The following is a 144179-nucleotide window of genomic DNA, read 5'->3' as shown; positions in this document are numbered from 1 at the left end:
TGGGGCAGGACAATGGAGGTACAGCTGTTCTCCCAGGGTTGGGGGGGGGCTGTGTGTGTGACTGGGGCGTTAAACTTCCCCGATGAGTCAAAGCCCTGAGGTTACCTTAGCAGCTACTCTCTTGCAAAATAACGAGGCAGGCAAACTAGTGCCAGTAGCATATGAATGTAAAAAAACTTCAAGGTGCTGAGTTAAATTTTGATCCTTGTGAGCCTGAATGTTTATCAGCTGTTTGGGCAATCCAGTCTTTTGACCCGCTCACGAGCACAGCCCTGATCACAATTCAAAGTACTCATACCCCACTCAACTATAGCTTCTCTGACAAACTGATAGGAAGCAGGGTCACCAATACACCTGTGGGCTCAAAGAACCCTCATTCCAATCACTATAGCGGTCGTTACCAAAACCGTATCTAAGCCCGATTTATTGACTCACACTTTAATTGAAAAAGGAACTAAGCATGAATGTCCGAGGTTACTTTAGAACAAAAACTTGCACTGGTAGAGGCACCCTCCTTAAGGACAGGAGAAACAGATCTGGTTTACTGATGGCAGCTCAGTAGTAATTAAGGGGAAACGGTATAGTAAATATGCTGCCATAAACCTATGGAAGGAAGTGAATCAAGGGCATTTAGAGCATGGCTCAGCGCAACATGCAGAGCTTCATGTCATATATCAGGTTTTCAAATGATATTGACGCTTTCCCGGACCAAGCTATATCTATGCAGACAGTGATTTTTGCGTGAAAGGCATACAGGATTGGATATTTTACTGGCAATGAAATCATTGGGACGGAGCAGATGGGAAGGAGCTAGCGTACCTAGGAGAATGGGAATGTATCCATTTTTCGAAGGCAAAGAACCCCAATCAGTTACAAAGGCCACAGCAGGGACAGAAGTGTGTTACCGCCGAGGCGACGCTATCACCCAGCGGCAAAACAGAGCAAATGCTACTAGAAGCCAGCTACGCGCCTGAGCTCATTTCTGGTACGCTGCTGCCATCTAGCGATGTGAGTGATAATTGTATCTTGCAAAAAAAACAGGAGTACTTGTGGCACCTTAAAGACTAACAAATTTATTGTAGCATGAGCTTTCGTGAGCTAAAGCTCACTTCTTCGGATGCATAGAATGGACACACAGACAGGAGATATTTATACATACAGAGAACATGAAAAGGTGGAAGTATGCATACCAACAGGCAGAGTCTAATCAATTGAGATGAGCTATCGTTAGCAGGAGGAAAAAAAACTTTTTGAAGTGATAATTAAGATGGCCCATAGAAGGTGTGAGGAGAACTTAACATAGGGAAATAGATTCAATTGGTGTAATGACCCAACCATTCCCAGTCTTTATTTAGACCACAGTTAATGGTATCTAGTTTGCATATTAATACAAGTTCAGCAGTCTCTCTTTGGAGTCTGTTTTTGAAGTTTTTTTGTTGCAAAATTGCCACCTTCAAGTCTGTCACTGAGTGGTTAGGAAGGTTGAAGTGAGAAATTCATGAATACCAATAATCCAAAGTGAATTTCTCATGTTTCGCTGTTTTCCCAAACGGATCTCTGACAAATTGCCAGCAATGCATCGGAATAGCATTTGTAAGATGGATCTAGGAGAAACTGTTTCCTAGCAGTGGTTTGCACTGAACTTCTCCTTTTTAGGAATTTTCACAAACGGAGCTCTTCCAAATGGCCAGCAGTGGAACCGAATAGCATGTTTAGCGTGTTTCCAGGATAAATTCATGCCTACGAGTGATTTCGAATGAATTGCTCAGGTATAGCTGTTTTCACAACGTATCCTGGTCAAGTTGCTATTTGTGCATCCGAATATCAATTTTAGGATGGGAGCAGGAGGAATTCGTCCTTCCCAATAATCCGCAGAGTATTTCTCATGTTTCGCTGTTTTCACAACGTATAACTGACAGATTCTCAGCAGTCCATGAGAATTGCAGAAGGAGGACGATTCCATTAGACTTTCCTGGCTCGCAGAGATAAGGCTCGAAAGGGTCATGGCTTGCTATTTTCACGGAAGGAGATCTAACAAAAGGCTTAACAGTGCAACCGAATGCTATTTTGTGCATATTTCAAAGAGAAATTCGTACCTATCAGTGACCTGTAATGACTGGCTCATGTTTAGCAAGGTTCACGAAAGGAATCTCTACCAATTGTCCAGCAGGGGATGCTATTGGCTTGTGAAAGATGATTCTCAGAGAAAACTCTGCCTAGCAATGAATTTCTCATGTATCAATTTTCACACATACAGATTAGTCTTATGGCCAGCAATGCAACCGAATAGCATTTGTAAAATGGTTCCAGGAGAAAGTGTTGCCTAGCAGTGCTTTGCACTGAACGTCTCCTTTTTAGCAATTTTCACGAAAGGAACTCCTCCAAATTGCCACCAGTGCTTTCGAATAGCAATTGGAGGTTGGTTCAAGGGGAATGTCGTGTCTAGCACTGATGTGGGCTTAATAATTCTTCATTAGCTCTTTTCAAGTGCCTAGTTTACGTCTTGAATGAATACCTGATGTTTAGCTATTTTCACAAACGGATCTCTGCCAAATGGGCAGGAGTGTAATCGAACAGCATTTTTAGGGTGGTTCCAGGAGCAATTCGTGCCGACGAAAGATTTGGAATGAATTGCTCTTGTGTAGCTGTTTTCACAGCTGTGCATCCAAATAGGAAGTTTTCGATGGGAACAGGAGGAATTCGTGCTTAACAATAGTGTGGAATTCTTACTCATGTGTAGCTTCTTTGATACCTTCGCTCAAATCGTACCCCTGTCAAATTGAGAGCAGTGCGTCTTAATAGCAATTTTAGGATAGTACCAGGAGAAATTCATGAATACCAATACTGTAAAGCCTTTTGTTAGAGCTCCTTCCGTGAAAATAGCAAGCCAAGACCCTTTCGAGCCTTATCTCTGCGAGCGAGGACAGTCTAATGGAATCATCCTACTTCTGCAATTCTCATGGACTGATGAGAATTTGGCAGTTATACGTTGTGAAAACAGCGAAACATGAGAAATACACTGAGGATTATTGGGAAGCACGAATTCCTCCTACTCCCATCCTAACTTTGCTATTCGGCTGCAGAGCTAGCAACTTTACCGAGATACGTTGTTAAAACAGCTATATCTGAGCAATTCATTCGAAATCACTCGTAGGGACGAATTTCTCCTAGAAACACGCTGAAAAGGCAATTAGGTTCCACTGCTGGCCATTTGGCAGAGATCCGTTTGTGAAAATAGCTAAACATCAGGTATTCATTCAAGACGTAAACTAGGAACTTGAAAAGAGCTAATGAAGAATTATTAAGCATTTTTAGGGGTGTTCCCGGAGCAATTCGTGCCTACGAAAGATTTGGAATGAATTGCTCATGTGTAGCTGTTTCCACAGCGTATCTCGGTCATGTTGTTGCTGTGCATCCGAATAGGAAGTTTAGGATGGGAACAGGAGGAATTCGTGCTTAACAATGGTGTAGAATTTTTTCTCATGTTTAGCTGCTTTGAAACCTTCGCTCAAATCGCACCTCTGTCAAATTGACAGCAGTGCATCTTACTAGCAATTTTAGGAAGGTAGCAGGAGAAATTCATGAATACCAATAATCCGCAATGAATTTCTCACATTTCGCGGTTTTCCCAAACGGATCTCTGTCTAATTGCCAGCAATGCATCGGAATAGCATTTGTAAGATAGATATAGGAGAAACTGTTTCCTAGCAGTGGTTTGCACTGAACGGCTCCTTTTAAGGAATTTTCACAAAAGGAGCTCTTCCAAATGGCCAGCAGTGGAACCGAATAGCATTTGTAGCGTGTTTCCAGGAGAAATTCGTTCCTACGAGTGATTTCGAATGAATTGCTCAGGTATAGCTGTTTTCAGAGCGTATCTCGGTCACGTTGCTAGCTGTGCATCCGAATATCAATTTTAGGATGGTACCAGGAGGAATTCGTGCTTCCCAATAATCCGCAGAGTATTTCTCATGTTTCGCTGTTTTCACAAGGTATAACTGACAGATTCTCAGCAGTCCATGAGAATTGCAGAAGGAGGATGATTCCATTAGACTTTCCTCGCTCGCAGAGATAAGGCTCGAAAGGGTCATGGCTTGCTATTTTCACGGAAGGAGCTCTAACAAAAGGCTTAACAGTATTGGTATTCATGAATTTCTCCTGGTACCATCCTAAAATTGCTATTAAGATGCACTGCTCTCAATTTGACAGGGGTACGATTTGAACGAAGGTTTCAAAGCAGCTAAACATGAGAAAAAATTCCACACCATTGTTAAGCAAGAATTCCTCCTGTTCCCATCGAAAACTTCCTATTTGGATGCACAGCAACAACATGACCGAGATACGCTGTGAAAACAGCTACACAAGAGCAATTCATTCCAAATCTTTCGTCGGCACGAAGTCGATTGTGGTATAATTTGGATCTGGTTATCAGTGGTGAAATAAAACCACCGGATCCCCAATGTGCATTGAATGTTCCCAAAGTGACTTAACTGTGCCAGGAATCCCCAAGGTTTTAGCCTCCTGTAATTGTTTAAACCATTGGAAATAATCATTCTGGACTTGTGTGGGATGATCCTTGGGGTGTATAGTAAAATGTGCAGGATCAATCATTAACTTAATTGATTGACTGAAATTAATCTGGCATGGTTGGATCTCAGGCCATACATATACAAGTATGGTATAGTACTTTTCACAATACCTCTTTATTAGTGCTATTTATTCTTCTTACCTGAAGAGAGGACTGGGGTCAGTATGGAATGTGGCATTTCTGGCTGATCTCTAGGGCTTGTAACATTATCGTTAAAATTTGCCCCACAAATGCACTTTCATTATCTGAGTCTCAGGGGTTCCATAGCTGTACACTTCAGGGAAAAGCCTTTTAGCTGCAGTTCTTGCACTATTATCCCTAGTGGGGAATGCGTCCACCCATCCTGAAAATGAATCTATACTAACCAACAACTACTGGAATCCTTCGTTTCTTCTCGGCAGCTTATCAATGAAAACTATCTGTATATTATGCCATGGTCCCAGGTGCCTCATTGGTTGCCAGTGCGGGGAACGAGCTTTTGCATAGTGCACACAATTTTGCACCAATGTACTCATCATCTTCCATACCGTCTCAGTGTGCTACTGCCTTAGCCTTCTTAGGTCCCTTCTGTCCCGTCATGCGTGAACCGATGTGTCGCTTCAGTCAGCTTCCGCCCCGCCGTTTTCCCCTGGCTTTGGCTGCAATTATCACTCACATCGCTAGATGGCAGCGGCGTACCAGAAATGAGCTCAGGCGCGTAGCTGGCTTCTAGTAGCAATTGCTCTGTTTTGCCGCTGGGTGATAGCGTCGCCTCGGCGGTAACACACTTCTGTCCCTGCTGTGGGCTTTGTAACTGATTGGGGTTCCTTGCCTTCGAAGAATGGATACATTCCCATTCTCCTAGGTACGCTAGCTCCTTCCCATCTGCTCCGTCCCAACGATTTCGTTGCCAGTAAAATATCCAATACTGTATGCCTTTCACGCAAAAATCACAGTCTGCATAGATATAGCTTGGTCCGGGAAAGAGTCAATATCATTTTAAAACATGATATATGACATGAAGCTCTGCATGTTCCGCTGAGCCATGCTCTAAATGCCCTTGAGTCACTTCCTTCCATAGGTTTATGGCAGCATATTTACTATACCGTTTCCCCTTAATTACTACTGAGCTGCCATCAGTAAACCAGATCTGTTTCTCCTGTCCTTAAGGAGGGTGCCTCTACCAGTGCAAGTTTTTGTTCTAAAGTAACCTCGGACATTCATGCTTAGTTCCTTTTTCAATTAAAGTGTGAGTCAATAAATCGGGCTTAGATACGGTATTGGTAACGACCGCTATATTGATCGGAATAAGGGTTCATTGAGACCACAGGTGTATTGGTGACCCTGCTTCCTATCAGTTTGTCAGAGAAGCTATAGTTGAGTGGGGTATGAGTACTTTGAATTGTGATCAGGGCTGAGCTCGTGAGCGGGTCAAAAGACTGGATTGCCCAAACAGCTGATAAACATTCAGGCTCACAAGGATCAAAATTTAACTCAGCACCTTGAAGTTTTTTTACATTCATATGCTACTGGCACTAGTTTGCCTGCCTCGTTATTTTGCAAGAGAGTAGCTGCTAAGGCAACCTCAGGGCTTTGACTCATCGGGGAAGTTTAACGCCCCAGTCACACACACAGCCCCCCCCCCCCCCAACCCTGGGAGAACAGCTGTACCTCCAGCGTCCTGCCCCAGTCACACACACATCCCGAGCTTAGGAGAACAGCTGAGATTTGCGTGTTTTATTTTATTTTACTTGGTAATTTGCTTTGTTCTGTCTGCTCCTACTTGGAACCACTTAAATCCTACTAGCTGTATTTAATAAAATAAATTTTTACTTATTAATTAACCCAGCGTATGGCGGGGGCAAGCAGCTGTGCATATCTCTCTATCAGTGTTATAGCAGGTGAACAATTTATGTTTACCCTGTATAAACTATAGACAGGGTAAAATGGATATATTTGGGGTTTAGAACCCATTGGGAGACTTCTGAGTGTTGAAGACAGGAACATTTCCGTAAGTTGCTTTCAGGTTAAGTCTGCAGCTTTGGGGCATGCGGTTCAGACCCTGGGTCTGTGCTGGAGCAGATGGGCATGTCTGGCTCAACAAGACAGGGTGCCGGAGTAGTCTTGGTACAACAGGTGGCAGTGCCCAGTGGTGTTTCTGTGATCCAAGCCATCACGCCCCTCAAGGCCTACTCAGCTGGTGGGGAGAGGGAGGTGAGGAGATCAGCGAGCGACAGGGTGGGGAAGGTGGGGAGGGAGGCCCTTGAGGGAAGAGAAGGAGCAGGAGCTGTGCTTTCATAGACGAGGTGCAGCAGGGGGCAGGGAAGTTCCACTGCTCAACATCCAGTTTTCCCCAATTAGAAAGTTAGCCACCCTATGCAGCTGGTGGCTCTGACATGAGGGGAGCGGGGGGGCTGAGAACGGCAGCTTCTGGTCAGGCGCTGAGCTCTGGAGGCCAATGACAGCACCAGTAAAGTGTCTCCCTAACATTTTACCTTTGCGCTGGGATGGGTGGATACAGGAAGGTTGAGGCAAATTTAGGGGTGGCTATAGCTCTTTCAAGTCCCCCTCTAACGCTGCCACTCAACTCAGAGAGAGTAACAGTCCTCAGCTCCCAGCTGATCTTGCCTGACATATGTCTCAAAGCAAGGCTGTCCTACCGCTCAGTCTCAGGACAGAGCTGAAGTGATTCTCCACCAGGTCTCCCTTGCAGGAAACACAACCCAAGAACATCAAGCGAGTGGCAGGGAATGTAAAGGTAGTTGGCTCCGGTGATTGCTAGTCCCCAAGGCAGTCATGGCTATATGTAAGAGGCACCAGGCTGCTCCCACATCCAAAATGATCACATTCTATTGTCCTTTCCCCTTGCCTTTATCCCACAGAGATCTCCCCTAACCAGAATGCACACATCCGCTGAAGCAAGGTAGAGAGCAGGGTTAGCATGCCGTGACCAGGAACTCTTGCCCAGTGATGTGGAAGAGGTGAGGACTGAGTATCTTTGGTTACATGCCTCTGGAAAGTTGGATGTCTAGATTGCGCAGGTCCATTTCTTCCAGATCCTCTTCCTGTAGCCGAGACTCTTGCCCTGCTCCGCTCCACTGGCCTGAGGAGTCTTCTGCAAGCACAGGAAATAACCCAAGAAAGAGTCTTCGGTTCCCAAAGTTCTGCTGAGGCGTGAGCTCTTGCTCTCCCTGCCTCCCGCTCGCATCTGCTCTGCATCACCCCCAGTGAATGAACAGAAATGGATTCAACACCTATGGATCAATAGGCTGGTTACACCCATTTCCGCATCACTCTAGCACCCAGTACCACAGTAGGAGTCTCTTGCACTCCTCCCACAGCTCCTCTCTTGCAGGCTTTTGAGACCAAGCCTGTTGGGATGCACACCTGCCCAGATGTGACCAGATTCAGTCATATTCCTACATACAAATGGTTAACCTTGTCTAAAGACCAAAAATACTTCATACATTTCAAACAGTAATTATCCCACATGTAACTGGTGTCCAAGCGGGGCTTAAAACAGGTCTTTGCATTAAAAAGGTTGTCCAAAAATTGTGTAATTGTAAACATTAGAGAGCTTGGTTATAGCTTAAAAACAAGTTCAACTTGAAATGAATTTTATAAACAATTTATTAATAATTTGGAGCATCCTTGGAAGTTTTAGTACTGGGGGCACGACTAATTAACAATCAAACCTAGGGTCTTCACTTTAAAGTGTTAGTTTCCACATTATTCTGAATAATGAGGATTTTCAGCCACAGATTTATATATTTACTATGAAACAAGCAATGTGTGTCCTTATTGGAGCATTTGTGAGCTTTGCTTTAGGGTTAAAGCTATTGAAAAAGAAAAGCAAACAGGGTGAGGCAGTGAAGTAGCTGCCTACTCTGTAACGCGTCCATCACATACACTTGCTGGTAAATCGCCACTGGAAAAACACTCTCTTTCCCAATTTGGAAGTTAAGATTCTGTTAGAGTCCAACCGGAACAGTGAATGGAAGTTAAGATGCTCTGGTACTCGCTCTATTAGAGTCCAACCAGGAACAGTGAGCATAGAATCATAGAATCTCAGGGTTGGATGGGACCTCAAGAGGTCATCTAGTCCAGCCCCCTGCTCAAAGCAGGACCAAACCCAACTAAATCATCCCAGCCAGGGCTTTGTCAAGCCTGACCTTAAAAACCTCTAAGGAAGGAGATTCCACCACCTCCCTAGGTAACCCATGCCAGTTCTTCACCACCCTACTAGTGAAAAAGGTTTTCCTAATGTCCAACCTAAACCTCCCCCTCTGCAACTTGAGACCATTACTCCTTGTTCTGTCATCTTCTACCACTGAGAACAGTCTAGATCCATCCTCTTTGGAACCCCCTTTGAGGTAGTTGAAAGCAGCTATCAAATCCCCCCTCATTCTTCTCTTCTGCAGGCTAAACAATCCCAGTTCCCTCAGCCTCTCCTCAAAAGTCATGTGCTCCAGCCCCCTAATCATTTTTGTTGCCCTCCGCTGGACTCTCTCCAATTTATCCACATCCTTCTTGTAGTGTGGGGCCCAAAACTGGACACAGTACTCCAAATGAGGCCTCACCAGTGCTGAATAGAGGGGAATGATCACATCCCTCGATCTGCTGGAAATGCCCCTACTTATGCAACCCAAAATGCCATTAGCCTTCTTGGCAACGAGGGCACACTGTTGATTCATATTCAGCTTTTCGTCCACCGTAACCCCTAGGTCCTTTCTGTAGCAGTGCATGGGATTCTTCCGTCGTAAGTGCAGGACTCTGCACTTGTCCTTGTTGAACCTCATCATATTTCTTTTGGCCCAATCCTCTAATTTGTCTAGGTCCCTCTGTATCCTATCCCTACCCTCCAGCGTATCTACCACTCCTCCCAGTTTAGTGTCATCTGCAAACTTGCTAAGGGTGCAGTCCACACCATCCTCCAGATCGTTAATGAAGATATTGAACAAAATCGGCCCCAGCACCGACCCTTGGGGCACTCCACTTGATACCGGCCGCCAACTAGACATGGACCCATTGATCACTACCCGTTGAGCCCGACCATCTAGCCAGTTTTCTATCCACCTTACTGTCCATTCATCCAGCCCATACTTTTTTAACTTGCTGGCAAGAATACAGTGGGAGACTGTATCAAAGGCTTTGCTAAAGTCCAGAAATAGCACATCCACTGGTTTCCCCTCATCCACAGAACCGGTTATCTCATCATAGAAGGCAATTAAGGTTAGTCAGGCATGACTTGCCCTTGGTGAATCCATGCTGACTGTTCCTGATCACTTTCCCCTCCTTTAAGTGGTTCAGAATTGATTCCTTGAGGACCTGTTCCATGATTTTTCCAGGGACTGAGGTGAGACTCTCTGGCCTGTAGTTCCCTGGATCTTCCTCCCAGAAGTAAAGTTTCCTCCCGTTCTATAACTGATGGTGTGGGGTGGCGGCAGGGAGAAGCGGAATTGAGAATGAGGGGTGCCTGATGTGTTGGGGTATGGAGTTCCCTACTTCAGCTCCACAGGCTGGGTCCGGTGCAGAGCATGGCATGGCAGGGAGATGACATCTCCCATAATCCTGGGGCCCTTTCACAGCAAGGGTGTCACCTCCCCATGGTAGCACGGATTCCCACCTACTCCTCCTGCTTTCGCCTGACAACAGCACCACCCTTCACGGCACCACCTCATGGCAACTTCTGCTTCTGGACTCGCACCGGAAATGGGAAGTCCAGCTGGGCCTGGCAGTGGCTGACAGGAAATGGACACAGGCGCCACTGCCACTCCCATGGTGCCACAGGGCCCACCATGGCTGGTGGGAGATAGATAAATGTCTGTGTACCTCCCCAGCACTATGTCTCCTTTAGTGCTTGTGTCCCCCCCTCCCCCCGTCCTGCTTAGTCTGGGTGTTCCTTACCGGAGCACACTGTGTGTCCCAGGCATGTTCTGTCTCACCTTTGGGTCCAGCCTAACAGGGGTGTCTCTCCCCATCCTCCCACCAGTAACTTCTCCCCCAACGCACACAGGACAGGGAGCTGGCTGGTGCCCTTCTATAAAAGGACTGCTCTGTGCAACAGAAACCAGCCTAGTCCCCGCCCCGCAGGCTGGGAGCTTGCTGCTTCCTTCAACCGCATCACAAGTTACAAGAGGGGGCAGGAATAAAATCCCCACTGACTAAACAGGATGGGGTGAAGCATGTCACCAGGCCATAATATTCTGGATAACCCCTTGATGACCATTTTAGGATCATCCTCTCATGTGGCCTTCCTGGCCTCTGGCTAGCTGTGATGACGAGAGGGGGATGTTGTCCCCCTTCCTCTGGCTCCCCTGGCGGGCAGAGCCTAGTGCTACTACCTTGGCATGTCAGCTGGGGAGCAGAGCTCTTACCTCTGCTAATCAGGGGTTAGCCCCACAGCCAGTGAGGGGATGAGGTAGGGCTCAGTTGCTAATTTTGGGCCTGGGATTGCCCACTTTACAGGCTCAAATTTGGGGGGGAGGCTGTGGTCCCCCCCAATCACGCACACCTTAAAGTAGGGAAATGTCCCTCACCTACTTATAATTGCACCCTAAATAACCTCTGGGATACTTTATTTTTGTTCTCAGAAGGTGCGCAGCACCATATTATCGGAGCTGACTGTCACAGAGTCCCCGAATCACGGAGTCCTCAGGTTATGTTCTGGAACTTCTCCATACAAGGCCAGTCAGGACTCTGGGGGACCCTCCGCCTTGTGAGCGCACTGTCTCCAGGGCAAGATGCTTACACAGCTTCGATCTTCCTGGATCTGAGCATCCCCTTCCACACTGTGCGCTTCCTGCAGCGAGTCCACCCTGACGGTGCCCTGCACCCCAACTCGGCAGTCAGCAGTGACTCTCAGCCAGCTAGTAAAACAGAAGGTTTATTAGTTGACAGGAATGCAGCGGGTAGAATTGAACTTGTTAGCAGAGAAATCAGTGACTAGTATCAGAGGGGTAGCCGTGTTAGTCTGGTTCTGTAAAAGCAGCAAAGAATCCTGTGGCACCTTATAGACTAAGAGATGTTTTGCAGCATGAGCTTTCGTGTGTGAATACCCACTTCTTCGAAAACTCATGCTGCAAAACGTCTGTTAGTCTATAAGGTGCCACAGGATTCTTTGCTCCAAATCAGTGACTTTCAACCAAGTCCATCCAGAAGCTCTGGACTCCCCCTCTACCACTCCTCTCAAGCAGACTGCCTAGCTTCCAGCAACCCGACCTCCGGCACCCCCCATTGCTCCGCCACCTTGGCTTTGTCCTGCTTGCCAGGCAAGTCACCTGGGCATCACTTGGGTGTAGTCCCCCTCCTGGGTATCAGGTTACAAAGAGCACCAGTCATAGCATATGTGCAGGCAGCTGGAGCAGCCTCACCTGCCTCAGAGGTCTCAGCCAAAGTCACACACCCCTATTCCCACCACCGAGGTATTAGTGCAGCATGCAGGGAAACTGAGGCACACACAGTATTCATGCAAAACAGTAAAATTCACATAGGCTCAACAGTAAGACACACATACACCATAACAAGGGAAAATCCCCACTTTGTCACACTGACGCTTTAGATTCCTGCTGTCTCTGTCTTGGTACATCATTTCACCCCACTTCTCTATACTAGCCTATCTTTTTTTCGTTCTCTCTAGTCTGTTCCAAGTCTGGCCGGCCTTAAAAATGACTCAGCTCTGTTATACGCTGTACTCGGCACCACAGTCTGAAGCAGCGTGAGCAGCATCTCTCTGGGAATGAGAAAGCTACAGTGAGATGGTCTCCCAAGTCCATTGCATGAGTCAGGATCCAGGGGCCGAAAGCGCTAGCTGTCCTTGTGTCCTGCCTGCAGCATCTGAGACAGAAGCTTCTGTTCTTTTCCATCCCTCCTGGGTTGCTGCCATGACAGCAGTGCTAACCTTAACAAAAATGACTGTGGATCTGCTATTCCATATTTAACGGCCTTTCCCGTTCCTCCAGAAAAGCTATTAGGGGGCAGATCTGATGGAGCTATGGCACCAGCTGAGGGGTTGCCTCTTCTTGCTAGCAGGAGATTTGGGGCATGATTTTCCACACTTACACTGTTGAAGATCAATATTAACTCAGTGGAGTTGCGTCAGTCTGAATGAGCGGAAAGTTGACCCATGCAGATGAGCTGTTTCTTAATGAGATAGTGGGGGGGGGAGGGGGGGGAGAAAAGGGGAAACTGAAAGGCGAGATAGTAATATGTAAGCAGAACAGCAAGAGATGAGTGTCAATCTCTGTCACGGAGTGTCGGGGAGTCAAGGCCCTGCACCCCCACCATGACTCTCAGCCAGCCGGTAAAGCAGATTTATTTAGACGACAGGAACACAGTCCAAGACAGGTTTTGGAGGCACAGACAACAGGATCCTCCCCAATTAGATCCATCTTGGGGTCCCAGGAGCACCACTGCCCCCTTCGGGGGTCAGAGCCCTATCTGTGCTTCCCTCCATTCCCCAGCCAGCTCCTGAAAACCCCCTCACTCCCCAGCGTCTCCTCCCCCAGGCCTTTGTTCAGCTTCCCAAGCAGAGGAGTCACCTGGCCTCTAACCCCTTCCTGGGTTCTCACATTACATGCTCAGGCATCTTCCCTCAAGGCCAGTCTCCCATCTCCCAGTGCAGACCTTTCTCCCAGGCCAACACCCCCCACGCAGCATTCACAGACCACAGTGAGCAGGGGCGGCTCTAGGAATGCGGCCGCCCCAAGCAGGGCGGTGCGCTGCAGGGGGCGCGCTACCGGTCGCCAGTACCCTGACTTCGGGGGATCTCTTGCAGATGTGCCTGCGGAGGGTCCGGTGGTCCCGCGCCTCCGGTGGACCTCCCGCAGGCATGACCGCGGAAGGTCCGCCGGAGCCGCCTGCCGCCCTGCCGGGAAAATGGGCACTGGGGTCTGGAGCCGGCCCTGACAGTAACAACAGTTCCAGTGCGTCACACTCTCATTTTCTGTCTCTGAGTGACCTTGGCACCAAGCGCCCTGCTCTTCGCTGACCTTGGCTCTTATCGTCCCAGGCTTGATGTGACCTTCCTGCTTCTTATTCTGTCAGTCACCATTTCTTTCCCCTTTCCTTTTGTCCTATTTTAAGGAGGAAATCCCTTACGCAAATAGGAGGAGGAAGCAATTGCCCTGAATGGGGAATGAAATTTACCAGGCAACCACAGAGATAGATTCTGGTCTCATTTACACTAATGTCCCAACGTTGGCATCCATCGAGTTACTCCTGTTTTACACCAAACATGGGATCAGAATCAGGCCCTTTGCCTCCCCTGACACTGTTCTTCCATGATTGGCCCTGCACCTTATCTTGGGATGGGGCAAGGTGGGTCAGTCCGAGAGAAAAACCAGAGGGCCCAATTCATTACCTCAACTGCACCCATCCAAAAGGGGTGGAAATTGCGCCCAAATCAGAGTGGTAGGTTCTTTTTTCCATTTTTAAAAAGCCCTCCCATTGGCTCTTTTGATCAGAGGCCCAACTCCCTTTCTTTTACCTATGCAGGGAGGCTTTTTTAACCCTTTACAGGTAAAACAAGCAGAGTACAGCCACTAAGAGGGACTTTATAGCTAACTGGCTGGCTGGGTGTCCACAAAAGGGAGCAACGCCCGTCCCCCCATTTATCACAGCAGCCAACAGGGAATTGGGAGGGAGGCACTCCTAGGCCTGGCCTACACTGGGGGGGGGGATCGATGTAAGATACACAACTTCAGCTAGGGGAATAGCTTGCCTGAAGTCGAAGTCTCTTATTTCGACTTACCTCCCGTCCTCACAGCGTGGGATCGACGGCCGCGGCTCCCCCTGTCGACCCCGCTACCGCCGCTCGCCCTGGTGGAGTTCTGGGGTTGATGGGAGCGCGTTCGGGGATCGATATATCGCGTCTAGATGGAAAGCGATCTATCGATCCCTGATAAACCGATCGCTACCCGTAGACATACCCTTAGAGCCGGCATGTCCCCTCTGTTTCTCCCTTGCTGCTTGGGCAGAAGCGGAAAGGGGGCAAAAGATGCCCGGCTGAAGGGTTTTGTGCTCGGCCTTGAGGATTAAGCCCGAGCCCCCGGCATAGCTGCTGGGAGATGGATTTTCGTGTCGCAGCCAGCGCGCTCTTCGGGCCACAAGCTGAACACACTGAGGCCAGCAGGGACAGCTCTGAAGCGGCAAAAGGGTTCCTTTGAGGGTCCAAGGAGGTAGTAGGGTCAGTACCATCCCTGGGTGGGCTCAAATCACCATCCTTTGGGTTAACAGCTGAATGCGCTGACCCAGTGTGCTCCACCACAGCCACTGACATCTCCATAACCTCCAAACCCATCCCCTACAGCCCCCCATTCCCTGCCAGAGCGCTCAAACCCATGCCCCATAGCCCCAGATTCCCTGCCACAGCGCTCAAACCCATCCCCCACAGCCCCACATTCCGTGCCACAATGCTCAAACCCATCCCCCACAGCCCCACATTCCCTGCCACAGTGCTCAAACCCGACTCCACAGCCCCCCATTCCCTGCCACAGCGCTCAAACCTGACTCCACAGCCCCCCATTCCCTGCCACAGCGCTCAAACCCATCACCCACAGCTCCATCACAGCCGCCTCGTTCCCTGCCACAGCACTCAAACCCATCCCCCACAGCCACCCATTCCCTGCCACAGAGGTCAAACCGGGCCCCCACAGCCCACCATTCCCTGCCACAGAGGTCAAACCGGGCCCCCAAAGCCCACCATTCCCTGCCACAGCACTCAAACCCAGCCCCCACAGCCCCCCATCCTCTGCCACAGCCCTTAATCCCATCCCCCACAGCCCCCCATTCCCTTCCACAGCCCAAAAACCCATCGCCCACAGCCACATCACAGCCGCCTCATTCCCTACCACAGCGCTCAAACCCATCCCCCACTGCCCCAATCACTGCCCCCCATTCCCTGCCACAGCGCTCAAACCCGACCCCCACAGCCCAATCACAGCCCCCCATTCCCTACCACAGCGCTCAAACCCATCCGCCACAGCCCCACATTCCCTGCCACAGCTCTAAATCCATTCCCCAGAGCCCCCCAATCCCTTCCACAGCGCTAAAACCCATCCCCCACAGCCTCCCATTCCCTGTCACAGCACTGAAACCCATCCCCCACGGCCCCAATCACTGCCCCCCATTCCCTGCCACAGCGCTCAAACCCATCCCCCACAGCCCCCCATTCCCTTCCACAGCCCAAAAACCCATCGCCCACAGCCACATCACAGCCGCCTCATTCCATGCCACAACGCTCAAACCCATCCCCCACAGGACCTCCTTCCCTGCCACAGCGCTCAAACCCATCCCCCACTGCCCCAATCACTGCCCCCCATTCCCTGCCACAGCGCTCAAACCCGACCCCCACAGCCCAATCACAGCCCCCCATTCCCTGCCACAGTGCTCAAACCCATCCCCCACAGCCCCCCATTCCCTGCCACAGACCTCAAACCTATCCCCCACAGGACCCCATTCCCTGCCACAACCCTCAAACCCATCCCCCCCCAACCCCTCTTCCCTGTGACAGCGCTCAAACCCATCCCGCACATCCCGCCATTCCCTTCCACAATGCTCAAACCGATTACCCACAGACCCATAACAAGCGCACCATTCCCTGCCACAGCCCTCAAACCCATCCCCCACAGCCCCCGATTTCCTTCCACACCGGTCAAACCCATCACCCACAGCCCCCCATACCCTGCCACAGTGCTCAAACCCATCCCGCACAGCCCCATCACAGCCGCCTCGTTCCGTGCCACCGTGCTCAAACCCATCCCCCACAGAACCATCACAACCACCTCGTTCCGTGCCGCACCACTCACACCCATCCCCCACAGCCCCCATTCCCTGCCACAGCCCTCAAACCCATCCCCCACAGCCCCCATTCCCTACCACACCGCTCAAACCCATCCCCCACAGCTCAATCACAGCCGGCTTCTCCCTTCAACAGCGCTCAAACCCATGCCCCACAGCACACCATTTCCTGCCAAAGCCCTCAAACCTATCCCCCAGAGCCCCCCATTCCAATCCACAGTGCTCAAAACCGTCCCCAACAGCATCCCATTCCATTCCGGACCGCTCAAACCCATCGCACACATCCCCATCACAGACCCCCATTCCCTGCCAAGATGCTCAAACCCATTCCACACAGCCCCCAATTCCCTGCCACAGCCCACAAACCCATCCCCCACAGCCACCATTCCCTGCCACAGCACTCGAACCCTTCCCCCACCTCCGCCCACTCCCTGCCACAGGGCTGAAACCCACCCCCACAGCCGCCCATTCCCTGCCACAGCCCTCAAACCCGAACCCCACAACCCCATCATAGCCGCCTCGTTCCCTGCTACAGCGCTCAAACCCATCCACCACAGCCCCCCATTTCGTGCCAGAGCTCTCAAACCCAAGCCCCACAGCCCCCCATTTTCTACGACAGTCCATAAACCGATCCCCCACAGCCACATAACCCCATCATAGCCGCCTCATTCTCTGCAACAGCGCTAAAACCCACCCCACAGCCCCCCGTTCCCTGCCAAGGCGCTGAAACCCATCCCACACAGCCCCATCACAGCCGCCTCGTTCCCTGCCACAGCTCTCAAACCCAACACTCACAGCCCCCCACTCCCTGCCCCAGCACTCAAACCCATCCCCTACAGGCCCCCCCATTCCCTGCACAGCTCTCAAACCCAACCCCACAGCCCCACCACAGACCCCCGTGCCCTACCACAGGGCTGAAACCCATCATCCACAGCCCCACATTCCCTACCACAGCGCTCAAACCCATACCACACAGCCCCCCGTTCCCTGCCGGAGAGCTGAAACCCATCCGACACAGCCCCATCACAGCCACCTCGTTCCCTGCCACAGCTCTCAAACCCAACACTCTCAGCCCCCCACTCCCTGCCCCAGCACTCAAACCCATCCACCACAGCCCCCCATTCCCTTCCACAGGGCTCTAACCCATCCCCCACAGGCCCCCGTTCCCTGCCACAGTTCTCAAACCCGCATACCTTGCTGGGGCCCTTGATGACCTATACAATTCTCTGCAGAGGTGTAGCAGTGCGGCTGACTGGGTTCAGTACAGCCCAAAAGACCCACAAGTGGGAGGAGGTGGTGAATCCCTCCACAGGTATAATAAGCGGTAGATTATAGCATCCTCAAACCCTCACTCCCTGGCTTGAGGACACAGTTCAGGGAGTAGAGGGTCCCCAAAACAAATTCCCTGACTAACCAACTAAAGACAAGGCACTCACGAACTCCACAACTGATCTTCAGGGTTGAGGATGATGCTGGACGATTCCAGGGGCTGCTGTCCGCTGGCAGGGATCCTCCTCAGGCAGGAATCAGCCTTGGACTAGCAGTTCCCATGATCCTCACATACTCTGCTGGAAACAAGTAGCAGGCTCTTGCCCTGTATCCATGACACACTCACTGCAGGGGTGGGGGGGAGACAGCGCCACACCTGAGCACCGGTGGAGAGTCCTTACCTCCCCACATCCTGGTCATGTTCCTATAGCCCAGGCGCTCGGTGTCCTGGAGCCCGTCCCGACACCACAGCTCTCTTGCCTCTCTGATGTTCAGCCCTGGGGGAGAAGGACACACCCATTTGGGCCATTTGGCATTCCGGTTTCAGTGCCTGTTTCCTTCTGATCCCATTGCTGGGTACACACTGGCCGGGGTCCTCGTGGCATCCATGGACCAATGGACTCGCAGGGTCCCCACCAGGTGGTTTAGTACCGGAAGGGGGATTTGTTTCAGTCATCGCAGTAATCATGGGACCCTTGTGGCCATTGTGCTCTGGGAGTGGGTGCCTGTTAATGGTGGCGTCTAATACCGAGAACCCCCCACCCCCACCCACGGAAGTCAGGTCCAGCTGCTGACATCCTACAAGCTTTGTGTCCTTTCCCTGTGGTTCCTGCTTCAGCTCCTACCCTCATGATGGGCTCTGTCCCTCCACATGCCTCAATAGCTCCATTCCTGTCCCCTCACTAGCTAGCTGCCCCGTCAGGGCTGATTTCCCTGGACTGGGGGACAGAGCTGAGCTCTGAGATAAAGCAGCCAATTTCCCTGGCACTTTCACATTCACCTCCCTAATTCAGAGAGAGGGGCAGAGAAAGAGTCATCATCTAAGGTGGGGTGGGTCTCAGAGGAGGGGGCTTCTTTCTGTAGGGTCCCATTGCCCAGCTGAGGGAGTCTCAAAGGAGGGGGGGCCTTGTTTCTATTGGGGTTCCTCTGCCCCGCTACAGTGGGTCTAAATAGAGAGGCCTTAGTTCTAGAGGCGTCCCAATGGCCAGCGGGAGCTAGTCTCCGAGAGGCTCGTTTCCATGGGGTCCCATTGCCCAGCTGGGTTTCTTACCGTTCTTCTGCAGGAAGAGCCTGTGCAGCCCATAGATCTCGCCCCTGGCTGAGCACTCGCTGCCTAGCTACTCCAGAATAACAAGGGCCCTGAGGCCAGGCACAAATCTGCCAGCCACTGCCCTATGGAATGCAGTCCCTTACGGACCCAGGGGGGACCAATTAGCCAAGGGATGAGGAACTTGACTCAAGCCCTGACACTGCAGGAGGCTGGGGTCAAAGGTCACTTACCTCCAATCCAGGCAGGGAGGTGGCAAATTCGAGCAGGGCAGCACTGCTCTGTATGGCCCTGGCTCTCTCCTGGGTTTTTTTGGAGAGGAACCTGAAATGGATGTGCTGTGGGAAAAGGAGGCAGGGGAGGGTCAGCGGGCAGGCGTACGTGCTCTACAAACGAGCCTCTTCCCCTCTCCATCGGGCTGAGACTTTGTGCTCAGGGTGGAAGAATAGCTGATTGGAAAAGGGGGCTCATGACACTGCCCACGTCTTGCTGGGCACGAGCTCATTGTCTCTCCAGGCTGGGACAATGGTCAGTCTTGGGGCTGGTCTATTTACTCTGAAACGCCTGATCAATGAACAGCATGTCAGGATCAAGGCACACGCCCTTGACACACACCCCCCAGACCCCAGGTGTAAAGGACTTGGTAGCATGGATGGAACAGCCGTGAGGACAAAAGCTCTGGCCCAGGGGAGCTGAAGGGAGAATGTTGATGGATTCCCCTCTCTGCTTCCTGCCACCAGCGCTCCTCCGACTTCCCCAAGGCAGGTGACTTTGTGCTGCAGCTGGGTCTCTATGTATCTCACCCAGCCAATAACATCAGCCGGCAAGCCAGGGGCGAGATCTATGGGATGCACAGGCTCTTCATGCAGAAGAGGGGTGTAACCCCCAAGCAGATTACCTAGAGTCCTGCAGCTCTGTCTGCTGGCAGCTCAGGGAGTAGGAGCCAAGGCAAACTCAGAGTCTGCCCAGCAACCAATAGGGAGTGGAGATGCCCCTCCCAGGGAGTGGAAGAGAGGGGAGAAGCCATTTTTGAGGAGAGGCTGGAGCCAGCCAGGGCAAGGGCCGAACTGGCTGTGAGGGGGGCTGGTGAGTCCCAGGCCTGCAAGCAGGGTTCCCCCTGAGAACTGGCCTCTAGGGACCTGACCGCAGATCCCTCAGCTGGGTTTTCCTTCCCCACGGATGATTCCCAATTGTTACATTTGCTGAGAAATTTCCCCAGCCAGGCTGGGTTCACCTCCAGCTCCCCTGGTGAGACCAGTCCCCACATGGTCAGCACTGCTAGTCCAAGGCTGATTCCTGCCTGAGGAGGATCCCTGCCAGCGGACAGCAGCCCCTGGAATCGTCCAGCATCATCCTCAACCCTGAAGATCATTTGTGGAGTTCGTGAGTGCCTTGTCTTTAGTTAGTTAGTCAGTCAGGGAATTTGTTTTGGGGACCCTCTACTCCCTGAACTGTGTCCTCAAGCCAGGGAGTGAGGGTTTGAGGATTCTATAATCTACCGCTTATTACACCTGTGGAGGGATTCACCACCTCCTCCCACTTGTGGGTCTTTTGGGCTGTACTGAACCCAGTCAGCCGCACTGCTACACCTCTGCAGAGAATTGTATAGGTCATCAAGGGCCCCAGCAAGGTACGCGGGTTTGAGAACTGTGGCAGGGAACGGGGGCCTGTGGGGGATGGGTTAGAGCCCTGTGGAAGGGAATGGGGGCTGTGGTGGATGGGTTTCAGCGCTGTGGCAGGGAATGGGAGGTTGTGCAGGATGGGTTTCAGCGCTGTGGCAGGGAATGGGGGAAGTGGCGGATGGGTTTGAGGGCTGCGGCAGGGAATGGGAGGTTGTGGGGGATGGGTTTGAGCGCTGTGGCAGGGAACGAGGTGGCTGTGATGGGGCTATGGGGGATGGGTTTGAGCGCTGTGGCAGGGAATGGGAGGTTGTGGGGGATGGGTTTGAGCTCTGTGTCAGGGCACAGGGGGCTGTGGTGGGGCTGAGGGGGATGGGTATTGAGCGCTGTGGTAGGGCACGGGGGTCTGTGCTGGGGTTGTGGGGTTGGGTTTGAGTGCTGGGGCAGGGAATGGGGGGCTGTGGGGGATGGGTTTCAGCGCTGTGGCAGGGAATGGGGGCAGTGGCGGATGGGTTTGAGGGCTGCGGCAGGGAATGGGAGCTGTGGGGGATGGGTTTCAGCGCGATGGCAGGGATTGGCGGGTGTGGGGGATGGGTTTGAGCGCTGTGGCAGGGAATGAGGTGGCTGTGATGGGGCTATGGGGGATGGGTTTGAGCGCTGTGGCAGGGAATGGGAGGTTGTGGGGGATGGGTTTGTGCTCTGTGGCAGGGCACAGGGGGCTGTGGTGGGGCTGAGGGGGATGGGTATTGAGCGCTGTGGTAGGGCACGGGGGTCTGTGCTGGGGCTGTGGGATTGGGTTTGAGTGCTGGGGCAGGAAATGGGGGGCTGTGGGGGATGGGTTTGAGGGCTGTGGCAGGGAATGGGAGCTGTGGGGGATGGGTTTGAGGGCTGCGGCAGGGAACAAGGCGGCTGTGATGGGGCTATGGGGGATGGGTTTGAGCGCTGTGGCAGGGAATGGGAGATTGTGGGGGATGGGTTTGAGCTCTGTGTCAGGGCACAGGGGGCTGTGGTGGGGCTGAGGGGGATGGGTATTGAGCGCTGTGGTAGGGCACGGGGTCTGTGGTGGGGCTGTGGGGTTGGGTTTGAGTGCTGGGGCAGGGAATGGGGGTCTGTGGGGGATGGGTTTGAGAGCTCTGGCAGGGAATGGGGGGCTGTGGGGGATGGGTCTGAGGGCTGTAGCAGGGAATAAGGCGGCTATGATAGGGTTGTGGAGTTCGGGTTTCAGGGCTGAGGAAGGGAATGGGGGCAGTGAGGGATGGGTTTGAGCGCTGTGGTAGGGAACGAGGTGGCTGTGATGGGGCTGTGGGGGATGGGTTTGAGAACAGTGGCAGGGAATAGGGGGCTGGGCGGGATGGGTTTGAGGGCTGTGTGAGGTAATGAGGCAGCTGTGATGGGGCTGTGGGGACGGGTTTGAGGGCTGTGGCAGGGAATGGGGGCTGTGGGGGTGGGTTTCAGCCCTGTGGCAGGGAATGGCCGGAGGTGGGGGAAGGGTTCGAGTGCTGTGGCAGGGAATGGGAGGCAGTGGAGGATGGGTTTGAGCGCTGTGGCAGGGAATGGGGGCTGTGGGGGATGGGTGTGAGTGGTGCGGCACAGAACGAGGTTGTGATGGGTCTGTGGGGGATGGGTTTGAGGACGGTGGCAGGGATCAAGGCGACTGTGATGGGGCTGTGGGGGATGGGTTTGAACGCTGGGAATGAGGACTGTGGGGGATGGGTTTGAGCGCTGTGGCAGGGTATGGGGGGCTGTGGGTGATGGGTTTGACCGGTGTGGCAGCGAATCGGGGGCTGTAGGGGATGGGTTTGAGGGCTTTGGCAGGGAATGATGAGCTTGTTATGGGTCTGTGGGTAATCGGTTTGAGCATTGTGGAAGGGAATGGCGGGATGTGCGGGATGGGTTTGAGCCCTGTGGTAGGGAATGAGGTCCTGTGGGGGATGGGTTTGAGGTCTGTGGCAGGGAATGGGGGTTGTGGGGGATGGGTTTGAGGGTTGTGGGAGGGAACGAGGCGGCTGTGATGGGGCTGTGGGGGATGGGTTTGAGGGCTGTGGCAGGGAATGAGGGGCTGTGGGGGTGGGTTTCAGTGCTGTGGCAGGGAGTGGGCGGAGGTGGGGGAAGGGTTCGAGTGCTGTGGCAGGGAATGGGAGGCTGTGGGGATGGGTTTGTGGGCTGTGCCAGGGAATTGGGGGCTGTGTGGAATGGGTTTGAGCATCTTGGCAGGGAATGGGGGTGTGTGATGGGGATGTGTGGGATGGGTTTGAGTGCTGTGGCAGGGAATGGTGGCTGTGGGGGATGGGTTTGTGGGCTGTGCCAGGGAATTGGGGGCTGTGTGGAATGGGTTTGAGCATCTTGGCAGGGAATGGGGGTCTGTGATGGGGATGTGTGCGATGGGTTTGAGCGGTCCGGAATGGAATGGGATGCTGTTGGGGACGGTTTTGAGCACTGTGGATTGGAATGGGGGGCTCTGGGGGATAGGTTTGAGGGCTTTGGCAGGAAATGGTGTGCTGTGGGGCATGGGTTTGAGCACTGTTGAAGGGAGAAGGCGGCTGTGATTGAGCTGTGGGGGATGGGTTTGAGCGGTGTGGTAGGGAATGGGGGCTGTGGGGGATGGGTTTGAGGGCTGTGGCAGGGAATGGGGGCTGTGGGGGATGGGTGTGAGTGGTGCGGCACGGAACGAGGTGGTTGTGATGGTTCTGTGGGGGATGGGTTTGAGCACGGTGGCACGGAACGAGGCGGCTGTGATGGGGCTGTGCGGGATGGGTTTGAGCGCTGTGGCAGGGTATGGGGGGCTGTGGGTGATGGGTTTGACCGGTGTGGAAGGAAATCGGGGGCTGTGGGGGATGGGTTTGAGGGCTGTGGCAGGGAATGATGCGCTTGTTATGGGTCTGTGGGTAATCGGTTTGAGCATTGTGGAAGGGAATGGCGGGATGTGCGGGATGGGTTTGAGCGCTGTCACAGGGAAGGGGGGTTGTGGGGGATGGGTTTGAGGGTTGTGGCAGGGAATGGGGTCCTGTGGGGGATAGGTTTGAGGTCTGTGGCAGGGAATCGGGGGCTGTGGGGGATGGGTTTGAGCACTGTGGCAGGGAATGGGGGGCTGTGATTGGGCTGTGGGGGTCGGGTTTGAGCGCTGTGGCAGGGAATGGGGGGCAGTGATTGGGGCAGTGGGGGATGGGTTTGAGCGCTGTGGTAGGGAATGGGGGGCTGTGGGGGATGGGTTTGAGCTCTGTGGCAGGGAATGAGGTGGCTGTGATGTGGCTGTGGGCGATGGGTTTTTGGGCTGTGGAAGGGAATGGGGGGCTGTGGGGGATGGGTTTGAGCGCTGTGGCAGGGAATGGGGGGCAGTGATTGGGGCCATGGGGGATGGGTTTCAGTGCTGTGACAGGGAATGGGAGGCTGTGGGGGATGGGTTTTAGCGCTGTGGAAGGGATTGGGGGGCTCTGGGGAATGGATTTAGAGCTGTGGCAGGGAATGTGGGGCTGTGGCGGATGGGTTTGTGGGCTGTGGCAGGGAATAAGAGGTTATGGGGGTCGGGTTTGAGTGCTGTGGCAGGGAATGGGGGGCTGTGGGGGATGGGTTTGAGAGCTGTGCGAGAGAATGAGGTGGCTGTGATGAGGCTGTGGGGGATGGGTTCAATGTCTGTGAAACGGAATGGGGGGCTGTGGGGGATCGGTTTTAGTTTTGCAGCAGGGAATGGGGGGCTATGGTGGTCGGGTTTGAGTGCTGTGGCAGGGAATGGAGGACAGTGGGGGATGGGATTGAGGGCTGTGGCAGAGGATGGGGGGCTGTGGGGGCCGGGTTTGAGTGCTGTGGCAGGGAATGGTGGGCTTTGGGGGCCCGGTTTGACCTCTCTGGCAGGGAATGGTGGGCTGTGGGGGCCCGGTTTGACCTCTGTGGCAGGGAATGGGGGGCTGTGGGGGATGGGTTTGAGTGCTGTGGCAGGGAACGAGGTGGCTGTGATGGGGCTGTGGGTGATGGGTTTGAGCGCTGTGGCAGGGAATGGGGGCTGTGGAGTCGGGTTTGAGCGCTGTGGCAGGGAATGTGGGGCTGTGGGGGATGGCTTTGAGCACTGTGGCACGGAATGTGGGGCTGTGGGGGATGGGTTTGAGCGCTGTGGCAGGGAATCTGGGGCTATGGGGGATGGGTTTGAGCGCTCTGGCAGGGAATGGGGGGCTGTAGGGGATGGGTTTGGAGGTTATGGAGGGGTCAGTGGCTGTGGTGGAGCACACTGGGTCAGCGCATTCAGCTGTTAACCCAAAGGATGGTGATTTGAGCCCACCCAGGGATGGTACTGACCCTACTACCTCCTTGGACCCTCAAAGGAACCCTTTTGCCGCTTCAGAGCTGTCCCTGCTGGCCTCAGTGTGTTCAGCTTGTGGCCCGAAGGGCGCGCTGGCTGCGACACGAAAATCCATCTCCCAGCAGCTATGCCGGGGGCTCGGGCTTAATCCTCAAGGCCGAGCACAAAACCCTTCAGCCGGGCATCTTTTGCCCCCTTTCCGCTTCTGCCCAAGCAGCAAGGGAGAAACAGAGGGGACATGCCGGCTCTAAGGGTATGTCTACGGGTAGCGATCGGTTTATCAGGGATCGATAGATCGCTTTCCATCTAGACGCGATATATCGATCCCCGAACGCGCTCCCATCAACCCCAGAACTCCACCAGGGCGAGCGGCGGTAGCGGGGTCGACAGGGGGAGCCGCGGCCGTCGATCCCACGCTGCGAGGACGGGAGGTAAGTCGAAATAAGAGACTTCGCCTTCAAGCAAGCTATTCCCCTAGCTGAAGTTGTGTATCTTACATCGATCCCCCCCCCCCAGTGTAGGCCAGGCCTAGGAGTGCCTCCCTCCCACTTCCCTGTTGGCTGCTGTGATAAATGGGGGGGCGGGCGTAGCTCCCTTTTGTGGACACCCAGCCAGCCAGTTAGCTATAAAGTCCCTCTTGGTGGCTGTACTCTGCTTGTTTTACCTGTAACGGGTTAAAAAAGCCTCCCTGCATAGGTAAAAGAAAGGGAGTTGGGCCTCTGATCAAAAGAGCCAATGGGAGGGCTTTTTAAAAATGGAAAAAAGAACCTACCACTCTGATTTGGGAGCAATTTCCACCCCTTTTGCATGGGTGCAGGTGAGGTAATAAATTGGGCCCTCTGGTTTTTCTCTCGGACTGACCCACCTTGCCCCATCCCAAGATAAGGTGCAGGGCCAATCATGGAAGAACAGTGTCAGGGAAGGCAAAGGGCCTGATTCTGATCTCATGTTTGGTGTAAAACAGGAGTAACTCGATGGATGCCAATGTTGGGACATTAGTGTAAATGAGACCAGAATCTATCTCTGTGGTTGCCTGGTAAATTTCATTCCCCATTCAGGGCAATTGCTTCCTCCTCCTATTTGCGTAAGGGATTTCCTCCTTAAAATAGGACAAAAGGAAAGGGGAAAGAAATGGTGACTGACAGAATAAGAAGCAGGAAGGTCACATCAAGCCTGGGACGATAAGAGCCAAGGTCAGCGAAGAGCAGGGCGCTTGGTGCCAAGGTCACTCAGAGACAGAAAATGAGAGTGTGACGCACTGGAACTGTTCTTACTGTCAGGGCCGGCTCCAGACCCCAGTGCGCATTTTCCCGGCAGGGCGGCAGGCGGCTCCAGCGGACCTTCCACGGTCATGCCTGCGGGAGGTCCACCGGAGGCGCGGGACCAGCGGACCTCCCGCAGGCATGACTGCGGAGGTGCGCTAGTCTCGTGGCTCCGGTGGACCTCCCGCAGGCATGACTGCGGAGGGTCCGCTGGTCCCGCGGCTCGGGTGGACCTCCCGCAGGTATGCCTGTGGAAGCTCCACCTGAGCCGCGGGACCACCGGACCCTCCGCAGGCACGTCTGCAAGAGGTCCCCTGAAGTCAGGGTACCGGCGACCGGTAGCGCGCCCCCTGCGGCGCACCGCCCTGCTTGGGGCGGCCGCATTCCTAGAGCCGCCCCTGCTCACTGTGGTCTGTGAATGCTGCGTGGGGGGTGTTGGCCTGGGAGAAAGGTCTGCACTGGGAGATGGGAGACTGGCCTTGAGGGAAGATGCCTGAGCATGTAATGTGAGAACCCAGGAAGGGGTTAGAGGCCAGGTGACTCCTCTGCTTGGGAAGCTGAACAAAGGCCTGGGGGAGGAGACACTGGGGAGTGAGGGGGTTTTCAGGAGCTGGCTGGGGAATGGAGGGAAGCACAGATAGGGCTCTGACCCCCGAAGGGGGCAGTGGTGCTCCTGGGACCCCAAGATGGATCTAATTAGGGAGGATCCTGTTGTCTGTGCCTCCAAAACCTGTCTTGGACTGTGTTCCTGTCGTCTAAATAAATCTGCTTTACCGGCTGGCTGAGAGTCATGGTGGGGGTGCAGGGCCTTGACTCCCCGACACTCTGTGACAGAGATTGACACTCATCTCTTGCTGTTCTGCTTACATATTACTATCTCGCCTTTCAGTTTCCCCTTTTCTCCACCCCCCTCCCCCCCACACTATCTCATTAAGAAACAGCTCATCTGCATGGGTCAACTTTCCGCTCATTCAGACTGATGCAACTCCACTGAGTTAATACTGATCTTCAACAGTGTAAGTGTGGAAAATCATGCCCCAAATCTCCTGCTAGCAAGAAGAGGCAACCCCTCAGCTGGTGCCATAGCTCCATCAGATCTGCCCCCTAATAGCTTTTCTGGAGGAACGGGAAAGGCCATTAAATATGGAATAGGAGATCCACAGTCATTTTTGTTAAGGTTAGCACTGCTGTCATGGCAGCCACCCAGGAGGGATGGAAAAGAACAGAAGCTTCTGTCTCAGATGCTGCAGGCAGGACACAAGGACAGCTAGCGCTTTCGGCCCCTGGATCCTGACTCATGCAATGGACTTGGGAGACCATCTCACTGTAGCTTTCTCATTCCCAGAGAGATGCTGCTCACGCTGCTTCAGCCTGTGGTGCCGAGTACAGTGTATAACAGAGCTGAGTCATTTTTAAGGCCGGCCAGACTTGGAACAGACTAGAGAGAAAGAAAAAAAGACAGGCTAGTATAGAGAAGTGGGGTGAAATGATGTACCAAGACAGAGACAGCAGGAATCTAAAGCGTCAGTGTGACAAAGTGGGGATTTTCCCTTGTTATGGTGTATGTGTGTCTTACTGTTGAGCCTATGTGAATTTTACTGTTTTGCATGAATACTGTGTGTGCCTCAGTTTCCCTGCATGCTGCACTAATACCTCGGTGGTGGGAATAGGGGTGTGTGACTTTGGCTGAGACCTCTGGGGCACGTGAGGCTGCTCCAGCTGCCTGCACATATGCTATGACTGGTGCTCTTTGTAACCTGATACCCAGGAGGGGGACTACACCCAAGTGACGCCCAGGTGACTTGCCTGGCAAGCAGGACAAAGCCAAGGAGGCGGAGCAATGGGGGGTGCCGGAGGTCGGGTTGCTGGAAGCTAGGCAGTCTGCTTGGGAGGACTGGTAGAGGGGGAGTCCAGAGCTTCTGGATGGACTTGGCTGAAAGTCACTGATTTGGAGCAAAGAATCCTGTGGCACCTTATAGACTAACAGACGTTTTCCAGCATGAGCTTTCGAAGAAGTGGGTATTCACCCACGAAAGCTCATGCTGCAAAACGTCTCTTAGTCTATAAGGTGCCACAGGATTCTTTGCTGCTTTTACAGAACCAGACTAACAGGGCTACCCCTCTGATACTAGTCACTGATTTCTCTGCTAACAAGTTCAATTCTACCCGCTGCTAATAAACCTTCTGTTTTACTAGCTGGCTGAGAGTCACTGCTGACTGCCGAGTTGGGGTGCAGGGCCCCGTCCGGGTGGACTCGCTGCAGGAAGCGCACAGTGTGGAAGGGGATGCTCAGATCCAGGAAGATCGAAGCTGTGTAAGCATCTTGCCCTGGAGACAGTGCGCTCACAAGGCGGAGGGTCCCCCAGAGTCCTGACTGGCCTTGTATGGAGAAGTTCCAGAACATAACCTGAGGATTCCGTGATTCGGGGACTCTGTGACAGTCAGCTCCGATAATATGGTGATGCGCACCTTCTGAGGACAAAAATAAAGTATCCCAGAGGTTATTTAGGGTGCAATTATAAGTAGGTGAGGGACATTTCCCTACTTTAAGGTGTGCGTGATTGGGGGGGGACCACAGCCTCCCCCCCGAAATTTGAGCCTGTAAAGTGGGCAATCCCAGGCCCAAAATTAGCAACTGAGCCCTACCTCATCCCCTCACTGGCTGTGGGGCTAACCCCTGATTAGCAGAGGTAAGAGCTCTGCTCCCCAGCTGACATGCCAAGGTAGTAGCACTAGGCTCTGCCCGCCAGGGCAGCCAGAGGAAGGGGGACAACATCCCCCTCTCGTCATCACAGCTAGCCAGAGGCCAGGAAGGCCACATGAGAGGATGATCCTAAAATGGTCATCAAGGGGTTATCCAGAATATTATGGCCTGGTGACATGCTTCACCCCATCCTGTTTAGTCAATGGGGATTTTATTCCTGCCCCCTCTTGTAACTTGTGATGCGGTTGAAGGAATCAGCAAGCTCCCAGCCTGCGGGGCGGGGACTAGGCTGGTTTCTGTTGCACAGAGCAGTCCTTTTATAGAAGGGCACCAGCCAGCTCCCTGTCCTGTGTGCGTTGGGGGAGAAGTTACTGGTGGGAGGATGGGGAGAGACACCCCTGTTAGGCTGGACCCAAAGGTGAGACAGAACATGCCTGGGACACACAGTGTGCTCCGGTAAGGAACACCCAGACTAAGCAGGACGGGGGGAGGGGGGGACACAAGCACTAAAGGAGACATAGTGCTGGGGAGGTACACAGACATTTATCTATCTCCCACCAGCCATGGTGGGCCCTGTGGCACCATGGGAGTGGCAGTGGCGCCTGTGTCCATTTCCTGTCAGCCACTGCCAGGCCCAGCTGGACTTCCCATTTCCGGTGCGAGTCCAGAAGCAGAAGTTGCCATGAGGTGGTGCCGTGAAGGGTGGTGCTGTTGTCGGGCGAAAGCAGGAGGAGTAGGTGGGAATCCGTGCTACCATGGGGAGGTGACACCCTTGCTGTGAAAGGCCCCCGGCATTATGGGAGATGTCATCTCCCTGCCATGCCATGCTCTGCACCGGACCCAGCCTGTGGAGCTGAAGTAGGGAACTCCATACCCCAACACATCAGGCACCCCCTCATTCTCAATTCCCCTTGTCCCTGCCACCACCCCACCCCATCAGTTATAGAACGGGAGGAAACTTTACTTCTGGGAGGAAGATCCAGGGAACTACAGGCCAGTCAGTCTCACCTCAGTCCCTGGAAAAATCATGGAACAGGTCGTCAAGGAATCAATTCTGAACCACTTAAAGGAGGGGAAAGTGATCAGGAACAGTCAGCATGGATTCACCAAGGGCAAGTCATGCCTGACTAACCTTAATTGCCTTCTATGATGAGATAACCGGTTCTGTGGATGAGGGGAAACCAGTGGATGTGCTATTTCTGGACTTTAGCAAAGCCTTTGATACAGTCTCCCACTGTATTCTTGCCAGCAAGTAAAAGAAGTATAGGCTGGATGAATGGACAGTAAGGTGGATAGAAAACTGGCTAGATGGTCGGGCTCAACGGGTAGTGATCAATGGGTCCATGTCTAGTTGGCGGCCGGTATCAAGTGGAGTGCCCCAAGGGTCAGTGCTGGGGCCGGTTTTGTTCAATATCTTCATTAACGATCTGGAGGATGGTGTGGACTGCACCCTTAGCAAGTTTGCAGATGACACTAAACTGGGAGGAGTGGTAGATACGCTGGAGGGTAGGGATAGGATACAGAGGGACCTAGACAAATTAGAGGATTGGGCCAAAAGAAATATGATGAGGTTCAACAAGGACAAGTGCAGAGTCCTGCACTTAGGACGGAAGAATCCCATGCACTGCTACAGAAAGGACCTAGGGGTTACGGTGGACGAAAAGCTGAATATGAGTCAACAGTGTGCCCTCGTTGCCAAGAAGGCTAATGGCATTTTGGGTTGCATAAGTAGGGGCATTTCCAGCAGATCGAGGGATGTGATCATTCCCCTCTATTCAGCACTGGTGAGGCCTCATTTGGAGTACTGTGTCCAGTTTTGGGCCCCACACTACAAGAAGGATGTGGATAAATTGGAGAGAGTCCAGCGGAGGGCAACAAAAATGATTAGGGGGCTGGAGCACATGGCTTATGAGGAGAGGCTGAGGGAACTGGGATTGTTTAGCCTGCAGAAGAGAAGAATGAGAGGGGATTTGATAGCTGCTTTCAACTACCTCAAAGGGGGTTCCAAAGAGGATGGATCTAGACTGTTCTCAGTGGTAGAAGATGACAGAACAAGGAGTAATGGTCTCAAGTTGCAGAGGGGGAGGTTTAGGTTGGACATTAGGAAAACCTTTTTCACTAGTAGGGTGGTGAAGAACTGGAATGGGTTACCTAGGGAGGTGGTGGAATCTCCTTCCTTAGAGGTTTTTAAGGTCAGGCTTGACAAAGCCCTGGCTGGGATGATTTAGTTGGGTTTGGTCCTGCTTTGAGCAGGGGGCTGGACTAGATGACCTCCTGAGGTCCCTTCCAACCCTGAGATTCTATGATTCTATGCTCACTGTTCCTGGTTGGATTCTAATAGAACGAGTACCAGAGCATCTTAACTTCCATTCACTGTTCCGGTTGGACTCTAACAGAATCTTATCTTCCAAATTGGGAAAGAGAGTGTTTTTCCAGTGGCGATTTACCAGCAAGTGTATGTGATGGACGCGTTACAGAGTAGGCAGCTACTTCACTGCCTCACCCTGTTTTTGCTTTTCTTTTTCAATAGCTTTAACCCTAAAGCAAAGCTCACAAATGCTCCAATAAGGACACACATTGCTTGTTTCATAGTAAATATATAAATCTGTGGCTGAAAATCCTCATTATTCAGAATAATGTGGAAACTAACACTTTAAAGTGAAGACCCTAGGTTTGATTGTTAATTAGTCGTGCCCCCAGTACTAAAACTTCCAAGGATGCTCCAAATTATTAATAAATTGTTTATAAAATTCATTTCAAGTTGAACTTGTTTTTAAGCTATAACCAAGCTCTCTAATGTTTACAATTACACAATTTTTGGACAACCTTTTTAATGCAAAGACCTGTTTTAAGCCCCGCTTGGACACCAGTTACATGTGGGATAATTACTGTTTGAAATGTATGAAGTATTTTTGGTCTTTAGACAAGGTTAACCATTTGTATGTAGGAATATGACTGAATCTGGTCACATCTGGGCAGGTGTGCATCCCAACAGGCTTGGTCTCAAAAGCCTGCAAGAGAGGAGATGTGGGAGGAGTGCAAGAGACTCCTACTGTGGTACTGGGTGCTAGAGTGATGCGGAAATGGGTGTAACCAGCCTATTGATCCATAGGTGTTGAATCCATTTCTGTTCATTCACTGGGGGTGATGCAGAACTTTGGGAACCGAAGACTCTTTCTTGGGTTATTTCCTGTGCTTGCAGAAGACTCCTCAGGCCAGTGGAGCGGAGCAGGGCAAGAGTCTCGGCCCCAGGAAGAGGATCTGGAAGAAATGGACCTGCGCAATCTAGACATCCAACTTTCCAGAGGCATGTAACCAAAGATACTCAGTCCTCACCTCTTCCACATCACTGGGCAAGAGTTCCTGGTCACGGCATGCTAACCCTGCTCTCTACCTTGCTTCAGCGGGTGTGTGCATTCTGGTTAGGGGAGATCTCTGTGGGATAAAGGCAAGGGGAAAGGACAATAGAATGTGATCATTTTGGATGTGGGAGCAGCCTGGTGCCTCTTACATATAGCCATGACTGCCTTGGGGACTAGCAATCACCGGAGCCAACTACCTTTACATTCCCTGCCACTCGCTTGATGTTCTTGGCTTGTGTTTCCTGCAAGGGAGACCTGGTGGAGAATCACTTCAGCTCTGTCCTGAGACTGAGCGGTAGGACAGCCTGGCTTTGAGACATATGTCAGGCAAGATCAGCTGGGAGCTGAGGACTGTTACTCTCTCTGAGATGAGTGGCAGCGTTAGAGGGGGACTTGAAAGAGCTATAGCCACCCCTAAATTTGCCTCAACCTTCCTGTATCCACCCATCCCAGCGCAAAGGTAAAATGTTAGGGAGACACTTTACTGGTGCTGTCAATGGCCTCCAGAGGTCAGCGCCTGACCAGAAGCTGCCGTTCTCAGCCCCCCCGCTCCCCTCATGTCAGAGCCACCAGCTGCATAGGGTGGCTAACTTTCTAATTGGGGAAAACTGGATGCTGAGCAGTGGAACTTCCCTGCCCCCTGCTGCACCTCGTCTATGAAAGCACAGCTCCTGCTCCTTCTCTTCCCTCAAGGGCCTCCCTCCCCACCTTCCCCACCCTGTCGCTCGCTGATCTCCTCACCTCCCTCCCCGCACCAGCTGAGCAGGCCTTGAGGGGCGTGATGGCTTGGATCACAGAAACACCACTGGGCACTGCCACCTGTTGTACCAAGACTACTCCGGCACCCTGTCTTGTTGAGCCAGACATGCCCATCTGCTCCAGCACAGACCCAGGGTCTGAACCGCATGCCCCAAAGCTGCAGACTTAACCTGAAAGCAACTTACGGAAATGTTCTAGTCTTCATCACTCAGAAGTCTCCCAATGGGTTCTAAACCCCAAATATATCCATTTTACCCTGTCTATAGCTTATACAGGGTAAATATAAATTGTTCACCTGCTAGAACACTGATAGAGAGATATGCACAGCTGCTTGCCCCCCGACTTACGCTGGGTTAATTAATAAGTAAAAAGTGATTTTATTAAATACAGCTAGTAGGATTTAAGTGGTTCCAAGTAGGAGCAGACAGAACAAAGCAAATTACCAAGTAAAATAAAATAAAACACGCAAATCTCAGCTGTTCTCCTAAGCTCGGGATGTGTGTGTGACTGGGGCAGGACGCTGGAGGTACAGCTGTTCTCCCAGGGTTGGGGGGGGGGCTGTGTGTGTGACTGGGGCGTTAAACTTCCCCGATGAGTCAAAGCCCTGAGGTTACCTTAGCAGCTACTCTCTTGCAAAATAACGAGGCAGGCAAACTAGTGCCAGTAGCATATGAATGTAAAAAAACTTCAAGGTGCTGAGTTAAATTTTGATCCTTGTGAGCCTGAATGTTTATCAGCTGTTTGGGCAATCCAGTCTTTTGACCCGCTCACGAGCTCAGCCCTGATCACAATTCAAAGTACTCATACCCCACTCAACTATAGCTTCTCTGACAAACTGATAGGAAGCAGGGTCACCAATACACCTGTGGTCTCAATGAACCCTCATTCCGATCAATATAGCGGTCGTTACCAAAACCGTATCTAAGCCCGATTTATTGACTCACACTTTAATTGAAAAAGGAACTAAGCATGAATGTCCGAGGTTACTTTAGAACAAAAACTTGCACTGGTAGAGGCACCCTCCTTAAGGACAGGAGAAACTGATCTGGTTTACTGATGGCAGCTCAGTAGTAATTAAGGGGAAACGGTATAGTAAATATGCTGCCATAAACCTATGGAAGGAAGTGAATCAAGGGCATTTAGAGCATGGCTCAGCGCAACATGCAGTGCTTCATGTCATATATCATGTTTTAAAATGATATTGACTCTTTCCCGGACCAAGCTATATCTATGCAGACTGTGATTTTTGCGTGAAAGGCATACAGGATTGGATATTTGACTGGCAACGAAATCATTGGTACGGAGCAGATGGGAAGGAGCTAGCGTACCTAGGAGAATGGGAATGTATCCATTCTTCGAAGGCAAGGAACCCCAATCAGTTACAAAGCCCACAGCAGGGACAGAAGTGTGTTACCGCCGAGGCGATGCTGTCACCCAGCGGCAAAACAGAGCAATTGCTACTAGAAGCCAGCTATGCGCCTGAGCTCATTTCTGGTACGCTGCTGCCATCTAGCGATGTGAGTGATAATTGCAGCCAAAGCCAGGGGAAAACGGCGGGACAGAACCTGACTGAAGCGGCACATCGGTTCACGCATGACGGGACAGAAGGGACCTAAGAAGCCTAAGGCAGTAGCAGACTGAGACGGTATGGAAGATGATGAGTACATTGGTGCAAAATTGTGTGCACTATGCAAAAGCTCGTTCCCCGCACTGGCAACCAATGAGGCACCTGGGACCATGCCATAATATACAGATAGTTTTCATTGATAAGCTGCCGAGAAGAAACGAAGGATTCCAGTAGTTGTTGGTTAGTATAGATTCATTTTCAGGATGGGTGGACGCATTCCCCACTAGGGCTAATAGTGCAAGAACTGCAGCTAAAAGGCTTTTCACTGAAGTGTACAGCTATGGAACCCCTGAGACTCAGATAATGAAAGTGCATTTGTGGGGCAAATTTTAACGATAATGTTACAAGCCCTAGAGATCAGCCAGAAATGCCACATTCCATACTGACCCCAGTCCTCTCTTCAGGTAAGAAGAATAAATAGCACTATTAAAGAGGTATTGTGAAAAGTAGTATACCATACTGGTATATGTATGGCCTGAGATCCAACCATGCCAGATTAATTTCAGTCAATCAATTAAGTTAATGATTGATCCTGCACATTTTACTATACACCCCAAGGATCATCCCACACAAGTCCAGAATGATTATTTCCAATGGTTTAAACAATTACAGGAGGCTAAAACCTTGGGGATTCCTGGCACAGTTAAGTCACTTTGGGAACATTCAATGCACATTGGGGATCCGGTGGTTTTATTTCACCACTGAAAACCAGATCCAAATTATACCACTATCTATGTGTTACATGGGTCCTTTGAGTTACTTACTGGCTAAACATCACACCCTATGACCGTGACGGTATATTGGAGTTTAGCACACCTACCCAGCCTACCATAGATTACAATCGTCATTGTCAACGTGTTCTTCCTGGATACCATGGGTTTCCACCTTTTAAACCAGGAACCCTAGTGACTCAGACAATATCAATACGGGTGAATGGAACTAAATTGGTAGGAAATACAACAGTCTAGTTTTAAATGGTCCACAACCATAAATGTAACTAATCCTCATTAGCTGAAGATGAAGCCTCCCATAGAGATGCAAGTAAAACTACACCTTTCAATAAACTGGACCAGGAATAATTTGACGCTAACATGGCCTGAATGTGCACAATAGAGCGCTGTCATATTTGAAGCATGGTCTAAATTCTTCCAATCAACACATCCCGTCCCTCGTCACTGTCGAGCTATAGCAGATACTTTTAAAGAGTTATAGGAACAGGGACAGGAATTATAAATTCAGTAGACCTAGAAGGGCATTGAAAAATAAGGCAAGCATTGCATCATACTATTGTACAGGGGCAAGAGCACCAGATCACTGAATTGGTACAAACTTGGGATGATACAAAGAACGTGCAATAGCATACTTGGAGCCCGAGCAAGGGGCTGGGGTGCCAAGAGAAGACCACTGGCCATGTCTCCACACATTGGGGGGTCACCACTCAGGGCAGGTAGAAGGTCCAAGTCTCCTCACAGCAATCCCGACTGACCCACCCTGGCTCCCCAACGGCTCTGCTGATCCCCGAGCCGGGCCCGCGGCCAGGCAGCTCCTAAGGGCTGCAAGGGCGGACGCACGCTGAGGAGACCACAGCGCTGCAGCCACCCGCCCCGTGGCACCAGCTGCCGCCCACTGCCCGGCTCCGCTCGCCCACCTCTGACGTAGTCCCCCAAATTTTCCTTCTAGCCCACCTCAGCCCCACCACCGGGTTAGTGACAGACGTCTCACGGAATGTTACTCTAACAGTCGTTAGAATTAGCTGCTGCTGGTTTGGTAAAGATCAGGTGTGATAAAATTACCAAATAGCAATCCATTCCTCGTCAGCGCCAGAGACTAATTACTCATGGAGTCTTCGTGTAAAAGCCATGAGAAATCTCTCCTGGTGGTTTGGTAGCGAGCGCTTTGTGAAAATGACCAAACTGAGAAACGCGACGATGAGTGCTGTGGCCGACTTATTGGAGCCTTACTCCGTCAGCCTTCGAAATTCATTCCTGATCAAGGCTAGAGACTGTCTCAAGGAATCACGATTCAAAATTTGGTAATTTTATCACACCTGATCTTTACCAAACCAGCAGCAGCTAATTCTAACGACTGTTAGAGTAACATTCCGTGAGACGTCTGTCACTAACCCGGTGGTGGGGCTGAGGTGGGCTAGAAGGAAAATTTGGGGGACTACGTCAGAGGTGGGCGAGCGGAGCCGGGCAGTGGGTGGCAGCTGGTGCCACGGGGCGGGTGGCTGCAGCGCTGTGGTCTCCTCAGCGTGCGTCCGCCCTTGCAGCCCTTAGGAGCTGCCTGGCCGCGGGCCCGGCTCGGGGATCAGCAGAGCCGTTGGGGAGCCAGGGTGGGTCAGTCGGGATTGCTGTGAGGAGACTTGGACCTTCTACCTGCCCTGAGTGGTGACCCCCCAATGTGTGGAGACATGGCCAGTGGTCTTCTCTTGGCACCCCAGCCCCTTGCTCGGGCTCCAAGTATGCTATTGCACGTTCTTTGTATCATCCCAAGTTTGTACCAATTCAGTGATCTGGTGCTCTTGCCCCTGTACAATAGTATGATGCAATGCTTGCCTTATTTTTCAATGCCCTTCTAGGTCTACTGAATTTATAATTCCTGTCCCTGTTCCTATAACTCTTTAAAAGTATCTGCTATAGCTCGACAGTGACGAGGGACGGGATGTGTTGATTGGAAGAATTTAGACCATGCTTCAAATATGACGGCGCTCTATTGTGCACATTCAGGCCATGTTAGCGTCAAATTATTCCTGGTCCAGTTTATTGAAAGGTGTAGTTTTACTTGCATCTCTATGGGAGGCTTCATCTTCAGCTAATGAGGATTAGTTACATTTATGGTTGTGGACCATTTAAAACTAGACTGTTGTATTTCCTACCAATTTAGTTCCATTCACCCGTATTGATATTGTCTGAGTCACTAGGGTTCCTGGTTTAAAAGGTGGAAACCCATGGTATCCAGGAAGAACACGTTGACAATGACGATTGTAATCTATGGTAGGCTGGGTAGGTGTGCTAAACTCCAATATACCGTCACGGTCATAGGGTGTGATGTTTAGCCAGTAAGTAACTCAAAGGACCCATGTAACACATAGATAGTGGTATAATTTGGATCTGGTTTTCAGTGGTGAAATAAAACCACCGGATCCCCAATGTGCATTGAATGTTCCCAAAGTGACTTAACTGTGCCAGGAATCCCCAAGGTTTTAGCCTCCTGTAATTGTTTAAACCATTGGAAATAATCATTCTGGACTTGTGTGGGATGATCCTTGGGGTGTATAGTAAAATGTGCAGGATCAATCATTAACTTAATTGATTGACTGAAATTAATCTGGCATGGTTGGATCTCAGGCCATACATATACCAGTATGGTATACTACTTTTCACAATACCTCTTTAATAGTGCTATTTATTCTTCTTACCTGAAGAGAGGACTGGGGTCAGTATGGAATGTGGCATTTCTGGCTGATCTCTAGGGCTTGTAACATTATCGTTAAAATTTGCCCCACAAATGCACTTTCATTATCTGAGTCTCAGGGGTTCCATAGCTGTACACTTCAGTGAAAAGCCTTTTAGCTGCAGTTCTTGCACTATTAGCCCTAGTGGGGAATGCGTCCACCCATCCTGAAAATGAATCTATACTAACCAACAACTACTGGAATCCTTCGTTTCTTCTCGGCAGCTTATCAATGAAAACTATCTGTATATTATGGCATGGTCCCAGGTGCCTCATTGGTTGCCAGTGCGGGGAACGAGCTTTTGCATAGTGCACACAATTTTGCACCAATGTACTCATCATCTTCCATACCGTCTCAGTCTGCTACTGCCTTAGGCTTCTTAGGTCCCTTCTGTCCCGTCATGCGTGAACCGATGTGCGGCTTCAGTCAGCTACTTCCCCGCCGTTTTCCCCTGGCTTTGGCTGCAATTATCACTCACATCGCTAGATGGCAGCAGCGTACCAGAAATGAGCTCAGGCGCATACCTGGCTTCTAGTAGCAATTGCTCTGTTTTGCCGCTGGGTGATAGCGTCGCCTCGGCGGTAACACACTTCTGTCCCTGCTGTGGGCTTTGTAACTGATCGGAATTCCTTGCCTTCGAAGAATGCTTACATTCCCATTCTCCTAGGTACGCTAGCTCCTTCCCATCTGCTCCGTCCCAATGATTTCGTTGCCAGTCAAATATCCAATCCTGTATGCCTTTCACGCAAAAATCACTGTCTGCATAGATATAGCTTGGTCCGGGAAAGCGTCAATATCATTTTAAAACATGATATATGACATGAAGCTCTGCATGTTGCGCTGAGCCATGCTCCAAATGACCTTGATTCACTTCCTTCCATAGGTTTATGGCAGCATATTTACTATACCGTTTCCCCTTAATTACTACTGAGCTGCCATCAGTAAACCAGATCTGTTTCTCCTGTCCGTAAGGAGGGTGCCTCTACCAGTGCAAGTTTTTGTTCTAAAGTAACCTCGGACATTCATGCTTAGTTCCTTTTTCAATTAAAGTGTGAGTCAATAAATCGGGCTTAGATACGGTTTTGGTAACGACCGCTATATTGATCGGAATGAGGGTTCATTGAGCCACAGGTGTATTGGTGACCCTGCTTCCTATCAGTTTGTCACAGAAGCTATAGTTGAGTGGGGTATGAGTACTTTGAATTGTGATCAGGGCTGTGCTCGTGAGCGGGTCAAAAGACTGGATTGCCCAAACAGCTGATAAACATTCAGGCTCACAAGGATCAAATTTAACTCAGCACCTTGAAGTTTTTTTACATTCATATGCTACTGGCACTAGTTTGCCTGCCTCGTTATTTTGCAAGAGAGTAGCTGCTAAGGCAACCTCAGGGCTTTGACTCATCGGGGAAGTTTAACGCCCCAGTCACACACACAGCCCCCCCCAACCCTGGGAGAACAGCTGTACCTCCAGCGTCCTGCCCCAGTCACACACACATCCCGAGCTTAGGAGAACAGCTGAGATTTGCGTGTTTTATTTTATTTTACTTGGTAATTTGCTTTGTTCTGTCTGCTCCTACTTGGAACCACTTAAATCCTACTAGCTGTATTTAATAAAATCAATTTTTACTTATTAATTAACTCAGCGTATGTCGGGGGGCAAGCAGCTGTGCATATCTCTCTATCAGTGTTATAGCAGGTGAACAATTTATGTTTACCCTGTATAAGCTATAGACAGGGTAAAATGGATATATTTGGGGTTTAGAACCCATTGGGAGACTTCTGAGTGATGAAGACAGGAACATTACCGTAAGTTGCTTTCAGGTTAAGTCTGCAGCTTTGGGGCATGCGGTTCAGACCCTGGGTCTGTGCTGGAGCAGATGGGCATGTCTGGCTCAACAAGACAGGGTGCCGGAGTAGTCTTGGTACAACAGGTGGCAGTGCCCAGTGGTGTTTCTGTGATCCAAGCCATCAGGCCCCTCAAGGCCTGCTCAGCTGGTGGGGGGAGGGAGGTGAGGAGATCAGCGAACGACAGGGTGGGGAAGGTGGGGAGGGAGGCCCTTGAGGGAAGAGAAGGAGCAGGAGCTGTGCTTTCATAGACGAGGTGCAGCAGGGGGCAGGGAAGTTCCACTGCTCAGCATCCAGTTTTCCCAAATTAGAAAGTTAGCCACCCTATGCAGTTGGTGGCTCTGACATGAGGGGAGCGGGGGGGCTGAGAATGGAAGCTTCTGGTCAGGCGCCGAGCTCTGGAGGCCATTGACAGCACCAGTAAAGTGTCTCCCTAACATTTTACCTTTGCGCTGGGATGGGTGGATACAGGAAGGTTGAGGCAAATTTAGGGGTGGCTATAGCTCTTTCAAGTCCCCCTCTAACGCTGCCACTCATCTCAGAGAGAGTAACAGTCCTCAGCTCCCAGCTGATCTTGCCTGACATATGTCTCAAAGGCAGGCTGTCCTACCACTCAGTCTCAGGACAGAGCTGAAGTGATTCTCCACCAGGTCTCCCTTGCAGGAAACACAAGCCAAGAACATCAAGCGAGTGGCAGGGAATGTAAAGGTAGTTGGCTCCGGTGATTGCTAGTCCCCAAGGCAGTCATGGCTATATGTAAGAGGCACCAGGCTGCTCCCACATCCAAAATGATCACATTCTATTGTCCTTTCCCCTCCCTTTTTCCCAAAGAGATCTCCCCTAACCAGAATGCACACATCCGCTGAAGCAAGGTAGAGAGCAGGGCTAGCATGCCGTGACCAGGAACTCTTGCCCAGTGAGGTGGAAGAGGTGAGGACTGAGTATCTTTGGTTACATGCCTCTGGAAAGTTGGATGTCTAGATTGCGCAGGTCCATTTCTTCCAGATCCTCTTCCTGGGTCCGAGACTCTTGCCCTGCTCCGCTCCACTGGCGTGAGCAGTCTTCTGCAAGCACAGGAAATAACCCAAGAAAGAGTCTTTGGTTCCCAAAGCTCTACTGAGGCGTGAGCTCTTGCTCTCCCTGCCTCCCGCTCGCATCTGCTCTGCATCACCCCCAGTGAATGAACAGAAATGGATTCAACACCTATGGATCAATAGGCTGGTTACACCCATTTCCGCATCACTCTAGCACCCAGTACCACAGTAGGAGTCTCTTGCACTCCTCCCACATCTCCTCTCTTGCAGGCTTTTGAGACCAAGCCTGTTGGGATGCACACCTGCCCAGATGTGACCAGATTCAGTCATATTCCTACATACAAATGGTTAACCTTGTCTAAAGACCAAAAATACTTCATACATTTCAAACAGTAATTATCCCACATGTAACTGGTGTCCAAGCGGGGCTTAAAACAGGTCTTTGCATTAAAAAGGTTGTCCAAAAATTGTGTAATTGTAAACATTAGACAGCTTGGTTATTGCTTAAAAACAAGTTCAACTTGAAATGAATTTTATAAACAATTTATTAATAATTTGGAGCATCCTTGGAAGTTTTATTACTGGAGGCACGACTAATTAACAATCAAACCTAGGGTCTTCACTTTAAAGTGTTAGTTTCCACATTATTCTGAATAATGAGGATTTTCAGCCACATATTTATATATTTACTATGAAACAAGCAATGTGTGTCCTTATTGGAGCATTTGTGAGCTTTGCTTTAGGGTTAAAGCTATTGAAAAAGAAAAGCAAACAGGGTGAGGCAGTGAAGTAGCTGCCTACTCTGTAACGCGTCCATCACATACACTTGCTGGTAAATCGCCACTGGAAAAACACTCTCTTTCCCAATTTGGAAGTTAAGATTCTGTTAGAGTCCAACCGGAACAGTGAATGGAAGTTAAGATGCTCTGGTACTCGCTCTTTTAGAGTCCAACCAGGAACAGTGAGCATAGAATCATAGAATCTCAGGGTTGGAAGGGACCTCAGGAGGTCATCTAGTCCAGCCCCCTGCTCAAAGCAGGACCAAACCCATCTAAATCATCCCAGCCAGGGCTTTGTCAAGCCTGACCTTAAAAACCTCTAAGGAAGGAGATTCCACCACCTCCCTAGGTAACCCATTCCAGTTCTTCACCACCCTACTAGTGAAAAAGGTTTTCCTAATGTCCAACCTAAACCTCCCCCTCTGCAACTTGAGACCATTACTCCTTGTTCTGTCATCTTCTACCACTGAGAACAGTCTAGATCCATCCTCTTTGGAACCCCCTTTGAGGTAGTTGAAAGCAGCTATCAAATCCCCCCTCATTCTTCTCTTCTGCAGGCTAAACAATCCCAGTTCCCTCAGCCTCTCCTCATAAGTCATGTGCTCCAGCCCCCTAATCATTTTTGTTACCCTCCGCTGGACTCTCTCCAATTTATCCACATCCTTCTTGTAGTGTGGGGCCCAAAACTGGACACAGTACTCCAAATAAGGCCTCACCAGTGCTGAATAGAGGGGAATGATCACATCCCTCCATCTGCTGGAAATGCCCCTACTTATACAACCCAACATGCCATTAGCCTTCTTGGCAACGAGGGCACACTGTTGACTCATATTCAGCTTTTCGTCCACCGTAACCCCTAGGTCCTTTTCTGCAGAACTGCTGCCCAGCCATTCGGTCCCTAGGCTGTAGCAGTGCATGGGATTCTTCCGTCCTAAGTGCAGGACTCTGCACTTGTCCTTGTTGAACCTCATCATATTTCTTTTGGCCCAATCCTCTAATTTGTCTAGGTCCCTCTGTATCCTATCCCTACCCTCCAGCGTATCTACCACTCCTCCCAGTTTAGTGTCATCTGCAAACTTGCTAAGGGTGCAGTCCACACCATCCTCCAGATCATTAATGAAGATATTGAACAAAACCGGCCCCAGCACCGACCCTTTGGGCACTCCACTTGATACCGGCGGCAAACTAGACATGGACCCATTGATCACTACCCGTTGAGCCCGACCATCTAGCCAGTTTTCTATCCACCTTACTGTCCATTCATCCAGCCCATACTTCTTTAACTTGCTGGCAAGAATACAGTGGGAGACTGTATCAAAGGCTTTGCTAAAGTCCAGTAATAGCACATCCACTGGTTTCCCCTCATCCACAGAACCGGTTATCTCATCATAGAAGGCAATTAAGGTTAGTCAGGCATGACTTGCCCTTGGTGAATCCATGCTGAGTGTTCCTGATCACTTTCCCCTCCTTTAAGTGGTTCAGAATTGATTCCTTGAGGACCTGTTCCATGATTTTTCCAGGGACTGAGGTGAGACTGTCTGGCCTGTAGTTCCCTGGATCTTCCTCCCAGAAGTAAAGTTTCCTCCTGTTCTATAACTGATGGGGTGGGGTGGCAGCAGGGACAAGGGGAATTGAGAATGAGGGGTGCCTGATGTGTTGGGGTATGGAGTTCCCTATTTCAGCTCCACAGGCTGGGTCCGGTGCAGAGCATGGCATGGCAGGGAGATGACATCTCCCATAATGCCGGGGCCCTTTCACAGCAAGGGTGTCACCTCCCCATGGTAGCACGGGTTCCCACCTACTCCTCCTGCTTTAGCCTGACAACAGCACCACCCTTCACGGCACCACCTCATGGCAACTTCTGCTTCTGGACTCGCACCGGAAATGGGAAGTCCAGCTGGGCCTGGCAGTGGCTGACAGGAAATGGACACAGGCGCCACTGCCACTCCCATGGTGCCACAGGGCCCACCATGGCTGGTGGGAGATAGATAAATGTCTGTGTACCTCCCCAGCACTATGTCTCCTTTAGTGCTTGTGTCCCCCCCTCCCCCCGTCCTGCTTAGTCTGGGTGTTCCTTACCGGAGCACACTGTGTGTCCCAGGCATGTTCTGTCTCACCTTTGGGTCCAGCCTAACAGGGGTGTCTCTCCCCATCCTCCCACCAGTAACTTCTCCCCCAACGCACACAGGACAGGGAGCTGGCTGGTGCCCTTCTATAAAAGGACTGCTCTGTGCAACAGAAACCAGCCTAGTCCCCACCCCGCAGGCTGGGATCTTGCTGCTTCCTTCAACCGCATCACAAGTTACAAGAGGGGGCAGGAATAAAATCCCCATTGACTAAACAGGATGGGGTGAAGCATGTCACCAGGCCATAATATTCTGGATAACCCCTTGATGACCATTTTAGGATCATCCTCTCATGTGGCCTTCCTGGCCTCTGGCTAGCTGTGATGACGAGAGGGGGATGTTGTCCCCCTTCCTCTGGCTCCCCTGGTGGGCAGAGCCTAGTGCTACTACCTTGGCATGTCAGCTGGGGAGCAGAGCTCTTACCTCTGCTAATCAGGGGTTAGCCCCACAGCCAGTGAGGGGATGAGGTAGGGCTCAGTTGCTAATTTTGGGCCTGGGATTGCCCACTTTACAGGCTCAAATTTGGGGGAGGCTGTGGTCCCCCTCAATCACGCACATCTTAAAGTAGGGAAATGTCCCTCACCTACTTATAATTGCACCCTAAATAACCTCTGGGATACTTTATTTTTGTTCTCAGAAGGTGCGCATCACCATATTATCAGAGCTGACTGTCACAGAGTCCCCGAATCACGGAGTCCTCAGGTTATGTTCTGGAACTTCTCCATACAAGGCCAGTCAGGACTCTGGAGGACCCTCCGCCTTGTGAGCGCACTGTCTCCAGGGCAAGATGCTTACACAGCTTCGATCTTCCTGGATCTGAGCATCCCCTTCCACACTGTGCGCTTCATGCACCGAGTCGACCCGGACGGGGCCCTGCACCCCAACTCGGCAGTCAGCAGTGACTCTCAGCCAGCTAGTAAAACAGAAGGTTTATTAGTTGACAGGAATGCAGCGGGTAGAATTGAACTTGTTAGCAGAGAAATCAGTGACTAGTATCAGAGGGGTAGCCGTGTTAGTCTGGTTCTGTAAAAGCAGCAATGAATCCTGTGGCACCTTATAGACTAAGAGACGTTTTGCAGCATGAGCTTTCGTGGGTGAATACTCACTTCTTCGAAAGCTCATGCTGGAAAACGTCTGTTAGTCTATAAGGTGCCACAGGATTCTTTGCTCCAAATCAGTGACTTTCAGCCAAGTCCATCCAGAAGCTCTGGACTCCCCCTCTACCAGTCCTCCCAAGCAGACTGCCTAGCTTCCAGCAACCTGACCTCCGGCACCCCCCATTGCTCCGCCTCCTTGGCTTTGTCCTGCTTGCCAGGCAAGTCACCTGGGCGTCACTTGGGTGTAGTCCCCCTCCTGGGTATCAGGTTACAAAGAGCACCAGTCATAGCATATGTGCAGGCAGCTGGAGCAGCCTCACCTGCCCCAGAGGTCTCAGCCAAAGTCACACACCCCTATTCCCACCACTGAGGTATTAGTGCAGCATGCAGGGAAACTGAGGCACACACAGTATTCATGCAAAACAGTAAAATTCACATAGGCTCAACAGTAAGACACACATACACCATAACAAGGGAAAATCCCCACTTTCTCACGCTGACGCTTTAGATTCCTGCTGTCTCTGTCTTGGTACATCATTTCACCCCACTTCTCTATACTAGCCTATCTTTTTTTCTTTCTCTCTAGTCTGTTCCAAGTCTGGCCGGCCTTAAAAATGACTCAGCTCTGTTATACGCTGTACTCGGCACCACAGGCTGAAGCAGCGTGAGCAGCATCTCTCTGGGAATGAGAAAGCTACAGTGAGATGGTCTCCCAAGTCCATTGCATGAGTCAGGATCCAGGGGCCGAAAGCGCTAGCTGTCCTTGTGTCCTGCCTGCAGCATCTGAGTCAGAAGCTTCTGTTCTTTTCCATCCCTCCTGGGTGGCTGCCATGACAGCAGTGCTAACCTTAACAAAAATGACTGTGGATCTGCTATTCCATATTTAACGGCCTTTCCCGTTCCTCCAGAAAAGCTATTAGGGGGCAGATCTGATGGAGCTATGGCACCAGCTGAGGGGTTGCCTCTTCTTGCTAGCAGGAGATTTGGGGCATGATTTTCCACACTTACACTGTTGAAGATCAGTATTAACTCAGTGGAGTTGCATCAGTCTGAATGAGCGGAAAGTTGACCCATGCAGATGAGCTGTTTCTTAATGAGATAGTGTGGGGGGGAGGGGGGGGGAGAAAAGGGGAAACTGAAAGGCGAGATAGTAATATGTAAGCAGAACAGCAAGAGATGAGTGTCAATCACTGTCACGGAGTGTCGGGGAGTCAAGGCCCTGCACCCCCACCATGACTCTCAGCCAGCCGGTAAAGCAGATTTATTTAGACGAAAGGAACCAGGCCAAGACAGGTTTTGGAGGCACAGACAACAGGATCCTCCCCAATTAGATCCATCTTGGGGTCCCAGGAGCACCACTGCCCCCTTCGGGGGTCAGAGCCCTATCTGTGCTTCCCTCCATTCCCCAGCCAGCTCCTGAAAACCCCCTCACTCCCCAGCGTCTCCTCCCCCAGGCCTTTGTTCAGCTTCCCAAGCAGAGGAGTCACCTGGCCTCTAACCCCTTCCTGGGTTCTCACATTACATGCTCAGGCATCTTCCCTCAAGGCCAGTCTCCCATCTCCCAGTGCAGACCTTTCTCCCAGGCCAACACCCCCCACGCAGCATTCACAGACCACAGTGAGCAGGGGCGGCTCTAGGAATGCGGCCGCCCCAAGCAGGGCGGTGCGCCGCAGGGGGCGCGCTACCGGTCGCTGGTACCCTGACTTCGGGGGACCTCTTGCAGACGTGCCTGCGGAGGGTCCGGTGGTCCCGCGGCTCAGGTGGAGCTTCCACAGGCATACCTGCGGGAGGTCCACCCGAGCCGCGGGACCAGCGGACCCTCCGCAGTCATGCCTGCGGGAGGTCCACCGGAGCCACGAGACTAGCGCACCTCCGCAGTCATGCCTGCGGGAGGTCCGCTGGTTCCCGCGCCTCCGGTGGACCAGTGCGTCACACTCTCATTTTCTGTCTCTGAGTGACCTTGGCACCAAGCGCCCTGCTCTTCGCTGACCTTGGCTCTTATCGTCCCAGGCTTGATGTCCTATTTTAAGGAGGAAATCCCTTACGCAAATAGGAGGAAGCAATTGCCCTGAATGGGGAATGAAATTTACCAGGCAACCACAGAGATAGATTCTGGTCTCATTTACACTAATGTCCCAACATTGGCATCCATCGAGTTACTCCTGTTTTACACCAAACAGGAGATCAGAATCAGGCCCTTTGCCTCCCCTGACACTGTTCTTCCATGATTGGCCCTGCACCTTATCTTGGGATGGGGCAAGGTGGGTCAGTCCGAGAGAAAAACCAGAGGGCCCAATTCATTACCTCACCTGCACCCATGCAAAAGGGGTGGAAATTGCTCCCAAATCAGAGTGGTAGGTTCTTTTTTCCATTTTTAAAAAGCCCTCCCATTGGCTCTTTTGATCAGAGGCCCAACTCCCTTTCTTTTACCTATGCAGGGAGGCTTTTTTAACCCTTTACAGGTAAAACAAGCAGAGTACAGCCACCAAGAGGGACTTTATAGCTAACTGGCTGGCTGGGTGTCCACAAAAGGGAGCTACGCCCGCCCCCCCCCATTTATCACAGCAGCCAACAGGGAAGTGGGAGGGAGGCACTCCTAGGCCTGGCCTACACTGGGGGGTGGGGGGGATCGATGTAAGATACACAACTTCAGCTAGGGGAATAGCTTGCCTGAAGTCGAAGTCTCTTATTTCGACTTACCTCCCGTCCTCGCAGCGTGGGATCGACGGCCGCGGCTCCCCCTGTCGACCCCGCTACCGCCGCTCGCCCTGGTGGAGTTCTGGGGTTGATGGGAGCGCGTTCGGGGATCGATATATCGCGTCTAGATGGAAAGCGATCTATCGATCCCTGATAAACCGATCGCTACCCGTAGACATACCCTTAGAGCCGGCATGTCCCCTCTGTTTCTCCCTTGCTGCTTGGGCAGAAGCGGAAAGGGGGCAAAAGATGCCCGGCTGAAGGGTTTTGCGCTCGGCCTTGAGGATTAAGCCCGAGCCCCCGGCATGGCTGCTGGGAGATGGATTTTCGTGTCGCAGCCAGCGCACCCTTCGGGCCACAAGCTGAACACACTGAGGCCAGCAGGGACAGCTCTGAAGCGGCAAAAGGGTTCCTTTGAGGGTCCAAGGAGGTAGTAGGGTCAGTACCATCCCTGGGTGGGCTCAAATCACCATCCTTTGGGTTAACAGCTGAATGCGCTGACCCAGTGTGCTCCACCACAGCCACTGACCCCTCCATAACCTCCAAACCCATCCCCTACAGCCCCCCATTCCCTGCCAGAGCGCTCAAACCCATCCCCCATAGCCGCAGATTCCCTGCCACAGCTCTCAAACCCATCCCCCACAGCCCCACATTCCGTGCCACAGTGCTCAAACCCATCCCCCACAGCCCCACATTCCGTGCCACAGTGCTCAAACCCATCCCCCACAGCCCCACATTCTGTGCCACAGCACTCAAACCCATCCCCCACAGCCCCACATTCCCTGCCACAGTCCTCAAACCCGACTCCACAGCCCCCCATTCCCTGCCACAGCGCTCAAACCGATCCCCCACAGCCCCATCACAGCCGCCTCGTTCCCTGCCACAGCACTCAAACCCATCCCCCACGTCCTCCCATTCCCTACCACAGCGCTCAAACCCATCCCCCACTGCCCCAATCACTGCCCCCCATTCCCTGCCACAGCGCTCAAACCCGACCCCCACAGCCCAATCACAGCCCCCCATTCCCTACCACAGCGCTCAAACCCATCCCCCACAGCTCCCATTCCCTGCCGCAGCCCTCAAACCCATCCCCCACAGGCCCCCATTCCCTGCCACAGCCTTCAAACCCATCCCCCACTGCCCCCATTCCCTGCCACAGCGCTCAAACCCATCCTTTACAACCTCCCATTCCCTGTCACAGCGCTGAAACCCATCCAGCACAGTCCCCCATTCCCTTCCACAGGGCTCTAACCCATCCCCCACAGGCCCCCGTTCCCTGCCACAGTTCTCAAACCCGAGCCCCACAGCCCCATTTCCCAGCTGGGTTTCTTACCCCTGTAGCGCCCCTCTCCACCTGATTACCTCCTTTAATGGCAATCCGCTTACATGTTCTGATGGACAGGTCTGGGTTCTTTTGGATCCCGCCACCCACTCAGTAGGGTGAATCTTTTTCCTTTTTTGGCTATAAAATTAGTTGGCGGTGCCTCCACCCCCCTCGCTCCTTCCTGGCAGGGTCACCAGGGCAGCTTGGGTGGAAAATTCTAACTACAGAGGAATCCCCACATATTTGACAGATAGTTGGAGACTTCCAAGAAATAGCACAACACATAAAAATATATTCAACACAACAATTATATTAAACAGGCAACAAATACTACATAACAGGGGAAACACTATGTTTAGGGTCACCGGTGCCCACACTTAAACTACCCGTGTCTGGATGTAATAAATGTAAAACTAGTGTCCTGTTGGTACGGGTACCTTGCTGGGGCCCTTGATGACCTATACAATTCTCTGCAGAGGTGTAGCAGTGCGGCTGACTGGGTTCAGTACAGCCCAAAAGACCCACAAGTGGGAGGAGGTGGTGAATCCCTCCACAGGTGTAATAAGCGGTAGATTATAGAATCCTCAAACCCTCACTCCCTGGCTTGAGGACACAGTTCAGGGAGTAGAGGGTCCCCAAAACAAATTCCCTGACTAACTAACTAAAGACAAGGCACTCACGAATTCCACAAATGATCTTCAGGGTTGAGGATGACGCTGGACGATTCCAGGGGCTGCTGTCCGCTGGCAGGGATCCTCCTCAGGCAGGAATCAGCCTTGGATTGCAGTGCTGACCATGTGGGGACTGGTCTCACCAGGGGAGCTGGAGGTGAACCCAGCCTGGCTGGGGAAATTTCTCAGCAAATGTAACAATTGGGAATCATCCGTGGGGAAGGAAAACCCAGCTGAGGGATCCGCGGTCAGGTCCCTAGAGGCCAGTTCTCAGGGGGAACCCTGCTTGCAGGCCTGGGACTCACCAGCCCCCCTCACAGCCAGTTCGGCCCTTGCCCTGGCTGGCTCCAGCCTCTCCTCAAAAATGGCTTCTCCCCTCTCTTCCACTCCCTGGGAGGGGCATCTCCACTCCCTATTGGTTGCTGGGCAGACTCTGAGTTTGCCTTGGCTCCTACTCCCTGAGCTGCCAGCAGACAGAGCTCCAGGACTCTAGGTAATCTGCTTGGGGGTTACACCCCTCTTCTGCATGAAGAGCCTGTGCATCCCATAGATCTCGCCCCTGGCTTGCCGGCTGATGTTATTGGCTGGGTGAGATACATAGAGACCCAGCTGCAGCACAAAGTCACCTGCCTTGGGGAAGTCGGAGGAGCGCTGGTGGCAGGAAGCAGAGAGGGGAATCCATCAACATTCTCCCTTCAGCTCCCCTGGGCCAGAGCTTTTGTCCTCACGGCTGTTCCATCCATGCTACCAAGTCCTTTACACCTGGGGTCTGGGGTGTGTGTGTCAAGGGCGTGTGCCTTGATCCTGACATGCTGTTCATTGATCAGGCGTTTCAGAGTAAATAGACCAGCCCCAAGACTGACCATTGTCCCAGCCTGGAGAGACAATGAGCTTGTGCCCAGCAAGACGTGGGCAGTGTCATGAGTCCCCTTTTCCAATCAGCTATTCTTCCACCCTGAGCACAAAGTCTCAGCCCCATGGAGAGGGGAAGAGGCTCGTTTGTAGAGCACGTACGCCTGCCCGCTGACCCTCCCCTGCCTCCTTTTCCCACAGCACATCCATTTCAGGTTCCTCTCCAAAAAAACCCAGGAGAGAGCCAGGGCCATACAGAGCAGTGCTGCCCTGCTCGAATTTGCCACCTCCCTGCCTGGATTGGAGGTAAGTGACCTTTGACCCCAGCATCCTGCAGTGTCAGGGCTTGAGTCAAGTTCCTCATCCCTTGGCTAATTGGTCCCCCCTGGGTCCGTAAGGGACTGCATTCCATAGGGCAGTGGCTGGCAGATTTGTGCCTGGCCTCAGGGCCCTTGTTATTCTAGAGTAGCTAGGCAGCGAGTGCTCAGCCAGGGGCGAGATCTATGGGCTGCACAGGCTCTTCCTGCAGAAGAACGGTAAGAAACCCAGCTGGGCAATGGGACCCCATGGAAACGAGCCTCTCGGAGATTAGCTCCCGCTGGCCATTGGGACGCCTCTAGAACTAAGGCCTCTCTATTTAGACCCACTGTAGCGGGGCAGAGGAACCCCAATAGAAACAAGGCCCCCCCTCCTTTGAGACTCCCTCAGCTGGGCAATGGGACCCTACAGAAAGAAGCCCCCTCCTCTGAGACCCACCCCACCTTAGATGATGACTCTTTCTCTGCCCCTCTCTCTGAATTAGGGAGGTGAATGTGAAAGTGCCAGGGAAATTGGCTGCTTTATCTCAGAGCTCAGCTCTGTCCCCCAGTCCAGGGAAATCAGCCCTGACGGGGCAGCTAGCTAGTCAAGGGACAGGAATGGAGCTATTGAGGCATGTGGAGGGACAGAGCCCATCATGAGGGTAGGAGCTGAAGCAGGAACCACAGGGAAAGGACACAAAGCTTGTAGGATGTCAGCAGCTGGACCTGACTTCAGTGGGTGGGGGTGGGGGGTTCTCGGTATTAGACGCCACCATTAACAGGCACCCACTCCCAGAGCACAATGGCCACAAGGGTCCCATGATTACTGCGATGACTGAAACAAATCCCCCTTCCGGTACTAAACCACCTGGTGGGGACCCTGCGAGTCCATTGGTCCATGGATGCCACGAGGACCCCGGCCAGTGTGTACCCAGCAATGGGAAGAGAAGGAAACAGGCACTGAAACCGGAATGCGAAATGGACCAAATGGGTGTGTCCTTCTCCCCCAGGGCTGATCATCAGAGAGGCAAGAGAGCTGTGGTGTCGGGACGGGCTCCAGGACACCGAGCGCCTGGGCTATAGGAACATGGCCAGGATGTGGGGAGGTAAGGACTCTCCACCGGTGCTCAGGTGTGGCGCTGTCTCCCCCCCACCCCTGCAGTGAGCGTGTCATGGATACAGGGCAAGAGCCTTCTACTTGTTTCCAGCAGAGTATGTGAGGCTCATGGGAATGTCAGTGAGGTGAGGCATGGGAATGATCCAGATCTGAAAGACCCCTAATCTCTAACAGGTGAACTGCAGGAGTGATTGCTGCTGGGAGCAGTAGTGTCCTTTCTTGTCTGTATGAGTTGGGTTCCAGAGTGCGCAGACACATTTCCAGCATCTCATGACACCTGCGGTGAATCCTGCTCCAGAAAGAGCTATTCGAGGCCTCAGTGCCTGCAACCTCTTACTTACCAAGGGGGGGGCTACTTGGTCAATGGGTTGGCTGCACCAGGACTCTTATCCACCTTGTGAGCCACTCGAGGGATTTGGAGCCTGGTTCTGGACAATTGCAAGGGCTCTGGTGCTGTAGGTTTTAGGTCTTGGGTGATAAGTGAATGACCAGAGAGCGCCCCTGTGGGAATCCGAGACAGAGTGTTCCTGTGAGGAGCTTTTCTGTTTCTAACAAAGGGTTTCTGTTCCCCCAGATCTCAGCCGCTCAGCAGAATGTGGGAGAGCCGAGTGCTGATGGGCTAGAGGTGTCCCATGAGTCGCTGTACAGCAGGTGCAGTGTCGGCAGTCACCATGGACCAAACCCTGCGCTCCAGACAACCCAGGCTGTTTCCCTGGATTGCAAAGGGGACTTTAGCTTGGGGAATCGGTTGCTGATGCCTGTGTCCACATCTGGGCTGTTTTAATGAGGCTACATGATGGTACATGAAGAGCAATTCAAGCAAGGGAGAATGACCATTAGAGAGCAAGGCTGGGCCCTTTGCCGAGCTGCTGCAGTCAAGCATCCACAGCCAGAAGAGAGACGATGGGAAACTTGCTTAGCTGGCTGGCGACAGCAGCAGCTGTCTCATAAAGCTCTGCTCATGCTCTAGACAACAGAGACAGGACAAAGAGCCACACAGTGAGAGCCTTGGTTGCAATTAGCAATACGAAGTTTTTTTCAGTGGATTATGCTGGCCGAACAGTTTATTTCCTGTAATGTGCACATCCAGCCTCCCTGGCTGACATAAATGGAAGTTAGGTTCTCCGTGCCCACAGGACATGGCTGGCCTTAGCATGAGGCAAACTGAGGCACCTGGCTCAGGTGATAGATTCTGTGTGTGTGTGTGTGTGTGTCTGTGTGTGTGTGTATACACGCGCACGCGGGGGGGGCGCCACTAGGACTCAGGGTAGGTCCATACTTACCCGCCGGGTCAACGCAGAGAATTCGACAAAGCGAACGGCGGTGGCAGAGTCGACGGGGGAGCCGGGGACTTCGATCCCGCGGCGTCAGGACGGGTAAGTCAGTCGAACTAAGGTAGTTCGACTTCAGCTACGCTATTCACGTAGCTGAAGTCGCGTACCTGAGTTTGCCCCCCCCCCAGTGTAGACCAGGCCTCATAGTGTAGAAAAATGTTTGCTGCTGGATATGTATTCTCTCTGCTCGAGATGAACAGAGCTGATGGAGTGCTGTGCTGGAGGAAGGAGAGCACATAAGAACTAATAGGCAGGAAGGAGAAAAGGTGAGAGTACTAAGAAAAAGCAACAGGAGCTGCAGGGAGAGAGAGGGAGAGGAGCACCCCCAGAAGCCTGGACTGATTAACACCAGCTTGTCAGGGAGCTTTCTATTTCCTACTGGTTCCCTGAACCGACTCGAGGCGAACAGGCAGTCAGCTGAAGTAGCAGGAGCCAGTTAGGCCCTTAAACTGCTGCTATCTTCCCTCACTCAGCCCCTTGCCACCAGCCTGCTTATTCGCCCCCTTCAACTGAGTGTTGAGAGCTGGTACAGAACAGCAGTCATGAGTGAAAGAAGAAAACGCCCCTCTTGGGCAGCATTTAGAAAAAGAAAGAAAGCAAAGGACATTTTTCCATCTAAGCAGGCAGGAGCTCTCCTGAGATACGTAGACACAAATTTTCAGGGTGAGCCTTCCAGCCCCAGTGAGGCTGTGAGTCTGGCCAGAAATCTGGCATGTCATGAGAAGGCAGCAAATCACCAGTGAGCATTCCATAGCTGGAAAGAACTTGCGATGAGACAGACGGCTGGTCTGCACCATGGACCAATGGACTCGCAGGGTCCCCACCAGGTGGTTTAGTACCGGAAGGGGGATTTGTTTCAGTCATCGCAGTAATCATGGGACCCTTGGGGCCATTGTGCTCTGGGAGTGGGTGCCTGTTAATGGTGGCGTCTAATACCGAGAACCCCCCACCCCCACCCACTGAAGTCAGGTCCAGCTGCTGACATCCTACAAGCTTTGTATCCTTTCCCTGTGGTTCCTGCTTCAGCTCCTACCCTCATGATGGGCTCTGTCCCTCCACATGCCTCAATAGCTCCATTCCTGTCCCCTCACTAGCTAGCTGCCCCGTCAGGGCTGATTTCCCTGGACTGGGGGACAGAGCTGAGCTCTGAGATAAAGCAGCCAATTTCCCTGGCACTTTCACATTCACCTCCCTAATTCAGAGAGAGGGGCAGAGAAAGAGTCATCATCTAAGGTGGGGTGGGTCTCAGAGGAGGGGGCTTCTTTCTGTAGGGTCCCATTGCCCAGCTGAGGGAGTCTCAAAGGAGGGGGGGGCTTGTTTCTATTGGGGTTCCTCTGCCCCGCTACAGTGGGTCTAAATAGAGAGGCCTTAGTTCTAGAGGCGTCCCAATGGCCAGCGGGAGCTAGTCTCCGAAAGGCTCGTTTCCATGGGGTCCCATTGCCCAGCTGGGTTTCTTACTGTTCTTCTGCAGGAAGAGCCTGTGCAGCCCATAGATCTCGCCCCTGGCTGAGCACTCGCTGCCTAGCTACTCCAGAATAACAAGGGCCCTGAGGCCAGGCACAAATCTGCCAGCCACTGCCCTATGGAATGCAGTCCCTTACGGACCCAGGGGGGACCAATTAGCCAAGGGATGAGGAACTTGACTCAAGCCCTGACACTGCAGGAGGCTGGGGTCAAAGGTCACTTACCTCCAATCCAGGCAGGGAGGTGGCAAATTCGAGCAGGGCAGCACTGCTCTGTATGGCCCTGGCTCTCTCCTGGGTTTTTTTGGAGAGGAACCTGAAATGGATGTGCTGTGGGAAAAGGAGGCAGGGGAGGGTCAGCGGGCAGGCGTACGTGCTCTACAAACGAGCCTCTTCCCCTCTCCATGGGGCTGAGACTTTGTGCTCAGGGTGGAAGAATAGCTGATTGGAAAAGGGGACTCATGACACTGCCCACGTCTTGCTGGGCACAAGCTCATTGTCTCTCCAGGCTGGGACAATGGTCAGTCTTGGGGCTGGTCTATTTACTCTGAAACGCCTGATCAATGAACAGCATGTCAGGATCAAGGTACACGCCCTTGACACACACACCCCAGACCCCAGGTGTAAAGGACTTGGTAGCATGGATGGAACAGCCGTGAGGACAAAAGCTCTGGCCCAGGGGAGCTGAAGGGAGAATGTTGATGGATTCCCCTCTCTGCTTCCTGCCACCAGCGCTCCTCCGACTTCCCCAAGGCAGGTGACTTTGTGCTGCAGCTGGGTCTCTATGTATCTCACCCAGCCAATAACATCAGCCGGCAAGCCAGGGGCGAGATCTATGGGATGCACAGGCTCTTCATGCAGAAGAGGGGTGTAACCCCCAAGCAGATTACCTAGAGTCCTGGAGCTCTGTCTGCTGGCAGCTCAGGGAGTAGGAGCCAAGGCAAACTCAGAGTCTCCCCAGCAACCAATAGGGAGTGGAGATGCCCCTCCCAGGGAGTGGAAGAGAGGGGAGAAGCCATTTTTGAGGAGAGGCTGGAGCCAGCCAGGGCAAGGGCCGAACTGGCTGTGAGGGGGGCTGGTGAGTCCCAGGCCTGCAAGCAGGGTTCCCCCTGAGAACTGGCCTCTAGGGACCTGACCGCAGATCCCTCAGCTGGGTTTTCCTTCCCCACGGATGATTCCCAATTGTTACATTTGCTGAGAAATTTCCCCAGCCAGGCTGGGTTCACCTCCAGCTCCCCTGGTGAGACCAGTCCCCACATGGTCAGCACTGCTAGTCCAAGGCTGATTCCTGCCTGAGGAGGATCCCTGCCAGCGGACAGCAGCCCCTGGAATCGTCCAGCATCATCCTCAACCCTGAAGATCATTTGTGGAGTTCGTGAGTGCCTTGTCTTTAGTTAGTCAGTCAGGGAATTTGTTTTGGGGACCCTCTACTCCCTGAACTGTGTCCTCAAGCCAGGGAGTGAGGGTTTGAGGATTCTATAATCTACCGCTTATTACACCTGTGGAGGGATTCACCACCTCCTCCCACTTGTGGGTCTTTTGGGCTGTACTGAACCCAGTCAGCCGCACTGCTACACCTCTGCAGAGAATTGTATAGGTCATCAAGGGCCCCAGCAAGGTACGCGGGTTTGAGAACTGTGGCAGGGAACGGGGGCCTGTGGGGGATGGGTTAGAGCCCTGTGGAAGGGAATGGGGGGCTGTGGTGGATGGGTTTCAGCGCTGTGGCAGGGAATGGGAGGTTGTGCAGGATGGGTTTCAGCGCTGTGGCAGGGAATGGGGGAAGTGGCGGATGGGTTTGAGGGCTGCGGCAGGGAATGGGAGGTTGTGGGGGATGGGTTTGAGCGCTGTGGCAGGGAACGAGGTGGCTGTGATGGGGCTATGGGGGATGGGTTTGAGCGCTGTGGCAGGGAATGGGAGGTTGTGGGGGATGGGTTTGAGCTCTGTGTCAGGGCACGGGGCTGTGGTGGGGCTGAGGGGGATGGGTATTGAGCGCTGTGGTAGGGCACGGGGGTCTGTGCTGGGGTTGTGGGGTTGGGTTTGAGTGCTGGGGCAGGGAATGGGGGGCTGTGGGGGATGGGTTTCAGCGCTGTGGCAGGGAATGGGAGGTTGTGCAGGATGGGTTTGAGTGCTGTGGCAGGGAATGGGGGCCTGTGGGGGATGGGTTTCAGCGCTGTGGCAGGGAATGGGAGGTTGTGCAGGATGGGTTTGAGGGCTGCGGCAGGGAATGGGAGCTGTGGGGGATGGGTTTGAGCGCTGTGGCAGGGCACAGGGGGCTGTGGTGGGGCTGAGGGGGATGGGTATTGAGCTCTGTGGTAGGGTACGGGGTCTGTGGTGGGGCTGTGGGGTTGGGTTTGAGTGCTGGGGCAGGGAATGGGGGTCTGTGGGGGATGGGTTTGAGCTCTGTGTCAGGGCACAGGGGGCTGTGGTGGGGCTGAGGGGGATGGGTATTGAGCGCTGTGGTAGGGCACGGGGTCTGTGGTGGGGCTGTGGGGTTGGGTTTGAGTGCTGGGGCAGGGAATGGGGGTCTGTGGGGGATGGGTCTGAGGGCTGTAGCAGGGAATGAGGCGGCTATGATTGGGTTGTGGAGTTCGGGTTTCAGGGCTGAGGAAGGGAATGGGGGCAGTGGGGGATGGGTTTGAGCGCTGTGGTAGGGAACGAGGTGGCTGTGATGGGGCTGTGGGGGATGGGTTTGAGAACAGTGGCAGGGAATAGGGGGCTGGGCAGGATGGGTTTGAGGGCTGTGTGAGGTAATGAGGCAGCTGTGATGGGGCTGTGGGGATGGGGTTTGAAAGATGTGGCAGGGAACGAGGCGGCTGTGATGGGGCTGTGTGGGATGGGTTTCAGCACTCTGGCAGGAAACCGGGGGCTGTGGGAAATGGGTTTGAGCGCTGTGGCAGGGAATGTGGGACTGTGGGGGATGGGTTTGAGGTCTGTGAAAGGGAATGGGGGCTGTGGGGGATGGGCTTAAGCGTTGTGGTAGGGTACGAGGCGGCTGTGAAGGGGCTGTGGTGGATGGCTTTGAGCTCTGTGGCAGGGAATGGGGGCTGTGGGGGATGGGTTTGAGTGCTGGGGCAGGGAATGGGGGTCTGTGGGGGATGGGTTTGAGGGCTGTAGCAGGGAACGAGGCGGCTATGATGGGGTTGTGGGGTTCGGGTTTGAGGGCTGAGGAAGGGAATGGGGGGCAGTGGGGGATGGGTTTGAGTGCTGTGGTAGGGAATGGGGGCTGTGGGGGATGGGTTTGAGCGCTGTGGTAGGGAATGTGGGGCTGTGGATGATGGGTTTCAGCCCTGTGGTAGGGCACGGGGGTCTGTGGTGGGTCTGTGGGGTTGGGTTTGAGAGCTGTGCAGGGAATGGGGGGGCCTGTAGGGGATGGGTTTGAGTGCTGGGGCAGGGAATGGGGGGCTGTGAGTGTTGGGTTTGAGAGCTGTGGCAGGGAATGAGGCGGCTGTGATGGGGCTGTGTGGGATGGGTTTCAGCTCTCTGGCAGGGAACGGGGGGCTGTGGGGTGGGTTTAAGCGCTGACGCAGGGAATGGGGGCTGTTGAGATGGGTTTTAGCGCTGTTGCAGAGAATGAGGCGGCTATGATGGGGTTATGTGGCTGTGGGGGATCGGTTTATGGACTGTCGTAGAGAATGGGGGGCTGTGGGGGTTGGGTTTGAGAGCTCTGGCACGAAATGGGGGGCTGTGGGGGATGGGTTTGAGCACTGTAGCAGGGAACGAGGCGGCTATGATGGGGTTGTGGTGTTCGGGTTTGAGGGCTGAGGAAGGGAATGGGAGGCTGTGGAGGATGGGTTTGAGCGCTGTGGGAAGGAATGAGGCGGCTGTGATGAGGCAATAGGGGACGGGTTTGAGGGCTGTGGCAGGGAATGGGGGCTGTGGGGGTGGGTTTCAGCCCTGTGGCAGGGAGTGGGCGGAGGTGGGGGAAGGGTTCGAGTGCTGTGGCAGGGAATGGGAGGCAGTGGAGGATGGGTTTGAGCGCTGTGGCAGGGAATGGGGGCTGTGGGGGATGGGTGTGAGTGGTGCGGCACGGAACGAGGTGGTTGTGATGGTTCTGTGGGGGATGGGTTTGAGCACGGTGGCACGGAACAAGGCGGCTGTGATGGGGCTGTGCGGGATGGGTTTGAGCGCTGTGGCAGGGTATGGGGGGCTGTGGGTGATGGGTTTGACCGGTGTGGAAGGAAATCGGGGGCTGTGGGGGATGGGTTTGAGGGCTGTGGCAGGGAATGATGCGCTTGTTATGGGTCTGTGGGTAATCGGTTTGAGCATTGTGGAAGGGAATGGCGGGATGTGCGGGATAGGTTTGAGCGCTGTCACAGGGAATGGGGGTTGTGGGGGATGGGTTTGAGGGTTGTGGCAGGGAATGGGGTCCTGTGGGGGATAGGTTTGAGGTCTGTGGCAGGGAATGGGGGGCTGTGGGGGATGGGTTTGAGCACTGTGGCAGGGAATGGGGTCCTGTGGGGGATAGGTTTGAGGTCTGTGGCAGGGAATGGGGGGCTGTGGGGGATGGGTTTGAGCACTGTGGCAGGGAATGGGGGGGAGTGGGGGATGGGTTTGAGCGCTGTGGTAGGGAATGGGAGGCTGTGGGGGATGGGTTTGAGCGTTGTGGCATGGAATGAGGCGGCTGTGATGTGGCTGTGGGCGATGGGTTTTTGGGCTGTGGAAGGGAATGGGGGGCTGTGGGGGATGGGTTTGAGCGCTGTGGCAGGGAATGGGGGTCAGTGATTGGGGCCGTGGGGGATGGGTTTCAGTGCTGTGACAGGGAATGGGAGGCTGTGGGGGATGGGTTTTAGCGCTGTGGAAGGGATTGGGGGGCTCTGGGGAATGGATTTAGAGCTGTGGCAGGGAATGTGGGGCTCTGGCGGATTGGTTTGTGGGCTGTGGCAGGGAATAAGAGGGTATGGGGGTCGGGTTTGAGTGCTGTGGCAGGGAATGGGGGGCTGTGGGGGATGGGTTTGAGAGCTGTGCGAGGGAATGAGGTGGCTGTGATGAGGCTGTGGGGGATGGGTTCAATGTCTGTGAAACGGAATGGGGGGCTGTGGGGGATCGGTTTTAGTTTTGCAGCAGGGAATGGGGGGCTATGGTGGTCGGGTTTGAGTGCTGTGGCAGGGAATGGAGGGCTGTGGGGGATGGGATTGAGGGCTGTGGCAGAGGATGGGGGGCTGTGGGGGCCGGGTTTGAGTGCTGTGGCAGGGAATGGTGGGCTTTGGGGGCCCGGTTTGACCTCTGTGGCAGGGAATGGTGGGCTATGGGGGCCCGGTTTGACCTCTGTGGCAGGGAATGGGTGGCTGTGGGGAATGGGTTTGAGTTTGTGGCAGGGAACGAGGCGGCTGTGATGGGGCTGTGGGTGATGGGTTTGAGCGCTGTGGCAGGGAATGGGGGGCTGTGGAGTCGGGTTTGAGCGCTGTGGCAGGGAATGGGGGCTGTGGAGTCGGGTTTGAGCGCTGTGGCAGGGAATGTGGGGCTGTGGGGGATGGGTTTGAGCACTGTGGCACGGAATGTGGGGCTCTGGGGGATGGGTTTGAGCGCTGTGGCAGGGAATGGGGGGCTGTAGGGTTTGGAGGTTATGGAGGGGTCAGTGGCTGTGGTGGAGCACACTGGGTCAGCGCATTCAGCTGTTAACCCAAAGGATGGTGATTTGAGCCCACCCAGGGATGGTACTGACCCTACTACCTCCTTGGACCCTCAAAGGAACCCTTTTGCCGCTTCAGAGCTGTCCCTGCTGGCCTCAGTGTGTTCAGCTTGTGGCCCGAAGGGCGCGCTGGCTGCAACACGAAAATCCATCTCCCAGCAGCTATGCCGGGGGCTCGGGCTTAATCCTCAAGGCCGAGCACAAAACCCTTCAGCCGGGCATCTTTTGCCCCCTTTCCGCTTCTGCCCAAGCAGCAAGGGAGAAACAGAGGGGACATGCCGGCTCTAAGGGTATGTCTACGGGTAGCGATCGGTTTATCAGGGATCGATAGATCGCTTTCCATCTAGACGCGATATATCGATCCCCGAACGCGCTCCCATCAACCCCAGAACTCCACCAGGGCGAGCGGCGGTAGCGGGGTCGACAGGGGGAGCCGCGGCCATCGATCCCACGCTGCGAGGACGGGAGGTAAGTCGAAATAAGAGATTTCGATTTCAGGCAAGCTATTCCCCTAGCTGAAGTTGTGTATCTTACATCGATCCCCCCCCCCCCCAGTGTAGGCCAGGCCTAGGAGTGCCTCCCTCCCACTTCCCTGTTGGCTGCTGTGATAAATGGGGGGGCGGGCGTAGCTCCCTTTTGTGGACACCCAGCCAGCCAGTTAGCTATAAAGTCCCTCTTGGTGGCTGTACTCTGCTTGTTTTACCTGTAAAGGGTTAAAAAAGCCTCCCTGCATAGGTAAAAGAAAGGGAGTTGGGCCTCTGATCAAAAGAGCCAATGGGAGGGCTTTTTAAAAATGGAAAAAAGAACCTACCACTCTGATTTGGGAGCAATTTCCACCCCTTTTGCATGGGTGCAGGTGAGGTAATGAATTGGGCCCTCTGGTTTTTCTCTCGGACTGACCCACCTTGCCCCATCCCAAGATAAGGTGCAGGGCCAATCATGGAAGAACAGTGTCAGGGGAGGCAAAGGGCCTGATTCTGATCTCCTGTTTGGTGTAAAACAGGAGTAACTCGATGGATGCCAATGTTGGGACATTAGTGTAAATGAGACCAGAATCTATCTCTGTGGTTGCCTGGTAAATTTCATTCCCCATTCAGGGCAATTGCTTCCTCCTCCTATTTGCGTAAGGGATTTCCTCCTTAAAATAGGACAAAAGGAAAGGGGAAAGAAATGGTGACTGACAGAATAAGAAGCAGGAAGGTCACATCAAGCCTGGGACGATAAGAGCCAAGGTCAGCGAAGAGCAGGGCGCTTGGTGCCAAGGTCACTCAGAGACAGAAAATGAGAGTGTGACGCACTGGAACTGTTGTTACTGTCAGGGCCGGCTCCAGACCCCAGTGCCCATTTTCCCGGCAGGGCGGCAGGCGGCTCCGGCGGACCTTCCGCGCTCATGCCTGCGGGAGGTCCACCGGAGGCGCGGGACCAGCGGACCTCCCGCAGGCATGACTGCGGAGGTGCGCTAGTCTCGTGGCTCCGGGGGACCGCCCGCAGGCATGACTGCGGAGGGTCCGGTGGTCCCGCGGCTCGGGTGGACCTCCCGCAGGTATGCCTGTGGAAGCTCCACCCGAGCCGCGGGACCACCGGACCCTCCGCAGGCACGTCTGCAAGAGGTCCCCCGAAGTCAGGGTACCGGCGACCGGTAGCGCGCCCCCTGCGGCGCACCGCCCTGCTTGGGGCGGCCGCATTCCTAGAGCCGCCCCTGCTCACTGTGGTCTGTGAATGCTGCGTGGAGGTGTTGGCCTGGGAGAAAGGTCTGCACTGGGAGATGGGAGACTGGCCTTGAGGGAAGATGCCTGAGCATGTAATGTGAGAACCCAGGAAGGGGTTAGAGGCCAGGTGACTCCTCTGCTTGGGAAGCTGAACAAAGGCCTGGGGGAGGTAACGCTGGGGAGTGAGGGGGTTTTCAGGAGCTGGCTGGGGAATGGAGGGAAGCACAGATAGGGCTCTGACCCCCGAAGGGGGCAGTGGTGCTCCTGGCCCCCAAGATGGATCTAATTGGGGAGGATCCTGTTGTCTGTGCCTCCAAAACCTGTCTTGGACTGTGTTCCTGTCGTCTAAATAAATCTGCTTTACCGGCTGGCTGAGAGTCATGGTGGGGGTGCAGGGCCTTGACTCCCCGACACTCCGTGACAGAGATTGACACTCATCTCTTGCTGTTCTGCTTACATATTACTATCTCGCCTTTCAGTTTCCCCTTTTCTCCACCCCCTCCCCCCCCGCACACACTATCTCATTAAGAAACAGCTCATCTGCATGGGTCAACTTTCCGCTCATTCAGATTGATGCAACTCCACTGAGTTAATACTGATCTTCAACAGTGTAAGTGTGGAAAATCATGCCCCAAATCTCCTGCTAGCAAGAAGAGGCAACCCCTCAGCTGGTGCCATAGCTCCATCAGATCTGCCCCCTAATAGCTTTTCTGGAGGAACGGGAAAGGCCGTTAAATATGGAATAGCAGATCCACAGTCATTTTTGTTAAGGTTAGCACTGCTGTCATGGCAGCCACCCAGGAGGGATGGAAAAGAACAGAAGCTTCTGTCTCAGATGCTGCAGGCAGGACACAAGGACAGCTAGCGCTTTCGGCCCCTGGATCCTGACTCATGCAATGGACTTGGGAGACCATCTCACTGTAGCTTTCTCATTCCCAGAGAGATGCTGCTCACGCTGCTTCAGCCTGTGAGTGCCGAGTACAGCGTATAACAGAGCTGAGTCATTTTTAAGGCCGGCCAGACTTGGAACAGACTAGAGAGAACGAAAAAAAGATAGGCTAGTATAGAGAAGTGGGGTGAAATGATGTACCAAGACAGAGACAGCAGGAATCTAAAGCGTCAGTGTGACAAAGTGGGGATTTTCCCTTGTTATGGTGTATGTGTGTCTTACTGTTGAGCCTATGTGAATTTTACTGTTTTGCATGAATACTGTGTGTGCCTCAGTTTCCCTGCATGCTGCACTAATACCTCGGTGGTGGGAATAGGGGTGTGTGACTTTGGCTGAGACCTCTGGGGCAGGTGAGGCTGCTCCAGCTGCCTGCACATATGCTTTGACTGGTGCTCTTTGTAACCTGATACCCAGGAGGGGGACTACACCCAAGTGACGCCCAGGTGACTTGCCTGGCAAGCAGGACAAAGCCAAGGAGGCGGAGCAATGGGGGGTGCCAGAGGTCGGGTTGCTGGAAGCTAGGCAGTCTGCTTGGGAGGACTGGTAGAGGGGGAGTCCAGAGCTTCTGGATGGACTTGGCTGAAAGTCACTGATTTGGAGCAAAGAATCCTGTGGCACCTTATAGACTAACAGACGTTTTCCAGCATGAGCTTTCGAAGAAGTGGGACTTCACGAAAGCTCATGCTGCAAAACGTCTCTTAGTCTATAAGGTGCCACAGGAATCTTTGCTGCTTTTACAGAACCAGACTAACACGGCTACCCCTCTGATACTAGTCACTGATTTCTCTGCTAACAAGTTCAATTCTACCCGCTGCATTCCTGTCAACTAATAAACCTTCTGTTTTACTAGCTGGCTGAGAGTCACTGCTGACTGCCGAGTTGGGGTGCAGGGCCCCGTCCGGGTGGACTCGCTGCAGGAAGCGCACAGTGTGGAAGGGGATGCTCAGATCCAGGAAGATCGAAGCTGTGTAAGCATCTTGCCCTGGAGACAGTGCGCTCACAAGGCGGAGGGTCCCCCAGAGTCCTGACTGGCCTTGTATGGAGAAGTTCCAGAACATAACCTGAGGACTCCGTGATTCGGGGACTCTGTGACAGTCAGCTCCGATAATATGGTGCTGCGCACCTTCTGAGAACAAAAATAAAGTATCCCAGAGGTTATTTAGGGTGCAATTATAAGTAGGTGAGGGACATTTCCCTACTTTAAGGTGTGCGTGATTGGGGGGGACCACAGCCTCCCCCCCAAATTTGAGCCTGTAAAGTGGGCAATCCCAGGCCCAAAATTAGCAACTGAGCCCTACCTCATCCCCTCACTGGCTGTGGGGCTAACCCCTGATTAGCAGAGGTAAGAGCTCTGCTCCCCAGCTGACATGCCAAGGTAGTAGCACTAGGCTCTGCCCGCCAGGGGAGCCAGAGGAAGGGGGACAACATCCCCCTCTCGTCATCACAGCTAGCCAGAGGCCAGGAAGGCCACATGAGAGGATGATCCTAAAATGGTCATCAAGGGGTTATCCAGAATATTATGGCCTGGTGACATGCTTCACCCCATCCTGTTTAGTCAATGGGGATTTTATTCCTGCCCCCTCTTGTAACTTGTGATGCGGTTGAAGGAAGCAGCAAGCTCCCTGCCATGCCATGCTCTGCACCGGACCCAGCCTGTGGAGCTGAAGTAGGGAACTCCATACCCCAACACATCAGGCACGCCTCATTCTCAATTCCCCTTGTCCCTGCCGCCACCCCACCCCATCAGTTATAGAACGGGAGGAAACTTTACTTCTGGGAGGAAGATCCAGGGAACTACAGGCCAGACAGTCTCACCTCAGTCCCTGGAAAAATCATGGAACAGGTCCTCAAGGAATCAATTCTGAACCACTTAAAGGAGGGGAAAGTGATCAGGAACAGTCAGCATGGATTCACCAAGGGCAAGTCATGCCTGACTAACCTTAATTGCCTTCTATGATGAGATAACCGTTTCTGTGGATGAGGGGAAACCAGTGGATGTGCTATTTCTGGACTTTAGCAAAGCCTTTGATACAGTCTCCCACTGTATTCTTGCCAGCAAGTTAAAGAAGTATGGGCTGGATGAATGGACAGTAAGGTGGATAGAAAACTGGCTAGATGGTCGGGCTCAACGGGTAGTGATCAATGGGTCCATGTCTAGTTGGCGGCCGGTATCAAGTGGAGTGCCCCAAGGGTCGGTGCTGGGGCCGGTTTTGTTCAATATCTTCATTAACGATCTGGAGGATGGTGTGGACTGCACCCTTAGCAAGTTTGCAGATGACACTAAACTGGGAGGAGTGGTAGATACGCTGGAGGGTAGGGATAGGATACAGAGGGACCTAGACAAATTAGAGGATTGGGCCAAAAGAAATATGATGAGGTTCAACAAGGACAAGTGCAGAGTCCTGCACTTAGGACGGAAGAATCCCATGCACTGCTACAGACTAGGGACCGAATGGCTGGGCAGCAGTTCTGCAGAAAAGGACCTAGGGGTTACGGTGGACGAAAAGCTGAATATGAGTCAACAGTGTGCCCTCCTTGCCAAGAAGGCTAATGGCATGTTGGGTTGTATAAGTAGGGGCATTTCCAGCAGATCGTGGGATGTGATCATTCCCCTCTATTCAGCACTGGTGAGGCCTCATTTGGAGTACTGTGTCCAGTTTTGGGCCCCACACTACAAGAAGGATGTGGATAAATTGGAGAGAGTCCAGCGGAGGGCAACAAAAATGATTAGGGGGCTGGAGCACATGACTTATGAGGAGAGGCTGAGGGAACTGGGATTGTTTAGCCTGCAGAAGAGAAGAATGAGGGGGGATTTGATAGCTGCTTTCAACTACCTCAAAGGGGGTTCCAAAGAGGATGGATCTAGACTGTTCTCAGTGGTAGAAGATGACAGAACAAGGAGTAATGGTCTCAAGTTGCAGAGGGGGAGGTTTAGGTTGGACATTAGGAAAACCTTTTTCACTAGTAGGGTGGTGAAGAACTGGAATGGGTTACCTAGGGAGGTGGTGGAATCTCCTTCCTTAGAGTTTTTTAAGGTCAGGCTTGACAAAGCCCTGGCTGGGATGATTTAGTTGGGTTTGGTCCTGCTTTGAGCAGGGGGCTGGACTAGATGACCTCCTGAGGTCCCTTCCAACCCTGAGATTCTATGATTCTATGCTCACTGTTCCTGGTTGGACTCTAATAGAGCGAGTACCAGAGCATCTTAACTTCCATTCACTGTTCCGGTTGGACTCTAACAGAAACTTAACTTCCAAATTGGGAAAGAGAGTGTTTTTCCAGTGGCGATTTACCAGCAAGTGTATGTGATGGACGCGTTACAGAGTAGGCAGCTACTTCACTGCCTCACCCTGTTTGCTTTTCTTTTTCAATAGCTTTAACCCTAAAGCAAAGCTCACAAATGCTCCAATAAGGACACACATTGCTTGTTTCATAGTAAATATATAAATATGTGGCTGAAAATCCTCATTATTCAGAATAATGTGGAAACTAACACTTTAAAGTGAAGACCCTAGGTTTGATTGTTAATTAGTCGTGCCCCCAGTAATAAAACTTCCAAGTATGCTCCAAATTATTAATAAATTGTTTATAAAATTCATTTCAAGTTGAACTTGTTTTTAAGCAATAACCAAGCTCTCTAATGTTTACAATTACACAATTTTTGGACAACCTTTTTAATGCAAAGACCTGTTTTAAGCCCCGCTTGGACACCAGTTACATGTGGGATAATTACTGTTTGAAATGTATGAAGTATTTTTGGTCTTTAGACAAGGTTAACCATTTGTATGTAGGAATATGACTGAATCTGGTCACATCTGGGCAGGTGTGCATCCCAACAGGCTTGGTCTCAAAAGCCTGCAAGAGAGGAGATGTGGGAGGAGTGCAAGAGACTCCTACTGTGGTACTGGGTGCTAGAGTGATGCGGAAATGGGTGTAACCAGCCTATTGATCCATAGGTGTTGAATCCATTTCTGTTCATTCACTGTTCATTCACTGGGGTGATGCAGAGCAGATGCGAGCGGGAAGCAGGGAGAGCAAGAGCTCACGCCTCAGTAGAGCTTTGGGAACCAAAGACTCTTTCTTGGGTTATTTCCTGTGCTTGCAGAAGACTCCTCAGGCCAGTGGAGCGGAGCAGGGCAAGAGTCTCGGCCCCAGGAAGAGGATCTGGAAGAAATGGACCTGCGCAATCTAGACATCCAACTTTCCAGAGGCATGTAACCAAAGATACTCAGTCCTCACCTCTTCAACCTCACTGGGCAAGAGTTCCTGGTCACGGCATGCTAGCCCTACTCTACCTTGCTTCAGCGGATGTGTGCATTCTGGTTAGGGGAGATCTCTGTGGGATAAAGGCAAGGGGAAAGGACAATAGAATGTTATCATTTTGGATGTTGGAGCAGCCTGGTGCCTCTTACATATAGCCATGACTGGCTTGGGGACTAGCAATCACCGGAGCCAACTACCTTTACATTCCCTGCCACTCGCTTGATGTTCTTGAGTTGTGTTTCCTGCAAGGGAGACCTGGTGGAGAATCACTTCAGCTCTGTCCTGAGACTGAGCGGTAGGACAGCCTGGCTTTGAGACATATGTCAGGCAAGATCAGCTGGGAGCTGAGGACTGTTACGCTCTCTGAGATGAGTGGCAGCGTTAGAGGGGGACTTGAAAGAACTATAGCCACCCCTAAATTAGCCTCAACCTTCCTGTATCCACCCATCCCAGCGCAAAGGTAAAATGTTAGGGAGACACTTTACTGTCAATGGCCTCCAGAGCTCGGCGCCTGACCAGAAGCTGCCGTTCTCAGCCCCCCCACTCCCCCCATGTCAGAGCCACCAGCTGCATAGGGTGGCTAACTTTCTAATTTGGGAAAACTGGATGCTGAGCAGTGGAACTTCCCTGCCCCCTGCTGCACCTCGTCTATGAAAGCACAGCTCCTGCTCCTTCTCTTCCCTCAAGGGCCTCCCTCCCCACCTTCCCCACCCTGTCGCTCGCTGATCTCCTCACCTCCCTCCCCCCACCAGCTGAGCAGGCCTTGAGGGGCGTGATGGCTTGGATCACAGAAACACCACTGGGCACTGCCACCTGTTGTACCAAGACTACTCCGGCACCCTGTCTTGTTGAGCCAGACATGCCCATCTGCTCCAGCACAGACCCAGGGTCTGAACCGCATGCCCCAAAGCTGCAGACTTAACCTGAAAGCAACTTACGGAAATGTTCCTGTCTTCATCACTCAGAAGTCTCCCAATGGGTTCTAAACCCCAAATATATCCATTTTACCCTGTCTATAGCTTATACAGGGTAAACATAAATTGTTCACCTGCTATAACACTGATAGAGAGATATGCACAGCTGCTTGCCCCCGACATACTCTGGGTTAATTAATAAGTAAAAAGTGATTTTATTAAATACAGCTAGTAGGATTTAAGTGGTTCCAAGTAGGAGCAGACAGAACAAAGCAAATTACCAAGTAAAATAAAATAAAACACGCAAATCTCAGCTGTTCTCCTAAGCTCGGGATGTGTGTGTGACTGGGGCAGAACGCTGGAGGTACAGCTGTTCTCCCAGGGTTGGGGGGTGTGTGTGTGTGTGACTGGGGCGTTAAACTTCCCCGATGAGTCAAAGCCCTGAGGTTGCCTTAGCAGCTACTCTCTTGCAAAATAACGAGGCAGGCAAACTAGTGCCAGTAGCATATGAATGTAAAAAAACTTCAAGGTGCTGAGTTAAATTTTGATCCTTGTGAGCCTGAATGTTTATCAGCTGTTTGGGCAATCCAGTCTTTTGACCCGCTCACGAGCACAGCCCTGATCACAATTCAAAGTACTCATACCCCACTCAACTATAGCTTCTCTGACAAACTGATAGGAAGCAGGGTCACCAATACACCTGTGGGCTCAATGAACCCTCATTCCGATCACTATAGCGGTCGTTACCAAAACCGTATCTAAGCCCGATGTATTGACTCACACTTTAATTGAAAAAGGAACTAAGCATGAATGTCCGAGGTTACTTTAGAACAAAAACTTGCACTGGTAGAGGCACCCTCCTTAAGGACAGGAGAAACAGATCTGGTTTACTGATGGCAGCTCAGTAGTAATTAAGGGGAAACGGTATAGTAAATATGCTGCCATAAACCTATGGAGGGAAGTGAATCAAGGTCATTTGGAGCATGGCTCAGCGCAACATGCAGAGCTTCATGTCATATATCATGTTTTAAAATGATATTGACTCTTTCCCGGACCAAGCTATATCTATGCAGACAGTGATTTTTGCGTGCAAGGTAAAATTTGATTGGATATTTGACTGGCAACGAAATCGTTGGGACGGAGCAGATGGGAAGGAGCTAGCGTACCTAGGAGAATGGGAATGTATCCATTCTTCGAAGGCAAGGAACCCCGATCAGTTACAAAACCCACAGCAGGGACAGAAGTGTGTTACCGCCGAGGCGACGCTATCACCCAGCGGCAAATCAGAGCAATTGCTACTAGAAGCCAGCTATGCGCCTGAGCTCATTTCTGGTACGCTGCTGCCATCTAGCGATGTGAGTGATAATTGCAGCCAAAGCCAGGGGAAAACGGCGGGGAAGAAGCTGACTGAAGCGGCACATCGGTTCACGCATGACGGGACAGAAGGGACCTAAGAAGGCTAAGGCAGTAGCACACTGAGACGGTATGGAAGATGATGAGTACATTGGTGCAAAATTGTGTGCACTATGCAAAAGCTCGTTCCCCGCACTGGCAACCAATGAGGCACCTGGGACCATGGCATAATATACAGATAGTTTTCATTGATAAGCTGCCGAGAAGAAACGAAGGATTCCAGTAGTTGTTGGTTAGTATAGATTCATTTTCAGGATGGGTGGACGCATTCCCCACTAGGGCTAATAGTGCAAGAACTGCAGCTAAAAGGCTTTTCACTGAAGTGTACAGCTATGGAACCCCTGAGACTCAGATAATGAAAGTGCATTTGTGGGGCAAATTTTAACGATAATGTTACAAGCCCTAGAGATCAGCCAGAAATGCCACATTCCATACTGACCCCAGTCCTCTCTTCAGGTAAGAAGAATAAATAGCACTATTAAAGAGGTATTGTGAAAAGTAGTATACCATACTGGTATATGTATGGCCTGAGATCCAACCATGCCAGATTAATTTCAGTCAATCAATTAAGTTAATGATTGATCCTGCACATTTTACTATACACCCCAAGGATCATCCCACACAAGTCCAGAATGATTATTTCCAATGGTTTAAACAATTACAGGAGGCTAAAACCTTGGGGATTCCTGGCACAGTTAGTCACTTTGGGAACATTCAATGTACATTGGGGATCCGGTGGTTTTATTTCACCACTGAAAACCAGATCCAAATTATACCACTATCTATGTGTTACATGGGTCCTTTGAGTTACTTACTGGCTAAACATCACACCCTGTGACCGGTATATTGGAGTTTAGCACACCTACCCATCCTACCATAGATTACAATCGTCATTGTCTACCTGTTCCTCCTGGATACCATGGGTTTCCACCCTTTAAACCAGGAACCCTAGTGACTCAGACAATATCAATACGGGTGAATGGAACTAAATTGGTAGGAAATACAACAGTCTAGTTTTAAATGGTCCACAACCATAAATGTATCTCATCCTCATTAGCTGAAGATGAAGCCTCCCATAGAGATGCAAGTAAAACTACACCTTTCAATAAACTGGACCAGGAATAATTTGACGCTAACATGGCCTGAATGTGCACAATAGAGCGCCGTCATATTTGAAGCATGGTCCAAATTCTTCCAATCAACACATCCCGTCCCTCGTCACTGTCGAGCTATAGCAGATACTTTTAAAGAGTTATAGGAACAGGGACAGGAATTATAAATTCAGTAGACCTAGTAGGGCATTGAAAAATAAGGCAAGCATTGCATCATACTATTGTACCGGGGCAAGAGCACCAGATCACTGAATTGGTACAAACTTGGGCTGATCGTGCAATAGCATACTTGGAAATATGTTAACAGGCATTCTGGGCTCAAGAGCAAGCAAAATTATGTTAGCCTTCCGGTGTTCCAGCGGGGATCTGGCAGCCCTACTCCAGCATCGGTGCAGACCTGAGCCCGAGCAAGGGGCTGGGGTGCCAAGAGAAGACCACTGGCCATGTCTCCACACATTGGGGGGGTCACCACTCAGGGCAGGTAGAAGGTCCAAGTCTCCTCACAGCAACCCTGACTGACCCACCCTGGCTCCCCAACGTCTCTGCTGATCCCCGAGCCGGGTCCGCGGCCAGGCAGCTCCTAACGCGACGATGAGTGCTGTGGCCGACTTATTTGAGCCTTACTCCGTCAGCCTTCGAAATTCATTCCTGATCAAGGCTAGAGACAAATGTCTCACGGTATGATCGTCCGAAAGAATTTCAGATTCCTTCGTGGTGACTCTCGGCAGGAAATAAGTCACAGAGCGAATTTTGAAATCGGCTTCACTGGAGCCATGATTTCACACAGAGGGAGGGGTTAGCGCTCATTATCCCTTAGCCTCAGCGGCGTCCTTTGATCACGCTATCTTTATTACGGAAGATTTAGCCTTGGTAATGAAAGCATGAAATCAAGACAAGATGCTCAAACACATGTACTGCCATGATAAGGAAAGTGCCAGGTAACGTACAGGACTGGTTTTTAAAGGAAGTTGACTGACCGACAAAATCAGCAAATTACTTTGAGGACTGTTAACGCTCTTTCAGATAAAAAGGAGCTTTCATTTTTCCTCTGTCTCACAAAAATCTCTTAGAAGTCAATAGCACTGCATCCAAAGAGTTATAGAGAAGGTGATCCTAGTGTGACGCTTACCAATGAATTTCTCTTCTGAGCTCATCAACAGACCTAGCAGTGCATCCTCGTTGCTTTTGAATCGTGATTCCTTGAGACAGTTGTGCCTTCCTCAGATCAGGAACAAAATTCTCTTTTTCGTCTTTCTCACGAACAGATCTCTGCAAAACGTAAAGAACTAAATCCTAATGGCTTTCCGATTATAGTTCCTTGAGACATTTAGCACTAGCCGAGCTCACGAACGAATAGTCTTTTTTTCGCTTTGTCATGAACAGATCACTTCAAAATTAGCAGTAGTGCTTACTAGTGCCTAGTCAAGCATGTCCTTGAGAAATTTGTCAGTAGCACAGCTCAGTGCATCCTAACGTTTTTAAAAGGCAGATACCTAGAGAAGAGTATAATGAATTTCTCTTTTGAACAGCTCTCTTCCAAACCGTAGGGCTTTTAAAGCATGATAGCTTGAGCAATTTATCCCTAGCACAGATCAGAAATAATCTTTTGTCTTTCTCACCATCCCGTCTCTTAGTAAACACTAGCAGTGCATCTTCAAAGCTTTTGGAAGAGGTTTCCTTGAGAAATTTTTCTGTAGCACAGCTCAAGAATGCATGTCTCATTTTTTCCTCTTTCTCTTGAACCTGATCTCTTCTAAACAATTATCACTGCATAGTCGTGGCTTTTGCAGAATGATTCTATGAGGAAATTTGTCAGGAACAAATGTCTCTTTTTCGTCATTCTCACAAACCGAGCTCTTCTAAAGCAAGAGAACTACATCGTAATGGCTTATAAATGATGTTTTCCTGAGCCCTTTATTACTAACAGTGCTCACGAACGAATGCTAGCTGTGCATCCGAATAGCAATTTTAGGATGGGAGGAGGAGGAATACGTGCTTCCCAATAATCCGCAGTGTATTTCTCATGTTTCGCTGTTTTAACAACGTATAACTGCCAAATTCTCATTAGTCCATGAGAATTGCAGAAGGAGGATGATTCCATTAGACTTTCCTCGCTCGCAGAGATAAGGCTCGAAAGGGTCATGGCTTGCTATTTTCAAGGAAGGAGCTCTAACAAAAGGCTTAACAGTGCAACCGAATGCAATTTTGTGCATAGTTCAAAGAGAAATTCGTACCTATCAGTGACCTGTAATGAATGGGTCATGTTTAGCAATGTTCACGAAAGGAATCTCTACCAATTGTCCAGCAGGGGATGCTATTGGCTTGTGAAAGACGATTCTCAGAGAAAACTGTGCCTAGCAATGAAGTGGAAATAATTTCTCATATTTATCAATTTTCACACACAGAGATTAGTATTATGGCCAGCAATGCAACCAAATAGCATTTGTAAAATGGTTCCAGGAGAAAGTGTTGCCTAGCAGTGCTTTGCACTGAACGTCTCATTTTTAGCAATTTTCACGAAAGGAACTCTGCCAAATAGCCACCAGTGCTTTCGAATAGCAATTGGAGGTTGTTTCAAGGGGAAAGTCGTGTCTAGCACTGATGTGGGCTTAATAATTCTTCATTAGCTCTTTTCAAGTGCCTATTTCACGTCTTCAATGAATACCTGCTGTTTAGCTATTTTCACAAACGGACCTCTGCCAAATGGGCAGGCGAGTAATCGAATAGCATTTTTAGGGTGGTTCCAGGAGCAATTCGTGCCTACGAAAGATTTGGAATGAATTGCTCATGTGTAGCTGTTTTCACAGCGTATCTCGGTCAAGTTGCTAGCTATGCATCCGAATAGGAAGTCTAGGATGGGAACAGGAGGAATTCGTGCTTACCAATGGTGTGGAATTCTTACTCATGTTTAGCTGCTTTGAAACCTTCGTTCAAGTCGTAACTCTGACAAATTGACAGCAGTGCATCTTAATAGAAATTTTAGGATGGTACCAGGAGAAATTCATGATTACCAATAATCCGCAATGAATTTCTCACATTTCGCTCTTTTCCCAAACGGATCTCTGTCTAATTGCCAAACTGCCAGCAATGCATCGCAATAGCATTTGTAAGATGGGTCTAGGATAAAGTGTTGCCTAGGAGTGTTTTGCACTGAACGGCTCCTTTTTAGGAATTTTCACAAACGGAGCTCTTCCAAATGGCCAGCAGTGGAACATTTTAGCGTGTTTCAAGGAGAAATTAGTGCCTACAAGTCATTTGGAATGAATTGCTCAGGTATCGCTGTTTTCACAGCGTATCTTGGTGAAGTTGCTAGCTTTGCATCCGAATAGCAATTTTAGGATGGGAGCAAGAGGAATTCGTGCTTCACAATAATCTGCAGTGTATTTCTCATGTTTCGCTGTTTTAACAACGTATAACTGCCAAATTCTCAGCAGAGCATCAGAATTGCAGAAGGAGGATGATTGCATTAGACTTTCCTCGCTCGCAGAGATAAGGCTCGAAAGGGTCAAGGCTTGCTATTTTCAAGGAAGGAGCTCTAAGAAAACAGTGCAACCGAATGTTATTTTGTGCATATTTCAAAGAGAAATTCGTATCTATCTGTGACCTGTAATGAATGGCTCATGTTTAGCAATGTTCACGAAAGGAATCTCTTCCTATTGTCCAGCAGGGGATGGTATTTGCTTGTGAAAGACGATTCTCAGAGAAGACTGTGCCTAGCAATGAACCTGCATGAATTTCTCTTGTATCAATTTTCACACACACAGATTAGTCTTATGGCCAGCAATGCAACCGAATAGCATTTGTAAAATGGTTCCAGGAGAAAGTGCTTTGCACTGAACGTCTCCTTTTAGCAATTTTCACGAAAGGAACTCTGCCAAATAGCCACCAGTGCTTTCGAATAGCAATTGGAGGTTGGTTCAAGGGGAAATTCGTGTATAGCACTGATGTAGGCTTAATAATTCTTCATTAGCTCTTTTCAAGTGCCTAGCTTACGTCTTGACTGAATACCTGATGTTTTCACAAACGGATCTCTGCCGAATGGGCAGGAGTGTAATCGAATAGCATTTTGAAGGTGGTTCCAGGAGCAATTCGTGCCTACGAGTGATTTGGAATGAATTGCTCATGTGTAGCTGTTTTCACAGCGTATCTCGGTCATGTTGTTGCTGTGCATCCGACTAGAAAGTTTAGGATGGGAACAGGAGGAATTCGTGCTTAACAATGGTGTGGAATTCTTACTCATGTTTAGCTGCTTTGAAACCTTCGTTCAAATCGTCCCTCTGTCAAATTGACAGCAGTGCATTTTAATAGTAATTTTAGGATGGTACCAGGAGGAATTCGTGCTTTCCAATAATCCGCAGTGAATTTCTCATGTTTCGCTGTTTTCACAACGTATAACTGCCAAAGTCTCAGCAGTGCATCAGAATTGCATAAGGAGGACGATTCCATTAGACTTTCTTCGCTCGCAGAGATAAGGTTCGGAAGGGTCATGTTTTGCTATTTTCACGGAAGGAGCTCTAACAAATGGCTTAACAGTGCAATCGAATGATATTTTGTGGATATTTCAAAGAGAAATTCGTAGCTATCAGTGACCTGTAATGACTGGCTCATGTTTAGCAATGTTCACGAAAGGAATCTCTACCAACTGTCCAGCAGGGGATGCTATTCGCTTGTGAAAGACGATTCTCAGAGAAAACTGCCTAGCAATGAACTGGAAAAAATTTCTCATATTTATCAATTTTCACACACGCAGAATAGTCTTATGGCCAGCAATGCAACCGAATATCATTTGTAAAATGGTTCCAGGAGACAGTGTTGCCTAGTAGTGCTTTGTACTGAACGTCTCCTTTTTAGCAATTTTCAAGAAAGGAACGCTGCTAAATAGCCACCAGTGCTTTCGAATAGCAATTGGAGGTTGGTTCAAGGGGAAAGTCGTGTCTAGCACTGATGTGGGCTTAATAATTCTCCATTATCTCTTTTCAAGTTCCTAGCTAACTTCGAGTCGAACAAATGTATTTGAAGCATAAGCTTCCGTGGGCTACAACCCACTTCATCGGAAGCATAAAATGGAACATATAGTAAAGATATCGAAACATATAGAGAACATGAAAAGGTTGGGGGCGGGTTCCTGACCACTCTAAGAGGCTAATTTATTAACACGATGCACTGCTAGTGTTTACTAAGAGACGGGATGGTGAGAAAGATAAAAGAGGAGTTAATTATTTCTGATCTGTGCTAGGGATAAATTGCTCAAGCTATCATGCTTTAAAAGCCCTACGGTTTGGAAGAGAGCTGTTCAAAAGAGAAATTCATTATACTCTTCTCTAGGTATCTGCCTTTTAAAAACGTTAGGATGCACTGAGCTGTGCTACTGACAAATTTCTCAAGGACATGCTTGAATAGGCACTAGTAAGCACTACTGCTGATTTGGAAGTGAGCTGTTCATGACAAAGCGAAAAAAAGACTATTCGTTCGTGAGCTCGGCTAGTGCTAAATGTCTCAAGGAACTATAATCGGAAACCCATTAGGATTTAGTTCTTTACGTTTTGCAGAGATCTGTTCGTGAGAAAGACGAAAAAGAGAATTTTGTTCCTGATCTGAGGAAGGCACAACTGTCTCAAGGAATCACGATTCAAAAACAACGAGGATGCACTGCTAATGGTTTGGAAGAGGTCTGTTGATGAGCTCAGAAGAGAAATTCATTGGTAAGCGTCACACTAGGATCACCTTCACTATAACTCTTTGGATGCAGTTCTATTGACTTCTAAGAGAGTTTTGTGAGACAGAGGAAATATGAAAGCTCCTTTTTATCTGAAAGAGAGTTCACAGTCCTAAAAGAAATGTGCCGATTTTGTCGGTCAGTCAACTTCCTTTAAAAACCAGTCCTGTACGTTACCTGGCACTTTCCTTATCATGGCAGTACATGTGTTTGAGCATCTTGTCTTGATTTCATGCTTTCATGAATCATAATTCCTGTCCCTGTTCCTATAACTCTTTAAAAGTATCTGCTATAGCTCGACAGTGACGAGGGACGGGATGTGTTGATTGGAAGAATTTGGACCATGCTTCAAATATGACGGCGCTCTATTGTGCACATTCAGGCCATGTTAGTTTCAAATTATTCCTGGTCCAGTTTATTGAAAGGTGTAGTTTTACTTGTATCTCTATGGGAGGCTTCATCTTCAGCTAATGAGGATGAGATACATTTATGGTTGTGGACCATTTAAAACTAGACTGATGTATTTCCTACCAATTTAGTTCCATTCACCCGGATTGATATTGTCTGAGTCACTAGGGTTCCTGGTTTAAAAGGTGGAAACCCATGGTATCCAGGAAGAACAGTTTGAAAATGACGATTGTAATCTATTGTAGGCTGGGTAGGTGTGCTAAACTCCAATATACCGCCACGGTCATAGGGTGTGATGTTTAGCCAGTAAGTAACTCAAAGGACCCATGTAACACATAGATAGTGGTATAATTTGGATCTGGTTTTCAGTGGTGAAATAAAACCACCGGATCCCCAATGTACATTGAATGTTCCCAAAGTGACTAACTGTGCCAGGAATCCCCAAGGTTTTAGCCTCCTGTAATTGTTTAAACCATTGGAAATAATCATTCTGGACTTGTGTGGGATGATCCTTGCGGTGTATAGTAAAATGTGCAGGATCAATCATTAACTTAATTGATTGACTGAAATTAATCTGGCATGGTTGGATCTCAGGCCATACATATACCAGTATGGTATACTACTTTTCACAATACCTCTTTAATAGTGCTATTTATTCTTCTTACCTGAAGAGAGGACTGGGGTCAGTATGGAATGTGGCATTTCTGGCTGATCTCTAGGGCTTGTAACATTATCGTTAAAATTTGCCCCACAAATGCACTTTCATTATCTGAGTCTCAGGGGTTCCATAGCTGTACACTTCAGTGAAAAGCCTTTTAGCTGCAGTTCTTGCACTATTAGCCCTAGTGGGGAATGCGTCCACCCATCCTGAAAATGAATCTATACTAACCAACAACTACTGGAATCCTTCGTTTCTTCTCGGCAGCTTATCAATGAAAACTATCTGTATATTATGCCATGGTCCCAGGTGCCTCATTGGTTGCCAGTGCGGGGAACGAGCTTTTGCATAGTGCACACAATTTTGCACCAATGTACTCATCATCTTCCATACCGTCTCAGTGTGCTACTGCCTTAGCCTTCTTAGGTCCCTTCTGTCCCGTCATGCGTGAACCGATGTGCCGCTTCAGTCAGCTTCTTCCCCGCCGTTTTCCCCTGGCTTTGGCTGCAATTATCACTCGCATCGCTAGATGGCAGCAGCGTACCAGAAATGAGCTCAGGCGCATACCTGGCTTCTAGTAGCAATTGCTCTGATTTGCCGCTGGGTGATAGCGTCGCCTCGGCGGTAACACACTTCTGTCCCTGCTGTGGGCTTTGTAATTGATCGGGGTTCCTTGCCTTCGAAGAATGGATACATTCCCATTCTCCTAGGTACGCTAGCTCCTTCCCATCTGCTCCGTCCCAATGATTTCGTTGCCAGTCAAATATCCAATCAAATTTTGCCTTTCACGCACAAATCACTGTCTGCATAGATATAGCTTGGTCCGGGAAAGAGTCAATATCATTTTAAAACATGATATATGACATGAAGCTCTGCATGTTGCGCTGAGCCATGCTCTAAATGCCCCTGATTCACTTCCTTCCATAGGTTTATGGCAGCATATTTACTATACCGTTTCCCCTTAATTACTACTGAGCTGCCATCAGTAAACCAGGTCTGTTTTTCCTGTCCTTAAGTAGGGTGCCTCTACCAGTGCAAGTTTTTGTTCTAAAGTAACCTCGGACATTCATGCTTAGTTCCTTTTTCAATTAAAGTGTGAGTCAATACATCGGGCTTAGATACGGTTTTGGTAACGACCGCTATAGTGATCGGAATGAGGGTTCATTGAGCCACAGGTGTATTGGAGACCCTGCTTCCTATCAGTTTGTCAGAGAAGCTATAGTTGAGTGGGGTATGAGTACTTTGAATTGTGATCAGGGCTGTGCTCGTGAGCGGGTCAAAAGACTGGATTGCCTAAACAGCTGATAAACATTCAGGCTCACAAGGATCAAATTTAACTCAGCACCTTGAAGTTTTTTTACATTCATATGCTACTGGCACTAGTTTGCCTGCCTCGTTATTTTGCAAGAGAGTAGCTGCTAAGGCAACCTCAGGGCTTTGACTCATCGGGGAAGTTTAACGCCCCAGTCACACACACAGCCCCCCCCCAACCCTGTGAGAACAGCTGTACCTCCAGCGTCCTGCCCCAGTCACACACACAGGGTTAAAGCTAGGGTTGAGCTTAGGAGAACAGCTGAGATTTGCGTGTTTTATTTTATTTTACTTGGTAATTTGCTTTGTTCTGTCTGCTCCTACTTGGAACCACTTAAATCCTACTAGCTTTTTACTTATTAATTAACCCAGAGTATGTCGGGGGGCAAGCAGCTGTGCATATCTCTCTATCAGTGTTATAGCAGGTGAACAATTTATGTTTACCCTGTATAAGCTATAGACAGGGTAAAATGGATATATTTGGGGTTTAGAACCCATTGGGAGACTTCTGAGTGATGAAGACAGGAACATTTCCATAAGTTGCTTTCAGGTTAAGTCTGCAGCTTTGGGGCATGCGGTTCAGACCCTGGGTCTGTGCTGGAGCAGATGGGCATGTCTGGCTCAACAAGACAGGGTGCCGGAGTAGTCTTGGTACAACACGTGGCAGTGCCCAGTGGTGTTTCTGTGATCCAAGCCATCACGCCTATCAAGGCCTGCTCAGCTGGTGGGGGGAGGGATGTGAGGAGCTCAGCGAGCGACAGGGTGGGGAAGGTGGGGAGGGAGGCCCTTGAGGGAAGAGAAGGAGCAGGAGCTGTGCTTTCATAGACGAGGTGCAGCAGGGGGCAGGGAAGTTCCACTGCTCAGCATCCAGTTTTCCCAAATTAGAAAGTTAGCCACCCTATGCAGCTGGTGGCTCTGACATGAGGGGAGCGGGGGGGGCTGAGAACGGCAGCTTCTGGTCAGGCGCCGAGCTCTGGAGGCCATTGACAGCACCAGTAAAGTGTCTCCCTAACATTTTACCTTTGCGCTGGGATGGGTGGATACAGGAAGGTTGAGCCCAAGAACATCAAGCGAGTGGCAGGGAATGTAAAGGTAGTTGGCTCCGGTGATTGCTAGTCCCCAAGGCAGTCATGGCTATATGTAAAAGGCACCAGGCTGCTCCCACATCCAAAATGATCACATTCTATTGTCCTTTCCCCTTGCCTTTATCCCACAGAGATCTCCCCTAACCAGAATGCACACATCCGCTGAAGCAAGGTGGAGAGCAGGGCTAGCATGCCGTGACCAGGAACTCTTGCCCAGTGATGTGGAAGAGGTGAGGACTGAGTATCTTTGGTTACATGCCGCTGGAAAGTTGGATGTCTAATTTCTTCCAGATCCTCTTCCTGGGGCTGAGACTCTTGCCCTGCTCCGCTCCACTGGCCTGAGGAGTCTTCTGCAAGCACAGGAAATAACCCAAGAAAGAGTCTTCGGTTCCCAAAGCTCTACTGAGGCGTGAGCTCTTGCTCTCCCTGCTCCCGCTCGCATCTGCTCTGCATTACCCCCAGTGAATGAACAGAAATGGATTCAACACCTATGGCTCAATAGGCTGGTTACACCCATTTCCGCATCACTCTAGCGGAAATTTACTATGAAACAGGCAATGTGTGTCCTTATTGGAGCATTTGTGAGCTTTGCTTTAGGGTTAAAGCTATTGAAAAAGAAAAGCAAACAGGTTGAGGCAGTGAAGTAGCTGCCTACTCTGTAACGCGTCCATCACATACACTTGCTGGTAAATCGCCACTGGAAAAACACTCTCTTTCCCAATTTGGAAGTTAAGATTCTGTTAGAGTCCAACCGGAACAGTGAATGGAAGTTAAGATGCTCTGGTACTCGCTCTATTAGAGTCCAACCAGGAACAGTGAGCATAGAATCATAGAATCTCAGGGTTGGATGGGACCTCAAGAGGTCATCTAGTCCAGCCCCCTGCTCAAAGCAGGACCAAACCCAACTAAATCATCCCAGCCAGGGCTTTGTCAAGCCTGACCTTAAAAACCTCTAAGGAAGGAGATTCCACCACCTCCCTAGGTAACCCATTCCAGTTCTTCACCACCCTACTAGTGAAAAAGGTTTTCCTAATGTCCAACCTAAACCTCCCCCTCTGCAACTTGAGACCATTACTCCTTGTTCTGTCATCTTCTACCACTGAGAACAGTCTAGATCCATCCTCTTTGGAACCCCCTTTGAGGTAGTTGAAAGCAGCTATCAAATCCCCCCTCATTCTTCTCTTCTGCAGGCTAAACAATCCCAGTTCCCTCAGCCTCTCCTCATAAGTCATGTGCTCCAGCCCCCTAATCATTTTTGTTGCCCTCCGCTGGTCTCTCTCCAATTTATCCACATCCTTGTAGTGTGGGGCCCAAAACTGGACACAGTACTCCAAATGAGGCCTCACCAGTGCTGAATAGAGGGGAATGATCACATCCCTCGATCTGCTGGAAATGCCCCTACTTATACAACCCAACATGCTATTAGCCTTCTTGGCAACGAGGGCACACTGTTGACTCATATTCAGCTTTTCGTCCACCGTAAGCCCTAGGTCCTTTTCTGCAGAACTGCTGCCCAGCCATTCGGTCCCTAGTCTGTAGCAGTGCATGGGATTCTTCCGTCCTAAGTGCAGGACTCTGCACTTGTCCTTGTTGAACCTCATCATATTTCTTTTGGCCCAATCCTCTAATTTGTCTAGGTCCCTCTGTATCCTATCCCTACCCTCCAGCGTATCTACCACTCCTCCCAGTTTAGTGTCATCTGCAAACTTGCTAAGGGTGCAGTCCACACCATCCTCCAGATCGTTAATGAAGATATTGAACAAAACCGGCCCCAGCACCGACCCTTGGGGCACTCCACTTGATACCGGCCGCCAACTAGACATGGACCCATTGATCACTACCCGTTGAGCCCGACCATCTAGCCAGTTTTCTATCCACCTTACTGTCCATTCATCCAGCCCATACTTCTTTTACTTGCTGGCAAGAATACAGTGGGAGACTGTATCAAAGGCTTTGCTAAAGTCCAGAAATAGCACATCCACTGGTTTCCCCTCATCCACAGAACCGGTTATCTCATCATAGAAGGCAATTAAGGTTAGTCAGGCATGACTTGCCCTTGGTGAATCCATGCTGACTGTTCCTGATCACTTTCCCCTCCTTTAAGTGGTTCAGAATTGATTCCTTGAGGACCTGTTCCATGATTTTTCCAGGGACTGAGGTGAGACTGTCTGGCCTGTAGTTCCCTGGATCTTCCTCCCAGAAGTAAAGTTTCCTCCCGTTCTATAACTGATGGGGTGGGGTGGCGGCAGGGACAAGGGGAATTGAGAATGAGGGGTGCCTGATGTGTTGGGGTATGGAGTTCCCTATTTCAGCTCCACAGGCTGGGTCCGGTGCAGAGCATGGCATGGCAGGGAGATGACATCTCCCATAATGCCGGGGCCCTTTCACAGCAAGGGTGTCACCTCCCATGGTAGCACGGATTCCTACCTACTCCTCCTGCTTTCGCCTGACAACAGCACCACCCTTCACGGCACCACCTCATGGCAACTTCTGCTTCTGGACTCGCACCGGAAATGGGAAGTCCAGCTGGGCCTGGCAGTGGCTGACAGGAAATGGACACAGGCGCCACTGCCACTCCCATGGTGCCACAGGGCCCACCATGGCTGGTGGGAGATAGATAAATGTCTGTGTAACTCCCCAGCACTATGTCTCCTTTAGTGCTTGTGTCCCTCCATCCCCCCGTCCTGCTTAGTCTGGGTGTTCCTTACCGGAGCACACTGTGTGTCCCAGGCATGTTCTGTCTCACCTTTGGGTCCAGCCTAACAGGGATGTCTCTCCCCATCCTCCCACCAGTAACTTCTCCCCCAACGCACACAGGACAGGGAGCTGGCTGGTGCCCTTCTATAAAAGGACTGCTCTGTGCAACAGAAACCAGCCTAGTCCCCGCCCCGCAGGCTGGGAGCTTGCTGCTTCCTTCAACCGCATCACAAGTTACAAGAGGGGGCAGGAATAAAATCCCCACTGACTAAACAGGATGGGGTGAAGCATGTCACCAGGCCATAATATTCTGGATAACCCCTTGATGACCATTTTAGGATCATCCTCTCATGTGGCCTTCCTGGCCTCTGGCTAGCTGTGATGACGAGAGGGGGATGTTGTCCCCCTTCCTCTGGCTCCCCTGGCGGGCAGAGCCTAGTGCTACTACCTTGGCATGTCAGCTGGGGAGCAGAGCTCTTACCTCTGCTAATCAGGGGTTAGCCCCACAGCCAGTGAGGGGATGAGGTAGGGCTCAGTTGCTAATTTTGGGCCTGGGATTGCCCACTTTACAGGCTCAAATTTGGGGGAAGGCTGTGGTCCCCCCCAATCACGCACACCTTAAAGTAGGGAAATGTCCCTCACCTACTTATAATTGCACCCTAAATAACCTCTGGGATACTTTATTTTTGTTCTCAGAAGGTGCGCAGCACCATATTATCGGAGCTGACTGTCACAGAGTCCCCGAATCACGGAGTCCTCAGGTTATGTTCTGGAACTTCTCCATACAAGGCCAGTCAGGACTCTGGGGGACCCTCCGCCTTGTGAGCGCACTGTCTCCAGGGCAAGACAGCTTCGATCTTCCTGGATCTGAGCATCCCCTTCCACACTGTGCGCTTCCTGCAGCGAGTCCACCCGGACGGGGCCCTGCACCCCAACTCGGCAGTCAGCAGTGACTCTCAGCCAGCTAGTAAAACAGAAGGTTTATTAGTTGACAGGAATGCAGCGGGTAGAATTGAACTTGTTAGCAGAGAAATCAGTGACTAGTATCAGAGGGGTAGCCGTGTTAGTCTGGTTCTGTAAAAGCAGCAAAGAATCCTGTGGCACCTTATAGACTAAGAGACGTTTTGCAGCATGAGCTTTCGTGGGTGAATACCCACTTCTTCGAAAGCTCATGCTGGAAAACGTCTGTTAGTCTATAAGGTGCCATAGGATTCTTTGCTCCAAATCAGTGACTTTCAGCCAAGTCCATCCAGAAGCTCTGGACTCCCCCTCTACCAGTCCTCCCAAGCAGACTGCCTAGCTTCCAGCAACCCGACCTCTGGCACCCCCCCATTGCTCCGCCTCCTTGGCTTTGTCCTGCTTGCCAGGCAAGTCACCTGGGCGTCACTTGGGTGTAGTCCCCCTCCTGGGTATCAGGTTACAAAGAGCACCAGTCATAGCATATGTGCAGGCAGCTGGAGCAGCCTCACCTGCCCCAGAGGTCTCAGCCAAAGTCACACACCCCTATTCCCACCACCGAGGTATTAGTGCAGCATGCAGGGAAACTGAGGCACACACAGTATTCATGCAAAACAGTAAAATTCACATAGGCTCAACAGTAAGACACACATACACCATAACAAGGGAAAATCCCCACTTTGTCACACTGACGCTTTAGATTCCTGCTGTCTCTGTCTTGGTACATCATTTCACCCCACTTCTCTATACTAGCCTATCTTTTTTTCGTTCTCTCTAGTCTGTTCCAAGTCTGGCCGGCCTTAAAAATGACTCAGCTCTGTTATACGCTGTACTCGGCACTCACAGGCTGAAGCAGCGTGAGCAGCATCTCTCTGGGAATGAGAAAGCTACAGTGAGATGGTCTCCCAAGTCCATTGCATGAGTCAGGATCCAGGGGCCGAAAGCGCTAGCTGTCCTTGTGTCCTGCCTGCAGCATCTGAGACAGAAGCTTCTGTTCTTTTCCATCCCTCCTGGGTGGCTGCCATGACAGCAGTGCTAACCTTAACAAAAATGACTGTGGATCTGCTATTCCATATTTAACGGCCTTTCCCGTTCCTCCAGAAAAGCTATTAGGGGGCAGATCTGATGGAGCTATGGCACCAGCTGAGGGGTTGCCTCTTCTTGCTAGCAGGAGATTTGGGGCATGATTTTCCACACTTACACTGTTGAAGATCAGTATTAACTCAGTGGAGTTGCATCAGTCTGAATGAGCGGAAAGTTGACCCATGCAGATGAGCTGTTTCTTAATGAGATAGTGTGTGGGGGGGAGAGGGGGGGAGAAAAGGGGAAACTGAAAGGCGAGATAGTAATATGTAAGCAGAACAGCAAGAGATGAGTGTCAATCTCTGTCACGGAGTGTCGGGGAGTCAAGGCCCTGCACCCCCACCATGACTCTCAGCCAGCCGGTAAAGCAGGTTTATTTAGACGACAGGAACACAGTCCAAGACAGGTTTTGGAGGCACAGACAACAGGATCCTCCCCAATTAGATCCATCTTGGGGTCCCAGGAGCACCACTGCCCCCTTCGGGGGTCAGAGCCCTATCTGTGCTTCCCTCCATTCTCCAGCCAGCTCCTGAAAACCCCCTCACTCCCCAGCGTCTCCTCCCCCAGGCCTTTGTTCAGCTTCCCAAGCAGAGGAGTCACCTGGCCTCTAACCCCTTCCTGGGTTCTCACATTACATGCTCAGGCATCTTCCCTCAAGGCCAGTCTCCCATCTCCCAGTGCAGACCTTTCTCCCAGGCCAACACCCCCCACGCAGCATTCACAGACCACAGTGAGCAGGGGCGGCTCTAGGAATGCGGCCGCCCCAAGCAGGGCGGTGCGCCGCAGGGGGCGCGCTACCGGTCGCCGGTACCCTGACTTCGGGGGACCTCTTGCAGACGTGCCTGCGGAGGGTCCGGTGGTCCCGCGGCTCAGGTGGAGCTTCCACAGGCATACCTGCGGGAGGTACACCCGAGCCGCGGGACCAGCGGACCATCCGCAGTCATGCCTGCGGGAGGTCCACCGGAGCCACGAGACTAGCGCACCTCCGCAGTCATGCCTGCGGGAGGTCCGCTGGTCCCGCGCCTCCGGTGGACCTCCCGCAGGCATGACCGCGGAAGGTCCGCCGGAGCCGCCTGCCGCCCTGCCGGGAAAATGGGCACTGGGGTCTGGAGCCGGCCCTGACAGTAAGAACAGTCTCAGTGCGTCACACTCTCATTTTCTGTCTCTGAGTGACCTTGGCACCAAGCGCCCTGCTCTTCGCTGACCTTGGCTCTTATCGTCCCAGGCTTGATGTGACCTTCCTGCTTCTTATTCTGTCAGTCACCATTTCTTTCCCCTTTCCTTTTGTCCTATTTTAAGGAGGAAATCCCTTACGCAAATAGGAGGAGGAAGCAATTGCCCTGAATGGGGAATGAAATTTACCAGGCAACCACAGAGATAGATTCTGGTCTCATTTACACTAATGTCCCAACATTGGCATCCATCGAGTTACTCCTGTTTTACACCAAACAGGAGATCAGAATCAGGCCCTTTGCCTCCCCTGACACTGTTCTTCCATGATTGGCCCTGCACCTTATCTTGGGATGGGGCAAGGTGGGTCAGTCCGAGAGAAAAACCAGAGGGCCCAATTCATTACCTCACCTGCACCCATGCAAAAGGGGTGGAAATTGCTCCCAAATCAGAGTGGTAGGTTCTTTTTTCCATTTTTAAAAAGCCCTCCCATTGGCTCTTTTGATCAGAGGCCCAACTCCCTTTCTTTTACCTATGCAGGGAGGCTTTTTTAACCCGTTACAGGTAAAACAAGCAGAGTACAGCCACCAAGAGGGACTTTATAGCTAACTGGCTGGCTGGGTGTCCACAAAAGGGAGCTACGCCCGCCCCCCCATTTATCACAGCAGCCAACAGGGAAGTGGGAGGGAGGCACTCCTAGGCCTGGCCTACACTGGGGGGGGGGGATCGATGTAAGATACACAACTTCAGCTAGGGGAATAGCTTGCCTGAAGTCGAAGTCTCTTATTTCGACTTACCTCCCGTCCTCGCAGCGTGGGATCGACGGCCGCGGCTTCCCCTGTCGACCCCGCTACCGCCGCTCGCCCTGGTGGAGTTCTGGGGTTGATGGGAGCGCGTTCGGGGATCGATATATCGCGTCTAGATGGAAAGCGATCTATCGATCCCTGATAAGCCGATCGCTACCCGTAGACATACCCTTAGAGCCGGCATGTCCCCTCTGTTTCTCCCTTGCTGCTTGGGCAGAAGCGGAAAGGGGGCAAAAGATGCCCGGCTGAAGGGTTTTGCGCTCGGCCTTGAGGATTAAGCCCGAGCCCCCGGCATGGCTGCTGGGAGATGGATTTTCGTGTCGCAGCCAGCGCACCCTTCGGGCCACAAGCTGAACACACTGAGGCCAGCAGGGACAGCTCTGAAGCGGCAAAAGGGTTCCTTTGAGGGTCCAAGGAGGTAGTAGGGTCAGTACCATCCCTGGGTGGGCTCAAATCACCATCCTTTGGGTTAACAGCTGAATGCGCTGACCCAGTGTGCTCCACCACAGCCCCTCCATAACCTCCAAACCCATCCCCTACAGCCCCCCCATTCCCTGCCAGAGCGCTCAAACCCATCCCCCATAGCCCCAGATTGCCTGCCACAGCGCTCAAACCCATCCCCCACAGCCCCACATTCCGTGCCACAGTGCTCAAACCCATCCCCCACAGCCCCACATTCCCTGCCACAGCGCTCAAACCCGACTCCACAGCCCCCATTCCCTGCCACAGTGCTCAAACCCATCCCCCACAGCCCCACATTCCCTGCCACAGCGCTCAAACCCATCACCCACAGCCCCATCACAGCCGCCTCGTTCCCTGCCACAGCACTCAAACCCATCCCCCACAGCCACCCATTCCCTGCCACAGAGGTCAAACCGGGCCCCCACAGCCCACCATTCCCTGCCACAGAGGTCAAACCGGGCCCCCATAGCCCACCATTCCCTGCCACAGCACTCAAACCCGGCCCCCACAGCCCCCCATCCTCTGCCACAGCCCTCAATCCCATCCCCCACACCCCTCCATTCCCTGCCACAGCACTCAAACCCGACCACCATAGCCCCCCATTCCCTGCTGCAAAACTAAAACCGATCCCCCACAGCCCCCCATTCCGTTTCACAGACATTGAACCCATCCCCCACAGCCTCATCACAGCCACCTCATTCCCTCGCACAGCTCTCAAACCCATCCCCCACAGCCCCCCATTCCCTGCCACAGCACTCAAACCCGACCCCCATACCCTCTTATTCCCTGCCACAGCCCACAAACCAATCCGCCAGAGCCCCACATTCCCTGCCACAGCTCTAAATCCATTCCCCAGAGCCTCCCAATCCCTTCCACAGCGCTAAAACCCATCCCCCACAGCCTCCCATTCCCTGTCACAGCACTGAAACCCATCCCCCACGGCCCCAATCACTGACCCCCATTCCCTGCCACAGCGCTCAAACCCATCCCCCACAGCCCCCCATTCCCTTCCACAGCCCAAAACCCATCGCCCACAGCCACATCACAGCCGCCTCATTCCCTGCCACAGAGTTCAAACCCATCCCCCACAGCCCCCCATTCCCTACCACAGCGCTCAAACCCATCCCCCACTGCCCCAATCACTGCCCCCCATTCCCTGCCACAGCGCTCAAACCCGACCCCCACAGCCCAATCACAGCCCCCCATTCCCTACCACAGCGCTCAAACCCATCCCCCACAGCCCCCCATTCCCTGCCACAGTGCTCAAACCCATCCCCCACAGCCCCATCACAGCCACCAAGATTCATGCCGCAGAGAATAAATCCATCCCACATAGCCCCCCATTCCCTTCCACAGCCCAAAAACCCATCACCCGCAGCCACATCACAGCCACCTCATTCCCTGGCCACAGCTCTCAAACCCATCCCCCACAGCCCCCCATTCCCTTCTACAGCCCAGAAACCCATCCCCCTCAGCCTCATCACAGCCACCAAGATTCATGCCGCAGCGCATAAACCCATCCCACACAGCCCCCCATTCCCTTCCACAGCCCAAAAACCCATCGCCCACAGCCACATCACAGCCACCTCATTCCCTGCCAGAGCTCTCAAACCCATCCCCCACAGCCTCATCACAGCCACCAAGATTCATGCCACAGCCGAGAAACCCATCCCCCACAGCCACATCACAGCCGCCTCATTCCCTGCCACAGCGCTCAAACCCATCACCCACAGGACCCCATTCCCTGCCACAGACCTCAAACCCATCCCCCATAGCCCCATCACAGCCACCTCGTTCCCTGCCACAGCGCTCAAACCCATCCCCCACAGCTCCCATTCCCTGCCGCAGCCCTCAAACCCATCCCCCACAGGCCCCCATTCCCTGCCACAGCCTTCAAACCCATCCCCCACTGCCCCCATTCCCTGCCAGAGCGCTGAAACCCATCCACCACAGCCCCCCATTCCCTTCCACAGGGCTCTAACCCATCCCCCACAGGCCCCCGTTCCCTGCCACAGTTCTCAAACCCGAGCCCCACAGCCCCATTTCCCAGCTGGGTTTCTTACCCCTGTAGCGCCCCTCTCCACCTGATTACCTCCTTTAATGGCAATCCGCTTACATGTTCTGATGGACAGGTCTGGGTTCTTTTGGATCCCGCCACCCACTCAGTAGGGTGAATCTTTTTCCTTTTTTGGTTATAAAATTAGTTGGCGGTGCCTCCACCCCCCCTCGCTCCTTCCTGGCAGGGTCACCAGGGCAGCTTGGGCGGAAAATTCTAACTACAGAGGAATCCCCACTTATTTGACAGATAGTTGGAGACTTCCAAGAAATAGCACAACACATAAAAATATATTCAACACAACAATTATATTAAACAGGCAACAAATACTACATAACAGGGGAAACACTATGTTTAGGGTCACCGGTGCCCACACTTAAAATACCCGTGTCTGGATGTAACAAATGTAAAACTAGTGTCCTGTTGGTACGCGTACCTTGCTGGGGCCCTTGATGACCTATACAATTCTCTGCAGAGGTGTAGCAGTGCGGCTGACTGGGTTCAGTACAGCCCAAAAGACCCACAAGTGGGAGGAGGTGGTGAATCCCTCCACAGGTGTAATAAGCGGTAGATTATAGAATCCTCAAACCCTCACTCCCTGGCTTGAGGACACAGTTCAGGGAGTAGAGGGTCCCCAAAACAAATTCCCTGACTGACTAACTAAAGACAAGGCACTCACGAACTCCACAAATGATCTTCAGGGTTGAGGATGACGCTGGACGATTCCAGGGGCTGCTGTCCGCTGGCAGGGATCCTCCTCAGGCAGGAATCAGCCTTGGACTAGCAGTGCTGACCATGTGGGGACTGGTCTCACCAGGGGAGCTGGAGGTGAACCCAGCCTGGCTGGGGAAATTTCTCAGCAAATGTAACAATTGGGAATCATCCGTGGGGAAGGAAAACCCAGCTGAGGGATCTGCGGTCAGGTCCCTAGAGGCCAGTTCTCAGGGGGAACCCTGCTTGCAGGCCTGGGACTCACCAGCCCCCCTCACAGCCAGTTCGGCCCTTGCCCTGGCTGGCTCCAGCTTCTCCTCAAAAATGGCTTCTCCCCTCTCTTCCACTCCCTGGGAGGGGCATCTCCACTCCCTATTGGTTGCTGGGCAGACTCTGAGTTTGCCTTGGCTCCTACTCCCTGAGCTGCCAGCAGACAGAGCTCCAGGACTCTAGGTAATCTGCTTGGGGGTTACACCCCTCTTCTGCATGAAGAGCCTGTGCATCCCATAGATCTCGCCCCTGGCTTGCCGGCTGATGTTATTGGCTGGGTGAGATACATAGAGACCCAGCTGCAGCACAAAGTCACCTGCCTTGGGGAAGTCGGAGGAGCGCTGGTGGCAGGAAGCGGAGAGGGGAATCCATCAACATTCTCCCTTCAGCTCTCCAGCTCCCCTGGGCCAGAGCTTTTGTCCTCACGGCTGTTCCATCCATGCTACCAAGTCCTTTACACCTGGGGTCTGGGGTGTGTGTGTCAAGGGCGTGTGCCTTGATCCTGACATGCTGTTCATTGATCAGGTGTTTCAGAGTAAATAGACCAGCCCCAAGACTGACCATTGTCCCAGTCTGGAGAGACAATGAGCTTGTGCCCAGCAAGACGTGGGCAGTGTCATGAGTCCCCTTTTCCAATCAGCTATTCTTCCACCCTGAGCACAAAGTCTCAGCCCCATGGAGAGGGGAAGAGGCTCGTTTGTAGAGCATGTACGCCTGCCCGCTGACCTTCCCCTGCCTCCTTTTCCCACAGCACATTCATTTTAGGTTCCTCTCCAAAAAAACCCAGGAGAGAGCCAGGGGAGGGTCGAATTTGCCACCTCCCTGCCTGGATTGGAGGTAAGTGACCTTTGACCCCAGCATCCTGCAGTGTCAGGGCTTGAGTCAAGTTCCTCATCCCTTGGCTAATTGGTCCCCCCTGGGTCCGTAAGGGACTGCATTCCATAGGGCAGTGGCTGGCAGATTTGTGCCAGGCCTCAGGGCCCTTGTTATTCTGGAGTAGCTAGGCAGCGAGTGCTCAGCCAGGGGCGAGATCTATGGGCTGCACAGGCTCTTCCTGCAGAAGAACGGTAAGAAACCCAGCTGGGCAATGGGACCCCATGGAAACGAGCCTCTCGGAGACTAGCTCCCGCTGGCCATTGGGACGCCTCTAGAACTAAGGCCTCTCTATTTAGACCCACTGTAGCGGGGCAGAGGAACCCCAATAGAAACAAGGCCCCCCCTCCTTTGAGACTCCCTCAGCTGGGCAATGGGACCCTACAGAAAGAAGCCCCCTCCTCTGAGACCCACCCCACCTTAGATGATGACTCTTTCTCTGCCCCTCTCTCTGAATTAGGGAGGTGAATGTGAAAGTGCCAGGGAAATTGGCTGCTTTATCTCAGAGCTCAGCTCTGTCCCCCAGTCCAGGGAAATCAGCCCTGACGGGGCAGCTAGCTAGTGAGGGGACAGGAATGGAGCTATTGAGGCATGTGGAGGGACAGAGCCCATCATGAGGGTAGGAGCTGAAGCAGGAACCACAGGGAAAGGACACAAAGCTTGTAGGATGTCAGCAGCTGGACCTGACTTCCGTGGGTGGGGGTGGGGGGTTCTCGGTATTAGACGCCACCATTAACAGGCACCCACTCCCAGAGCACAATGGCCACAAGGTCCCATGATTACTGCGATGACTGAAACAAATCCCCCTTCCGGTACTAAACCACCTGGTGGGGACCCTGCGAGTCCATTGGTCCATGGATGCCACGAGGACCCCGGCCAGTGTGTACCCAGCAATGGGATCAGAAGGAAACAGGCACTGAAACCGGAATGCCAAATGGCCCAAATGGGTGTGTCCTTCTCCCCCAGGGCTGAACATCAGAGAGGCAAGAGAGCTGTGGTGTCGGGACGGGCTCCAGGACACCGAGCGCCTGGGCTATAGGAACATGACCAGGATGTGGGGAGGTAAGGACTCTCCACCGGTGCTCAGGTGTGGCGCTGTCTCCCCCCCACCCCTGCAGTGAGTGTGTCATGGATACAGGGCAAGAGCCTGCTACTTGTTTCCAGCAGAGTATGTGAGGATCATGGGAACTGCTAGTCCAAGGCTGATTCCTGCCTGAGGAGGATCCCTGCCAGCGGACAGCAGCCCCTGGAATCGTCCAGCATCATCCTCAACCCTGAAGATCAGTTGTGGAGTTCGTGAGTGCCTTGTCTTTAGTTGGTTAGTCAGGGAATTTGTTTTGGGGACCCTCTACTCCCTGAACTGTGTCCTCAAGCCAGGGAGTGAGGGTTTGAGGATGCTATAATCTACCGCTTATTATACCTGTGGAGGGATTCACCATCTCCTCCCACTTGTGGGTCTTTTGGGCTGTACTGAACCCAGTCAGCCGCACTGCTACACCTCTGCAGAGAATTGTATAGGTCATCAAGGGCCCCAGCAAGGTATGCGGGTTTGAGAACTGTGGCAGGGAACGGGGGCCTGTGGGGGGATGGGTTAGAGCCCTGTGGAAGGGAATGGGGGGCTGTGGTGGATGGGTTTGAGTGCTGGGGCAGGGAGTGGGGGGCTGAGAGTGTTGGGTTTGAGAGCTGTGGCAGGGAACGAGGTGGCTGTGATGGGGCTGTGTCGGATGGGTTTCAGCTCTCCGGCAGGGAACGGGGGGCTGTGTGGTATGGGTTTGAGCGCTGTGGTAGGGAATGTGGGGCTGTGGATGATGGGTTTCAGCCCTGTGGTAGGGCACGGGGGTCTGTGGTGGGGCTGTGGGGTTGGGTTTGAGAGCTGTGCAGGGAATGGGGGGGCCTGTAGGGGATGGGTTTGAGTGCTGGGGCAGGGAGTGGGGGGCTGTGAGTGTTGGGTTTGAGAGCTGTGGCAGGGAACGAGGCGGCTGTGATGGGGCTGTGTGGGATGGGTTTCAGCGCCTTGGCAGGGAACGGGGGGCTGTGGGGTGGGTTTTAGCGCTGTTGCAGAGAATGAGGCGGCTATGATGGGGTTATGTGGCTGTGGGGGATCGGTTTATGGACTGTCGTAGAAAATGGGGGGCTGTGGGGCTTGGGTTTGAGAGCTCTGGCACGAAATGGGGGGCTGTGGTGGATGGGTTTGAGCGCTGTAGCAGGGAACGAGGCGGCTATGATGGGGTTGTGGGGTTCGGGTTTGAGGGCTGAGGAAGGGAATGGGAGGCTTTGGAGGATGGGTTTGAGCGCTGTGAGAAGGAACGAGGCGGCTGTGATGAGGCAATAGGGGACGGGTTTGAGGGCTGTGGCAGGGAATGGGCGGCTGTGGGGGTGGGTTTCAGCCCTGTGGCAGGGAGTGGGCGGAGGTGGGGGAAGGGTTCGAGTGCTGTGGCAGGGAATGGGAGGCTGTGGAGGATGGGTTTGAGCGCTGTGGCAGTGAATGTGGGCTGTGGGGGATGGGTGTGAGTGGTGCGGCACAGAACGAGGTTGTGATGGGTCTGTGGGGGATGGGTTTGAGGACGGTGGCAGGGATCAAGGCGACTGTGATGGGGCTGTGGGGGATGGGTTTGAGCGCTGTGGCAGGGTATGGGGGGCTGTGGGTGATGGGTTTGACCGGTGTGGCAGCGAATCGGGGGCTGTGGGGGATGGGTTTGAGGGCTTTGGCAGGGAATGATGCGCTTGTTATGGGTCTGTGGGTAATCGGTTTGAGCATTGTGGAAGGGAATGGCGGGATGGGTTTGAGCCCTGTGGTAGGGAATGAGGTCCTGTGGGGGATGGGTTTGAGGTCTGTGGCAGGGAATGGGGGTTGTGGGGGATGGGTTTGACGGTTGTGGGATGGAACGAGGCGGCTGTGATGGGGCTGTGGGGGATGGGTTTGAGGGCTGTGGCAGGGAATGAGGGGCTGTGGGGGTGGGTTTCAGTGCTGTGGCAGGGAGTGGGCGGAGGTGGGGGAAGGGTTCGAGTGCTGTGGCAGGGAATGGGAGGCTGTGGGGATGGGTTTTAGCGCTGTGGAAGGGAATGGGGGCTGTGGGGGAGGGGTTTGAGTGCTATGGCAGGGAATGGTGGCTGTGGGGGATGGGTTTGTGGGCTGTGGCAGGGAATTGGGGGCTGTGTGGAATGGGTTTGAGCATCTTGGCAGGGAATGGGGGTCTGTGATGGGGATGTGTGCGATGGGTTTGAGCGGTCCGGAATGGAATGGGATGCAGTGAGCGTGTCATGGATACAGGGCAAGAGCCTGCTACTTGTTTCCAGCAGAGTATGTGAGGCTCATGGGAATGTCAGTGAGGTGAGGCATGGGAATGATCCAGATCTGAAAGACCCCTAATCTCTAGCAGGTGAGCTGCAGGAGAGATTGCTGCTGGGAGCAGTAGTGTCCTTTCTTGTCTGTATGAGTTGGGCTCCAGAGCGCGCAGACACATTTCCAGCATCTCATGACACCTGCGGTGAATCCTGCTCCAGAAAGAGCTATTCGAGGCCTCAGTGCCTGCAACCTCTTACTTAGCAAGGGGCGGGGGGCTACTTGGTCAATGGGTTGGCTGCACCAGGACTCTTATCCACCTTGTGAGCCACTCGAGGGATTTGGAGCCTGGTTCTGGACAATTGCAAGGGCTCTGGTGCTGTAGGTTTTAGGTCTTGGGTGATAAGTGAATGACCAGAGAGCGCCCCTGTGGGAATCCGAACTAAGGTAGTTCGACTTCAGCTACGCTATTCACGTAGCCTGTTAATGGTGGCTTCTAATACCGAGAACCCCCCACCCCCACCCACTGAAGTCAGGTCCAGCTGCTGACATCCTACAAGCTTTGTGTCCTTTCCCTGTGGTTCCTGCTTCAGCTCCTACCCTCATGATGGGCTCTGTCCCTCCACATGCCTCAATAGCTCCATTCCTGTCCCCTCACTAGCTAGCTGCCCCGTCAGGGCTGATTTCCCTGGACTGGGGGACAGAGCTGAGCTCTGAGATAAAGCAGCCAATTTCCCTGGCACTTTCACATTCACCTCCCTAATTCAGAGAGAGGGGCAGAGAAAGAGTCATCATCTAAGGTGGGGTGGGTCTCAGAGGAGGGGGCTTCTTTCTGTAGGGTCCCATTGCCCAGCTGAGGGAGTCTCAAAGGAGGGGGGGCCTTGTTTCTATTGGGGTTCCTCTGCCCCGCTACAGTGGGTCTAAATAGAGAGGCCTTAGTTCTAGAGGCGTCCCAATGGCCAGCGGGAGCTAATCTCCGAGAGGCTCGTTTCCATGGGATCCCATTGCCCAGCTGGGTTTCTTACCGTTCTTCTGCAGGAAGAGCCTGTGCAGCCCATAGATCTCGCCCCTGGCTGAGCACTCGCTGCCTAGCTACTCCAGAATAACAAGGGCCCTGAGGCCAGGCACAAATCTGCCAGCCACTGCCCTATGGAATGCAGTCCCTTACGGACCCAGGGGGGACCAATTAGCCAAGGGATGAGGAACTTGACTCAAGCCCTGACACTGCAGGATGCTGGGGTCAAAGGTCACTTACCTCCAATCCAGGCAGGGAGGTGGCAAATTCGAGCAGGGCAGCACTGCTCTGTATGGCCCTGGCTCTCTCCTGGGTTTTTTTGGAGAGGAACCTGAAATGGATGTGCTGTGGGAAAAGGAGGCAGGGGAGGGTCAGCGGGCAGGCGTACGTGCTCTACAAACGAGCCTCTTCCCCTCTCCATGGGGCTGAGACTTTGTGCTCAGGGTGGAAGAATAGCTGATTGGAAAAGGGGACTCATGACACTGCCCACGTCTTGCTGGGCACAAGCTCATTGTCTCTCCAGGCTGGGACAATGGTCAGTCTTGGGGCTGGTCTATTTACTCTGAAACGCCTGATCAATGAACAGCATGTCAGGATGACTTTGTGCTGCAGCTGGGTCTCTATGTATCTCACCCAGCCAATAACATCAGCCGGCAAGCCAGGGGCGAGATCTATGGGATGCACAGGCTCTTCATGCAGAAGAGGGGTGTAACCCCCAAGCAGATTACCTAGAGTCCTGGAGCTCTGTCTGCTGGCAGCTCAGGGAGTAGGAGCCAAGGCAAACTCAGAGTCTGCCCAGCAACCAATAGGGAGTGGAGATGCCCCTCCCAGGGAGTGGAAGAGAGGGGAGAAGCCATTTTTGAGGAGAGGCTGGAGCCAGCCAGGGCAAGGGCCGAACTGGCTGTGAGGGGGGCTGGTGAGTCCCAGGCCTGCAAGCAGGGTTCCCCCTGAGAACTGGCCTCTAGGGACCTGACCGCAGATCCCTCAGCTGGGTTTTCCTTCCCCACGGATGATTCCCAATTGTTACATTTGCTGAGAAATTTCCCCAGCCAGGCTGGGTTCACCTCCAGCTCCCCTGGTGAGACCAGTCCCCACATGGTCAGCACTGCTAGTCCAAGGCTGATTCCTGCCTGAGGAGGATCCCTGCCAGCGGACAGCAGCCCCTGGAATCGTCCAGCGTCATCCTCAACCCTGAAGATCATTTGTGGAGTTCGTGAGTGCCTTGTCTTTAGTTAGTCAGTCAGGGAATTTGTTTTGGGGACCCTCTACTCCCTGAACTGTGTCCTCAAGCCAGGGAGTGAGGGTTTGAGGATTCTATAATCTACCGCTTATTACACCTGTGGAGGGATTCACCACCTCCTCCCACTTGTGGGTCTTTTGGGCTGTACTGAACCCAGTCAGCCGCACTGCTACACCTCTGCAGAGAATTGTATAGGTCATCAAGGGCCCCAGCAAGGTACGCGTACCAACAGGACACTAGTTTTACATTTGTTACATCCAGACACGGGTATTTTAAGTGTGGGCACCGGTGACCCTAAACATAGTGTTTCCCCTGTTATGTAGTATTTGTTGCCTGTTTAATATAATTGTTGTGTTGAATATATTTTTATGTGTTGTGCTATTTCTTGGAAGTCTCCAACTATCTGTCAAATAAGTGGGGATTCCTCTGTAGTTAGAATTTTCCGCCCAAGCTGCCCTGGTGACCCTGCCAGGAAGGAGCGAGGGGGGTGGAGGCACCGCCAACTAATTTTATAACCAAAAAAGGAAAAAGATTCACCCTACTGAGTGGGTGGCGGGATCCAAAAGAACCCAGACCTGTCCATCAGAACATGTAAGCGGATTGCCATTAAAGGAGGTAATCAGGTGGAGAGGGGCGCTACAGGGGTAAGAAACCCAGCTGGGAAATGGGGCTGTGGGGCTCGGGTTTGAGAACTGTGGCAGGGAACGGGGGCCTGTGGGGGATGGGTTAGAGCCCTGTGGAAGGGAATGGGGGGCTCTGGGGGATGGGTTTGAGCTCTGTCGCAGGGAATGGGGGGCTGTGGAGTCGGGTTTGAGCGCTGTGGCAGGGAATGTGGGGCTGTGGGGGATGGGTTTGAGCTCTGTCGCAGGGAATGTGGGGCTGTGGGGGATGGGTTTGAGCACTGTGGCAGGGAATCTGGGGCTATGGGGGATGGGTTTGAGCGCTCTGGCAGGGAATGGGGGGGCTGTAGGGGATGGGTTTGGAGGTTATGGAGGGGTCAGTGGCTGTGGTGGAGCACACTGGGTCAGCGCATTCAGCTGTTAACCCAAAGGATGGTGATTTGAGCCCACCCAGGGATGGTACTGACCCTACTACCTCCTTGGACCCTCAAAGGAACCCTTTTGCCGCTTCAGAGCTGTCCCTGCTGGCCTCAGTGTGTTCAGCTTGTGGCCCGAAGGGTGCGCTGGCTGCGACACGAAAATCCATCTCCCAGCAGCCATGCCGGGGGCTCGGGCTTAATCCTCAAGGCCGAGCGCAAAACCCTTCAGCCGGGCATCTTTTGCCCCCTTTCCGCTTCTGCCCAAGCAGCAAGGCAGAAACAGAGGGGACGTGCCGGCTCTAAGGGTATGTCTACGGGTAGCGATCGGTTTATCAGGGATCGATAGATCGCTTTCCACCTAGACGCGATATATCGATCCCCGAACGCGCTCCCATCAACCCCAGAACTCCACCAGGGCGAGCGGCGGTAGCGGGGTCGACAGGGGGAGCCGCGGCCGTCGATCCCACGCTGCGAGGACGGGAGGTAAGTCGAAATAAGAGACTTCGACTTCAGGCAAGCTATTCCCCTAGCTGAAGTTGTGTATCTTACATCGATCCCCCCCCCCCCAGTGTAGGCCAGGCCTAGGAGTGCCTCCCTCCCACTTCCCTGTTGGCTGCTGTGATAAATGGGGGGGCGGGCGTAGCTCCCTTTTGTGGACACCCAGCCAGCCAGTTAGCTATAAAGTCCCTCTTGGTGGCTGTACTCTGCTTGTTTTACCTGTAAAGGGTTAAAAAAGCCTACCTGCATAGGTAAAAGAAAGGGAGTTGGGCCTCTGATCAAAAGAGCCAATGGGAGGGCTTTTTAAAAATGGAAAAAAGAACCTACCACTCTGATTTGGGAGCAATTTCCACCCCTTTTGCATGGGTGCAGGTGAGGTAATGAATTGGGCCCTCTGGTTTTTCTCTCGGACTGACCCACCTTGCCCCATCCCAAGATAAGGTGCAGGGCCAATCATGGAAGAACAGTGTCAGGGAAGGCAAAGGGCCTGATTCTGATCTCATGTTTGGTGTAAAACAGGAGTAACTCGATGGATGCCAATGTTGGGACATTAGTGTAAATGAGACCAGAATCTATCTCTGTGGTTGCCTGGTAAATTTCATTCCCCATTCAGGGCAATTGCTTCCTCCTCCTATTTGCGTAAGGGATTTCCTCCTTAAAATAGGACAAAAGGAAAGGGGAAAGAAATGGTGACTGACAGATTAAGAAGCAGGAAGGTCACATCAAGCCTGGGACGATAAGAGCCAAGGTCAGCGAAGAGCAGGGCGCTTGGTGCCAAGGTCACTCAGAGACAGAAAATGAGAGTGTGACGCACTGGGACTGTTCTTACTGTCAGGGCCGGCTCCAGACCCCAGTGCCCATTTTCCCGGCAGGGCGGCAGGCGGCTCCGGCGGACCTTCCGCGGTCATGCCTGCGGGAGGTCCACCGGAGGCGCGGGACCAGCGGACCTCCCGCAGGCATGACTGCGGAGGTGCGCTAGTCTCGTGGCTCCGGTGGACCTCCCGCAGGCATGACTGCGGAGGGTCCGGTGGTCCCGCGGCTCGGGTGGACCTCCCGCAGGTATGCCTGTGGAAGCTCCACCCGAGCCGCGGGACCACCGGACCCTCCGCAGGCACGTCTGCAAGAGGTCCTCCGAAGTCAGGGTACCGGCGACCGGTAGCGCGCCCCCTGCGGCGCACCGCCCTGCTTGGGGCGGCCGCATTCCTAGAGCCGCCCCTGCTCACTGTGGTCTGTGAATGCTGCGTGGGGGGTGTTGGCCTGGGAGAAAGGTCTGCACTGGGAGATGGGAGACTGGCCTTGAGGGAAGATGCCTGAGCATGTAATGTGAGAACCCAGGAAGGGGTTAGAGGCCAGGTGACTCCTCTGCTTGGGAAGCTGAACAAAGGCCTGGGGGAGGAGACGCTGGGGAGTGAGGGGGTTTTCAGGAGCTGGCTGGGGAATGGAGGGAAGCACAGATAGGGCTCTGACCCCCGAAGGGGGCAGTGGTGCTCCTGGGACCCCAAGATGGATCTAATTGGGAGGATCCTGTTGTCTGTGCCTCCAAAACCTGTCTTGGACTGTGTTCCTGTCGTCTAAATAAACCTGCTTTACCGACTGGCTGAGAGTCATGGTGGGGGTGCAGGGCCTTGACTCCCCGACACTCCGTGACAGAGATTGACACTCCTCTTGCTGTTCTGCTTACATATTACTATCTCGCCTTTCAGTTTCCCCTTTTCTCCCCCCCCCCCCCACTATCTCATTAAGAAACAGCTCATCTGCATGGGTCAACTTTCCGCTCATTCAGACTGATGCAACTCCACTGAGTTAATACTGATCTTCAACAGTGTAAGTGTGGAAAATCATGCCCCAAATCTCCTGCTAGCAAGAAGAGGCAACCCCTCAGCTGGTGCCATAGCTCCATCAGATCTGCCCCCTAATAGCTTTTCTGGAGGAACGGGAAAGGCCGTTAAATATGGAATAGCAGATCCACAGTCATTTTTTTTAAGGTTAGCACTGCTGTCATGGCAGCCACCCAGGAGGGATGGAAAAGAACAGAAGCTTCTGTCTCAGATGCTGCAGGCAGGACACAAGGACAGCTAGCGCTTTCGGCCCCTGGATCCTGACTCATGCAATGGACTTGGGAGACCATCTCACTGTAGCTTTCTCATTCCCAGAGAGATGCTGCTCACGCTGCTTCAGCCTGTGAGTGCCGAGTACAGCGTATAACAGAGCTGAGTCATTTTTAAGGCCGGCCAGACTTGGAACAGACTAGAGAGAACGAAAAAAAGATAGGCTAGTATAGAGAAGTGGGGTGAAATGATGTACCAGTGTGACAAAGTGGGGATTTTCCCTTGTTATGGTGTATGTGTGTCTTACTGCTGAGCCTATGTGAATTTTACTGTTTTGCATGAATACTGTGTGTGCCTCAGTTTCCCTGCATGCTGCACTAATACCTCGGTGGTGGGAATAGGGGTGTGTGACTTTGGCTGAGACCTCTGGGGCAGGTGAGGCTGCTCCAGCTGCCTGCACATATGCTATGACTGGTGCTCTTTGTAACCTGATACCCAGGAGGGGGACTACACCCAAGTGACGCCCAGGTGACTTGCCTGGCAAGCAGGACAAAGCCAAGGAGGCGGAGCAATGGGGGGTGCCGGAGGTCAGGTTGCTGGAAGCTAGGCAGTCTGCTTGGGAGGACTGGTAGAGGGGGAGTCCAGAGCTTCTGGATGGACTTGGTTGAAAGTCACTGATTTGGAGCAAAGAATCCTGTGGCACCTTATAGACTAACAGACCTTTTGCAGCATGAGCTTTCGAAGAAGTGGGTATTCACCCACGAAAGCTCATGCTGCAAAACGTCTCTTAGTCTATAAGGTGCCACAGGATTCTTTGCTGCTTTTACAGAACCAGACTAACACGGCTACCCCTCTGATACTAGTCATTGATTTCTCTGCTAACAAGTTCAATTCTACCCGCTGCATTCCTGTCAACTAATAAACCTTCTGTTTTACTAGCTGGCTGAGAGTCACTGCTGACTGCCGAGTTGGGGTGCAGGGCCCCGTCCGGGTCGACTCGGTGCAGGAAGCGCACAGTGTGGAAGGGGATGCTAAGATCCAGGAAGATCGAAGCTGTGTAAGCATCTTGCCCTGGAGACAGTGCGCTCACAAGGCGGAGGGTCCTCCAGAGTCCTGACTGGCCTTGTATGGAGAAGTTCCAGAACATAACCTGAGGAGACCGTGATTCGGGGACTCTGTGACAGTCAGCTCCGATAATATGGTGCTGCGCACCTTCTGAGAACAAAAATAAAGTATCCCAGAGGTTATTTAGGGTGCAATTATAAGTAGGTGAGGGACATTTCCCTACTTTAAGGTGTGCGTGATTGGGGGGGACCACAGCCTCCCCCCCAAATTTGAGCCTGTAAAGTGGGCAATCCCAGGCCCAAAATTAGCAACTGAGCCCTACCTCATCCCCTCACTGGCTGTGGGGCTAACCCCTGATTAGCAGAGGTAAGAGCTCTGCTCCCCAGCTGACATGCCAAGGTAGTAGCACTAGGCTCTGCCCGCCAGGGGAGCCAGAGGAAGGGGGACAACATCCCCCTCTCGTCATCACAGCTAGCCAGAGGCCAGGAAGGCCACATGAGAGGATGATCCTAAAATGGTCATCAAGGGGTTATCCAGAATATTATGGCCTGGTGACATGCTTCACCCCATCCTGTTTAGTCAGTGGGGATTTTATTCCTGCCCCCTCTTGTAACTTGTGATGCGGTTGAAGGAAGCAGCAAGCTCCCAGCCTGCGGGGCGGGGACTAGGCTGGTTTCTGTTGCACAGAGCAGTCCTTTTATAGAAGGGCACCAGCCAGCTCCCTGTCCTGTGTGCGTTGGGGGAGAAGTTACTGGTGGGAGGATGGGGAGAGACACCCCTGTTAGGCTGGACCCAAAGGTGAGACAGAACATGCCTGGGACACACAGTGTGCTCCGGTAAGGAACACCCAGACTAAGCGGGACGGGGGGAGGGAGGGACACAAGCACTAAAGGAGACATAGTGCTGGGGAGTTACACAGACATTTATCTATCTCCCACCAGCCATGGTGGGCCCTGTGGCACCATGGGAGTGGCAGTGGCGCCTGTGTCCATTTCCTGTCAGCCACTGCCAGGCCCAGCTGGACTTCCCATTTCCGGTGCGAGTCCAGAAGCAGAAGTTGCCATGAGGTGGTGCCGTGAAGGGTGGTGCTGTTGTCGGGCAAAAGCAGGAGGAGTAGGTGGGAATCCGTGCTACCATGGGGAGGTGACACCCTTGCTGTGAAAGGCCCCCGGCATTATGGGAGATGTCATCTCCCTGCCATGCCATGCTCTGCACCGGACCCAGCCTGTGGAGCTGAAGTAGGGAACTCCATACCCCAACACATCAGGCACCCCCTCATTCTCAATTCCCCTTGTCCCTGCCACCACCCCACCCCATCAGTTATAGAACGGGAGGAAACTTTACTTCTGGGAGGAAGATCCAGGGAACTACAGGCCAGTCAGTCTCACCTCAGTCCCTGGAAAAATCATGGAACAGGTCCTCAAGGAATCAATTCTGAACCACTTAAAGGAGGGGAAAGTGATTAGGAACAGTCAGCATGGATTCACCAAGGGCAAGTCATGCCTGACTAACCTTAATTGCCTTCTATGATGAGATAACCAGTTCTGTGGATGAGGGGAAACCAGTGGATGTGCTATTTCTGGACTTTAGCAAAGCCTTTGATACAGTCTCCCACTGTATTCTTGCCAGCGAGTAAAAGAAGTATAGGCTGGATGAATGGACAGTAAGGTGGATAGAAAACTGGCTAGATGGTCGGGCTCAACGGGTAGTGATCAATGGGTCCATGTCTAGTTGGCGGCCGGTATCAAGTGGAGTGCCCCAAGGGTCAGTGCTGGGGCCGGTTTTGTTCAATATCTTCATTAACGATCTGGAGGATGGTGTGGACTGCACCCTTAGCAAGTTTGCAGATGACACTAAACTGGGAGGAGTGGTAGATACGCTGGAGGGTAGGGATAGGATACAGAGGGACCTAGACAAATTAGAGGATTGGGCCAAAAGAAATATGATGAGGTTCAACAAGGACAAGTGCAGAGTCCTGCACTTAGGACGGAAGAATCCCATGCACTGCTACAGAAAGGACCTAGGGGTTACGGTGGACGAAAAGCTGAATATGAGTCAACAGTGTGCCCTCGTTGCCAAGAAGGCTAATGGCATTTTGGGTTGCATAAGTAGGGGCATTTCCAGCAGATCGAGGGATGTGATCATTCCCCTCTATTCAGCACTGGTGAGGCCTCATTTGGAGTACTGTGTCCAGTTTTGGGCCCCACACTACAAGAAGGATGTGGATAAATTGGAGAGAGTCCAGCGGAGGGCAACAAAAATGATTAGGGGGCTGGAGCACATGACTTATGAGGAGAGGCTGAGGGAACTGGGATTGTTTAGCCTGCAGAAGAGAAGAATGAGGGGGGATTTGATAGCTGCTTTCAACTACCTCAAAGGGGGTTCCAAAGAGGATGGATCTAGACTGTTCTCAGTGGTAGAAGATGACAGAACAAGGAGTAATGGTCTCAAGTTGCAGAGGGGGAGGTTTAGGTTGGACATTAGGAAAACCTTTTTCACTAGTAGGGTGGTGAAGAACTGGAATGGGTTACCTAGGGAGGTGGTGGAATCTCCTTCCTTAGAGGTTTTTAAGGTCAGGCTTGACAAAGCCCTGGCTGGGATGATTTAGTTGGGTTTGGTCCTGCTTTGAGCAGGGGGCTGGACTAGATGACCTCCTGAGGTCCCTTCCAACCCTGAGATTCTATGATTCTATGCTCACTGTTCCTGGTTGGACTCTAATAGAACGAGTACCAGAGCATCTTAACTTCCATTCACTGTTCCGGTTGGACTCTAACAGAATCTTATCTTCCAAATTGGGAAAGAGAGTGTTTTTCCAGTGGCGATTTACCAGCAAGTGTATGTGATGGACGCGTTACAGAGTAGGCAGCTACTTCACTGCCTCACCCTGTTTTTGCTTTTCTTTTTCAATAGCTTTAACCCTAAAGCAAAGCTCACAAATGCTCCAATAAGGACACACATTGCTTGTTTCATAGTAAATATATAAATATGTGGCTGAAAATCCTCATTATTCAGAATAATGTGGAAACTAACACTTTATAGTGAAGACCCTAGGTTTGATTGTTAATTAGTCGTGCCCCCAGTACTAAAACTTCCAAGGATGCTCCAAATTATTAATAAATTGTTTATAAAATTCATTTCAAGTTGAACTTGTTTTTAAGCTATAACCAAGCTCTCTAATATTTACAATTACACAATTTTTGGACAACCTTTTTAATGCAAAGACCTGTTTTAAGCCCCGCTGGGCACCAGTTACATGTGGGATAATTACTGTTTGAAATGTATGAAGTATTTTTGGTCTTTAGACAAGGTAAACCATTTGTATGTAGGAATATGACTGAATCTGGTCACATCTGGGCAGGTGTGCATCCCAACAGGCTTGGTCTCAAAAGCCTGCAAGAGAGGAGATGTGGGAGGAGTGCAAGAGACTCCTACTGTGGTACTGGGTGCTAGAGTGATGCGGAAATGGGTGTAACCAGCCTATTGATCCATAGGTGTTGAATCCATTTCTGTTCATTCACTGGGGGTGATGCAGAACTTTGGGAACCGAAGACTCTTTCTTGGGCTATTTCCTGTGCTTGCAGAAGACTCCTCAGGCCAGTGGAGCGGAGCAGGGCAAGAGTCTCGGCCCCAGGAAGAGGATCTGGAAGAAATGGACCTGCGCAATCTAGACATCCAACTTTCCAGAGGCATGTAACCAAAGATACTCAGTCCTCACCTCTTCCACATCACTGGGCAAGAGTTCCTGGTCACGGCATGCTAACCCTGCTCTCTACCTTGCTTCAGCGGGTGTGTGCATTCTGGTTAGGGGAGATCTCTGTGGGATAAAGGCAAGGGGAAAGGACAATAGAATGTGATCATTTTGGATGTGGGAGCAGCCTGGTGCCTCTTACATATAGCCATGACTGCCTTGGGGACTAGCAATCACCGGAGCCAACTACCTTTACATTCCCTGCCACTCGCTTGATGTTCTTGGGTTGTGTTTCCTGCAAGGGAGACCTGGTGGAGAATCACTTCAGCTCTGTCCTGAGACTGAGCGGTAGGACAGCCTGGCTTTGAGACATATGTCAGGCAAGATCAGCTGGGAGCTGAGGACTGTTACTCTCTCTGAGATGAGTGGCAGCGTTAGAGGGGGACTTGAAAGAGCTATAGCCACCCCTAAATTTGCCTCAACCTTCCTGTGTCCAACCATCCCAGCGCAAAGGTAAAATGTTAGGGAGACACTTTACTGGTGCTGTCAATGGCCTCCAGAGGTCAGCGCCTGACCAGAAGCTGCCGTTCTCAGCCCCCCCGCTCCCCTCATGTCAGAGCCACCAGCTGCATAGGGTGGCTAACTTTCTAATTGGGGAAAACTGGATGCTGAGCAGTGGAACTTCCCTGCCCCCTGCTGCACCTCGTCTATGAAAGCACAGCTCCTGCTCCTTCTCTTCCCTCAAGGGCCTCCCTCCCCACCTTCCCCACCCTGTCGCTCGCTGATCTCCTCACCTCCCTCCCCCCACCAGCTGAGCAGGCCTTGAGGGGCGTGATGGCTTGGATCACAGAAACACCACTGGGCACTGCCACGTGTTGTACCAAGACTACTCCGGCACCCTGTCTTGTTGAGCCAGACATGCCCATCTGCTCCAACACAGACCCAGGGTCTGAACCGCATGCCCCAAAGCTGCAGACTTAACCTGAAAGCAACTTACGGAAATGTTCTAGTCTTCATCACTCAGAAGTCTCCCAATGGGTTCTAAACCCCAAATATATCCATTTTACCCTGTCTATAGCTTATACAGGGTAAACATAAATTGTTCACCTGCTAGAACACTGATAGAGAGATATGCACAGCTGCTTGCCCCCCGACTTACGCTGGGTTAATTAATAAGTAAAAAGTGATTTTATTAAATACAGCTAGTAGGATTTAAGTGGTTCCAAGTAGGAGCAGACAGAACAAAGGAAATTACCAAGTAAAATAAAATAAAACACGCAAATCTCAGCTGTTCTCCTAAGCTCGGGATGTGTGTGTGACTGGGGCAGGACGCTGGAGGTACAGCTGTTCTCCCAGGGTTGGGCGGGGGGCTGTGTGTGTGACTGGGGCGTTAAACTTCCCCGATGAGTCAAAGCCCTGAGGTTACCTTAGCAGCTACTCTCTTGCAAAATAACGAGGCAGGCAAACTAGTGCCAGTAGCATATGAATGTAAAAAAACTTCAAGGTGCTGAGTTAAATTTTGATCCTTGTGAGCCTGAATGTTTATCAGCTGTTTGGGCAATCCAGTCTTTTGACCCGCTCACGAGCTCAGCCCTGATCACAATTCAAAGTACTCATACCCCACTCAACTATAGCTTCTCTGACAAACTGATAGGAAGCAGGGTCACCAATACACCTGTGGTCTCAATGAACCCTCATTCCGATCAATATAGCGGTCGTTACCAAAACCGTATCTAAGCCCGATTTATTGACTCACACTTTAATTGAAAAAGGAACTAAGCATGAATGTCCGAGGTTACTTTAGAACAAAAACTTGCACTGGTAGAGGCACCCTCCTTAAGGACAGGAGAAACTGATCTGGTTTACTGATGGCAGCTCAGTAGTAATTAAGGGGAAACGGTATAGTAAATATGCTGCCATAAACCTATGGAAGGAAGTGAATCAAGGGCATTTAGAGCATGGCTCAGCGCAACATGCAGTGCTTCATGTCATATATCATGTTTTAAAATGATATTGACTCTTTCCCGGACCAAGCTATATCTATGCAGACTGTGATTTTTGCGTGAAAGGCATACAGGATTGGATATTTGACTGGCAACGAAATCATTGGTACGGAGCAGATGGGAAGGAGCTAGCGTACCTAGGAGAATGGGAATGTATCCATTCTTCGAAGGCAAGGAACCCCAATCAGTTACAAAGCCCACAGCAGGGACAGAAGTGTGTTACCGCCGAGGCGACGCTATCACCCAGCGGCAAATCAGAGCAATTGCTACTAGAAGCCAGCTATGCGCCTGAGCTCATTTCTGGTACGCTGCTGCCATCTAGCGATGTGAGTGATAATTGCAGCCAAAGCCAGGGGAAAACGGCGGGGAAGAAGCTGACTGAAGCGGCACATCGGTTCACGCATGACGGGACAGAAGGGACCTAAGAAGGCTAAGGCAGTAGCACACTGAGACGGTATGGAAGATGATGAGTACATTGGTGCAAAATTGTGTGCACTATGCAAAAGCTCGTTCCCCGCACTGGCAACCAATGAGGCACCTGGGACCATGGCATAATATACAGATAGTTTTCATTGATAAGCTGCCGAGAAGAAACGAAGGATTCCAGTAGTTGTTGGTTAGTATAGATTCATTTTCAGGATGGGTGGACGCATTCCCCACTAGGGCTAATAGTGCAAGAACTGCAGCTAAAAGGCTTTTCACTGAAGTGTACAGCTATGGAACCCCTGAGACTCAGATAATGAAAGTGCATTTGTGGGGCAAATTTTAACGATAATGTTACAAGCCCTAGAGATCAGCCAGAAATGCCACATTCCATACTGACCCCAGTCCTCTTTTCAGGTAAGAAGAATAAATAGCACTATTAAAGAGGTATTGTGAAAAGTAGTATACCATACTGGTATATGTATGGCCTGAGATCCAACCATGCCAGATTAATTTCAGTCAATCAATTAAGTTAATGATTGATCCTGCACATTTTACTATACAACCCAAGGATCATCCCACAGAAGTCCAGAATGATTATTTCCAATGGTTTAAACAATTACAGGAGGCTAAAACCTTGGGGATTCCTGGCACAGTTAAGTCACTTTGGGAACATTCAATGTACATTGGGGATCCGGTGGTTTTATTTCACCACTGAAAACCAGATCCAAATTATACCACTATCTATGTGTTACATGGGTCCTTTGAGTTACTTACTGGCTAAACGTCACACCCTATGACCGTGACGGTATATTGGAGTTTAGCACACCTACCCAGCCTACCATAGATTACAATCGTCATTGTCAACCTGTTCTTCCTGGATACCATGGGTTTCCACCTTTTAATCCAGGAACCCTAGTGACTCAGACAATATCAATACGGGTGAATGGAACTAAATTGGTAGGAAATACAACAGTCTAGTTTTAAATGGTCCACAACCATAAATGTAACTAATCCTCATTAGCTGAAGATGAAGCCTCCCATAGAGATGCAAGTAAAACTACACCTTTCAATAAACTGGACCAGGAATAATTTGACGCTAACATGGCCTGAATGTGCACAATAGAGCGCCGTCATATTTGAAGCATGGTCTAAATTCTTCCAATCAACACATCCCGTCCCTCGTCACTGTCGAGCTATAGCAGATACTTTTAAAGAGTTATAGGAACAGGGACAGGAATTATAAATTCAGTAGACCTAGAAGGGCATTGAAAAATAAGGCAAGCATTGCATCATACTATTGTACAGGGGCAAGAGCACCAGATCACTGAATTGGTACAAACTTGGGATGATACAAAGAACGTGCAATAGCATACTTGGAGCCCGAGCAAGGGGCTGGGGTGCCAAGAGAAGACCACTGGCCATGTCTCCACACATTGGGGGGTCACCACTCAGGGCAGGTAGAAGGTCCAAGTCTCCTCACAGCAATCCCGACTGACCCACCCTGGCTCCCCAACGGCTCTGCTGATCCCCGAGCCGGGCCCGCGGCCAGGCAGCTCCTAAGGGCTGCAAGGGCGGACGCACGCTGAGGAGACCACAGCGCTGCAGCCACCCGCCCCGTGGCACCAGCTGCCGCCCACTGCCCGGCTCCGCTCGCCCACCTCTGACGTAGTCCCCCAAATTTTCCTTCTAGCCCACCTCAGCCCCACCACCGGGTTAGTGACAGACGTCTCACGGAATGTTACTCTAACAGTCGTTAGAATTAGCTGCTGCTGGTTTGGTAAAGATCAGGTGTGATAAAATTACCAAATAGCAATCCATTCCTCGTCAGCGCCAGAGACTAATTACTCATGGAGTCTTCGTGTAAAAGCCATGAGAAATCTCTCCTGGTGGTTTGGTAGCGAGCGCTTTGTGAAAATGACCAAACTGAGAAACGCGACGATGAGTGCTGTGGCCGACTTATTGGAGCCTTACTCCGTCAGCCTTCGAAATTCATTCCTGATCAAGGCTAGAGACAAATGGCTCACGGTATGATCGTCCGAAAGAATTTCAGATTCCTTCGTGGTGACTCTCGGCAGGAAATAAGTCAAAGAGCGAATTTTGAAATCGGCTTCACTGGAGCCATGATTTCACACAAAGGGAGGGGTTAGCGCTCATTGTCCCTTAGCCTCAGCGGCGTCCTTCGATTACGCTATCTTTATTACGGAAGATTTAGCCTTGGTAATGATAGCATGAAAACAAGACAAGATGCTCAAACACATGTACTGCCATGATAAGGAAAGTGCCAGGTAACGTACAGGACTGGTTTTTAAAGGAAGTTGACTGACCGACAAAATCAGCAAATTACTTTGAGGACTGTTAACGCTCTTTCAGATAAAAAGGAGCTTTCATTTTTCCTCTGTCTCACAAAAATCTCTTAGAATTCAATAGCACTGCATCCAAAGAGTTATAGAGAAGGTGATCCTAGTGTGGCGCTTACCAATGAATTTCTCTTCTGAGCTCATCAACAGACCTAGCAGTGCATCCTCGTTGCTTTTGATTCGTGATTCCTTGAGATAGTTGTGCCTTCCTCAGATCAGGAACAAAATTCTCTTCTTCGTCTTTCTCACGAACAGATCTCTGCAAAACGTAAAGAACTAAATCCTAATGGCTTTCCGATTATAGTTCCTTGAGACATTTAGCACTAGCCGAGCTCACGAACGAATAGTCTTTTTTTCGCTTTGTCATGAACAGATCACTTCCAAATCAGCAGTAGTGCTTACTAGTGCCTATTCAAGCATGTCCTTGAGAAATTTGTCAGTAGCACAGCTCAGTGCATCCTAACGTTTTTAAAAGGCAGATACCTAGAGAAGAGTATAATGAATTTCTCTTTTGAAAAGCTCTCTTCCAAACCGTAGGGCATTTAAAGCATGATAGCTTGAGCAATTTATCCCTAGCACAGATCAGAAATAATGAACGCCTCTATTGTCTTTCTCACCATCCCGTCTCTTAGTAAACACTAGCAGTGCATCTTCAATTTTTTGGAAGAGGTTTCCTTGAGAAATTTTCCTGTAGCACAGCTCAAGAATGCATGTCTCATTTTATCCTCTTTCTCTTGAACCTGATCTCTTCTAAACCATTATCACTGCATAGTCGTGGCTTTTGCAGAATGATTCTATGAGGAAATTTGTCAGGAACAAAAGTCTCTTTTTCGTCATTCTCACAAACCGATCTCTTCCAAAGCAAGAGAACTACATCGTAATGGCTTTTAAATGCTGTTTTCTTGAGCCCTTTATTACTAACAGTGCTCACGAACGAATGCTAGCTGTGCATCCGAATAGCAATTTTAGGATAGGAGAAGGAATTCGTGCTTCCCAATAATCCGCAGTGTATTTCTCATGTTTCGCTGTTTTAACAACGTATAACTGCCAAATTCTCATTAGTCCATGAGAATTGCAGAAGGAGGATGATTCCATTAGACTTTCCTCGCTCGCAGAGATAAGGCTCGAAAGGGTCATGGCTTGCTATTTTCAAGGAAGGAGCTCTAACAAAAGGCTTAACAGTGCAACCGAATGCAATTTTGTGCATAGTTCAAAGAGAAATTCGTACCTATCAGTGACCTGTAATGAATGGGTCATGTTTAGCAATGTTCACGAAAGGAATCTCTACCAATTGTCCAGCAGGGGTTGCTATTGGCTTGTGAAAGACGATTCTCAGAGAAAACTGTGACTAGCAATGAAGTGGAAATAATTTCTCATATTTATCAATTTTCACACACAGAGATTAGTATTATGGCCAGCAATGCAACCAAATAGCATTTGTAAAATGGTTACAGGAGAAAGTTTTGCCTAGCCGTGGTTTGCACTGAACGTCTCATTTTTAGAAATTTTCACGAAAGGAACTCTGCCAAATAGCCTCTAGTGCTTTCGAATAGCAATTGGAGGTTGTTTCAAGGGGAAAGTCGTGTCTAGCACTGATGTGGGCTTAATAATTCTTCATTAGCTCTTTTCAAGTGCCTAGTTCACGTCTTGAATGAATACCTGATGTTTAGCTATTTTCACAAACGGATCTCTGCCAAATGGGCAGGCGTGTATCGAATAGCATTTTTAGGGTGGTTCCAGGGGCAATTCGTGCCTACGAGAGATTTGGAATGAATTGCTCATGTGTAGCTGTTTTCACAGCGTATCTCGGTCAAGTTGCTAGCTATGCATCCGAATAGGAAGTTTAGGATGGGAACAGGAGGAATTCGTGCTTACCAATGGTGGGGAATTCTTACTCATGTTTAGCTGCTTTGAAACCTTCGTTCAAGTCGTACCTTAGGATGGTACGAGGAGAAATTCATCATTACCAATAAGCCTCAATGAATTTCTCACATTTCGCTGTTTTCCCAAACGGATCTCTGCCAAATTTCCAGCAATTCATCGGAATAGCATTTGTAAGATGGGTCTAGGAGAAAGCTTTGCCGAGCAGTGGTTTGCACTGAACGTCTCCTTTTTAGGAGTTTTCACAAACGGAGCTCTTCCAAATGGCCAGCAGTGGAACCTAATTGCATTTTTAGCGTGTTTCAAGGAGAAATTAGTGACTACAAGTGATTTGGAATGAATTGCTCAGGTATAGCTGTTTTCACAGCGTATCTTGGTCAAGTTGCTAGCTTTGCATCCGAATAGCAATTTTAGGATGGGAGCAGGTGGAATTCGTGCTTCACAATAATCCGCACTGTATTTCTCATGTGTTTCTCAGAGAAGACTGTGCCTAGCAATGAACCTGCATGAATTTCTCTTGTATCAGTTTTCACAGCGTATCTTGGTCAAGTTGCTAGCTTTGCATCCGAATAGCAATTTTAGGATGGGAGCAGGTGGAATTCGTGCTTCACAATAATCCGCACTGTATTTCTCATGTATTTCTCAGAGAAGACTGTGCCTAGCAATGAACCTGCATGAATTTCTCTTGTATCAATTTTCACACACACAGCTTAGTCTTATTGCCAGCAATGCAACCGAATAGCATTTGTAAAATGGTTCCAGGAGAAAGTGTTGCCTAGCAGTGCTTTGCACTGAACGTCTCCTTTTTAGCAATTTTCACGAAAGGAACTCTGCCAAATAGCCACCAGTGCTTTCGAATAGCAATTGGAGGTTGGTTCAAGGGGATATTGGTGTCTAGCATTGATGTAGGCTTAATAATTCTTCATTAGCTCTTTCCAAGTGCCTAGCTTACGTCTTGAATGAATACCTGATGTTTTCACAAACGGATCTCTGCCAATGGGCAGGCGTGTAATCGAATAACCCTAACCCTAACCCTAACCCTAACCCTAACCCTAACCCTACGATTGATTTGAAATGAATTGCTCATGTGTAGCTGTGCCTAGCAATGAACCTGCATGAATTTCTCTTGTATCAATTTTCACACACACAGCTTAGTCTTATTGCCAGCAATGCAACCGAATAGCATTTGTAAGATGGGTCTAGGAGAAAGTGTTGCCTAGCAGTGGTTTGCACTGAACGTCTCCTTTTTAGGTTCCTGGTTTAAAAGGTGGATACCCATGGTATCCAGGAAGAACAGGTTGACAATGACGATTGTAATCTATGGTAGGCTGGGTAGGTGTGCTAAACCGTCACGGTCATAGGGTGTGATGTTTAGCCAGTAAGTAACTCAAAGGTCCCATGTAACACATAGATAGTGGTATAATTTGGATCTGGTTTTCAGTGGTGAAATAAAACCACCGGATCCCCAATGTGCATTGAATATTCCCAAAGTGACTAACTGTGCCAGGAATCCCCAAGGTTTTAGCCTCCTGTAATTGTTTAAACCATTGGAAATAATCATTCTGGACTTCTGTGGGATGATCCTTGCGGTGTATAGTAAAATGTGCAGGATCAATCATTAACTTAATTGATTGACTGAAATTAATCTGGTATGGTTGGATCTCAGGCCATACATATACCAGTATGGTATACTACTTTTCACAATACCTCTTTAATAGTGCTATTTATTCTTCTTACCTGAAGAGAGGACTGGGGTCAGTATGGAATGTGGCATTTCTGGCTGATCTCTAGGGCTTGTAACATTATCGTTAAAATTTGCCCCACAAATGCACTTTCATTATCTGAGTCTCAGGGGTTCCATAGCTGTACACTTCAGTGAAAAGCCTTTTAGCTGCAGTTCTTGCACTATTAGCCCTAGTGGGGAATGCGTCCACCCATCCTGAAAATGAATCTATACTAACCAACAACTACTGGAATCCTTCGTTTCTTCTCGGCAGCTTATCAATGAAAACTATCTGTATATTATGGCATGGTCCCAGGTGCCTCATTGGTTGCCAGTGCGGGGAACGAGCTTTTGCATAGTGCACACAATTTTGCACCAATGTACTCATCATCTTCCATACCGTCTCAGTCTGCTACTGCCTTAGGCTTCTTAGGTCCCTTCTGTCCCGTCATGCGTGAACCGATGTGCGGCTTCAGTCAGCTACTTCCCCGCCGTTTTCCCCTGGCTTTGGCTGCAATTATCACTCACATCGCTAGATGGCAGCAGCGTACCAGAAATGAGCTCAGGCGCATACCTGGCTTCTAGTAGCAATTGCTCTGTTTTGCCGCTGGGTGATAGCGTCGCCTCGGCGGTAACACACTTCTGTCCCTGCTGTGGGCTTTGTAACTGATCGGAATTCCTTGCCTTCGAAGAATGCTTACATTCCCATTCTCCTAGGTACGCTAGCTCCTTCCCATCTGCTCCGTCCCAATGATTTCGTTGCCAGTCAAATATCCAATCCTGTATGCCTTTCACGCAAAAATCACTGTCTGCATAGATATAGCTTGGTCCGGGAAAGCGTCAATATCATTTTAAAACATGATATATGACATGAAGCTCTGCATGTTGCGCTGAGCCATGCTCCAAATGACCTTGATTCACTTCCTTCCATAGGTTTATGGCAGCATATTTACTATACCGTTTCCCCTTAATTACTACTGAGCTGCCATCAGTAAACCAGATCTGTTTCTCCTGTCCGTAAGGAGGGTGCCTCTACCAGTGCAAGTTTTTGTTCTAAAGTAACCTCGGACATTCATGCTTAGTTCCTTTTTCAATTAAAGTGTGAGTCAATAAATCGGGCTTAGATACGGTTTTGGTAACGACCGCTATATTGATCGGAATGAGGGTTCATTGAGCCACAGGTGTATTGGTGACCCTGCTTCCTATCAGTTTGTCAGAGAAGCTATAGTTGAGTGGGGTATGAGTACTTTGAATTGTGATCAGGGCTGTGCTCGTGAGCGGGTCAAAAGACTGGATTGCCCAAACAGCTGATAAACATTCAGGCTCACAAGGATCAAATTTAACTCAGCACCTTGAAGTTTTTTTACATTCATATGCTACTGGCACTAGTTTGCCTGCCTCGTTATTTTGCAAGAGAGTAGCTGCTAAGGCAACCTCAGGGCTTTGACTCATCGGGGAAGTTTAACGCCCCAGTCACACACACACACACCCCCCAACCCTGGGAGAACAGCTGTACCTCCAGCGTCCTGCCCCAGTCACACACACATCCCGAGCTTAGGAGAACAGCTGAGATTTGCGTGTTTTATTTTATTTTACTTGGTAATTTGCTTTGTTCTGTCTGCTCCTACTTGGAACCACTTAAATCCTACTAGCTGTATTTAATAAAATCAATTTTTACTTATTAATTAACTCAGCGTATGTCAGGGGGCAAGCAGCTGTGCATATCTCTCTATCAGTGTTATAGCAGGTGAACAATTTATGTTTACCCTGTATAAGCTATAGACAGGGTAAAATGGATATATTTGGGGTTTAGAACCCATTGGGAGACTTCTGAGTGATGAAGACAGGAACATTACCGTAAGTTGCTTTCAGGTTAAGTCTGCAGCTTTGGGGCATGCGGTTCAGACCCTGGGTCTGTGCTGGAGCAGATGGGCATGTCTGGCTCAACAAGACAGGGTGCCGGAGTAGTCTTGGTACAACAGGTGGCAGTGCCCAGTGGTGTTTCTGTGATCCAAGCCATCAGGCCCCTCAAGGCCTGCTCAGCTGGTGGGGGGAGGGAGGTGAGGAGATCAGCGAACGACAGGGTGGGGAAGGTGGGGAGGGAGGCCCTTGAGGGAAGAGAAGGAGCAGGAGCTGTGCTTTCATAGACGAGGTGCAGCAGGGGGCAGGGAAGTTCCACTGCTCAGCATCCAGTTTTCCCAAATTAGAAAGTTAGCCACCCTATGCAGTTGGTGGCTCTGACATGAGGGGAGCGGGGGGGCTGAGAATGGAAGCTTCTGGTCAGGCGCCGAGCTCTGGAGGCCATTGACAGCACCAGTAAAGTGTCTCCCTAACATTTTACCTTTGCGCTGGGATGGGTGGATACAGGAAGGTTGAGGCAAATTTAGGGGTGGCTATAGCTCTTTCAAGTCCCCCTCTAACGCTGCCACTCATCTCAGAGAGAGTAACAGTCCTCAGCTCCCAGCTGATCTTGCCTGACATATGTCTCAAAGGCAGGCTGTCCTACCACTCAGTCTCAGGACAGAGCTGAAGTGATTCTCCACCAGGTCTCCCTTGCAGGAAACACAAGCCAAGAACATCAAGCGAGTGGCAGGGAATGTAAAGGTAGTTGGCTCCGGTGATTGCTAGTCCCCAAGGCAGTCATGGCTATATGTAAGAGGCACCAGGCTGCTCCCACATCCAAAATGATCACATTCTATTGTCCTTTCCCCTCCCTTTTTCCCAAAGAGATCTCCCCTAACCAGAATGCACACATCCGCTGAAGCAAGGTAGAGAGCAGGGCTAGCATGCCGTGACCAGGAACTCTTGCCCAGTGAGGTGGAAGAGGTGAGGACTGAGTATCTTTGGTTACATGCCTCTGGAAAGTTGGATGTCTAGATTGCGCAGGTCCATTTCTTCCAGATCCTCTTCCTGGGTCCGAGACTCTTGCCCTGCTCCGCTCCACTGGCGGGAGCAGTCTTCTGCAAGCACAGGAAATAACCCAAGAAAGAGTCTTTGGTTCCCAAAGCTCTACTGAGGCGTGAGCTCTTGCTCTCCCTGCCTCCCGCTCGCATCTGCTCTGCATCACCCCCAGTGAATGAACAGAAATGGATTCAACACCTATGGATCAATAGGCTGGTTACACCCATTTCCGCATCACTCTAGCACCCAGTACCACAGTAGGAGTCTCTTGCACTCCTCCCACATCTCCTCTCTTGCAGGCTTTTGAGACCAAGCCTGTTGGGATGCACACCTGCCCAGATGTGACCAGATTCAGTCATATTCCTACATACAAATGGTTAACCTTGTCTAAAGACCAAAAATACTTCATACATTTCAAACAGTAATTATCCCACATGTAACTGGTGTCCAAGCGGGGCTTAAAACAGGTCTTTGCATTAAAAAGGTTGTCCAAAAATTGTGTAATTGTAAACATTAGACAGCTTGGTTATTGCTTAAAAACAAGTTCAACTTGAAATGAATTTTATAAACAATTTATTAATAATTTGGAGCATCCTTGGAAGTTTTATTACTGGAGGCACGACTAATTAACAATCAAACCTAGGGTCTTCACTTTAAAGTGTTAGTTTCCACATTATTCTGAATAATGAGGATTTTCAGCCACATATTTATATATTTACTATGAAACAAGCAATGTGTGTCCTTATTGGAGCATTTGTGAGCTTTGCTTTAGGGTTAAAGCTATTGAAAAAGAAAAGCAAACAGGGTGAGGCAGTGAAGTAGCTGCCTACTCTGTAACGCGTCCATCACATACACTTGCTGGTAAATCGCCACTGGAAAAACACTCTCTTTCCCAATTTGGAAGTTAAGATTCTGTTAGAGTCCAACCGGAACAGTGAATGGAAGTTAAGATGCTCTGGTACTCGCTCTTTTAGAGTCCAACCAGGAACAGTGAGCATAGAATCATAGAATCTCAGGGTTGGAAGGGACCTCAGGAGGTCATCTAGTCCAGCCCCCTGCTCAAAGCAGGACCAAACCCATCTAAATCATCCCAGCCAGGGCTTTGTCAAGCCTGACCTTAAAAACCTCTAAGGAAGGAGATTCCACCACCTCCCTAGGTAACCCATTCCAGTTCTTCACCACCCTACTAGTGAAAAAGGTTTTCCTAATGTCCAACCTAAACCTCCCCCTCTGCAACTTGAGACCATTACTCCTTGTTCTGTCATCTTCTACCACTGAGAACAGTCTAGATCCATCCTCTTTGGAACCCCCTTTGAGGTAGTTGAAAGCAGCTATCAAATCCCCCCTCATTCTTCTCTTCTGCAGGCTAAACAATCCCAGTTCCCTCAGCCTCTCCTCATAAGTCATGTGCTCCAGCCCCCTAATCATTTTTGTTGCCCTCCGCTGGACTCTCTCCAATTTATCCACATCCTTCTTGTAGTGTGGGGCCCAAAACTGGACACAGTACTCCAAATAAGGCCTCACCAGTGCTGAATAGAGGGGAATGATCACATCCCTCCATCTGCTGGAAATGCCCCTACTTATACAACCCAACATGCCATTAGCCTTCTTGGCAACGAGGGCACACTGTTGACTCATATTCAGCTTTTCGTCCACCGTAACCCCTAGGTCCTTTTCTGCAGAACTGCTGCCCAGCCATTCGGTCCCTAGGCTGTAGCAGTGCATGGGATTCTTCCGTCCTAAGTGCAGGACTCTGCACTTGTCCTTGTTGAACCTCATCATATTTCTTTTGGCCCAATCCTCTAATTTGTCTAGGTCCCTCTGTATCCTATCCCTACCCTCCAGCGTATCTACCACTCCTCCCAGTTTAGTGTCATCTGCAAACTTGCTAAGGGTGCAGTCCACACCATCCTCCAGATCATTAATGAAGATATTGAACAAAACCGGCCCCAGCACCGACCCTTTGGGCACTCCACTTGATACCGGCGGCCAACTAGACATGGACCCATTGATCACTACCCGTTGAGCCCGACCATCTAGCCAGTTTTCTATCCACCTTACTGTCCATTCATCCAGCCCATACTTCTTTAACTTGCTGGCAAGAATACAGTGGGAGACTGTATCAAAGGCTTTGCTAAAGTCCAGTAATAGCACATCCACTGGTTTCCCCTCATCCACAGAACCGGTTATCTCATCATAGAAGGCAATTAAGGTTAGTCAGGCATGACTTGCCCTTGGTGAATCCATGCTGAGTGTTCCTGATCACTTTCCCCTCCTTTAAGTGGTTCAGAATTGATTCCTTGAGGACCTGTTCCATGATTTTTCCAGGGACTGAGGTGAGACTGTCTGGCCTGTAGTTCCCTGGATCTTCCTCCCAGAAGTAAAGTTTCCTCCTGTTCTATAACTGATGGGGTGGGGTGGCAGCAGGGACAAGGGGAATTGAGAATGAGGGGTGCCTGATGTGTTGGGGTATGGAGTTCCCTATTTCAGCTCCACAGGCTGGGTCCGGTGCAGAGCATGGCATGGCAGGGAGATGACATCTCCCATAATGCCGGGGCCCATTCACAGCAAGGGTGTCACCTCCCCATGGTAGCACGGGTTCCCACCTACTCCTCCTGCTTTAGCCTGACAACAGCACCACCCTTCACGGCACCACCTCATGGCAACTTCTGCTTCTGGACTCGCACCGGAAATGGGAAGTCCAGCTTGGCCTGGCAGTGGCTGACAGGAAATGGACACAGGCGCCACTGCCACTCCCATGGTGCCACAGGGCCCACCATGGCTGGTGGGAGATAGATAAATGTCTGTGTACCTCCCCAGCACTATGTCTCCTTTAGTGCTTGTGTCCCCCCCTCCCCCCGTCCTGCTTAGTCTGGGTGTTCCTTACCGGAGCACACTGTGTGTCCCAGGCATGTTCTGTCTCACCTTTGGGTCCAGCCTAACAGGGGTGTCTCTCCCCATCCTCCCACCAGTAACTTCTCCCCCAACGCACACAGGACAGGGAGCTGGCTGGTGCCCTTCTATAAAAGGACTGCTCTGTGCAACAGAAACCAGCCTAGTCCCCACCCCGCAGGCTGGGATCTTGCTGCTTCCTTCAACCGCATCACAAGTTACAAGAGGGGGCAGGAATAAAATCCCCATTGACTAAACAGGATGGGGTGAAGCATGTCACCAGGCCATAATATTCTGGATAACCCCTTGATGACCATTTTAGGATCATCCTCTCATGTGGCCTTCCTGGCCTCTGGCTAGCTGTGATGACGAGAGGGGGATGTTGTCCCCCTTCCTCTGGCTCCCCTGGTGGGCAGAGCCTAGTGCTACTACCTTGGCATGTCAGCTGGGGAGCAGAGCTCTTACCTCTGCTAATCAGGGGTTAGCCCCACAGCCAGTGAGGGGATGAGGTAGGGCTCAGTTGCTAATTTTGGGCCTGGGATTGCCCACTTTACAGGCTCAAATTTGGGGGGGAGGCTGTGGTCCCCCTCAATCACGCACATCTTAAAGTAGGGAAATGTCCCTCACCTACTTATAATTGCACCCTAAATAACCTCTGGGATACTTTATTTTTGTTCTCAGAAGGTGCGCATCACCATATTATCAGAGCTGACTGTCACAGAGTCCCCGAATCACGGAGTCCTCAGGTTATGTTCTGGAACTTCTCCATACAAGGCCAGTCAGGACTCTGGAGGACCCTCCGCCTTGTGAGCGCACTGTCTCCAGGGCAAGATGCTTACACAGCTTCGATCTTCCTGGATCTGAGCATCCCCTTCCACACTGTGCGCTTCATGCACCGAGTCGACCCGGACGGGGCCCTGCACCCCAACTCGGCAGTCAGCAGTGACTCTCAGCCAGCTAGTAAAACAGAAGGTTTATTAGTTGACAGGAATGCAGCGGGTAGAATTGAACTTGTTAGCAGAGAAATCAGTGACTAGTATCAGAGGGGTAGCCGTGTTAGTCTGGTTCTGTAAAAGCAGCAATGAATCCTGTGGCACCTTATAGACTAAGAGACGTTTTGCAGCATGAGCTTTCGTGGGTGAATACTCACTTCTTCGAAAGCTCATGCTGGAAAACGTCTGTTAGTCTATAAGGTGCCACAGGATTCTTTGCTCCAAATCAGTGACTTTCAGCCAAGTCCATCCAGAAGCTCTGGACTCCCCCTCTACCAGTCCTCCCAAGCAGACTGCCTAGCTTCCAGCAACCTGACCTCCGGCACCCCCCATTGCTCCGCCTCCTTGGCTTTGTCCTGCTTGCCAGGCAAGTCACCTGGGCGTCACTTGGGTGTAGTCCCCCTCCTGGGTATCAGGTTACAAAGAGCACCAGTCATAGCATATGTGCAGGCAGCTGGAGCAGCCTCACCTGCCCCAGAGGTCTCAGCCAAAGTCACACACCCCTATTCCCACCACTGAGGTATTAGTGCAGCATGCAGGGAAACTGAGGCACACACAGTATTCATGCAAAACAGTAAAATTCACATAGGCTCAACAGTAAGACACACATACACCATAACAAGGGAAAATCCCCACTTTGTCACGCTGACGCTTTAGATTCCTGCTGTCTCTGTCTTGGTACATCATTTCACCCCACTTCTCTATACTAGCCTATCTTTTTTTCTTTCTCTCTAGTCTGTTCCAAGTCTGGCCGGCCTTAAAAATGACTCAGCTCTGTTATACGCTGTACTCGGCACCACAGGCTGAAGCAGCGTGAGCAGCATCTCTCTGGGAATGAGAAAGCTACAATGAGATGGTCTCCCAAGTCCATTGCATGAGTCAGGATCCAGGGGCCGAAAGCGCTAGCTGTCCTTGTGTCCTGCCTGCAGCATCTGAGTCAGAAGCTTCTGTTCTTTTCCATCCCTCCTGGGTGGCTGCCATGACAGCAGTGCTAACCTTAACAAAAATGACTGTGGATCTGCTATTCCATATTTAACGGCCTTTCCCGTTCCTCCAGAAAAGCTATTAGGGGGCAGATCTGATGGAGCTATGGCACCAGCTGAGGGGTTGCCTCTTCTTGCTAGCAGGAGATTTGGGGCATGATTTTCCACACTTACACTGTTGAAGATCAGTATTAACTCAGTGGAGTTGCATCAGTCTGAATGAGCGGAAAGTTGACCCATGCAGATGAGCTGTTTCTTAATGAGATAGTGTGGGGGGGAGGGGGGGGGAGAAAAGGGGAAACTGAAAGGCGAGATAGTAATATGTAAGCAGAACAGCAAGAGATGAGTGTCAATCACTGTCACGGAGTGTCGGGGAGTCAAGGCCCTGCACCCCCACCATGACTCTCAGCCAGCCGGTAAAGCAGATTTATTTAGACGAAAGGAACCAGGCCAAGACAGGTTTTGGAGGCACAGACAACAGGATCCTCCCCAATTAGATCCATCTTGGGGTCCCAGGAGCACCACTGCCCCCTTCGGGGGTCAGAGCCCTATCTGTGCTTCCCTCCATTCCCCAGCCAGCTCCTGAAAACCCCCTCACTCCCCAGCGTCTCCTCCCCCAGGCCTTTGTTCAGCTTCCCAAGCAGAGGAGTCACCTGGCCTCTAACCCCTTCCTGGGTTCTCACATTACATGCTCAGGCATCTTCCCTCAAGGCCAGTCTCCCATCTCCCAGTGCAGACCTTTCTCCCAGGCCAACACCCCCCACGCAGCATTCACAGACCACCGTGAGCAGGGGCGGCTCTAGGAATGCGGCCGCCCCAAGCAGGGCGGTGCGCCGCAGGGGGCGCGCTACCGGTCGCTGGTACCCTGACTTCGGGGGACCTCTTGCAGACGTGCCTGCGGAGGGTCCGGTGGTCCCGCGGCTCAGGTGGAGCTTCCACAGGCATACCTGCGGGAGGTCCACCCGAGCCGCGGGACCAGCGGACCCTCCGCAGTCATGCCTGCGGGAGGTCCACCGGAGCCACGAGACTAGCGCACCTCCGCAGTCATGCCTGCGGGAGGTCCACCGGAGCCACGAGACTAGCGCACCTCCGCAGTCATGCCTGCGGGAGGTCCGCTGGTTCCCGCGCCTCCGGTGGACCAGTGCGTCACACTCTCATTTTCTGTCTCTGAGTGACCTTGGCACCAAGCGCCCTGCTCTTCGCTGACCTTGGCTCTTATCGTCCCAGGCTTGATGTCCTATTTTAAGGAGGAAATCCCTTACGCAAATAGGAGGAAGCAATTGCCCTGAATGGGGAATGAAATTTACCAGGCAACCACAGAGATAGATTCTGGTCTCATTTACACTAATGTCCCAACATTGGCATCCATCGAGTTACTCCTGTTTTACACCAAACATGAGATCAGAATCAGGCCCTTTGCCTCCCCTGACACTGTTCTTCCATGATTGGCCCTGCACCTTATCTTGGGATGGGGCAAGGTGGGTCAGTCCGAGAGAAAAACCAGAGGGCACAATTCATTACCTCACCTGCACCCATGCAAAAGGGGTGGAAATTGCTCCCAAATCAGAGTGGTAGGTTCTTTTTTCCATTTTTAAAAAGCCCTCCCATTGGCTCTTTTGATCAGAGGCCCAACTCCCTTTCTTTTACCTATGCAGGGAGGCTTTTTTAACCCTTTACAGGTAAAACAAGCAGAGTACAGCCACCAAGAGGGACTTTATAGCTAACTGGCTGGCTGGGTGTCCACAAAAGGGAGCTACGCCCGCCCCCCCCCATTTATCACAGCAGCCAACAGGGAAGTGGGAGGGAGGCACTCCTAGGCCTGGCCTACACTGCGGGGTGGGGGGGATCGATGTAAGATACACAACTTCAGCTAGGGGAATAGCTTGCCTGAAGTCGAAGTCTCTTATTTCGACTTACCTCCCGTCCTCGCAGCGTGGGATCGACGGCCGCGGCTCCCCCTGTCGACCCCGCTACCGCCGCTCGCCCTGGTGGAGTTCTGGGGTTGATGGGAGCGCGTTCGGGGATCGATATATCGCGTCTAGATGGAAAGCGATCTATCGATCCCTGATAAACCGATCGCTACCCGTAGACATACCCTTAGAGCCGGCATGTCCCCTCTGTTTCTCCCTTGCTGCTTGGGCAGAAGCGGAAAGGGGGCAAAAGATGCCCGGCTGAAGGGTTTTGCGCTCGGCCTTGAGGATTAAGCCCGAGCCCCCGGCATGGCTGCTGGGAGATGGATTTTCGTGTCGCAGCCAGCGCACCCTTCGGGCCACAAGCTGAACACACTGAGGCCAGCAGGGACAGCTCTGAAGCGGCAAAAGGGTTCCTTTGAGGGTCCAAGGAGGTAGTAGGGTCAGTACCATCCCTGGGTGGGCTCAAATCACCATCCTTTGGGTTAACAGCTGAATGCGCTGACCCAGTGTGCTCCACCACAGCCACTGACCCCTCCATAACCTCCAAACCCATCCCCTACAGCCCCCCATTCCCCAGAGCGCTCAAACCCATCCCCCATAGCCGCAGATTCCCTGCCACAGCTCTCAAACCCATCCCCCACAGCCCCACATTCCGTGCCACAGTGCTCAAACCCATCCCCCACAGCCCCACATTCCATGCCACAGTGCTCAAACCCATCCCCCACAGCCCCACATTCTGTGCCACAGCACTCAAACCCATCCCCCACAGCCCCACATTCCCTGCCACAGTGCTCAAACCCGACTCCACAGCCCCCCATTCCCTGCCACAGCGCTCAAACCGATCCCCCACAGCCCCATCACAGCCGCCTCGTTCCCTGCCACAGCACTCAAACCCATCCCCCACGTCCTCCCATTCCCTACCACAGCGCTCAAACCCATCCCCCACTGCCCCAATCACTGCCCCCCATTCCCTGCCACAGCGCTCAAACCCGACCCCCACAGCCCAATCACAGCCCCCCATTCCCTACCACAGCGCTCAAACCCATCCCCCACAGCTCCCATTCCCTGCCGCAGCCCTCAAACCCATCCCCCACAGGCCCCCATTCCCTGCCACAGCCTTCAAACCCATCCCCCACTGCCCCCATTCCCTGCCACAGCGCTCAAACCCATCCTTTACAACCTCCCATTCCCTGTCACAGCGCTGAAACCCATCCAGCACAGTCCCCCATTCCCTTCCACAGGGCTCTAACCCATCCCCCACAGGCCCCCGTTCCCTGCCACAGTTCTCAAACCCGAGCCCCACAGCCCCATTTCCCAGCTGGGTTTCTTACCCCTGTAGCGCCCCTCTCCACCTGATTACCTCCTTTAATGGCAATCCGCTTACATGTTCTGATGGACAGGTCTGGGTTCTTTTGGATCCCGCCACCCACTCAGTAGGGTGAATCTTTTTCCTTTTTTGGCTATAAAATTAGTTGGCGGTGCCTCCACCCCCCTCGCTCCTTCCTGGCAGGGTCACCAGGGCAGCTTGGGTGGAAAATTCTAACTACAGAGGAATCCCCACATATTTGACAGATAGTTGGAGACTTCCAAGAAATAGCACAACACATAAAAATATATTCAACACAACAATTATATTAAACAGGCAACAAATACTACATAACAGGGGAAACACTATGTTTAGGGTCACCGGTGCCCACACTTAAACTACCCGTGTCTGGATGTAATAAATGTAAAACTAGTGTCCTGTTGGTACGGGTACCTTGCTGGGGCCCTTGATGACCTATACAATTCTCTGCAGAGGTGTAGCAGTGCGGCTGACTGGGTTCAGTACAGCCCAAAAGACCCACAAGTGGGAGGAGGTGGTGAATCCCTCCACAGGTGTAATAAGCGGTAGATTATAGAATCCTCAAACCCTCACTCCCTGGCTTGAGGACACAGTTCAGGGAGTAGAGGGTCCCCAAAACAAATTCCCTGACTAACTAACTAAAGACAAGGCACTCACGAACTCCACAAATGATCTTCAGGGTTGAGGATGACGCTGGACGATTCCAGGGGCTGCTGTCCGCTGGCAGGGATCCTCCTCAGGCAGGAATCCTCCTTGGACTAGCAGTGCTGACCATGTGGGGACTGGTCTCACCAGGGGAGCTGGAGGTGAACCCAGCCTGGCTGGGGAAATTTCTCAGCAAATGTAACAATTGGGAATCATCCGTGGGGAAGGAAAACCCAGCTGAGGGATCCGCGGTCAGGTCCCTAGAGGCCAGTTCTCAGGGGTAACCCTGCTTGCAGGCCTGGGACTCACCAGCCCCCCTCACAGCCAGTTCGGCCCTTGCCCTGGCTGGCTCCAGCCTCTCCTCAAAAATGGCTTCTCCCCTCTCTTCCACTCCCTGGGAGGGGCATCTCCACTCCCTATTGGTTGCTGGGCAGACTCTGAGTTTGCCTTGGCTCCTACTCCCTGAGCTGCCAGCAGACAGAGCTCCAGGACTCTAGGTAATCTGCTTGGGGGTTACACCCCTCTTCTGCATGAAGAGCCTGTGCATCCCATAGATCTCGCCCCTGGCTTGCCGGCTGATGTTATTGGCTGGGTGAGATACATAGAGACCCAGCTGCAGCACAAAGTCACCTGCCTTGGGGAAGTCGGAGGAGCGCTGGTGGCAGGAAGCAGAGAGGGGAATCCATCAACATTCTCCCTTCAGCTCCCCTGGGCCAGAGCTTTTGTCCTCACGGCTGTTCCATCCATGCTACCAAGTCCTTTACACCTGGGGTCTGGGGTGTGTGTGTCAAGGGCGTGTGCCTTGATCCTGACATGCTGTTCATTGATCAGGCGTTTCAGAGTAAATAGACCAGCCCCAAGACTGACCATTGTCCCAGCCTGGAGAGACAATGAGCTTGTGCCCAGCAAGACGTGGGCAGTGTCATGAGTCCCCTTTTCCAATCAGCTATTCTTCCACCCTGAGCACAAAGTCTCAGCCCCATGGAGAGGGGAAGAGGCTCGTTTGTAGAGCACGTACGCCTGCCCGCTGACCCTCCCCTGCCTCCTTTTCCCACAGCACATCCATTTCAGGTTCCTCTCCAAAAAAACCCAGGAGAGAGCCAGGGCCATACAGAGCAGTGCTGCCCTGCTCGAATTTGCCACCTCCCTGCCTGGATTGGAGGTAAGTGACCTTTGACCCCAGCATCCTGCAGTGTCAGGGCTTGAGTCAAGTTCCTCATCCCTTGGCTAATTGGTCCCCCCTGGGTCCGTAAGGGACTGCATTCCATAGGGCAGTGGCTGGCAGATTTGTGCCTGGCCTCAGGGCCCTTGTTATTCTAGAGTAGCTAGGCAGCGAGTGCTCAGCCAGGGGCGAGATCTATGGGCTGCACAGGCTCTTCCTGCAGAAGAACGGTAAGAAACCCAGCTGGGCAATGGGACCCCATGGAAACGAGCCTCTCGGAGATTAGCTCCCGCTGGCCATTGGGACGCCTCTAGAACTAAGGCCTCTCTATTTAGACCCACTGTAGCGGGGCAGAGGAACCCCAATAGAAACAAGGCCCCCCCTCCTTTGAGACTCCCTCAGCTGGGCAATGGGACCCTACAGAAAGAAGCCCCCTCCTCTGAGACCCACCCCACCTTAGATGATGACTCTTTCTCTGCCCCTCTCTCTGAATTAGGGAGGTGAATGTGAAAGTGCCAGGGAAATTGGCTGCTTTATCTCAGAGCTCAGCTCTGTCCCCCAGTCCAGGGAAATCAGCCCTGACGGGGCAGCTAGCTAGTCAAGGGACAGGAATGGAGCTATTGAGGCATGTGGAGGGACAGAGCCCATCATGAGGGTAGGAGCTGAAGCAGGAACCACAGGGAAAGGACACAAAGCTTGTAGGATGTCAGCAGCTGGACCTGACTTCAGTGGGTGGGGGTGGGGGGTTCTCGGTATTAGACGCCACCATTAACAGGCACCCACTCCCAGAGCACAATGGCCACAAGGGTCCCATGATTACTGCGATGACTGAAACAAATCCCCCTTCCGGTACTAAACCACCTGGTGGGGACCCTGCGAGTCCATTGGTCCATGGATGCCACGAGGACCCCGGCCAGTGTGTACCCAGCAATGGGAAGAGAAGGAAACAGGCACTGAAACCGGAATGCGAAATGGACCAAATGGGTGTGTCCTTCTCCCCCAGGGCTGATCATCAGAGAGGCAAGAGAGCTGTGGTGTCGGGACGGGCTCCAGGACACCGAGCGCCTGGGCTATAGGAACATGGCCAGGATGTGGGGAGGTAAGGACTCTCCACCGGTGCTCAGGTGTGGCGCTGTCTCCCCCCCACCCCTGCAGTGAGCGTGTCATGGATACAGGGCAAGAGCCTTCTACTTGTTTCCAGCAGAGTATGTGAGGCTCATGGGAATGTCAGTGAGGTGAGGCATGGGAATGATCCAGATCTGAAAGACCCCTAATCTCTAACAGGTGAACTGCAGGAGTGATTGCTGCTGGGAGCAGTAGTGTCCTTTCTTGTCTGTATGAGTTGGGTTCCAGAGTGCGCAGACACATTTCCAGCATCTCATGACACCTGCGGTGAATCCTGCTCCAGAAAGAGCTATTCGAGGCCTCAGTGCCTGCAACCTCTTACTTACCAAGGGGGGGGCTACTTGGTCAATGGGTTGGCTGCACCAGGACTCTTATCCACCTTGTGAGCCACTCGAGGGATTTGGAGCCTGGTTCTGGACAATTGCAAGGGCTCTGGTGCTGTAGGTTTTAGGTCTTGGGTGATAAGTGAATGACCAGAGAGCGCCCCTGTGGGAATCCGAGACAGAGTGTTCCTGTGAGGAGCTTTTCTGTTTCTAACAAAGGGTTTCTGTTCCCCCAGATCTCAGCCGCTCAGCAGAATGTGGGAGAGCCGAGTGCTGATGGGCTAGAGGTGTCCCATGAGTCGCTGTACAGCAGGTGCAGTGTCGGCAGTCACCATGGACCAAACCCTGCGCTCCAGACAACCCAGGCTGTTTCCCTGGATTGCAAAGGGGACTTTAGCTTGGGGAATCGGTTGCTGATGCCTGTGTCCACATCTGGGCTGTTTTAATGAGGCTACATGATGGTACATGAAGAGCAATTCAAGCAAGGGAGAATGACCATTAGAGAGCAAGGCTGGGCCCTTTGCCGAGCTGCTGCAGTCAAGCATCCACAGCCAGAAGAGAGACGATGGGAAACTTGCTTAGCTGGCTGGCGACAGCAGCAGCTGTCTCATAAAGCTCTGCTCATGCTCTAGACAACAGAGACAGGACAAAGAGCCACACAGTGAGAGCCTTGGTTGCAATTAGCAATACGAAGTTTTTTTCAGTGGATTATGCTGGCCGAACAGTTTATTTCCTGTAATGTGCACATCCAGCCTCCCTGGCTGACATAAATGGAAGTTAGGTTCTCCGTGCCCACAGGACATGGCTGGCCTTAGCATGAGGCAAACTGAGGCACCTGGCTCAGGTGATAGATTCTGTGTGTGTGTGTGTGTGTCTGTGTGTGTGTGTATACACGCGCACGCGGGGGGGGCGCCACTAGGACTCAGGGTAGGTCCATACTTACCCGCCGGGTCAACGCAGAGAATTCGACAAAGCGAACGGCGGTGGCAGAGTCGACGGGGGAGCCGGGGACTTCGATCCCGCGGCGTCAGGACGGGTAAGTCAGTCGAACTAAGGTAGTTCGACTTCAGCTACGCTATTCACGTAGCTGAAGTCGCGTACCTGAGTTTGCCCCCCCCCCAGTGTAGACCAGGCCTCATAGTGTAGAAAAATGTTTGCTGCTGGATATGTATTCTCTCTGCTCGAGATGAACAGAGCTGATGGAGTGCTGTGCTGGAGGAAGGAGAGCACATAAGAACTAATAGGCAGGAAGGAGAAAAGGTGAGAGTACTAAGAAAAAGCAACAGGAGCTGCAGGGAGAGAGAGGGAGAGGAGCACCCCCAGAAGCCTGGACTGATTAACACCAGCTTGTCAGGGAGCTTTCTATTTCCTACTGGTTCCCTGAACCGACTCGAGGCGAACAGGCAGTCAGCTGAAGTAGCAGGAGCCAGTTAGGCCCTTAAACTGCTGCTATCTTCCCTCACTCAGCCCCTTGCCACCAGCCTGCTTATTCGCCCCCTTCAACTGAGTGTTGAGAGCTGGTACAGAACAGCAGTCATGAGTGAAAGAAGAAAACGCCCCTCTTGGGCAGCATTTAGAAAAAGAAAGAAAGCAAAGGACATTTTTCCATCTAAGCAGGCAGGAGCTCTCCTGAGATACGTAGACACAAATTTTCAGGGTGAGCCTTCCAGCCCCAGTGAGGCTGTGAGTCTGGCCAGAAATCTGGCATGTCATGAGAAGGCAGCAAATCACCAGTGAGCATTCCATAGCTGGAAAGAACTTGCGATGAGACAGACGGCTGGTCTGCACCATGGACCAATGGACTCGCAGGGTCCCCACCAGGTGGTTTAGTACCGGAAGGGGGATTTGTTTCAGTCATCGCAGTAATCATGGGACCCTTGGGGCCATTGTGCTCTGGGAGTGGGTGCCTGTTAATGGTGGCGTCTAATACCGAGAACCCCCCACCCCCACCCACTGAAGTCAGGTCCAGCTGCTGACATCCTACAAGCTTTGTATCCTTTCCCTGTGGTTCCTGCTTCAGCTCCTACCCTCATGATGGGCTCTGTCCCTCCACATGCCTCAATAGCTCCATTCCTGTCCCCTCACTAGCTAGCTGCCCCGTCAGGGCTGATTTCCCTGGACTGGGGGACAGAGCTGAGCTCTGAGATAAAGCAGCCAATTTCCCTGGCACTTTCACATTCACCTCCCTAATTCAGAGAGAGGGGCAGAGAAAGAGTCATCATCTAAGGTGGGGTGGGTCTCAGAGGAGGGGGCTTCTTTCTGTAGGGTCCCATTGCCCAGCTGAGGGAGTCTCAAAGGAGGGGGGGGCTTGTTTCTATTGGGGTTCCTCTGCCCCGCTACAGTGGGTCTAAATAGAGAGGCCTTAGTTCTAGAGGCGTCCCAATGGCCAGCGGGAGCTAGTCTCCGAAAGGCTCGTTTCCATGGGGTCCCATTGCCCAGCTGGGTTTCTTACTGTTCTTCTGCAGGAAGAGCCTGTGCAGCCCATAGATCTCGCCCCTGGCTGAGCACTCGCTGCCTAGCTACTCCAGAATAACAAGGGCCCTGAGGCCAGGCACAAATCTGCCAGCCACTGCCCTATGGAATGCAGTCCCTTACGGACCCAGGGGGGACCAATTAGCCAAGGGATGAGGAACTTGACTCAAGCCCTGACACTGCAGGAGGCTGGGGTCAAAGGTCACTTACCTCCAATCCAGGCAGGGAGGTGGCAAATTCGAGCAGGGCAGCACTGCTCTGTATGGCCCTGGCTCTCTCCTGGGTTTTTTTGGAGAGGAACCTGAAATGGATGTGCTGTGGGAAAAGGAGGCAGGGGAGGGTCAGCGGGCAGGCGTACGTGCTCTACAAACGAGCCTCTTCCCCTCTCCATGGGGCTGAGACTTTGTGCTCAGGGTGGAAGAATAGCTGATTGGAAAAGGGGACTCATGACACTGCCCACGTCTTGCTGGGCACAAGCTCATTGTCTCTCCAGGCTGGGACAATGGTCAGTCTTGGGGCTGGTCTATTTACTCTGAAACGCCTGATCAATGAACAGCATGTCAGGATCAAGGTACACGCCCTTGACACACACACCCCAGACCCCAGGTGTAAAGGACTTGGTAGCATGGATGGAACAGCCGTGAGGACAAAAGCTCTGGCCCAGGGGAGCTGAAGGGAGAATGTTGATGGATTCCCCTCTCTGCTTCCTGCCACCAGCGCTCCTCCGACTTCCCCAAGGCAGGTGACTTTGTGCTGCAGCTGGGTCTCTATGTATCTCACCCAGCCAATAACATCAGCCGGCAAGCCAGGGGCGAGATCTATGGGATGCACAGGCTCTTCATGCAGAAGAGGGGTGTAACCCCCAAGCAGATTACCTAGAGTCCTGGAGCTCTGTCTGCTGGCAGCTCAGGGAGTAGGAGCCAAGGCAAACTCAGAGTCTCCCCAGCAACCAATAGGGAGTGGAGATGCCCCTCCCAGGGAGTGGAAGAGAGGGGAGAAGCCATTTTTGAGGAGAGGCTGGAGCCAGCCAGGGCAAGGGCCGAACTGGCTGTGAGGGGGGCTGGTGAGTCCCAGGCCTGCAAGCAGGGTTCCCCCTGAGAACTGGCCTCTAGGGACCTGACCGCAGATCCCTCAGCTGGGTTTTCCTTCCCCACGGATGATTCCCAATTGTTACATTTGCTGAGAAATTTCCCCAGCCAGGCTGGGTTCACCTCCAGCTCCCCTGGTGAGACCAGTCCCCACATGGTCAGCACTGCTAGTCCAAGGCTGATTCCTGCCTGAGGAGGATCCCTGCCAGCGGACAGCAGCCCCTGGAATCGTCCAGCATCATCCTCAACCCTGAAGATCATTTGTGGAGTTCGTGAGTGCCTTGTCTTTAGTTAGTTAGTCAGTCAGGGAATTTGTTTTGGGGACCCTCTACTCCCTGAACTGTGTCCTCAAGCCAGGGAGTGAGGGTTTGAGGATTCTATAATCTACCGCTTATTACACCTGTGGAGGGATTCACCACCTCCTCCCACTTGTGGGTCTTTTGGGCTGTACTGAACCCAGTCAGCCGCACTGCTACACCTCTGCAGAGAATTGTATAGGTCATCAAGGGCCCCAGCAAGGTACGCGGGTTTGAGAACTGTGGCAGGGAACGGGGGCCTGTGGGGGATGGGTTAGAGCCCTGTGGAAGGGAATGGGGGGCTGTGGTGGATGGGTTTCAGCGCTGTGGCAGGGAATGGGAGGTTGTGCAGGATGGGTTTCAGCGCTGTGGCAGGGAATGGGGGAAGTGGCGGATGGGTTTGAGGGCTGCGGCAGGGAATGGGAGGTTGTGGGGGATGGGTTTGAGCGCTGTGGCAGGGAACGAGGTGGCTGTGATGGGGCTATGGGGGATGGGTTTGAGCGCTGTGGCAGGGAATGGGAGGTTGTGGGGGATGGGTTTGAGCTCTGTGTCAGGGCACGGGGCTGTGGTGGGGCTGAGGGGGATGGGTATTGAGCGCTGTGGTAGGGCACGGGGGTCTGTGCTGGGGTTGTGGGGTTGGGTTTGAGTGCTGGGGCAGGGAATGGGGGGCTGTGGGGGATGGGTTTCAGCGCTGTGGCAGGGAATGGGAGGTTGTGCAGGATGGGTTTGAGTGCTGTGGCAGGGAATGGGGGCCTGTGGGGGATGGGTTTCAGCGCTGTGGCAGGGAATGGGAGGTTGTGCAGGATGGGTTTGAGGGCTGCGGCAGGGAATGGGAGCTGTGGGGGATGGGTTTGAGCGCTGTGGCAGGGCACAGGGGGCTGTGGTGGGGCTGAGGGGGATGGGTATTGAGCTCTGTGGTAGGGTACGGGGTCTGTGGTGGGGCTGTGGGGTTGGGTTTGAGTGCTGGGGCAGGGAATGGGGGTCTGTGGGGGATGGGTTTGAGCTCTGTGTCAGGGCACAGGGGGCTGTGGTGGGGCTGAGGGGGATGGGTATTGAGCGCTGTGGTAGGGCACGGGGTCTGTGGTGGGGCTGTGGGGTTGGGTTTGAGTGCTGGGGCAGGGAATGGGGGTCTGTGGGGGATGGGTCTGAGGGCTGTAGCAGGGAATGAGGCGGCTATGATTGGGTTGTGGAGTTCGGGTTTCAGGGCTGAGGAAGGGAATGGGGGCAGTGGGGGATGGGTTTGAGCGCTGTGGTAGGGAACGAGGTGGCTGTGATGGGGCTGTGGGGGATGGGTTTGAGAACAGTGGCAGGGAATAGGGGGCTGGGCAGGATGGGTTTGAGGGCTGTGTGAGGTAATGAGGCAGCTGTGATGGGGCTGTGGGGATGGGGTTTGAAAGATGTGGCAGGGAACGAGGCGGCTGTGATGGGGCTGTGTGGGATGGGTTTCAGCACTCTGGCAGGAAACCGGGGGCTGTGGGAAATGGGTTTGAGCGCTGTGGCAGGGAATGTGGGACTGTGGGGGATGGGTTTGAGGTCTGTGAAAGGGAATGGGGGCTGTGGGGGATGGGCTTAAGCGTTGTGGTAGGGTACGAGGCGGCTGTGAAGGGGCTGTGGTGGATGGCTTTGAGCTCTGTGGCAGGGAATGGGGGCTGTGGGGGATGGGTTTGAGTGCTGGGGCAGGGAATGGGGGTCTGTGGGGGATGGGTTTGAGGGCTGTAGCAGGGAACGAGGCGGCTATGATGGGGTTGTGGGGTTCGGGTTTGAGGGCTGTGGAAGGGAATGGGGGGCAGTGGGGGATGGGTTTGAGTGCTGTGGTAGGGAATGGGGGCTGTGGGGGATGGGTTTGAGCGCTGTGGTAGGGAATGTGGGGCTGTGGATGATGGGTTTCAGCCCTGTGGTAGGGCACGGGGGTCTGTGGTGGGTCTGTGGGGTTGGGTTTGAGAGCTGTGCAGGGAATGGGGGGGCCTGTAGGGGATGGGTTTGAGTGCTGGGGCAGGGAATGGGGGGCTGTGAGTGTTGTGTTTGAGAGCTGTGGCAGGGAATGAGGCGGCTGTGATGGGGCTGTGTGGGATGGGTTTCAGCTCTCTGGCAGGGAACGGGGGGCTGTGGGGTGGGTTTAAGCGCTGACGCAGGGAATGGGGGCTGTTGAGATGGGTTTTAGCGCTGTTGCAGAGAATGAGGCGGCTATGATGGGGTTATGTGGCTGTGGGGGATCGGTTTATGGACTGTCGTAGAGAATGGGGGGCTGTGGAGGTTGGGTTTGAGAGCTCTGGCATGAAATGGGGGGCTGTGGGGGATGGGTTTGAGCACTGTAGCAGGGAACGAGGCGGCTATGATGGGGTTGTGGTGTTCGGGTTTGAGGGCTGAGGAAGGGAATGGGAGGCTGTGGAGGATGGGTTTGAGCGCTGTGGGAAGGAATGAGGCGGCTGTGATGAGGCAATAGGGGACGGGTTTGAGGGCTGTGGCAGGGAATGGGGGCTGTGGGGGTGGGTTTCAGCCCTGTGGCAGGGAGTGGGCGGAGGTGGGGGAAGGGTTCGAGTGCTGTGGCAGGGAATGGGGGCTGTGGGGGATGGGTGTGAGTGGTGCGGCACGGAACGAGGTGGTTGTGATGGTTCTGTGGGGGATGGGTTTGAGCACGGTGGCACGGAACAAGGCGGCTGTGATGGGGCTGTGCGGGATGGGTTTGAGCGCTGTGGCAGGGTATGGGGGGCTGTGGGTGATGGGTTTGACCGGTGTGGAAGGAAATCGGGGGCTGTGGGGGATGGGTTTGAGGGCTGTGGCAGGGAATGATGCGCTTGTTATGGGTCTGTGGGTAATCGGTTTGAGCATTGTGGAAGGGAATGGCGGGATGTGCGGGATAGGTTTGAGCGCTGTCACAGGGAATGGGGGTTGTGGGGGATGGGTTTGAGGGTTGTGGCAGGGAATGGGGTCCTGTGGGGGATAGGTTTGAGGTCTGTGGCAGGGAATGGGGGGCTGTGGGGGATGGGTTTGAGCACTGTGGCAGGGAATGGGGTCCTGTGGGGGATAGGTTTGAGGTCTGTGGCAGGGAATGGGGGGCTGTGGGGGATGGGTTTGAGCACTGTGGCAGGGAATGGGGGGGAGTGGGGGATGGGTTTGAGCGCTGTGGTAGGGAATGGGAGGCTGTGGGGGATGGGTTTGAGCGTTGTGGCATGGAATGAGGCGGCTGTGATGTGGTTGTGGGCGATGGGTTTTTTGGGTGTGGCAGGGAATGGGGGGCTGTGGGGGATGGGTTTGAGCGCTGTGGCAGGGAATGGGGGTCAGTGATTGGGGCCGTGGGGGATGGGTTTCAGTGCTGTGACAGGGAATGGGAGGCTGTGGGGGATGGGTTTGAGAGCTGTGCTAGGGAATGAGGGGCTCTGGGGAATGGATTTAGAGCTGTGGCAGGGAATGTGGGGCTCTGGCGGATTGGTTTGTGGGCTGTGGCAGGGAATAAGAGGGTATGGGGGTCGGGTTTGAGTGCTGTGGCAGGGAATGGGGGGCTGTGGGGGATGGGTTTGAGAGCTGTGCGAGGGAATGAGGTGGCTGTGATGAGGCTGTGGGGGATGGGTTCAATGTCTGTGAAACGGAATGGGGGGCTGTGGGGGATCGGTTTTAGTTTTGCAGCAGGGAATGGGGGGCTATGGTGGTCGGGTTTGAGTGCTGTGGCAGGGAATGGAGGGCTGTGGGGGATGGGATTGAGGGCTGTGGCAGAGGATGGGGGGCTGTGGGGTCGGGTTTGAGTGCTGTGGCAGGGAATGGTGGGCTTTGGGGGCCCGGTTTGACCTCTGTGGCAGGGAATGGTGGGCTATGGGGGCCCGGTTTGACCTCTGTGGCAGGGAATGGGTGGCTGTGGGGAATGGGTTTGAGTTTGTGGCAGGGAACGAGGCGGCTGTGATGGGGCTGTGGGTGATGGGTTTGAGCGCTGTGGCAGGGAATGGGGGGCTGTGGAGTCGGGTTTGAGCGCTGTGGCAGGGAATGGGGGCTGTGGAGTCGGGTTTGAGCGCTGTGGCAGGGAATGTGGGGCTGTGGGGGATGGGTTTGAGCACTGTGGCACGGAATGTGGGGCTCTGGGGGATGGGTTTGAGCGCTGTGGCAGGGAATGGGGGGCTGTAGGGTTTGGAGGTTATGGAGGGGTCAGTGGCTGTGGTGGAGCACACTGGGTCAGCGCATTCAGCTGTTAACCCAAAGGATGGTGATTTGAGCCCACCCAGGGATGGTACTGACCCTACTACCTCCTTGGACCCTCAAAGGAACCCTTTTGCCGCTTCAGAGCTGTCCCTGCTGGCCTCAGTGTGTTCAGCTTGTGGCCCGAAGGGCGCGCTGGCTGCAACACGAAAATCCATCTCCCAGCAGCTATGCCGGGGGCTCGGGCTTAATCCTCAAGGCCGAGCACAAAACCCTTCAGCCGGGCATCTTTTGCCCCCTTTCCGCTTCTGCCCAAGCAGCAAGGGAGAAACAGAGGGGACATGCCGGCTCTAAGGGTATGTCTACGGGTAGCGATCGGTTTATCAGGGATCGATAGATCGCTTTCCATCTAGACGCGATATATCGATCCCCGAACGCGCTCCCATCAACCCCAGAACTCCACCAGGGCGAGCGGCGGTAGCGGGGTCGACAGGGGGAGCCGCGGCCGTCGATCCCACGCTGCGAGGACGGGAGGTAAGTCGAAATAAGAGATTTCGATTTCAGGCAAGCTATTCCCCTAGCTGAAGTTGTGTATCTTACATCGATCCCCCCCCCCCCCCCCAGTGTAGGCCAGGCCTAGGAGTGCCTCCCTCCCACTTCCCTGTTGGCTGCTGTGATAAATGGGGGGGCGGGCGTAGCTCCCTTTTGTGGACACCCAGCCAGCCAGTTAGCTATAAAGTCCCTCTTGGTGGCTGTACTCTGCTTGTTTTACCTGTAAAGGGTTAAAAAAGCCTCCCTGCATAGGTAAAAGAAAGGGAGTTGGGCCTCTGATCAAAAGAGCCAATGGGAGGGCTTTTTAAAAATGGAAAAAAGAACCTACCACTCTGATTTGGGAGCAATTTCCACCCCTTTTGCATGGGTGCAGGTGAGGTAATGAATTGGGCCCTCTGGTTTTTCTCTCGGACTGACCCACCTTGCCCCATCCCAAGATAAGGTGCAGGGCCAATCATGGAAGAACAGTGTCAGGGGAGGCAAAGGGCCTGATTCTGATCTCCTGTTTGGTGTAAAACAGGAGTAACTCGATGGATGCCAATGTTGGGACATTAGTGTAAATGAGACCAGAATCTATCTCTGTGGTTGCCTGGTAAATTTCATTCCCCATTCAGGGCAATTGCTTCCTCCTCCTATTTGCGTAAGGGATTTCCTCCTTAAAATAGGACAAAAGGAAAGGGGAAAGAAATGGTGACTGACAGAATAAGAAGCAGGAAGGTCACATCAAGCCTGGGACGATAAGAGCCAAGGTCAGCGAAGAGCAGGGCGCTTGGTGCCAAGGTCACTCAGAGACAGAAAATGAGAGTGTGACGCACTGGAACTGTTGTTACTGTCAGGGCCGGCTCCAGACCCCAGTGCCCATTTTCCCGGCAGGGCGGCAGGCGGCTCCGGCGGACCTTCCGCGGTCATGCCTGCGGGAGGTCCACCGGAGGCGCGGGACCAGCGGACCTCCCGCAGGCATGACTGCGGAGGTGCGCTAGTCTCGTGGCTCCGGTGGACCTCCCGCAGGCATGACTGCGGAGGGTCCGGTGGTCCCGCGGCTCGGGTGGACCTCCCGCAGGTATGCCTGTGGAAGCTCCACCCGAGCCGCGGGACCACCGGACCCTCCGCAGGCACGTCTGCAAGAGGTCCCCCGAAGTCAGGGTACCGGCGACCGGTAGCGCGCCCCCTGCGGCGCACCGCCCTGCTTGTGGCGGCCGCATTCCTAGAGCCGCCCCTGCTCACTGTGGTCTGTGAATGCTGCGTGGAGGTGTTGGCCTGGTAGAAAGGTCTGCACTGGGAGATGGGAGACTGGCCTTGAGGGAAGATGCCTGAGCATGTAATGTGAGAACCCAGGAAGGGGTTAGAGGCCAGGTGACTCCTCTGCTTGGGAAGCTGAACAAAGGCCTGGGGGAGGTAACGCTGGGGAGTGAGGGGGTTTTCAGGAGCTGGCTGGGGAATGGAGGGAAGCACAGATAGGGCTCTGACCCCCGAAGGGGGCAGTGGTGCTCCTGGCCCCCAAGATGGATCTAATTGGGGAGGATCCTGTTGTCTGTGCCTCCAAAACCTGTCTTGGACTGTGTTCCTGTCGTCTAAATAAATCTGCTTTACCGGCTGGCTGAGAGTCATGGTGGGGGTGCAGGGCCTTGACTCCCCGACACTCCGTGACAGAGATTGACACTCATCTCTTGCTGTTCTGCTTACATATTACTATCTCGCCTTTCAGTTTCCCCTTTTCTCCACCCCCTCCCCCCCCGCACACACTATCTCATTAAGAAACAGCTCATCTGCATGGGTCAACTTTCCGCTCATTCAGATTGATGCAACTCCACTGAGTTAATACTGATCTTCAACAGTGTAAGTGTGGAAAATCATGCCCCAAATCTCCTGCTAGCAAGAAGAGGCAACCCCTCAGCTGGTGCCATAGCTCCATCAGATCTGCCCCCTAATAGCTTTTCTGGAGGAACGGGAAAGGCCGTTAAATATGGAATAGCAGATCCACAGTCATTTTTGTTAAGGTTAGCACTGCTGTCATGGCAGCCACCCAGGAGGGATGGAAAAGAACAGAAGCTTCTGTCTCAGATGCTGCAGGCAGGACACAAGGACAGCTAGCGCTTTCGGCCCCTGGATCCTGACTCATGCAATGGACTTGGGAGACCATCTCACTGTAGCTTTCTCATTCCCAGAGAGATGCTGCTCACGCTGCTTCAGCCTGTGAGTGCCGAGTACAGCGTATAACAGAGCTGAGTCATTTTTAAGGCCGGCCAGACTTGGAACAGACTAGAGAGAACGAAAAAAAAGATAGGCTAGTATAGAGAAGTGGGGTGAAATGATGTACCAAGACAGAGACAGCAGGAATCTAAAGCGTCAGTGTGACAAAGTGGGGATTTTCCCTTGTTATGGTGTATGTGTGTCTTACTGTTGAGCCTATGTGAATTTTACTGTTTTGCATGAATACTGTGTGTGCCTCAGTTTCCCTGCATGCTGCACTAATACCTCGGTGGTGGGAATAGGGGTGTGTGACTTTGGCTGAGACCTCTGGGGCAGGTGAGGCTGCTCCAGCTGCCTGCACATATGCTTTGACTGGTGCTCTTTGTAACCTGATACCCAGGAGGGGGACTACACCCAAGTGACGCCCAGGTGACTTGCCTGGCAAGCAGGACAAAGCCAAGGAGGCGGAGCAATGGGGGGTGCCAGAGGTCGGGTTGCTGGAAGCTAGGCAGTCTGCTTGGGAGGACTGGTAGAGGGGGAGTCCAGAGCTTCTGGATGGACTTGGCTGAAAGTCACTGATTTGGAGCAAAGAATCCTGTGGCACCTTATAGACTAACAGACGTTTTCCAGCATGAGCTTTCGAAGAAGTGGGACTTCACGAAAGCTCATGCTGCAAAACGTCTCTTAGTCTATAAGGTGCCACAGGAATCTTTGCTGCTTTTACAGAACCAGACTAACACGGCTACCCCTCTGATACTAGTCACTGATTTCTCTGCTAACAAGTTCAATTCTACCCGCTGCATTCCTGTCAACTAATAAACCTTCTGTTTTACTAGCTGGCTGAGAGTCACTGCTGACTGCCGAGTTGGGGTGCAGGGCCCCGTCCGGGTGGACTCGCTGCAGGAAGCGCACAGTGTGGAAGGGGATGCTCAGATCCAGGAAGATCGAAGCTGTGTAAGCATCTTGCCCTGGAGACAGTGCGCTCACAAGGCGGAGGGTCCCCCAGAGTCCTGACTGGCCTTGTATGGAGAAGTTCCAGAACATAACCTGAGGACTCCGTGATTCGGGGACTCTGTGACAGTCAGCTCCGATAATATGGTGCTGCGCACCTTCTGAGAACAAAAATAAAGTATCCCAGAGGTTATTTAGGGTGCAATTATAAGTAGGTGAGGGACATTTCCCTACTTTAAGGTGTCCGTGATTGGGGGGGACCACAGCCTCCCCCCCAAATTTGAGCCTGTAAAGTGGGCAATCCCAGGCCCAAAATTAGCAACTGAGCCCTACCTCATCCCCTCACTGGCTGTGGGGCTAACCCCTGATTAGCAGAGGTAAGAGCTCTGCTCCCCAGCTGACATGCCAAGGTAGTAGCACTAGGCTCTGCCCGCCAGGGGAGCCAGAGGAAGGGGGACAACATCCCCCTCTCGTCATCACAGCTAGCCAGAGGCCAGGAAGGCCACATGAGAGGATGATCCTAAAATGGTCATCAAGGGGTTATCCAGAATATTATGGCCTGGTGACATGCTTCACCCCATCCTGTTTAGTCAATGGGGATTTTATTCCTGCCCCCTCTTGTAACTTGTGATGCGGTTGAAGGAAGCAGCAAGCTCCCTGCCATGCCATGCTCTGCACCGGACCCAGCCTGTGGAGCTGAAGTAGGGAACTCCATACCCCAACACATCAGGCACGCCTCATTCTCAATTCCCCTTGTCCCTGCCGCCACCCCACCCCATCAGTTATAGAACGGGAGGAAACTTTACTTCTGGGAGGAAGATCCAGGGAACTACAGGCCAGACAGTCTCACCTCAGTCCCTGGAAAAATCATGGAACAGGTCCTCAAGGAATCAATTCTGAACCACTTAAAGGAGGGGAAAGTGATCAGGAACAGTCAGCATGGATTCACCAAGGGCAAGTCATGCCTGACTAACCTTAATTGCCTTCTATGATGAGATAACCGTTTCTGTGGATGAGGGGAAACCAGTGGATGTGCTATTTCTGGACTTTAGCAAAGCCTTTGATACAGTCTCCCACTGTATTCTTGCCAGCAAGTTAAAGAAGTATGGGCTGGATGAATGGACAGTAAGGTGGATAGAAAACTGGCTAGATGGTCGGGCTCAACGGGTAGTGATCAATGGGTCCATGTCTAGTTGGCGGCCGGTATCAAGTGGAGTGCCCCAAGGGTCGGTGCTGGGGCCGGTTTTGTTCAATATCTTCATTAACGATCTGGAGGATGGTGTGGACTGCACCCTTAGCAAGTTTGCAGATGACACTAAACTGGGAGGAGTGGTAGATACGCTGGAGGGTAGGGATAGGATACAGAGGGACCTAGACAAATTAGAGGATTGGGCCAAAAGAAATATGATGAGGTTCAACAAGGACAAGTGCAGAGTCCTGCACTTAGGACGGAAGAATCCCATGCACTGCTACAGACTAGGGACCGAATGGCTGGGCAGCAGTTCTGCAGAAAAGGACCTAGGGGTTACGGTGGACGAAAAGCTGAATATGAGTCAACAGTGTGCCCTCCTTGCCAAGAAGGCTAATGGCATGTTGGGTTGTATAAGTAGGGGCATTTCCAGCAGATCGTGGGATGTGATCATTCCCCTCTATTCAGCACTGGTGAGGCCTCATTTGGAGTACTGTGTCCAGTTTTGGGCCCCACACTACAAGAAGGATGTGGATAAATTGGAGAGAGTCCAGCGGAGGGCAACAAAAATGATTAGGGGGCTGGAGCACATGACTTATGAGGAGAGGCTGAGGGAACTGGGATTGTTTAGCCTGCAGAAGAGAAGAATGAGGGGGGATTTGATAGCTGCTTTCAACTACCTCAAAGGGGGTTCCAAAGAGGATGGATCTAGACTGTTCTCAGTGGTAGAAGATGACAGAACAAGGAGTAATGGTCTCAAGTTGCAGAGGGGGAGGTTTAGGTTGGACATTAGGAAAACCTTTTTCACTAGTAGGGTGGTGAAGAACTGGAATGGGTTACCTAGGGAGGTGGTGGAATCTCCTTCCTTAGAGTTTTTTAAGGTCAGGCTTGACAAAGCCCTGGCTGGGATGATTTAGTTGGGTTTGGTCCTGCTTTGAGCAGGGGGCTGGACTAGATGACCTCCTGAGGTCCCTTCCAACCCTGAGATTCTATGATTCTATGCTCACTGTTCCTGGTTGGACTCTAATAGAGCGAGTACCAGAGCATCTTAACTTCCATTCACTGTTCCGGTTGGACTCTAACAGAAACTTAACTTCCAAATTGGGAAAGAGAGTGTTTTTCCAGTGGCGATTTACCAGCAAGTGTATGTGATGGACGCGTTACAGAGTAGGCAGCTACTTCACTGCCTCACCCTGTTTGCTTTTCTTTTTCAATAGCTTTAACCCTAAAGCAAAGCTCACAAATGCTCCAATAAGGACACACATTGCTTGTTTCATAGTAAATATATAAATATGTGGCTGAAAATCCTCATTATTCAGAATAATGTGGAAACTAACACTTTAAAGTGAAGACCCTAGGTTTGATTGTTAATTAGTCGTGCCCCCAGTAATAAAACTTCCAAGTATGCTCCAAATTATTAATAAATTGTTTATAAAATTCATTTCAAGTTGAACTTGTTTTTAAGCAATAACCAAGCTCTCTAATGTTTACAATTACACAATTTTTGGACAACCTTTTTAATGCAAAGACCTGTTTTAAGCCCCGCTTGGACACCAGTTACATGTGGGATAATTACTGTTTGAAATGTATGAAGTATTTTTGGTCTTTAGACAAGGTTAACCATTTGTATGTAGGAATATGACTGAATCTGGTCACATCTGGGCAGGTGTGCATCCCAACAGGCTTGGTCTCAAAAGCCTGCAAGAGAGGAGATGTGGGAGGAGTGCAAGAGACTCCTACTGTGGTACTGGGTGCTAGAGTGATGCGGAAATGGGTGTAACCAGCCTATTGATCCATAGGTGTTGAATCCATTTCTGTTCATTCACTGTTCATTCACTGGGGTGATGCAGAGCAGATGCGAGCGGGAAGCAGGGAGAGCAAGAGCTCACGCCTCAGTAGAGCTTTGGGAACCAAAGACTCTTTCTTGGGTTATTTCCTGTGCTTGCAGAAGACTCCTCAGGCCAGTGGAGCGGAGCAGGGCAAGAGTCTCGGCCCCAGGAAGAGGATCTGGAAGAAATGGACCTGCGCAATCTAGACATCCAACTTTCCAGAGGCATGTAACCAAAGATACTCAGTCCTCACCTCTTCAACCTCACTGGGCAAGAGTTCCTGGTCACGGCATGCTAGCCCTACTCTACCTTGCTTCAGCGGATGTGTGCATTCTGGTTAGGGGAGATCTCTGTGGGATAAAGGCAAGGGGAAAGGACAATAGAATGTTATCATTTTGGATGTTGGAGCAGCCTGGTGCCTCTTACATATAGCCATGACTGGCTTGGGGACTAGCAATCACCGGAGCCAACTACCTTTACATTCCCTGCCACTCGCTTGATGTTCTTGAGTTGTGTTTCCTGCAAGGGAGACCTGGTGGAGAATCACTTCAGCTCTGTCCTGAGACTGAGCGGTAGGACAGCCTGGCTTTGAGACATATGTCAGGCAAGATCAGCTGGGAGCTGAGGACTGTTACGCTCTCTGAGATGAGTGGCAGCGTTAGAGGGGGACTTGAAAGAGCTATAGCCACCCCTAAATTAGCCTCAACCTTCCTGTATCCACCCATCCCAGCGCAAAGGTAAAATGTTAGGGAGACACTTTACTGTCAATGGCCTCCAGAGCTCGGCGCCTGACCAGAAGCTGCCGTTCTCAGCCCCCCCACTCCCCCCATGTCAGAGCCACCAGCTGCATAGGGTGGCTAACTTTCTAATTTGGGAAAACTGGATGCTGAGCAGTGGAACTTCCCTGCCCCCTGCTGCACCTCGTCTATGAAAGCACAGCTCCTGCTCCTTCTCTTCCCTCAAGGGCCTCCCTCCCCACCTTCCCCACCCTGTCGCTCGCTGATCTCCTCACCTCCCTCCCCCCACCAGCTGAGCAGGCCTTGAGGGGCGTGATGGCTTGGATCACAGAAACACCACTGGGCACTGCCACCTGTTGTACCAAGACTACTCCGGCACCCTGTCTTGTTGAGCCAGACATGCCCATCTGCTCCAGCACAGACCCAGGGTCTGAACCGCATGCCCCAAAGCTGCAGACTTAACCTGAAAGCAACTTACGGAAATGTTCCTGTCTTCATCACTCAGAAGTCTCCCAATGGGTTCTAAACCCCAAATATATCCATTTTACCCTGTCTATAGCTTATACAGGGTAAACATAAATTGTTCACCTGCTATAACACTGATAGAGAGATATGCACAGCTGCTTGCCCCCGACATACTCTGGGTTAATTAATAAGTAAAAAGTGATTTTATTAAATACAGCTAGTAGGATTTAAGTGGTTCCAAGTAGGAGCAGACAGAACAAAGCAAATTACCAAGTAAAATAAAATAAAACACGCAAATCTCAGCTGTTCTCCTAAGCTCGGGATGTGTGTGTGACTGGGGCAGAACGCTGGAGGTACAGCTGTTCTCCCAGGGTTGGGGGGTGTGTGTGTGTGTGTGACTGGGGCGTTAAACTTCCCCGATGAGTCAAAGCCCTGAGGTTGCCTTAGCAGCTACTCTCTTGCAAAATAACGAGGCAGGCAAACTAGTGCCAGTAGCATATGAATGTAAAAAAACTTCAAGGTGCTGAGTTAAATTTTGATCCTTGTGAGCCTGAATGTTTATCAGCTGTTTGGGCAATCCAGTCTTTTGACCCGCTCACGAGCACAGCCCTGATCACAATTCAAAGTACTCATACCCCACTCAACTATAGCTTCTCTGACAAACTGATAGGAAGCAGGGTCACCAATACACCTGTGGGCTCAATGAACCCTCATTCCGATCACTATAGCGGTCGTTACCAAAACCGTATCTAAGCCCGATGTATTGACTCACACTTTAATTGAAAAAGGAACTAAGCATGAATGTCCGAGGTTACTTTAGAACAAAAACTTGCACTGGTAGAGGCACCCTCCTTAAGGACAGGAGAAACAG

The sequence above is a fragment of the Mauremys mutica genome, chromosome 25 (genome assembly GCF_020497125.1).
Source record: "Mauremys mutica isolate MM-2020 ecotype Southern chromosome 25, ASM2049712v1, whole genome shotgun sequence".
In the NCBI taxonomy this organism is placed as follows: Eukaryota; Metazoa; Chordata; order Testudines; family Geoemydidae; genus Mauremys; species Mauremys mutica.
This window is presented reverse-complemented; position numbering follows the sequence as displayed.